This window comes from Meles meles, chromosome 9, assembly GCF_922984935.1.
Source record: "Meles meles chromosome 9, mMelMel3.1 paternal haplotype, whole genome shotgun sequence".
Taxonomy (NCBI): domain Eukaryota; kingdom Metazoa; phylum Chordata; class Mammalia; order Carnivora; family Mustelidae; genus Meles; species Meles meles.
Window position 1 is genome coordinate 27,554,595 of NC_060074.1, and position 144,179 is coordinate 27,698,773.

The following is a 144,179-nucleotide window of genomic DNA, read 5'->3' on the forward strand; positions in this document are numbered from 1 at the left end:
CAGCCATATCTATGTTTTCTTGCAGCACCTCCTCTGTCTTCATGTTTGACCTCCTTGCCTTTCTTGTCTTACAGGCTCCGTGCACATTCACATCTGTCACCAGCAAGAAATGGGCTTGGGTGTCACAGGAAACAAGGAGAACAGAATCTAAGGATTCTTAAGCCCAGAGAAAGCTCTGACTTCCCCATTTTCTCTGAGGCTTCACACTAGATCTTTTAAAGTTCACAACATGGATAAGTGGTTACCTTCAAGAAAGTGGTAAACAGCTGATTTTCAACCCTTGTAGGTTCCCCCCCAGTGTCAAGGCCATTCCTCCAGAACACCAGGGGGAGCTGTTGTGCTGCCCAGTCCCAGCACCAAGATGGTTCCTAAGCCAAGGGTGGCTATGGACATATGTATATGCAAACCATCAGGACCCAAGTACCTAGGATGTACCAGTCATAGAGATAGAATATTTGAAACTGGTCAGTCCTAGAGTTTCCAGAACTATGGTGGCCAATATCCATGGAGGGAAATGTAGTTTCTATCACATCTGTAAGCTGCTGCCTCCCCAGACTTCCCCCTTTCACTCCAATCCCCTGCTGTGTTTTGATTCTTGATGAGGTCTGCAGATAAAATAAGTGAAAAGTGAATCCATCCTGAAGTATTAAAAGGAGAGCATCTCAGAAGGAAGAGATGAAGAGAGAAACATCACTACCACCATATGGCTTACATTCCATGCCTGCCACTTCCTAAAATGTCTGATTAATAGATATTTTCCAAGGGCCTTAGACCTGGGGCTGAGACAGTAGGTGCTCAATAAATACTTGCTGAATGGAGGAATGACTCCAGTTTTGGGGCTGGTCTTGCCACTGTCTGACCACTTGATCCCTCTGGGTACTAGTGGGTGGGAGGAGAAAGTGAGATTCCACTACCTACTCAGTGGGCTCTGCCTTATTTGGGATGTTCCATAGTTTTCATATTCAAGGACCTGGTTAGTTAAGCTTAAGTAGGGGTCTTTATTGTATCCCCGAATAAACTGACCCATACATGAAAGAGAAACAGTTCCTTTTTTGAGCACATCATCAGAATATGACTATGTTGAAACAAAACAAAAGAGCTCTCTTCTTCAGTTCTTGCTCTGCCTCTATTAATTTCCAGTTGCCCCCTGAAACTCATACACACTGCAGGTCAAGTGATTCTAATGTCTATAGGGGATATACTGAATCCTCTCTCCAATGCAGCCTGCAGTTTGGTGTGGTCAGCACTCCTCCCTGTTTGCTTTCTGTTACTCTATATGCTTGCTGCTCCTGTAGGGATCCCATAGTAGTGCTGCTCCACAAGGACCATCCTTCCAGAAGCAGCTGGTGTTCCAGTTTCCAGTTTTTCCAGTACTTGCAGGAATAGGCCCATTGTTCCCTCTCAGAAATGCCATCATCCGTTGGCTGACACTCCCTTCTCAGGGCTCCAGGTCCCAGAGCCACCAGACCCTTCCTCCAGCAGAGCAGCAGCCCCTTTGAGAGGGCTAAATTTTAGCCCTGGGGGTGTCTCCTTCCAGACCTTCTAGTTTTCTTCATTCTAGTACTCCCTTTTGTTCCCTCCTACTGAGAGACTTAGCTGCTTCTAATAATTGCTACCTCTTTGCTACTTAAATATTCCCCTTGGCCTTTTCTGTTCTTAGTACTAGGTTAATTATTCTTTAAATTCTCTCTGTGAAGATAATACATGTGTTTTCTGTCTGCCAAGCCTGGATCCTGACTGATAGATGTCCTGTAACAGGGAAGACGGAGGTCATTCCATGAACCCATAAAATCGCAGTCATGGCAGGCTATCTACTTGTGTGCAGGTGGAGTGGCTCCAGCAAGGCCAAAGGTGGTCCCCCAAAGGAGAATGGAGGCCAGTACAAAGCACTGGGGAAGAAAAAGCACACCAGAGCTGGGAAGCATGCGATGAGCCTGTAAAGGGGATCTAAAGGGACCTGTGCAGAGCCCTGGTGCTTTTCACTATATGGACCTAGAAAAATCCAGCTTATCGGACACAGAAGCTCATGGGCCTCAGATGTGTGATTTGAGCAGCTAGTGTCCTGGGAGCTTGGGGAAGGGAAACATCATCCAAGTCATGGAGGATCAGAAGATCTCTTGGAGAGGTAAACATAGAGGTGGGGACAATGCTTTCTGGAGAACCAGTGAGAAGAATGGTCAAGGCAAATCCAGGGACACGGACTCTACTTCAGGGAAGCCTCATACATGAGGCCAAGGAACTTGCTGGAGTCTGTACTTTGCTTCTGTGTATCGGCATCATGCCACAATGTCATCCTCAAAAATCATACATGACTCAGGCATGGTACCTACCACCCAGCAGGTCCTGGGAGTAAGCTGGGCTGAAACCAAAAGATGTGCTTGCTGAAGGAAGGGACCAGTCTTCCCTGTCCTAGCTTTAGATGGATCTGGGATGGCACCCTGTCTGCTGGCTCCTCCTAGAAGGGATATCAGACTTGGTTTGTTTTTTTTTAGGTAGATCTGCAATTGACGAAAGGATGTCAGACAGGAGGAGGCTGGTGATGTATGGTCTGGAGAATAGGTCCCTTCATATTACCACTGCATGTCGTCTTCATCTCCTTAGCTAAATAACGGAGCCATTGGATACACCTTGTCCAAATGACTCCAGATCCTTCCCAGGCCTGGCTGGGGGCAGTGTGCTTAATTTCCACATGTAACAGATTTTCCAGGATGGTCCCAAGTGCAATGCATTGTTTTGGGAGTGTGGTCACAGTGGCCTTCTACCACACTGTCAAAAGGCACAAGTCCTCCTCTCAAAAAGGCTGTGGTTAGTGGGTGATGCCACCTTGTCTTATCACTCTGTGCTTTGACCCGGATGCACACAGCTACCACAGAGGTCCAGGCACCAGGAGACCAGGTGGTCTAGGACCAGGTGGTCCCAACACCCTCCCTTGGTCTTGGTGGGTGACAGGGAAAGAAGGAAAAAGACAAATGAAGTGTGTATGGTGGTGGGGGGGTGGCTTGGAGAAATGGGGTTGTTTGGCTGCCCATGAGTCATGACGGGGCCCAGCAGTCCTGCTGTCTTGGGAGGAAGCAGGCTTTGAGAACCAGCCTTTACTCTGTAATCACCTTCTCCAGCGCTTCCTGATTTCCTGTCTGGCTGGAGAGAGCGCACCAGGGAGTCCGTGGAGAAGTGAGGCGCCCCTTGTTATTGTGTTCCAAACCCCACTGGAAGTTTTGTCCTTGACTGCTTAGCTACGAGTGTGGAACCACAGCGAGGGAGGCTCAGGTGGAGGAAGAGAAGTTCCAAGGAGGGAGCAGAAAGAGCACGAGGACCAGGGCAGAAGAGAAGGAGGAGGAGGAAAGAAAGGCTAGCGGAGGACAGAAGCAAAGTGGTGGGGACACTTGGAAGCAAGGAGAGGGACAGGCATTGGGGGTGGGGGAGCACCTCTACCTCCTGGGGGCAAAGGAGGCTGGGGTGGGCCAGGAACTGCGGGGCGGTGGGGGGTGAGGAGGAGATTGGAGAAGGGAGAGGCTCCCCATAGGAGGCCTGGAATGCCCCCGGGGCCCGGAATCCTTCCAGTTCCAGGCTGGGGAAAGAGCATGAGCTGCCAGCCCGCCCGCCCCGGCCGCACCAGGCGCAGAGTCTCTTCCCAGCGCGCACACTCACAAGCCAGCTGTTCGCCTTTTTTTTTTTTTCTTGCCCGCTTAGCTACCCCCACCCCCGCCCCCCTGCTTCCAGTTCTCAGAACTCACTCCCATTGGATTCCAGGAAGTGGCTGGTGCAACTCTGTAATCAAATCCCCTTGAATCCCTTTGTATACTGTGTATGCCCCTCTGCTCCTCCGCGGTGTCCTTCACGGCTGGGCCTGGGTCAGGTTACAGAGAACTCGGGATCAGCGGGCGGCGGGCCTGGGACGGTCCCGCGATCTCAGAGCCTTCGGGAGCAATCCCCGCCCACCGCCAGCAGGCAGCCCTCTCAGACTGGCCGGGCCCTGCAGACCTAGCCCGCTAGTCGCACCCGCCTCCCAGATGCTGGTGGGAAGCTGTGCCTCCAGCCGATTCGCCCCGGGGAGGGGGTGGCACCAGGCCTGTCGCTGATCCTTCCCTCCCTCCTTTGGACCTAGATCCAGGCATAGCTCATTTCCACCAGCCAGTCCTTTTCTAGGGGTTGCAGGCTCTAGAGGAAATGGTCAGAGGACACGTTTTCACTGTCCTCAGCTGAAGTCCACCCCAGGCTGAGGCCTGGTTTCCTTTTCCTGCATCTTTGTGGTCCAGCTCCTTCCTCCTCTCTGTGGAGGGTTTTTTTTTTTTTTTTTTTTTTTTTTTTTTGGGACCACATCTTATGTGAGAGGTGGGGCAGCCGGTCAGGAGTTGGCAAGTATTTTCTGTGAAGGAAAATTCAGTAAATATTTTAGGCTTTGCAAGGCCACATATGTTCCTGGTACATATGCCTTTCCTTTCCTCTTCCCACCGCCCAGCTCTTTTAAAAAAAAAAAAAATATATATATATATATATATATATATATATATATATATGAAAGAAAAAAAGGAAAAGAAATTCCTAGCTAAAAGGCTGTACAAAATAGGTCATGTAGGTGATGGCCAGACTTGGCCATAGTTTGTTGACCCCTGGGTTAGATGTTCTCTCAGGCTGTTACCTGTTTAAAATGTCTTAAAAACTAATTCTGGGCCTAGATTGAGCTTTGCTGAGCCCTGATTCCACAGGGGGTCATCCTGGGAGTTTTGACAGAGTGCCATAATCTAATAAGTTTGAGAAGCAGATCCCTTCCTACAAGGACTTCACAGAGCCTTCACTCTGTCAGTGGGAACCACGTCTCTCCCAAACCAGACCTCAGGAGGTTCCAGCACATTTATCTGTAGCACTCTGGCTTTAAGGAAAACTGCCGGTGTTCTGTGAAATACTCTTGAGGAAACAAACATTTTTCTATATGGATCGTCTCCCAGCTCTGCTTTTGACTTTGAAGAATCTACTTTTCATCTGGAGTTTGAAGCCTCTCCCCAGCAGCAAGTAGCATGAACACTGGGAGGACACCCCTGTTTGCTGAGCAGCCTCTGTTGGCCAGGAAGAAGGGACAGCAGGTGATCAGGCAGTGGGAAGAGCTTTGGGACCTTGTACTTTGGAGGTGAGGAGAGGCCCAAGAGCCTGGGATGGGGCAGCAGGCCCCTTGAGAGTGGGATTTAAGGTGTTTGCTATCCCCTGGCTAGGGGGGCTTGGAGAGCTCATTCATTATAGCCCATGGAACAATGAGATTCTCCCCAGCCCCAGCATCACCCATGTGGGCACATGTGGGTAGATCACTCAGATGACACCCTCAGGGGCCAACTTGCTGTGAGGGAAAGTGCATGTTCAAGTCTCAGAGACCTGGGCTCTGTTCTCAGTTCTACTGAGAATGAGTTATGCAACGTCTGGCAAATCTTTTCCTTTTGGAATCTCAGCTGTGGTCACTGCCCATTTCTGCCCTGTGGGGACCGAAGCTCAAAATTATAGCCCACATTCCCTGAGTTTACTTCCAGATTTCATGCAGGAGGTCCAGTGGGAGCAGCATTAGAGAGAGAGGAGAAAGTATGGTTTGATGAGGAAGAGCAAGTAGTCTTCTGCTCCGTGCAGGTCATCTGAAAACAAGAATGGGGATGAGATGGAGCGTGTCTGGCTGCAGAAACATCACTCCTCTGGGCAGTCTGTGGAGATTTGCAAGGTCTTGGTGTGAGTGCCAGAGATCCTGCTAGCGGTCTAGAGGGCGGGACTTGGGTTGCCAGGGTTCCCCTCTGTGATTCAGATCAAGGTTGGGACCAGGGCAGCAGTGGCTTCTGGGATAGCCTGGGTGATAGAAGCTGGGACACTATCTGTCAGCACCCTGGGGAGGATGACTACAGACAAGGTCCTATCATGTTTGGGCACCAAAGCGAGGAGAGGGCCCCAGGTAGAAGGTGGTGAGATGAGATGTTAAAAAGTTGACTGAATGCCTTCATCATCAGAATGAATATTTTGCCCAAACCTTAAATCCAGGGAAGAAGAACACAGTGTGGTAGCAATAGGGGGAAAGCTGAAAGCAACGTCTTCAGATGGGCACTTGGTGGTTTGGTTGTGAGTGGACAAGTGGTCTGGGAGCTGAGTGCAGAAAGAAAATGCCACAAACCTAGAATTCTGTATCCCGCAAAATTATCCTTCAAAAGGAAAAAGGAAAATAAAGACTAGACATTTGTGGACAAATAAGAATAGAAAGAGTTTGTCACCAGGTGGACGTCCTTGCAAGAAATGTTGAAAGTTCTTTGGTGGGAAGGAAAACTATATAGAGCAGAAATCCAGAGCTACATAAAGAAAAGAAGCCAAAAATTAAAAAAAAAATAATAATAATAAAGAAAAGAGTCATTAGAGCATTAGAGAAGTAAATGAAGACAAAATAAATCTTTTGTTTTTATTATTCTTAATTGATCTACCAGAGAGTAGTTGGTTCAAAATTATAGTACCCACAATATATTCAGTAATTATGGTTTACAAATAAGCAAAATGAGTGATAGGAATGTCATAAGGGATGGGAAGAGTAATTGGGAAAATTCTGTTATTGTTATGAGGCATCCCACACATTTCTTACCATGTCCAGATGAGTGGAGAGAAGGAGGTTGGCCCTTGACAAGCATGCAGGTGAAGCTAGGCTTTCCTTTCTCTTTCAGGACCCTTGAACACTCTAGTGCAGGAAGAAGCTTGCCTGAACATGTCTTAGTAGCATTATTAATGGGGAAGCTGAGGCCCTCCACAGCTCATTTACAGCAACACCTTAGTGCTTAGATCACCATGGATTATGGGGAGTGAGATGGCCATCCTTCCCCATTAGGGACTTTCTTAGGTGCAGGGTGTCCTGTGGTCTTTGTCTCCTAAGAGTCGTGAGGGCGGCAGGTGAGGGAGACAGACCTGAGGATATATGCCAGTATTGCCAATATCGCCAACAGTATCGCCAATATGCCAGTATCACCAACAGTTCTTCAAGTGTGGTCCTTGGACAGGCAACATCAGTCACCTGGAAACTTGGACATTCAAGTTCCCAGTTGCCCCCAGCCTACTGAATGAAGATCTCCCCAGCCACCTGTGTTTAGGTTGTAGCCCTCTAGGTGACTCTGATACTCCCTGGAGGTGGAGAGCCACTGGCCTAGTGTGTTCAGGTGGTGCATGGAGGGAAGACCAGCATCCCCATCTTGACTGGGAACCACTGGAAACCCGCACAAGGGCTGCAATAGAGGAGCTTGAGAGGGCTCTCTGTGTTCTTCCCCGCCCTCCCCATTAACTACAGTGTCCCTTAGGTCTCCTTCCCACTGGGCACATCCCGTGGTCACCCCTCTGGGCTTGAAGCCTTATCTGCTGGTCTCAGATAAAGAGTGAATTGGTGTAATCAGTCTGACTCGACTGACTGGCTCCAGGGAGGTCTGCCTGTGGTGCCACTGCCAGAAATGGAGCAGCTCACGTGGCTGACCTCCCTCTCCCACACAGTGGGCCCCCTCACCACCGCCATCTCTCCTCCAGGAAACAACAGACCTAGGCTGGGCTCTCCCTCCTTCCTAAACACCCCCCAGCAACTTCATTCCCCAGAGAGATAAGGCTGACTATCTAGGGTTTCTGTGAAAATCGCAGTGGCAAAAGCCTCTCTGTCAAGGTCAGGCTGTCTTATGGGTGACTGCTGGGGGAAAGAAAGAGCAACTGGGTTGAAATTATCTCAGCCTGCCACAGAGCAAAACAATGTGTCTTTGTAGTTCTCATCAGTATTGCAAGATAACTGACATTTTGAATTATGGCTAATTCTCTGCCTTTATTGCGGAAATGGACCATCTTTGAAGACACTGCTTTACTTATTATAATGCGTGGTTAAGTAAATTGATAGGGCAGGTTCTCCCCAGATTGCAAAGATGTGGAAATTTGTTGACTCTCCTCAGGCACTGAGTAAGTCCTTGGCCGGAGCAGGGACCCAAAGCCCATTCCTGGTATTGTGGTAGGAACCAGGGCTAATGCCCATGAAGGCCCCATCTGCTAGGGAGGTCGGCTCATGGACCAGATGTCTTCCCAGATGTTCCTCCCAGGCTCAGCCTGTGTGGCATGATGGCTCAACTAAAGGGATTTTTAATCCTGGGGAAAATGGTTGTCATTCAGGGCTGGCTTAACATTTGGCAAAGTCTGCTGTGAGTGAAACCAAGAAGTAGGGCCAAAAAGCAAAGAGGGGTTTCCATGAGATCTTGGGTTGCAGGCCCGGTGTGAGGTGGGGCTGTGGCTGGGAGCAAGGGGCTGGGGAGGGGATGTCAGATTGCATAGAGGCTGACTGCGCTCATCTGGGGCATCCTTGCCCTGCTGATCCCTCTTCCTGGACCTGTGCTTTCTGCTCTGTCCTCCTTCTTGCTCCGGAACTGGGAGGTAGATGGACCCAAGTGTGTGAGAAGGAACATCTGGTCAACTGCCAAATTCATGTCAAAGTCTGTTGAATACTATTATTACTTAATTGTTACATTACTATTTACTCACTGTTACTGAGGGAGATGAGTTTAGGAGGTGGCTGGATGTCTTGAGGGAACAGCGGCAAATCCTGGAGTCCTGGATGTGTTGGAAATGTGTTTGTGTTTCTAGCTTTTAGATCAGTCTTCTTATGAAGAGCCTCAGTAGAGCGGAAAGGTCTTGTGTGGTTGAGATAGGAAGGGGCTTGAAGCCCCGTCCCCTCAGCTTCTCCACTGATTCTCCCAGTGACTTTTAAGGCACCTTGGAGGATCCTGGGGTTCTATGGAACACTGTTTAGAAACCCCTGGGGAAGCCTAATTAATTCCACATGTTATTAGGTAAATTGAAGGCCTAGGTCTCAGCATGAGCACTCAGATGGCACCAACTGCTCCCTCAAGAGTCTGGCCAAGAACAAGTTGTCGAGGAGCCTATTTATTTGCCAAGTGAGGCCTGCTGCTCCACAGCCCAGGGGTGGGCCTTGCTGCTCAAAGGACAGAGGTGAGAGCACCTCCATTAGGCAGGCCCCACCAGTGGCTGTGGATCCATTTCCAGTGGGGATGGGCAAGGGGAGGTGAGGGTTGACAGGGCAAAGCAGCAGGAGCTAAGCCAAGAAGAGCAGCTATTCTTCTGGACCAGTCTTTCCACTCCTCTGATTTTCTCCACTTGCTTATTAACGAGATTTTGAGGTAGTATTCCCACAGCTGCTTGACAGAACATCAGACCCTTTGGATCTTTACCCTAGAACTCCCACCCACTTTTTTACCCTTCCATCCATAAAACAAGTTTGGCAAACGCTGCCACGATAACTCCTGACTGGTGGCTCATAACCCCAAGAGCATAGCCAAGGGCCTGAGAAGTCCTGCACAAAAGAGACCTCTTCTGCATTGCATAACCATGCCTTGCAATTCATTAGGAAGCACCTGTTTAGTATCCCTAAGGATTAGCTTCTGTGTTAAACTGTGTCTTATACTGAGGTCAAGTTTGTTGACTCACAATATCCTCCACCCCTGGGGTTCTTTGCTGTGAATTGAGTCTCTCCCTTAATGAAATTTAATCTCACAAAAGCAGGGACTTTAATGGAGGACAGTGCTTAGCACATAGCAGACAATTAATGTTTGTCAAGTGGAAGGGTCAGTGAGTGGTTTGGGTGCTGGGAAAAGGAGCTGTTTTCACTATGCCTTTACCTGTGCTGTCCCCCCCACCCCCCGGGACACCCTCCCCAAACTCTGCTCTGCCCCATTCCATGCCTATCACTTCTCTCTGGTCTCTGACTCACCCCGTCTATGGCGTCTTCTTGGCTATCCACCACCTGCCGCCATCCTTCCCTGGCCACACTCCTGTAGAACACCTGTTCCTACTTTATCAGACTCTGCTTACTTGGCTTTCCTCTTTGGGTAAACTAAGGAGAATAGGTTTAATTCAGGGAGCAGGCTGAAGGCTGAACCGTGACGACTGCTGGGCTGGGCTGGGATCGGTGCTCCAGACAGAGGTGATCACAGGCCCTCCTCTCAAGGGCCTGCTGTCCAGTGGGGAGTCAGCTCCTTTTGGATCTCGAGAGCCAAGTGTTAAATTGTCAGGGATTTTCCAAGCTGGTTGTCAAAGACAGCTCTTAACTAAATCCTGGTTGAACAGCAACCCCAGGCTGGCCACAGATATAGGAGTCTGGCAACAATCTACTAAAGCATTCTATGAGAATCAATGTGCTATGTGGAACTTACAATGAGTATTGTATGTTTTATTATTTGTCAATTATCTGCTTGGGTCAGGGTCCCCTACCTGAATCAGGGTACAGGGCTCTGCACTGGGACTGTTCTGTGTTTAAGTACTTTATTAGGGGAGAGCAGTCAACGTGTGATCAAGGGGAAGAGAGATTTGCTTGGCTCCGTGGGATCAGAAAACTCTTCCCAGACATGGGAAACTGAGTCTCTGAACTAGAAACTATCCTAGAGGATGAGCCCCGGGAGGCCCACAGACTTGCGCACCATCACAGATGTTGCCGGTGGCAAAATAAAGTCTAGCTCCCCATGCCTTGGCCCATGTCACACTAGCATGCTGGCCTCCTTAGTGCTCCCCTCCCTGGTCCCTGGGCTACCCTGCTCTCTTTCCTGGTTCTCATGGGCTGTGCAGATGTTCTTAGCTTCTTTGAGGGCTTTTCCCAGGAGGGGGAAGGGAGAAAAGACGGGAAGGGGCAGGCAAAATCCCCGTGAGCCTCGCTCAGAGCGCATCCTGAGGCACCATCTGCCACAGCTGGGCTCCCGGCTGTCCAGACACCCTTCAGTCACGCTCTGACAGATGCGTCCAAATAAATCAGCTCCCAGCAGGAAAGGGCTTAGAGAGTTCCAGGCCTAGTGAAACAAGATCTGGTCTGAAGGGACAGACAGAAGCCATGTCTGAGCCAGGAGTGATAGGCCCCAGGCCAGACCTGGGTGCTGGAGCTCTGAAGGGAGCCTGAGAGGAAGCTAGCCCCCCGCAGTGGGTGTCTTTCTGTGTCTTCCCCCAGGGACCTGCCTTTTCCTCTCCTCTGTCAACTGGACTTGAGTTGTAGACTCCATGTGTGAGAGCATGCCACTGTCTGGTGCCTGCCTGGTTCCTAGTCCCACAGGGCTCTGAGTCAGCATGGCTGGCCCCCAAGGCCTGCAGGGCAGGGTGAGTCAGTGGGTCAGGGTGGATGATTTTGACAGACCTGGCTAAATCTCACCTGTTGACTGGATGATCAGATTTGAAGCCCATGGTTTTCCAATCACCAGAGTTGGGCATCAGAAGACCAGCTGTGTTTGAAGTTGTCCTGGTGGGTGTTGTGAGTTCCAAGCACTGAGACAAGCTGCGGCTTCTTTTCATGGCACAAAGAATCACACATATTCCCTTCTCAGGAACTTTCTTTCTGGGCCATTGTATTTCATTTTCTTCTGGGTCATGAAGTACAAGGGTGCTTTGGACCTCCTGTAGCAAAATATCCCAGTATCTGTATCCCATGTCCCCATGTCATGAAGGCAGAGTGTAGAGTTCTTCCTGTGGTCTCATGCAAACCTCTTCAGCTGTGACTCTATCACATCCCTTCTTATTGTGGACCGAAGAGACCTTGAGCCTAGGGTGCCTTGTTCTTGCTCATGTGAGTTTTATTTTGGAGGAAATAATATTTGGAGGAAAACATCAACTTTATTTCCTCTTCATCTGGAGTCTGCCACTTATGTTGGTGGGAGTAACAGCAGAGGAGATGTGGGTCATTCAGGCTCATGGGACATCTAAGGTGGGGCAGCCAAGCCTTGGATTGAAAGGCAGGGCCCAGGGTCCAGGAGTCCAGAGATATGGCTAGAGCCCCGCTGGAGAGCTGCGTTGGGAGTACTCATTCAGGGGCAGAGCCAGCTCTCCGTCTGCCCTCTCACCGATGTATGGAATCCAGGCCACCACTCTCTAGCCAGGAGCTACATGAAACAAACCTGTCTTGTTACTCATACCCTAGCCAGCCTTCTGGGAGGTGATTGCCGCCAGAGGGAGGCCAGAAGCCAGCAGGTGAATGGTGCCCCCAACGGAGGCTTACCTCACCCAGCTGGCATCAGGGCTGACTCAGAGGACAGGGTCTCGTATCACTGCTACCTCCTGTGCTCCCCTTGGCAGTTACCTCTCCAAGGATAGACCAGGCCAAGCTCTGCCGCACTTACATAACGAGGCCTGATTACGCCTGGTATGTGCGTGCTGGCAAAGGCCAAAAATAAATGCTATTGACTGATAAAGATTTGAAATGCAGTTTGTGGGGGTGGAAAACGGGTAGGTCGGGTGGCAGCAGGTATTGCTAATGCCAGGGAGGGACAAGAACTATGCTAAGGCCATCTGAGGCCTTTTCTTCCCTGATCCACTGTGCCCCTCCTGACAGCTTCCTCCCATCTCTTCCCGTAAGTTATAGTAAATCCACTACCTGATTCGCATATGTTCCCATATGGTTCCCACATAATGTCCCACAGAAGGGTGTGCTGAAAAGGACCCTCTGAGAGGGTGAGAGGTGGCTGGGTGGGGATTGTCACTGACATTTTATACCCTAGGAAGCTAAGGCACAGGGGTTTAATGATGGACCCAGCATATAAAAGGCAGATCTGGTTCTAGAATAGGGTTGTCTGATTCCAAATTCAGAGCATCCTCTGTAGTGTTTTCTTGCTGCACTTCTCTGACTCATGCCCCATGCTTCATAAAGCATCCACTGCTTGGGTGAATACCTGGGTAACCTAATAAACCGATATCTGACGAGGCCTTATTAGATATAAGGAATGTGCATGGTCGGAAAGAGGACACCTTCGAGTGGGTTACATGGTGGGTTTTAATATAGAGTTGCCAGATTTACATGGATGCCAGATTTAATTTGAATTTCAGATAAACAATTAATGGTTTTTTAGATTAAATATTGCATAAGACGTATCTTATACTAAATATTCAAAACTCAGACGGAACTTGGTGCTCTGTATTTTATCTGACAACCCTATTTTATTGGTCCCTAAGCCATGAGAACATGATTTTCTTTGCTACGAAGACCAGCTCTATATTAGGATACTATAACTTTTAGCTAAGGAAGAAGTCTTAGAAAAAAGGTTGAGAGCTGACTTTCTGGGTAGATTTGAAGTTAATTCTGTGGAACTAACCAGGGAATAGGTGGAGGGGGGGGGTTGAACAATAAATCCCAGGATCTGCCAAGTTTACATAACCACCATATTGCCCTCCATTGGTGTTTATTTTCTCACAGCTCTTGAATCTTCTGTTCTGCTTTTGTTTCATTTTATTTCATTTTCCATTTTCTTTTCTGCCTTTGTGTTTCAATTTATTTAATTTCCATTGAGCTATCTTCTGGTTCACTGATTCTTTCCTTAACTGTGTCTAGACTGTGTTAAGTCTATGAATGGGTTCACCATTGGCTTTTAGAATTAAGAACTGGCTCTCCAGAAATGGACTGAGGCTCTGGCAGGGAGGGACTGGCCATAAGACAGAAGAACCTCTAGTCGTGGAGGATACACAGTTGTGGAAGGGGAGACTGGGGGAGGGGAAGGCAAGGCTACAAGTGGGTCGAGTCTTCTCTATCCCAAGCATTTAATCTACTGTATCTTTGAAGCAAAAGGACTTTTCCTGTGATGCCAAGACAAATCCAACATGCAGGCAAAGCCTTGAGCCCAAGGAGAGGTAAGTGGGAAATGACGAGCATTAGAAAGAAAATCATGGTGAGCAGATTTTTACCCTGAGGCAAGAGTCAAACAGGAGGAAGCTCTAGAGCTTCTGGCTGGAGGCCTCTAAGGACCTGCGTGTCTCTGTTGTGATTGCAGGGCTGGTTTGGGAAACTTGGCAAAGTGAGAAGATGCTAGTTAGGTCCTGAAGATAACTGTTTATACTCTAAAGACTACCAGCCCTTTTTTTGGAAGCACAGCAGATGCATTTTGCTCACATTTATGGAAAGCCCCCGTTTATTGAGGTAAAGTTCCAGTGGTAGTCATTCTGGGGACTCTAAGGTTAAACAGGACTCAGTTGTGGCTTTATGGAGCTTGTAGTTGAGAAATACCCAGAATGCTTCTCCAGGTTTGCATGAAGAGATTTTGGGTTTTTGTCATTCAGCTTTCAGCTTACGTGGTAACTACGATGATAGGCCCTCTTTTAAAGTCTCACCTAACAAGCTCACTCCATCATCTCACATAGTCTTAGTGCAACCATTGAGACCTACTATGTTCTTGTTTATTAATTGGCTTATTTGCTGACTGACCATCTCTCCCTTCTAGAATAAGCTCCAGCAAGGACCTGTAGTAGGTTTCCTCCTCCCATTCCTGGCTGTATTTCCCTCGTCTGGCAAATAATAGGTATTCAATAAAATGTATTTAATAAATAAAAGAAAGTTCTTTGGTTAGTTTGGCTGCTTTACAATGAGCTGTTTGACCTAAAGAGGTTTCCAGAGCTCCTTTTAAAATGCTGCTGTGTTTTTGTCCAATTTCTTGTTTACCAATCTAACGTGTGTTACACAAAAACAGGAGGCAGAACAATCTTAAGCTATGAGCTTTTACAGGACCGTATCTGTCTTTTTTTTTTCCAATTTATTCTTATTTATTTTTTATTTACAGTGCCTAATACAGCAGGGCTTAATGGATGCTTTCCTGACTGATGAATTAAGATTTGAACTCGAAGAGGTTCTGACACAGTGGCACATTCCTTTGTGAGCAGCGGTTCCTTCTTTCCTCCAGTTGTTCTGAATCCCCGTTCTGTGTGGTAGACGAGTGTTTCGTTTCTGGAAACCTCAACAAAGAACATACATTCACAAAATAAATATACATAGGAATGTACTTATCCGATTGAAAAAGCTACAACTTCCTATTGAAGCAAATAAATTTATGGCAATACTTTGTGAAGCATATGTCTTACAGGAAATCACTATGATTTTAGACACCCAAACAAATAGTAAAATCCAGCAATGGTTGTCAGTTCTGGTAAGTTTCCCTCTTGAGCGCCTGGCTGAGTTGTGGGAGAAAGCCAAATCATTTGCGGCTTTAGGGTCAAAGGTCCTGTGTCTACAGGTGCTAAGGTCACAACAGAATTTGACCTCAGATCTTTCTAAGCTAAATAGACCTGACTTTGTCCAGAAGGAACAGGACAAAAGAGTGTGTGTGGGGCGGGGAGCAGGAGAGAAGGACTGTGTGTACGTGTGTGTGTGTGTGTGAGAGAGAGAGAGAGAAACAGAGAAACAGAGAAACAGAGAGAGAAAGATATTGATTAATTCATTTCAGTGATTACTTCTACCACATTTATTAACTTCTTCCAAGGGCCAGACACATTTCTGTCTTGTGGGGCCTGGCAAGGAGAATCAGATAAGGCCTCTGACCCTGCATGGTGGTGCTCCCTGGGAAGGGATGCCCGTGTTGGGTTGGTCTGGGGGAGATCATCTTTGGGCTGAGCTATGCTGGTGTTGAGAAGCCAGTAGGACATCGAGTTGGAGGCATCCAGACATCAGTTTACCAGCTCTAAACAAGGCTTTTCCTCTGGGCTCTAGAGTCACGAATCCAACAGCCTAGTGGTCTTGCCTCCTGGAGAGTTTACTTTCGGTGCGTCGGAAGCCGACTGGCACCCTCCACACGCTCCTCTCCATTGTCCCCATTCCGTGTGAATGGCACCGCCACTGGCCTGGGCCTGCAGCCCCGGGGCCGCTCCCTCATTTCCCATTTTGTATTCACCCAACCCCAAGTTCACTGCATCTCCAGAATGTGTCTTGAATCTTCACATTCCTTCCTCTGTGTGTCTAGGCCCCTGTCTGGATGTCTGCCACTTCCCCTGGCCTCCAATAGCCTCCTCTCACTGGGCTACCATCGACCCCCACTTCACCTCCTTCCCCTCTCTTTCCCCGTGGCACAGCCACAAGAGTGGCCTTTCAACATGCCCATCCGGGGCCACTCGGGTGGCTCAGTCGGTTAAACATCTGCCTGAGGCTCAGGTTATGATCCCAGAGTCCTGGGATCAAGCCCCACATCTGCTTCCCTGCTCAGAAGAGAGTCTGCTTCTCTCTCTCCCTCTGCCTCCCCACCCACCTTGTGCATATACTCTGTCTCTCTCAAATAAATAACATCTTTTTAAAGAATGTCCAATTACCCCAGTATCCCCTCACGGCCCAGGGACTGTACTTCAGGGGCTCCCCCTTGCCCTCAGAAAATGACACAATTTCTAACACAGTTTCCAAGGCACCCAGATGTCACCAGGCCAGCCAGGCCTCTTATTTGCTTCTCCGTTTTCTCTATTTTGACCACATGGGCCATCTTCAGCCCTGTACTTGCCCTTTTTCTTTTTCTGAAGGACTTTTGCATATGTTATCTATAATAGGAAGAATAATGACTCCCCAAGGATGTCTGTATCTTAGTCCCCAGAACTTGGGAATATGTGACATTACATGGCAAAGGGGAGATAAGGTTGCAGAAGGAATTAAGATAATTCAGGAGCTGAACTTAACCTAGGGAGATCATCCTGGCTTATCTGGATGGGCCCAGTAGAATGATAAAGGTCCTGCAAGGTGGAAGAGGGAGATAGACATGAAGATTGGAGTGACTGAATCTGAGAAGGACTCAACTCATCTTGCAGCTTTGCGGATAGAAGGGAGCCACAAGTCAGAGACTGTAGGAAGCTTCTAGAAGCTAGAACAGACAAGGAGCTTTCAGAAAGAAATGCAGCTCTGCCAACACTTTGATTTGAGCTCAATAAGGCCTATGTCACTCTTCTAACCTATGGAAGTGTATGACAATATATGTTGTGTGCTATTTTGAGCCACTTGAGTTTTTGGTGATTTGTTATAGCAGCTATAGGAAACTAATTCACATACTGTCCCTTTGCCTGAAATTCCCTTCTTTTCCTTTGTTGTCTAGTTATCTCTTCAGATTTTAGCCTAACTGCCATTTCCCCAAGATCTGCACCCGCCCTCCCCGCCCAACTAGGTTACAGCCCCCTTTTATAATCGAGGCTCATAGCTTTATCTTTGTTGTTTTAAAAACGATTTGCTGTAATTTCAGTTGTGTGTGTTTATATGAGATGCAGCATAGTGTGCTGGTTAAAAAATCATAGATGGCCCCTGGAGCCCAGTGGTCTGGGTTTGAATCTCGCCTTCACACTTGTTATCTGTGTGACCTTGTGCGAGTCTCTCTACCTCTCTATGTATGCCGTGGCTATCTCGCTGATTGAACAGGAAGAGTAGTATCTGTCTCATAGGACGATTGTAAGAACTAGTGAGTTCATAAGTGCTTAGAGCAGTGTCTGCCCCACAGTGAGACACTTTGAGTACAGGTGACTTTTTTTTTTTTTTTTTTTTGACACAGAGAGAGACAGCAAGAGAGGGAACACAAGCAGGGGGATTGGGAGAGGGAGATGCATGCCTCCTGCTGAGCAGGGAGCCTGATGCAGGGCTGGATCCCAGGACTCTGGGATCATGACCTGAGCCAAGGGCAGATGCTTAATGATTGAGCCACCAGGTGCCCCTACAGTTGACCCTTGAACAACATGGGGGTTAAGGTGTCAACCTCCTACACAGTCAAAAATCCACATATAAATTCTGACTCCCCCAAAACTGAGTAACTAATAGCCTACTGTTTACTGAAAGCCTTACTGATAACAAGACGATTAACACATATTTTGTATGTTATATTAATTGTGTATTGTATTCTTCCAACAATGCAAGCTAGGGAAAAAAAAGAAAATTATATTAGAAAAACATAAGGAAAAGAAAATACATTTATAGTACTGTACATCTATTTATTGAAAAATTCTGCATATGTGTGGACCTGAACAGTTCAAACCCACGTTGGGAAAGAGACAACTGTATATACTGTATTCCCTTTAAAGGCGGGGCCCAAGCCTCTTCTGCTTGACCTTTTATGTGGCACCTTCACAGAGCCTGGCATATTATAGTATGTCAAGGGGCTCACAATTTATCTAGAATGAATGCATACATTAATGAAAAGATGAATTCAGAATCAAAAGCTTGGGAGAACGTGAGTCTGAAAATACAAATCAGAAAGGACTCTTTTCCTAAATGGGTTATGTTACGGCAGGATTTCGCCACGTTGGCATTATTGACATCCTGAGCTGGATAATTCTTTGGTGTGGGGGCTGCCCTGTGTGTTGAAGGCTTTTTAACAGTGTCCATAGTATCGGTTCTCTAGATGTTAATAGCATGCCTCCCCAACCCACGCTACTAGTGATAAGCAAAACCATATCCAGACATTGACACACATCCCCTGGGAAAATGCCCGCTCTAAGGGGTGCAACCACCACACCAGGTTGCAAATGCAAGGGGTGAGTGCGGTGCCCTCCTTGGCCATCTTGGCCTCTGACAGGACTCCCTCGGGCACCGGCTGCCCAGCCCCCCCAGCCCCTAATCTGCAGCTGCTCAGCGCTCAAGGTCTCCAAAGGCGAACGTGTGATTTGATGGGAGGAGGGTGGGACTGCCCTTCTTACAGCTACAACCTCATCATTTGCTGAAAACAGGAAGGCTTTATCTCAAAGCAGAGAGTTCTTGAACTTTTCAGAAGACAGATTTTCCTGCTAATCTAAATGCCAGAAAGATTGGAGTAAATGGGATAAAAAAATTTGGCTATATGCTGACCTTCACCTTTGACTCCCTTCATTATCAGCTTGAAAATGAAAGGAGTACAGGATACACTCCCCTCCTTGCCCTGAAAAGTGGCTCTCTTTAAATTCTGTTTATGCTCAGGAAGGGGTTGCTTGAGTAAATCCTGGTGGATAAATATGAATTTCTTGTACTGAGGGCAGTGGCTCAAGAAGGTGGTGAGAATCTCCTGCCCAGAGAGTTTTATGGAAGGACTGCAGAGTTGTCCCAATGGCCCAGACCTGATAGGGGTAGGAGACCTAGAGGAGGCAGAAACTCCAGGCATCCCTCAGCCTGAGGAATATGCATGTGTACGGCTGTGAACTCCCACCAGACAGGGCAACAACCACCCATCCTTAGGGACTAAGGGCCCACATTCCTCTCCATATAATCCTGATGCTACTACCTCTAAGCCCTCACTCAATAAAAAAGAAACTGAAAACAGGACATTTAAGTGGGAAGCAAGAGAATTCTGACCTCTCCTTTAAAAGGCATCCTGAGGAGGGCAAGGAACCAAGAGCAAAGTCAGAGATGCCCCAAAGAATATCAGGAAAAACTTGTCTTTCCACTTTCCCAGGCAGGTGGAAAAATGGGGGAAGATAAGCTGAACTTGCCCGGGCAGTTTGGAAGAAAAGAAGCCCCTAAATAGGACTGAGTTTATTTTTCCAGTGGAGGCGGAGTCCACTTAGCGCTGTAGGTCCTGTGCTCCCAAGAGAGGCCCAGTGACAGGCCACTGTCCTTGTAGACTGCATTTAGTATTGTCCCCGAGGCTCCAGGGCAACTCAGCAGGGCAGGAGCTAATCCCATCCACGATGACTGATCTGGGCTTTACATGTTCTTTCATGGGAGAAACCCCAGTTCTGGTCTATTAATGCAGTTTCCTTGTCCTTGCAAACTGGTACATTGTAGGGCGCAAGGCTTCCATGCAAGCCACAGGACTGGTGCCAAGAAGAAGATGAAATGAAAGAGCTGGGTGCAGAGAGAGGGGGCCCCTGAGAGGAAGGTGGATATAATATCAAAAGGTAGGACTGAGCAGACAAAGGTGGTTATAAAGACCAGGGGATACTTTGGGTGGAGAAGTGGGAACGTGCCTTGGCGGAGAAACCCAGGTGCAACAGTACCTGGAGAACACGAAGTCCAACAGGCACCTTCACAGATGAGAAATCAAGGAGGGAGGGGCCAAACATCTAGGTCAGGACCCAGATGACATCACAGAAGCCAATTATTTTACTGCAGCTGCCATGTGCTGTCCTCTCCAGCTACCTTGATATTCCACCCACTTCATGAGGGCTGAGTGAAATATTCAAGATAGATAGGGAGTAAAGAATAGTAATTTTAGCTTTTACTATTTGGGGATCATAACTGATTGGTAGAAGTTGAAAAGAAATTATAGAATTCTTTGCAATCAGTAACTCACACATGATCCTCCCACACAGTTTTCTTTTCAAAGAGAACCATCTGTTTAAAACAATAAAGATACATTGAGCTCTATAAATTGATCTCTATAAATTATATTGATAAAATCTTAAAGTTAGACAGATTTGGCTTGTGGAAAGGGGGCTTGGATCAATCTGTGTGAAGAATTTTCTGTATGTAACCTGCTGGGTCTAAGACTCACTAATTCAGAATCTGCATGCTAATAAGGTCCACAGATGATTCCTATGCCCATTACAATTTCAGAAGTGCTTTTGCTCTAGATTTGTAGCTTCCAAACATTTTGGATTACTCACTTCCATCTGTAAAAAATAGTTTGAGTACATACCTTTAATATGTGTATGTATATACATGCTTTGCTATCAATATTTGATATCAGTAAAGCTTCTTCTAGACCACATGCAGTTGGGGTTTGTATTTCAATCCATTCTGACAGCTTCTGTCTTTTCAGTGGTAGATTTAGACCATTTACATTTAAAGGGATTATTGATACAGGTGGATTCATATTTACCTTATTATAAATATTTTCCATTCATTATCCTTGTGTGATATTCCTTTTTTATCTCCTACTTTTTTCTGCCTTCTCCAGTTTTAACTGAGCATTTTATATGGTTCTGTTTTCTCTCTTGTCTTTGCATATCAACTATACTTTTTAAAGACTTTTTTTGGTAGTTGTTGCTCTAGAATTTGTGGTATACATTTATAACTAATGCAAATCTACTTTCAAATGACACTAAACCATTTCATGGGTAGTGTTAAGTACTTTATAATAACAGAATATTCCCAATTCTTCCTCCCATCCCTCATAACATTCCTGTCACTCATTTTGCTTATTCACAAGGCGTAATTACTGAATACATTGTAGGTACTATAATTTTGGACAAACTACTCTCTGGTAGATAAATTAAGAATAATAAAAATAAAATATTTACTTTGCCTTCATTACTCCTTCTCTAATGCTGTAATGCTTTTCATTATTATTTAAAAAAATATTTTTTGTTTCTTTTCTTTATGTAGTTCCGAATTTCTGACCTATATAATTTTCTTTGTCTCTGAAGAACTTTTAACATTTCTTGCAAGGCAGAGCACCTGGTGACAAACTCCATTTGTTCTCGTTTGTCTAAGAATATCTAGTTGCTATTTCTTCTTCCTTTTGAAGCATAATTTTGCTGGATACAGATTTCTAGGTTGGTGGTGTTTTCTTTCAATGCATAAAATATGTCACTCCATTTTTTTCTTGCTTGATTGGTTTCTCCAATGTCATTCTTATTCTTGTTGCTCTGTTGATAAGGTCTTGGCTTGTTTGCTTGCTTGTTTTTCTCTCTGGCTTCTTTCCAGATTTCTGCTTTCCACAGTTTGAATATCATGCACCCACATGTTTTTTGTTTGTTTGTTTGTTTGTTTGTTTGTTTGTTTTTTGGTATTTTTACTGCTTGATGGCATCAGGAGCAATGTTCTATTCCTGGGTTTCTGCTCTCTTTAGCTGTGATTCTCTGTGTCTACTTGTTTCTCTAGAGTTGAGGCTACAGTCTGCCCCATGGTCTCAATTCTCTGATGGATCTAGGAAGAGTTGTTGATTTTTAATTCATTCTGGTTTTTCTTGTTGTCAGGATAGGGGTGACAACATCCAAGCTCTTTACATGTCAGACCAGAAACTTGAAGTCCAAAGCTTCTTTTCTTTTTTATTTTTTATAACTTAAAAATACATTTTGATAGAAGTTTTAAGGTTTTCCTCTCATATCCCCGTAGATTGTCTAACACACAGCCCTGGGGGAACACAGCACACTTTGTAGATTACTGCTCCTGGTCAGGCATCCTCACCTTGACTGTACCCTAGAGTATTCTGGAAATTAATAGCAAAGGCAATAACAAAAACAAAAACAGGTGACTATGCCCCACCTTAGACCAATTAAACCAGGATCTCTGGGAGGGCATTATATAAATCAAAATCTCCCTAGGTGATTCTGATGTATAGATATTTAAGACACAGGTAAGGTTTAGTGGGGTCTGGAGCTGATGGCCAAGAAAGAATTCTCCAGATGTCTTCAGTGCAAAACGGTGCTTTTATTAAAGCACAGGGATAGGACAATGGGCAGAAAGAAGTGCTGCTTCCTGCTGCTGCCCCTGGATCTTGAGGAGTGACTGATTATATATACTCTGGGGCTGGGGGATGTAAAGATAAGAGAAGTTCCAAAAGGATTTTCATATGTTAAAGAAGACTCACAAGAGACCCTGCCATTGTCAAACCAAGGCTGTTTCTCCCTCGAAAGGCATTAACATTGAGACTGTTGGAAGCTTCCTGGAGGAACATTATTCTCTGCCTGCCTTGAGTACTTGTCAATGGGCTGCAGGGTATAAGGACATTTATTTTCTTCTGCCTTTGTTTTTCACATCAATTCTACCATGCAGCCAAGGACAAGAACCTCTGTTCTCCTAAACTGAATGTTTAGACTATCCAATAGAGGCAAATTTCCACTCCTTAGCATTCTATCATTGGGTTACCTACAATGCCACAGGGAATTGTCAAGGCAGAGCAGAACCATTGATTCTTTCTCTGGTCTAGGCTTGTGCTTTTTGTGACTGCATCTCTTCTAGCCACAACGCAAGGGAGGTAGGATGGTAAACAAATTAATTCCAAGATGGTGCCATGATTGCTGTCCCCAGGTGTACATACCGTATATAATTTCCTCTCCCAAAGTATGGATGAGACCTATAAGTTACTTCTAACCAGTAGAACATAGCAGAGGTAGGGGCACCTGGGTGGCTGAACACCTGTCTTCAGCTCAGGTCATGATCCTAGGGTCCTGGGATCCAGTCCCACATCAGGTTCCCTGCTCCAAGGCAGGTGGGCCAGGTGTGTGTGTGTGTGTGTGTGTGCTGCTTCTCCCTCTCCCTCTGACTGCTGCTTCCCTTGTTTGTTCTCTCTTTCTCTCTTTCTGTCAAATAGATAAGTAAAATCTTAAAATAAAAGAACATAGCAGATGTAATTAAGGTCCTATTCAGTTGATTTTGAGTTAATCAAAAGGAAGATTATCTTAGGTGGGCATGATTTATTCAGGCAAAATCTTTAAAAGAGGGACTGGATCCTACCTAAAATGAGAGGTGTTCTTTGCTGGTTCAATAAATTTCTATAGTCAAGCCCTTGGATAAGAACACAGCCCAGCTGATACCTTGCTTACAGCTTGTGAGACCCAGATCAGAGGATCTGGTAAAGCTGTGCTCTGGCTGCTAGCTCACAGAAACCAGAAGATAGTAAATATGTATTGTTTTAAGCTGCCCAGTTTGTGATCATTCATTACATAGCAACAGAAAACCAAGACAGGTAGTTGAGTGTAACAGAGAACAAGCATTGTAGTTAGAGAACACTTGGGCTCAGCTCTAGCTCTGCTATTAGCTGTGTGACTTCTGATGAATTGTGTAGGGTCACTGAGCTTTGGCTTTCTCTTGTGTAGAGCTGGAAAAAAAAATCTCGCCTTGCACTAGTAGGAAGGGGATTGTGAAGAATCCAGATATACGCATAAAAGCTCGCTACTGTTAGACTCAGTATAGTAAGTTCTGGAGAGCTGCGAGCTGTCACTGTTGAGGTCAGCATAGTTGCTAGTGCAGAACGAGTTAGACTAGTGGTGTTTTGAAGGTGGCTTGATCTGAAAATTTCCATTCTGCCTATCTGCTTTCCAAAGGGAAGGAACAGCTTTGCTTTACTTCCTTAGAAGTGAGATGATTTCATGCAAAGAAAGTGCTCCTGAAGTGGCAGTTTTGATAACCTTCTGCCAACTAATATTCTACATTTCAGCAGCTTTATGGGGGGTTGGAAGGGGGTGCTTTCTGAACGGCCAATTTGAATCTCTCTTGCTTACAGTAGACACTCACCCATTCACGTTGTTTTCCAATATAAATAGAAAGTCCTTATCACTTTTCAGATTCCAAACTGACAGAGGTTTGGGTTTTAACCATTAGAATGATAACTGTCATGCACTTTATTATAGCTCACAAGCCACTTTCCATAAATATCCATTTAATTTCCATAAATATTTCATTTAATCCTCAGTACAGTGCCGTGAATTAAGCAGTATTTTCTTAATTTTATAAGTGAAGGAGTGAAAGCTCAGAGACTGTAAAGAACTTACCCTAAGTTCCAAAGCTGTGGAAGGCCAGAAAGGAAAATTGCTTTCAGATCTGAAACTCCTGTATGTTGAGTTTTCAACAGTACCACACTGCTTGTTCTTTTTTTTTTTTATTTTTTAAATTTTGTGAACGAATTTCCTTTCTTTTCTCCCTGAGATAACCAGCCCATTTGGTTCTATGCTTCTGAGGGGCTTAACACCAGCAGCACTCCTATGTCTTACAAAATGAAGAGCTAGTTAAAACTATTACCAGGGGGCACCTGGGTGGCTCAGTGGGCTAAAGCTCAGGTCATGATCTCAGGGTTCTGGGATCGAGCCCCGCATCGGGCTCTCTGCTCTGCAGGGAACCTGCTTGCTTCTCTCTCTCTCTCTCTCTCTGCTTGCCTCTCTGCCTACTTGTGATCTCTATCTGTCAAATAAATAAAAATAAAACCTTTAAAAAAAATAAAACTATTACCAGTCCATTACACCAGCTACCTGGACACCATGTTGCTTGGATCACATCTTACTTCAGAACTGGGCATATGTGAGCCACCAGCATGAGGCCTTCAACACTCCTTAATTGTCCAGGTTTGTTCCTGTTCAGTCGTACTCTTGACGTATCTTAGTGGTGGGTGCGTATGTGTGTCTGAATGAACGTGCATGTGTGTACTTGTCTCCCTTAAGAGGAAGGCACGTTCTCCGAAGAAACACAAAACCAGAGTAACAAAATGTACTAATTTATGATGAAGGAGCTTAAGTGTTTGAATGAAAATAAATCAAACGTGGGCTCTGAGGTTTCATGACAGTCCACAGAGAATTGGGTAATAAATAAATATATCCTGGAAAAGAAAACATGGCGCCCTGTCTTAGTGTTCTTTCTTTGTTGAAGACATTTTACATATATTCTTGGGACAGTATATCTATTTAATTTCCATTTCTTTCCCTGACTTGCTAGAACTTTTCAGGAGTTTGCTCCCCTGCTGTTTTAATGACAGGCTTGACAATCATTTTGCTTTGCTGCTGATAATGAGCGTGCTAAAAGGCTCATTTTCTGCATCTGCTCTCCACACAAATGGCCAATGTGATCTTACGAGTGGGGACGTGGGCTCAGTCTCTGGAAGCACAGAGGGCCTAGGCAGGCCTGGCAAATTGGAATGTTTGAGCGCTTCCGTTAGCTTTTACTGAACTGGCTTAGAAGAGCCAAGTGGCTCTTTCTCAATTTTCCTTAACACATGGAATTTCAAAGGTTTAGCTCTGCCCTCCCTCCAGCCACCACCTCCCTTCCTCCTAACGCTCGTTACACAGGGGGTTGAAGAGCAGATTTAAACCTTTGCCCTCAATGGACATACGTTTCTGTTACGACAGAGAAGTAAGTTCTAGAGATCTGTTGTACAACATTGTGCTCATAGGTAATAGTCCTGTGTTGTAAGCTAAAAAATGTGTAAAGAGGGAGGATATCATGATAAGTGTTCTCACCTCAATAGGATAAGACAAGGTAAGATCAAAAATAAAATAAAATAAAATAAAATGAAATCAGATAAACGCTGCCTTCAGCTTCTCTTTTCTATGATTTCAGTGCAAAATCCTCAACGTTGCTCTAACAATTTCATCCCTTTATCTATTTCTCACAAAAAGTAAACACTTTTCCTGATTATCCCCAACAGAGAAGCTCACAGTTCATGACCACTAGAACTCAAGACCTCATGAATGGGGAAAACATAGATCCTGAAAAGATCCATGTACCATTTATTCAAATGCTGCGTTAAGGGGAACTGGAAGTTTAGAAATAATTAGATGTTTTGACCAGTTATAAAGAAAATTCAGCATTTGGTAAAATAGTATAATTTCCTTATGCTTTTTTAAAATATAGATTTCTATACCTCTATAACTATTTTAAGTAGACTTGCTGTTGGAATATACATTACATAATTCAGTATTGTTACTGGCAAAAATATAATATTTGAGATGTCTAAAGATTCAAAATGAAAACAAAACAAAACAAAACACTGTGACACTTTGAACAGAGATGAAACAAGTAAGCCCACGGTTGACCTCATCCTGACATTTGTAGATCGCACTGGTAACGAATAGAGAGGAGAACACAGGGCAGAACGCTGGGCTGGGTAATTCAGGCTCCGCCCACTGAACCGCTGGGGTCAGAACCTTGGAACATCTCTGGTGTCAGGTGACTCATTTGTAGAATGAGTAGAATTTGTAGAATTTGTACTCCTGGCCCCTTCCTACTTGTTTCTGTCTCTGTCTCTCTCTCGCCACACCCGAGAGGTAGCATCATTAAACACAGGATGGGGCCTGGCTTGAAGAGGCCGGGTATTGTCTTTACAGTCTTTTTCACCTGCCTCCGGCTGCTTGACGGTGCTCAGGCCCTGGGGCCCTGGCTCCTGCGTCTAGAGTTGGAGCAGGGAGCTGGGCCTGCTCTCTGGAACCGGCTCACGCACCCCCTCGTGTCAGCACTGCTTTGGCTGAGGGCCGCTGGAGCAGCTGCCGCTCGGGCGGGCTCTGCTCATGCCCTAAGCTGACACCTGACAACTTCTATTAGGCTGAGGTCCTCCATGGGAAGCCAGTGAGCCCTACCAGCCATCTCCCTTCTGTTTCCCCATCTGCTGGCTCCCAGGGAGGCGGTGGCAGGGCTTAGGTAAAGAGTGCCTCTGAAGAGAGGACAGGGCTGAGAACTGGAGTGCTCATGCTCTCCTTTCTGTCACATGTGGCCTGGCAAGGGTGGGAAACTGTCCCCTAGGAGAGAGGATAGGGTGACTCAGGGTCGCCTGGCTCCTGCCCAGGGTGTCCCGTCTGCCTCCCATCCTCCCCGCCAGGAGTCTCACACGGAAATCGTCTTGTCGCCTAGGGTTAAACATGACCAGGTGTTTCATGGAAGGCAGTGCCAGAGGGCTCTTGGCATGTCCTTTGCACTTGTTTGAATGCTGTGGCTTTTAATATTTGTTCTGATTCTGATGTGTGTGTGTGCGCGCACGTGGGTGCTGCAAGCCTCCTCCCAGGGTCTCCCAGTATGTTCCAGCACACCAGACAGAAAGAGCAACAGTGCATGTGGGGTGGCGCCCGGGCAGGCTGGGTGAGGGCGGGTGGGGGTCCTGACCGGGCCAGGCCATGTGTTCCGCTGGTTAGTGCACTGGGCTGGCAAGGTGGAAGGCTGCTGTGCTGGGACCCCCTTTCTCACCAGAGGCCCCAAGGACTCCCAGACGCTACAGCTTGAAGGGAGGGGTCTGAGAGGTGGCGTGCTACAAGTCTCTCATTTTCTGAAGATGAACATGAGGCCCAGAGAGAGGCACTGGCCTGTGACAGGCGCATATAGTTGGTAGTGGGAGCTGAACCTTCAGATTTGAGGCTCTGTAGATACGGGTCTTTACCTATTTGTTATAGTCTTGGTGGTCCAGGTGTGTCTACTGCAGGAATGAGTACACCAGCTCAGGCCTTCTGAATCCGGGGTCTGTGCTTCCAGGATTCTTTGTCCTCCACCAAAAAAGACCTGAAAATTTCTTACAGTCATGCTGATTTTATGTCTCTCTTTCTCCTGGCTTGTCCTTATTCCCCAAATGTACCAGTTTAGACAATAAATCATGCGGTCTTCTTGTTCAGAATCTCCTTTTTGCTAGAATCATCTTCTCATCTCTCTAGAATGCCTCTTCTTCAAACATAATAAACATTCCTGGATCAGAGATGCCACTGGGGCTGTGAGGTCAGAGCTTCATGGAAACTCACATCTAGCTTCCACACTGAGGTAAGTAGGGCCACATCTGATGGCACCTTTGAGCTTGTGCAGTCCAGATGCCCCACTGGGGAGACAGTAGCTTCACAGCCAAGGGTGCAGATGCCTGGCCCCCCCCTTCCTTTTTGTTCTCAAATCTCACACTAGGTTTGAGGAGTGACCATGGACACACAGAGAACCTGGAATCCCATTTCCCAGTAGGAAACATCTTTGTCCCCCTTGTCACTTTGCCTGGCAAGAATAATTGGGGGCTCCTTGGAAGAAAAGGCATGGGTCATTCTGGAGTGTGGCTGACTTCCCAGTAGAAAGCTGTTCTCTAAATGGCACTAGCCCAGAAAGAGCGGTGGTGAAGGGGTCCCCATCTTTTAAGCCCTTGGACTGATCTGAAGCCTGATCTTGGGAGAACATGCTCTCCCTGGGGAAACTTGTTCTTAAAGACATCTGATGAGTAAGTCACAGCTTTGTCTTTCCAAATAGGGAGAAGCTGCCTCCAGCCTCACTTATGGGGAGCTGTGTAACACTACTGGCTTCATGCATGGCCTTTGGGAGAATCAGACAGCCCGAGTCCAAATCCTAGATTAATCACTCTAGGCTGTCAATTTCAGCAAGTTTCTTCCCTCTTCTCCAGACTCTTAGTCTTTTCATTTGTGAGGGGGAGAAGGGATAAAAACAGCAATCCTCGAAGGGCTATTTTGGGGATTAAATGGGGGTAATCCCTACTACAAGAGGAATATAGTACCTATACTGATCGACACTTTGTAATCATAGTGAACACATTTGGTACTTAAAGTTTTCTGATCCACGGAGAGGAGCCCATGGCTTAATAGAGGAGGTGTAAACCTGTTCCCTGCCCTTGAGCAGGCAAGGTTTGGGCATCAAGTCAATGTGGCTGGAGGAGAAAGAATTCTGTAGTCAGCTCTGGGACTTCTGCTCTCAGCCATGTGTCACCACTAATGGCCTTTGTGGGGTCCTGGGTTGAGAAAAGGGAGCATGTGCCTGAGTCTCAAGCAAACTTGGCCATGGTGGGTAGTTCCCAGTTTCCCTTCTCAGTGCCAAAGCAGAGAGGCTGTGAGGACTATCAAGTTCTTATTATTGTGATGTGTTTATGGCAATGTTAGCCTCAAAAATAAACACTGCCAGTTATTTTATATGCAAAAGATGGGTCTATTCAAGAAAGTAAAGAATTGCTGCCTGGGACAAACAAGCTGTGCAGTAAAACCACAGACAAGTCCCAGGAACAAAAGAGAGGCATGCTTTTTTTAGGAGAAAAGGGGGAAGTTGGGAAAGCTGTAAAAAACTGAAAGTCCACTGGAGTAAACTAGGAGTTTGAAGTATGGTGGATTTTCATTGAAGGAGCTGCTGCCAAGGAATAAGGAAAGTGTCTCTTCCTCCAATTGGAATAGTAAAATGGTATCCATCTGCAAGTTCAAGTCTGTGTAAGGTCAAGTGATCACCTCCTATTGGGTCAGCAACTGACTGCAGGTGGTAGGGTGTGAGAGCCCCCCTTGCCCAACCTCATAAGTCCATTTTAGTGAGGTTTCCCTTTATTAATTTTCACACGAGTAAGTGAAATCTGTAGATCATTTATGAACTTTGTGTCCATTATCACGTAGCTAGTCCTCTTCAGCCGGGCTATACATAGTCTAGAAGGACTTTGCCGAGCAGAGGCTCTTCTCCTCCAAATCTAGGAGACTCTGAGAAGAAGTCCAGGAAAAGAGCAGCAGGTGAGGATGATGGTCTATAGTCTCGGTGTCCCGGCTGACCTTGAGGGACTGACTGCATTCTCCTTTAGGTCATAGTCATGAGAGAGGAAGACTAGGGTCAGAACTGAACTACTCAACTGGATGAGATCCTGAGTCCCAGGACCTCTGAGGTCTAAATGTTCTTACCTCTGATCTTTCCCTTATGCATCCATAGTCCTAATGAAGTCTGTCTCCCTCATAGAAATTTTTAGTCCACAGAAGGCATGGGGAGGATAACTGTCCACATGGGGTAGAGAAAGTCATCTCTGGTGGCCCTTCTGTATTCAACATTTACAGGATTTTGACAGTGATTTCTTTTATTGGCTAAAGAAAGGATTTGCTTTACACCAAACTAACCTAAGGCACTGTGAAGCAAGGCTTAAGAATGGTTCAAGGCTCAATGTAAAACATACTTGACCCTGATCTTGACTCTGACACATACCAGCTGTGAACACTGAGCCTGAGTCCTCTCTGCTATCCAAGGAGGATAATGACCTTCTCAACTGTAACCTAGGAAGAATCAGTGAGATAATGTGTTAACTGCTAAGCACAGTGTCAACTTCAATTTCGGATAACCTTCTCCTCTTCCTCTCTTCTCTTAATTCATTGTGGTTTTCTCTGTCTCTTTCAGGATCTCTCAGAACCAATGGTCCATGGTCATAAGAGGGTAGAAGGGCATGCCAGTAGGAGAATGAGCCACGTGAGAGGAGGCTGCCGAGCACAACATCCTCATGTCTGAAGTAGACACCACTGGTCTCCTGATTAAAAAATTGATTTCCCCAGTTACTCAAGTGGCCGGGTCTTCTGTGTCAAGCTACATAAAATTTATTAGAGAGAGAAGCCTGGAAAAATTGTTCCCTCGTACCAGTGAGACTGGGCACAGATAAGAAGGGATAAGGATTTATAGAAGAGATGAAAATTAGATTCCAGGAAGTTTTCCTGACAGGAGGAAGGGTGAAGTATTGTCATGGATATGACTGGAAAAGGTGGTATCCTCCCCAGGAGGGTTACAATAAGGTTCACATACATGGCCTGAGGAGAGTTTTCCATAAGGAGATAGGGGTGAACTTTCCAAGGCACTTAGCCTCCTGAGCAGTCTGCCATTGACTCTTCAAAGACACAAAGTCATGGTTCTCATCACGTAGGGAACCATTTTAAATTTCTCACTTTGCAGATAGAATTAAGGTCCTGGAGGCCCCATGCCCAGAGAGTGATAAAGGCTGAACCAGCTAGAAGACATATTCCCTCACTTCTGGCCTCTTTATGTGGAAGACAGAATCCACCATGGCGGCCAACACTTCCCTGACTCTTTGTATTCACACTCTTGTGTAGTCCACTCATCTCCAGCATGGACTTACTGATTTGCATGTAGTGAATAGTAAACAATAGAAGCAATGGGATGCACTTCTAAGATTAGGTTGCAAGAAAGACTGAGGCTTCCTTATAGACCCTTTCTCTCTCTTTCTCTTTCCAGGCATTCAATAAAGATGTGATGATTGACACAGGAATTGTTCCATCCATAAACTGGCACTTTGGTAAGAGAGGCAAAAATGATGCAGGGCTAGATGTCTCCTCTGAGGTGGGGGTAGAGTAAGATGCCCAGTAAACAATGAAACTCTCTGAATCTGAAACTTTGTGGGCAACATTCACATGCATGTACATGACTTCAGTTTCTCCACCCCAACTCTAAGTACATAAAGTCATCTAGCATCGAAGTTGCTGTCCTCAAAAGTAATACCTCAACTGTTTGCTCAGTAGCCAGAATAATCAAAGCAGCCCAGTCTCTGCCTCAGCTGGATGAGGGAGAAAGGCTGGGGGCTAGCGAGGTTCATCAGCTGGGAGAGCCACGTTAGTTTTTTGGCTTTGTGCTCACCCTGAATGACAAAGTACCAACAACTGCGGGGCTGCTCCTGAGGCATCTGACCTTTTCATCCCTGGAAGTCTGTGGTCTTAAGGGAAGAATGACATAATGGCCCTCTGTTCTTACTTGGGCTAAGCTGAGCTAATGGGGGAATTGTGAAAGTCCTGGGGGTGAGCGAGGGTCCCTTGGAGGTCGACTTGTCCATTCTCCAGGAAGGGCAGCTAATTATCAGTTTAGTAGGTCAGACATATGATGAAGAGAAGGTGAGTCTGACTCTCATGTCAGATGTAGGATATACAGGAAGGAAGATTCTAGTTTGTTTGGTCAATAATCTGCTACTTTGTATCCCCACCAGTCAGTTCTTCCAGCCTCTGTTTTCATCAGAGGGTCCCTGTTTCAGCCCGTGTCTTCTTATTCTGTCTGAGGTTCAGTTGATTTGGGGGACAAAAGTCTTAAGACCCATTAAATAATTGCTTTCGGCCTCTGGCACACTCATGCTTTTTCAGATTTGTCTTTATCTTGGAGATTTTCATTAAGAACAGAATTTACCTTTCCGATGTCTGGGCAAGGCATGGACAGTGGGGAGGTGATGGCAAATATAGAAATTAGGAATTCAGGATCTTCAATGCTGGGAGGGTCCTCTTGTTTTAAGCCTCTCTCTGCCACATGAAGAGTTTGGGTGACTGAAAAGGCTCTGAGGAGGTGAGTCATGTGGCAAAGTTCACCCAGGTCATGGTAGGTCAGAGTCCAATACCTAGACTTTGCTTTCTGGTTTCATGGTCTTTCCAAAGCTTTAAGTTTCCCAGGACTGGAATGACTGATTGTTTTTCTAGAGAGGGAAAAAAATCCTATCCCTAAAAAATAAAGAAGAGTTGAAAAGCTCTTTGGGCTCATTAAACAGGCTGTTAGAAGGTTTCTTGAACTTCAAATAACGCTTACCAAATAACATTTTGATGAGTTAAGTGTAGATGAATCAGAAACATATGGATAAAATTTCCTTGAAAATACACAAGGGTTTCAGAATCAAGGAGTTACCCTCACCCCCAGCCCATCCCCTTCCCCTTTGGCTCTGGGTTTGGGTGTTGGGAACTTCCTCTCCAACATGGACTCACTGATGGGACTGCCCACCCACTGGCCACCCAGAATGCTCCTGGCTTCTCCCCTGGAATTCTACCTCATCTCCTGTGGCTTAGTGGCCAAGTGGCTAGGTTGGGCTAAGAGAAGAAAGGCCAACTGGTGAAAGAGACAGATGGGAGAAAGAAGATGCAGGGCATAGGGAACCCAAGTACTTAGAAAACCAGCTGCATGCTGTGTGCAGGGAAGGATGGCATTTGTGGCTACAGGCTGGCTTCAGACTCAGGGCTCTTTGAAAAGCAGTTCACGATGTTTTCTTTCTTTCTAAGCAACAGGAAACTCTCTTGATCCATGCTCAGTTTTGGGTTTTCCAGGTTGCTACAGTTTTCTGGAGCTTGCTCCCAAGTCTCTGTAGGGTCTGGGAGAGGCAGTGTTGAATTCCCCAAAATGAAACATTCAATGAATGGAAATCATGTTTCCGGACTGCCTCAGCTTCTAGAAGCACCTTTTGCTTGCCTCCTACAAATTCACCCTACCTTCCTGTGCCAGGCAAAAGTGGCCCAGAGTAGATGGAATCACCCTTCTGTATACCTGGGAGTCCCGCAGCCCGACAGTTTCCTGGTACACGGTCCTGGAACTGAGCAATGTCTATAGGGTGGTCTATTTCCCTCTCTCTTCATGCCCTCCTTATCTTTGCTGGTTGGCTGTTGTCCTGGCAAAACCAGTAGGGGTGTCTGGTAAGTCTAGTAACAGAGTCTATGCAGAAGGGTGAACAGTCCTCATATTTTACTCTTCACACTACATGCTTAGGTTATGTTTCCCCAAAGCATACCTTGAATCCGGGATTTGGGGGCAAGAGTTCCTTTGTGAGGTGATTCCATGTGGCATTGTAAGGAAGAGAAGAAGTATGATGGGGAAAGGAAGAAAGTCAATAAAACATGTATGTGTTAATAAGCAGGTTGCCTATGTAGGCAACTGGGTTCAGTAGTGATGGAGACCCTCTAAGAGATACTTGTCTCATGAAGAAACCAGACTGTTCTTCCACCAACTGCCAGTCCTCACTGGTTGCTTTCAAAGCATTAACTCCCTAGAGCTTTTGGTTGACTTTATGTGGGGCAAATCAAGTTCCTGGAGCCACAGAAAGCCTTGAGGTAGAGAGATGATGGGGACTGAGGTGGAAAGCTGCTGGAATATGGTTGGCTTTTGAGAGCAGAAGGGAATATGATCAGGGCTTGGTCATCTCCTCCTACAAATACCTAGATATGCTCCCACTCCCCTCTTTCTGCCTCTCATACTGACTCCTCATCCGCAGCTCAAGTTTTGGATGTAGGAGGGAAGTGGGAGAGTAAAATGAAGCAGGAGCCCCTACCTCCCCTGAGCACTGGTTTGTGGATACCAGAGAGTCAAAGGAAGTAAATGTGTGTTTGCACTGCTTGCCAAAATGTTGGGCAGAGTGTCTGGCCCAAGGGTGGCCATGCTCACAGGCCCCATAGATTTGCTAAAAAATAGAGCAGGAGCTGAACTTAAGCATGTCAAGCTTGGCACAGTCATCTAAAACTTTGCTTTGGGTCTTTTTGTTTTCCCTCCCACCCTTCCTGGGAGCACTGGTCAGAGCCCAGCTATTGCTCTGAGAGGTCCAGGGAAGAGCAAGAGAGGAAAGTGGGCTGGTGCAATCAAATTCAGACCATCTGATGGGGTAAATAGTGTTGTGCCAAGAGCTGTAGTTTTGTGTGTTACATGTTCAGAGAGCACAAGGAAGAGGAGAGGTGGGACGGCCAGACTGAAAGCTGTGAGATGGGAATTTTTATCTTTAAGGGGCTCTTGTCCAGATGTAATGGCTTCTGAGAGGCCTCCCTGTCCTATAAGCCCAAAAGATCTTTATCACGCAACATTGAGGTCCTACTTTAAGGCCATCACATTGACGCATTCTTTATTCCTTCAATGTTGTATCATAACTCTTAGCCCTATTAAAAAAAAAAAAAAGCCAAAAGCTTTCAAAGGCCAGAAGCAGCCTCATCCTTCCTGAAGGGGAGTGAGTTGAACGGGCAGATTGGCAGTGGGCTCCAAGGAGGATTTCCGCCAGGTGAGCAGCTCTTGGGTCTAGGTCATTGGGACAGAGTAGAAAAAGGAACAAGAAGGGAGATCACCAGAAGTGGGGTGGGAAAAGAAAGCATGGTGCCGTGCTCATCTCCTCCTCTCTCTCTTTCCCAGATGATTCATGCCACCATCACTTCCCATCTATGACCCCTGGGCTCGTGGCCATCCTGAGGCTCTTTCCTGCCCAGCTCAGCTGGAAACAGATGCAGACTGACAGATGTCTCCTTCAGGAACTATGACCACTTCACACCCATCCCAGGGCGACCACTCCCTTCCAGGCTGGTGGAAAGAACAACACTTCACAGATCTTCCCCAAGACACTAGCCTGGGGCCCTGTGGCCACTCCAGCACTAGGCATCATCCTCCCAGCTCTCACTTCCTACCTCTCACACTTCACCATCTACCCCTGCTCTGGCTGCCCTCCCTTCCCATGGAAGCCCCTTGCCCACACTTCCTTCAGTCCTGTTGACTCCCAAAGTCTTAGCATGACTTCCTACTGCCATTGACTCCCAATGTCTTAGCATGACTTCCTAGCCTCCTCACCTACTCCTCTTGCTGTAACAATTTGGTAAGGGAGTGGTGCCTCCTCTCTGGAGCCTTCTTCCATCATCCAGTGCCACAGCCTCTACCTGCCCTTCCTCTGTTAGCAGTGTCTCTTTCTACATCTCAAGGTGGCCATGAGAAGCCAAAAAGTCCATCTGGATGAAAATGCACTGGAAACCACAAAATCTCCAGAATTAAAAGGATTATGGAATCCATTTTGACAGAGAAGAAAATGCAGGTTCTAAGAAGTTTGCCCATTCTGTGGTGGATAGAGGACTAGGTTCCTTCTGGGTCCATGGTGCTCACTTCTTCCTGTGCTTGGGATGCCTTGAGGAGCTGGGTGAAATGCAGATATTTGGGACCTCCTAAGAAACTCCATCTGGTGGGTCTGATGTAGAAGGTCATGGTAACCAAACTCTCACCAAGGCTGTCTGACTCCTGGCCTGTTGCTCTGACCATCATCCACCCATACCTCAGTCAGCCTTTGCTGGATCCCTGGCTGTATATTTGTCAATCCATTTTCTATCTTCCAAAGGACTTGGCTTGGGGCACAGGCTTATGAACAAATAGTGTGGAAGTAATTGGTGGCTGGCTCCTCAGACTCTAACCTCTGAGACTCTGGAGGGTGAAGTCAAAGTTCTCAAAGTCAAAGTAGGTGCAGTCAAAGGTAGTGAAAGGTAGGTGAAGTCAAAGGTAGGTGCAGGGAGAGCAGTGAGGAGAAGATGCCCTGCTGCCCAACATAGCTGAGGAAGTCCTTCTGAGCACAGGAGACTGAGAGTCATGAACACTGTCCTCTAGGCCAGCTGAAACAGCCTCGGCACGCTGACAGCTGCTCCCTCCTAGTCCACACCCATCCTTTGCCGGCCGCTCCTCACCTTCTGCTTTCTCAGCATTCAGTGTTTCCACCTAACACCCATATACAGGATCTTCCCTGGGTTGTGTGGCACTGTTCCTTGCTCACCTGTTGGATCTTCCCCTGAATGCCCCAGGGACTCCCGAGGGCAGTGGTGGCGCCTGGAAAATCTCCCTGTGTTGGCAGGGTGTCAGTTCTGAGATGTGTAGGGAAGCAGCTGGATGAAGGTGTTGTGAGCTGATACTGACAATGTGATAGGAGATTGCCAGTTCTCCGGGGCCAGCTAGGCCCAGGGCGGAGGGAGCTGGGAAGGAACAAAACAGCTGGGAGAACCAACCATGGGAGGGGTGGGACACTGCAGTGGAGAGTGATAAGGCAGAGGGGAAGAAGAGGGGCCCAAAGCTAGGGTTGTTGTTCTGGCCCTGCAGGAGCTGGCTGTGTATCTCCCAAAGGATACCTCACTCCCATGGGCCTCTGTTTGACTGAGGGGGTAGGAGGTTGAGGTAGCATGAGCACCAGATGTCCAGGACAATACATCTTTAAAGAAAGCTGTTGGGGTGCCTGGATGGCTCAGTGGGTTAAGCCTCTGCCTTCACCTCAGGTCATGGTCTCAGGGTCCTGGGATCGAGTCCCACATCAGGTTCTTTGCTCAGCGGAGAGCCTGCTTCCCCCTCTCTCTCTGCCTACTTGTGATTTCTCTCTCCCTGTGTTAAATAAATAAATTAAATCTTTAAAAAGAAAGAAAGAAAGAAAGAAAGAAAGAAAGAAAGAAAGCTGATGGGCCATGGGGCACCTGAGTGGCTCAGTCACTTAAGCAGCAGGCTCTTGGTTTCAGCTCAACTCATAATCTCGGGGTCATGAAATTGAGCCCCATGTCGGACATTGTGCTCAGCATGGAGTCTGCTTGAGATTCTCTCTCTCCCTCTCCCTTTGCTCCTCCCACCCCACTCATGTGCTTTTCCTCTAAAATAAATAAATAAAATCACTTAAAGAAAACTGATGGACCTCAATCAAGGATTCTCAGAATGTTTTCTATGGAGAGAGATTTCTGCTGCTAGAACATCCCTCTTCAGAGTTTGAGAGGAGTGGAATCTTGACCACAGTCACTTGCTTTCCTGCTTTCAGTCATCCCAGGGGTTTCTTGGGGGGAATTTCTGGGTTTTTCCTGAGCTAAAGAGGACTTTGATCTGGTCCAGTGGTTTTCGGTGAGTAAGCACACCATGACTCTCCCCTTGGCTGTGGTAGGTCAGCCAGACAGGGATGGGGTAGCCATTGGTGGTCCAAAGGCCTGAGACATGGAGGCTTCAGGGTGGGCCAAGCTCATGAGTTGGCTTGGAAAGTGGGTGTCTATTTAGTGTTTCCAGAGCACCAGAAAATACCCCAATGGTGCACAGTGTCTGAGATTCTGAGTTTTTCACTGCTATGCACAGTACCATGACTCATAATTTCTTATTAGATGAGCTAATGAACACATTTATTTATTTACTGAGTCCTGATGACTTCCCGTCTGTGAGTCCTCAAAGAAAAACCTTTGTGCTGTAAGTTGCTCCAGCCGACGCCTTAGCTGGGCTTAGCTTTTCTGGTCACTTTCTCACCCTTCTTTCTAGGCAGCTGACTCAGTAAGAGGTTTGGGGAAGAATGGGAGATGTGCAATGGGCCAGGGATTGGGGGCAGAAGAGTGGCAGGCAGACGGGAGGGGCACACTCTTCAGTGAAGACATTTCCCCTTACGGACAAGCAGGAGATGTGCTGCCCAGATGCCCCTTTTTGGAAGGGCCTGCTGCCCAGCTGTGGGTGTCTGGTCAGCAGACAGTTTCCAGCTGTCAGCTCCATCAGGGCCAGCTTTAGCCACAGAGAATGATTTCACCGAAGGTCACCCACCTGTTCCCACCTCCAGTGACTGAGCAGGATGGGGTACCAGGCTTGGCCAGTGCTGCTTGACCAGGGCCACAGGTGTGCAGCTGTGCTTATTCAGAGCTCCCCATCAGCTTGGCCAACGCCTTGTCAGGCTAAATCTTAGTCCATCTTCTTCCTCTGCCCATCCTGCATGGTTCTCCCCAGGGATGGTTCAGAGTCCTGCTTCAGGCCCAGTCCCAGCCCTCAGGTGATTTAATGCCCCAAAGGTCAATAAGGTGGGTGTGCAGGCCTCCAAAATACATCCGGACAAATCAAATCAATAGCTACCAGTATCTGCTGATGGGTGGGATGTTAATCAGAGTCTGGGGTCTATAGGCCTTCAGCTTCCCAGAACAATAACACCAATCCCACTCCTACCTCAGGCACTTTCTGTTCTCTGAGCCAGGAATAGCTGGAATTTGTGCCCAGATGTCACCTTCTCAGAGAGATTTTCCTTGACCCTTTAATTGAAAGGGTCATATGTCTAACTTTCAGGCATTCCATCACATACAATGTTGTTTATTATTTTCTGGTACAATGAATAGCAAAGGTGTTTTGGATATCTTATTTTTGGATGTCTTTGGATTCTTATTTTTCAATGCCTATCCATTCCCACTAGAATGTAAACCTCATGAAAGCAGGGACCTCTCTATCTTGTTTGCCTCTGTGTCCCCAGGACCTTGTGGGGTGTCTTTAGCAAGTACTCCAATAGATAATGAATTAATGAATGAATGAAATGAACAAGTATTTATTGAGCAAAAACAACAGAATCCAGCTTGTTTCCAGTATATCATTTATTGCTTTTCAATTCTAGTCAAGTGATGCAGGTTTTCAACTCAGAACATGGATAGACAAATTTTTGTGCAAAGAGCCAGTTTGGGTAAATATTTTTGCCTTTGTGGGCCATAACAGCTCTATTGTGACTACTTAACTCTGCTGCTGGAATGCAGAAGTAGCCATAGAGAATATGTAAACAAACAGACCACGTTATGGTAAAATAATATTTAGGGGCACCTGGGTGGCTCAGTTAAGCGTCTGCCTTTGGCTCAGGTCATGATCCCAAGGTCCTGGGATCGAGCCCCACATCGGGCTCCCTGCTCAGCAGGAAGCCTGCTTCTCTCTCTCCCACTCCCCGTGCCTGTGTTCCCTCTCTCGCTGGGTCTCTCTGTCAAATAAATAAATAATTTTTTTAAATTAAAAAAATAGTATTTGAAAAAGTAGGTGGCTGGCCAGATTTGGCTGACAGGCCATTGTTTGCTGTTCCTGATTGAGAATAGTAATACAAAATTTCCTATAAAATAAAATTTATTGAAGTAAAAAAAGGAAGTCTATTGAAATAATAATCTTACCTAAATAGTCTTACAGAAACCATATGCAAATTTCCAAAGTTGGGGAGAATTCAGTTCTAATTTTTCTTGCATCATCTGTGGACACAGCCATGGGGATGAAGGAAGCTGGAAGGGAGAAATACTTTTAATTTAATGTGGCCAAACCATGGGAGGCTGACACTTAGGTATTCCCAAGAGCCTGGCAGGACCAGTGTTCTGCTTTCTCTTCTCTTGCTGTTTTTCTGTATCATTTCTGCCCCAAACTCTGGTCCCAGAACCAGGGCTGTCATAAAATGTTCTTGCTTGGGTAAATTATCCTTCCATGGGCTTTAACCTCAGGGCCAGGGTTGGTCATGGCCACACTTACCTATCTCATAAATATACCTTCAGCTTATGCATGAATATGGCAGGGCATGGAGGAGGTGGGGGTGGCAGAAGGCGACAAGGTCAGTCTGAAATTCCTGAGCCTCTAAGTACAAGAATGGCTCAGATCTACTGAGTACTTACCATAAATCAGGGCTTCTCTAAGTATTTTACATATATTAACTGATCTGATCATTAGTCATCATCTAATAATAATTATGTTATCCCCATTTTATAGATCAGAAAATTGAGGCATAGAAGCCTAAGTAAATTGCCCAAGGTTATTCAGCTAGCAAAAAGCAGAGTCAGGAGCATGACCTGGATGGTCAGCACTAGAGTCCACACTGCTATATACTGTGTGTATTTACAGTACTTACTGTGATGTATTTACTGTGATGCTACGGAGTCTCTGGGGCAACGCCATTGAGGGGCTCCCACAAGTACACAGCCACGTTCTGTAGTCTTGCTCCATAGGTTTTTTTTTTTTTAATCATTTATTGTTTTTTTACTGAGGTGAAATTCCTAAAACATATAATTAATCATCTTAAAGTGTATTCTTTAGTGCATTTAGTGTGTTCACAATGTTGTGCAACCACCACCTGGCTCTAGTTTCAATACTTTCCACCAGTGTAGGAGAATATCCAGGCCCCATCAAATAAGTGATCACTCCCTTTCTCACCTTCCTCCATCCACTGACACCCACTAATTTGCCTTCTGTTTTTACACACTTGCCTATCCTGGATATTCCATCTACAAAGAATCGTACGATATGTGATCTTTTTGTGGTCGGCTTCTGACATGTTTTCAAGGTTCATCCAAGTTGTAGTACTTCATTCCAGTTTGTGCCTGAATAATTTATTGTGTGGTTTTTTGTTGTTGTTTGTTTGTTTTGTGTTTTTATCACCATCTGTTTATCCATTCATCTGTTGATTGGCATTTGGGTTGTGTCCATCTTCTAAAGGTTGTGAATATTTCTACGATGATCATTTACGAACAGCTATTTATTTGAGTACCTATTTTTATTTCTTTGGGGGTTTTTACTTATGAGGGAATTGGTAGGTCAGATGCTTTTCTTTTTCAAGACCCACTGGGTTTCCACAATACTATTTTTAGTTTTCAGTTGGGCTTACACAGTACGATTTTTGATTCCCATCAGCAATGTATGAGGATTCCTATGTCCCTATATTCTCTCCAAACTGTCATTTTCTTCCTATTTTTTTTTAATATTATGGTAGCCATCCCCGTAGGTTTGAAGAGGTATCTCCTTGCAACTTTGATTTGCATTTTCTTAATGACCACTGTTGTTGAGCATCTTTTCATGTTATTATTGGCTATTTGTAGATCCTTTCTGGAGAAATGTCTTTTCAAGTTCTTTGCCCATTTTAAAAATTGGGTTGCTTTCTTCTTGTAGTTGAGTTGTAAGTGTTCTTTATATTCTGGATCTTAGAACCTTATCAGTAATGTAATTTGTATTTTCTCCCATCCTTTGGATGCCTTTTTATTTTCTTGATAATATCCTTTGCTGCTCAAATGTTTTTAGTTTTTGTCAAGCCCAATTTATCTATTTTTTTCTTTTGTCCTGTGCTTTTGATATTAAATCTAAGAATCCATTGCCAAATCCAAAGTCATGAATATTTACTCCTCTGCTTTCTTCTGATAGTTTTAGTTTTAGTTCTTATATTTATGTATTTATTTATTTCTTATATTTAGGTTGTCAATCCACCCTCACTGTTTTCACATATTTCTGGCACCCAGAAGGTCCCCTATGTCAGGGCCAGCTCCATGAGTGTGTAACCTCAGTAGCTGTACAGGGCCCTACACTTAGGAGGTCTCCACATTTGGTTGAATGTTCTTCTGTTGCTGTGTTGAAATTTTTAATTTTTGAGCATGGGACTTTATGTTTTCATGTGGCACCAGACCCAGGCAATCTTCATCCTCTTCTTTCCATGGGTATAAGTCTTTCAAGGTTCAACTCAAGTCCTACCTCCTCCAGGAAACCCTCCATGATCCCTTCCCAATTTCGAGATAGTCTCCTTTCCTCAATTTCTGTAGGAGTTGTGGCCCATACACACCACTCAGTTCTTAGTCACATCCTCTGCCCTTGCTGGCCTCTTATCTTCCTGTGCATGGAAATTTTGTCTCTCCCATCTGGTTATGAACTCACTAGAGCATGGGGAGATGCCATTTCAGCTGGGCCCTATGATGTGGGTCAGAGGATTATTTATACATATGTAGCATTTTTTCTTCCCAACTGCAAGTTCCTGTATTTATCTTGGTGTCCTTACAGCACACCAAGCCCAGGTGGCAGTTTAATACACTATGCCTGGTCTCTTTCTGTTCTTCTACCCTGTCTGTTTCTGACCAGGTGGCTGTACTCTACCCAAGGTTTCTAGAATGAGAAGGCAAGAAAGGATCTCAGAATTCATCTGGTCAAATCCGTCTTTGGAAGAAAAGGTCTCAGAAAGGCCTAGAGTCTTACTCAAAGTACACACAGCTCATGGGGGTCCAGCAGGGAATATAAGAAGTTTTCCTGTGCAGTTACCTCCATCCTTTCATGCCTTCATCTTTGGACAGATGTAGACCCTTCCTGTGAGTGCAGGTGGGAAGTAACCCTTTCCCCATCTGGAGCAGTTGACTGGATTCTCACTGAGACCAGCAGTCCATCAACCCAATTGGCTTGTGGCTTCCTCTGTGGAATGGCTCCCTGGAGCCCCCCTACGAAGCTCCAGGAACCAGTCGCCTGTAAGCCACCTTATTAAATTGATTTCCAGATGTCTCCACCTCAAATTAAGGAAGCAGGAGGAGGGTGAGGGGCTGGGAATTTGTCTGTTAAATGAAGTTTTCAGGGTCTGTCATAAATAATGTCATGCACTAATGGAGCAGGTGGTCTCCTGAGACGTGGTGATGCCAAGGATGTCCTCAGTGAGGTCTACATAAGGATCAGGAGTCCAAGAGAGAGAGACTGACCAGACCATTTGGGGGCTAGGACGAGAGAGAAGAGATAGAGGGACAGATGTTGGAGACTGAGTATAGGTGGGAGTGTTAGAGAGAGACAGGACAGACAAAGAAAAGGAAGCAGAAAAAAAGAGACAGGAATGGAAGGCTGAAATCTAGCCTCATGTTGACCTGGCAGAGTCGGTCTGTCTCCTTCAGAACAGCTGGTGAGTCCACAGACAGCCCTGGAGGACTCCCTATGTGCAAGCCTCGTGCTGGTGCTTTGCAGATAGCAGCTCTTTTATTTTCTGCAACAACCCCATGAGATTGCTTCTGCAATTATGCCCATTTCACAGACAGGTACGTGAAGGTCAGAGAGTGGAGGGAATTCACTCAAAGTCACACAGTGGTAGAGAAGTCTGCTTCCCACACTGTGCCATCAACCTTCCCACTTGGTGGTCACGTTTGGGGGAACAATCTTTTTGGGCGGGGCTCATTCCATGGATGAGCACAGAAACTGTAGCTGGTTGGCACTACCTAAACCTAATGTCATTCTTAGGGAGAATTTTGAATCTGTCTGAATGTGGGCACAGAGAGAGGGTGCAGAGCAAGGATATGAACACAACCTCCTCTTAAGCACTTATCTTGAAACATGTGGCAAATCCCCTGTTGGACAAACTTGGTTTCCTCCAACCCACGACAGAGTCCACCAGCTGAGGTGCTGCTTTCCCAGCTTAATCACTATGAGAGAGCATTTATACGCATGAGAAAGTTGGGTATATTGGCTTCCAGGGGTGTTGTCACAAATGATCACAAAAAAACTCCCCTAAAAACACACTAAAAAATTGTTACAATATTGGTTGCTTAAAAAAAAAATCATAAAAACATGAATTTATTCTTTCATGTTCTGGAGGCCAGAAGTCTGAAAACAAAGTACAGGCAGGATGGTGTTCCCTCTGAAGGCCCTAGAAAAGAATCCTTCCTTACCCATTCTTAGCTTTGGTGGCTTCCACTGATCCTTGATATCCTTTGATTTGCAGCTGAATCTCTCCAGTTTCTGGTCCCATCACTTGCCCTCCTTCCTTGTGTCTGTCTCTATATTTAAATCCCCATCTCCGGTCTCTTACACAGATACCAGTTGTTGGATCAGAGGCTCATGTTAGCCCAGAATGACTTTATCTTTGATTACATCTGCCAAGACCCTATCTTCAAGTAAGGTCACATTCACAGGCACTAGGGTTAGGATTTGTACATATCTTTTTGGGGTACACAGTTCAATCCCACTACAATGAAGATATGTGGAATGTATCGGTGATAAAAAATAAGAACAGAAGCAAAAAGGACTAGTACGTGACACACAAGTGTGACAAAAAAGGCTAGTATGTGAGGGTTCAAGTGTTTCCCTCAAAAAATGGAAATTTAACTTAAGATTTATACCTCTTGCCTAATTCTTGGTTCCTTCTCCTCATGTCCCACGTGTTGCTACCCACCCTCTTTTGCCTTTTGGACACCATCCCTTTGCTTTGACAATACCACTGTACTTGGGAGTTGGGTGCTTCTAAAATTGTTTGAAATTTACAAAGCGACACCATATTTGAGATAAACATTCTGTTTTGCCTAGGAGGCAGAGCTGACTCTTGTCTCCTGGCTTGGGTTCATTTCCTAGATCAGAGCTACCTGCCTAGCTGGTGTGTAGGAATATCATGAAATCGTTTTTAAAATAAGATATGAGATCCCACTGAATGATCTTCAGGGCTGTATGGAAGAGGAAGTTCTGGGTATCTGATTCACATGGGCATTAGCTTCAGGATGCTCTGCTCTCCATGGACTCTTCTTAAACCTGAGTCCTCCAGTGTTAGGACTCTTGGTGGCAAGGGATAGAAATAGATCACCAAATACTTTTTTTTTTTTCCCTAGAGCACATCTGCTGAGTCATGCTATTGGGTATTCCAAGGAATGGTCTAGCTTCTGGTGTAGCTAAACCCCGGGAGTTCACTGACATCACCAAAATGTTTTCTCTCTCAGCAAAATGCCCCCATGGGTTCCAGAGAAAGAAAGTACCTAGTGCATTTCAGGAAGTGGCTCTGTTAGTCCATCCTGAGTTCTGTGGATATGACTGCCGTGATCTCATGGCCAGAAGGAAGAGATTCTCTGATTGGCTAGGATGGAGTCACTAACCACAGGGGAAGAGTAAGGATGTTCTAGCTACGGTCACAAGCCCTGCCAATCCCAGTGGCTTGACAGAAGGAAAGTTTACCTTTAAATGACTTAAGTGGAATGTAGAGGGCATTCTCAAGCACACAGGCGGAGTGAGGTTCTGCCATCTTCCACATGTGGCTTCCAAGGTCACCAAGAACACCAATATTCAACCAACAGACAGGGGAAGAGAAACTGGACCAGCACACAGGAGGTTCTTTCATGGGCCAGGCCCACATTTCTCTGGCCAGCCCTTGGCCATATGTATAGACTATAACATTGTCCGAGAAGTACAGACTAGCTGTGAGCTCAGCAGGAAAGGAAATAGGCTTGCTGAATGCTAGCCATTTCTGCCATTGCTTGGTATGCTTATACTATGCTGGCAGCATTGTCAGAGAATGAGGGAGGAGTGGCTTCCCAAAGGAAGGGATTCAGAATAGATTTGTAAAGAATATCCTTTGATATAACTCACAGGATGATTCAGACATGTCTGACCTTGCTGCTCTTGGCTATGCTGGTATCTGATACAGATACTATTGTCTATTGCTGTATGACAAACTATCCACAAATTTAATGGTTTACAACAACAATTTTGTTACAGTTTTCTTCTATTTCATGATTCCAGTGAGTGAGGAATTTGGGCAGGGCTCAGCTGGGTGATTTTTTTGCTCCACAGGATGGCAATTAGGATCACTCAATCGTATTCAGCTGGAGGGTCTGGGAGAGCCCCCCTTGTTGTGGCTGGTGCCTTGGAGGAGTTAAGTAACTGACTTGAGCTCACAGCACTGGAAAGTGAGGAACCAGCGCTCAGAGTCAGGCAGCTGGGCTCCAGAGGCCATAGGACCCTAGCAAGGCACTCAGACTAGGAGTTGCCTTTAGCACAATGAGCCTGTGACTCCCTGTCATCTACAGGGGTGCAGCAGTCTGTCACCAGCATTACCAAGCTGACTTACTCTCTGTGGGAAACCAAATGTATTCTGCTTGACTGTCCAGAAGTTTGCTTCTGCCAAGGATTCTTACTTCCAGTTACCTTTGTAAGTTCCAGTAATGCCCATTCATTTCCCTTGGTGCCCCAGGGCTCATACGCAAATGAAGTCAAACAAGTCTGGGTGATGTTATGACTGTTATTACAAACCAGGGTTATTGATGTCAAGTCAAATGAATGGTTTTTTAGGGGGTCCAGTGGGTATGTGAGGCCGTGCCAAGTACCTTCATGTGGAAATCCAAGGTCTGAGTTCCCCGAGTCAGCCAGAACTAGAAACCATGCAAAACCCAGACTTTCCCAAGAAAAAAGCTGCTATGGGATTCCTGTCAAGGCCTCTCATCTCTCCTAATCCCACATCCTGACCGCTTGTTCCTCGCTGCATGCACTTTACATCTGCCCTTTGAAACCAATTTTCTTCTGAGCAAAAACAGGAAGTCCCCAGGGAAGAAATAGCTGGAATCTTCTGGGCATTTTCTAGGATTGGATGGTTGAGGTTGTTTGGCAGAGCTGAGCACTATGGTCCTGGCGTCACGTAGGATCTGTTTGTGGCCCTCTGGCCATCCTTTCCTACAGGGATGGCAGATGGCCTGTATTTTTAATAATTAAGAAAAAAAGTTGGAGGGAAATCGGGCTCAGTGGGAGGAATTTGGCACCATCCAGGCAGCACAATTGAGCTGTGAATTTGTTTGGAGATTGGAAATGGTGACTTCCCATTAAGCATGCCTGCAGCCTCAGCCCTTCCAGGAATCTTCGAGGGCCCTACGTAATGATTTTCATCAGTAGGTCCTGGCCGGGGGGCGGGGGTAGGGTGGGAGGCAGGGGGGCAGGAGGTGGATGGAAGGGAGTCATTGGCAGCCCCCCGCCTCCTTGTACTCAGAGGATGGTACCTCCCAGGGGCCACTGCAGACAATTTGTGAACTCCCCCACGCCCCATCTCCTCTTAGCTCACATTAGCTCTGGGAAGCAGAGGTCCCAAATGATTACACAAATCAGCCAAGAAGACCAGCTTGGTTTGTTGGGCAAAAAAGAGACTGTGTCCAGCTCTAAGGGGAAAGATACAGACCTCTGGGAAACCATGGTAGAGGTCCTACACCCTGTTAGATTACATTATTAGCACGTGGAAGGGACTGCCACTTTCCCCAGGAGACCTGGGGAAGCAGAGGAGGAAGGGCTATACCCAGAATCCTGAGCCCCAACTTCCAACCTTGACCCGATACCACCGGCCAAGCTGTCTTTACCTGGTCATCTTCCTTTTCTAGATCTCAGTTTCTCTATTTGTAAAAGAGCAGAAATGAATTCTACAGCTGGAAGAGGTTGGAGGGATAGTGCTGCCTATATATGACCTGATTCCCTGTGGAGACATGGAAAAGGTCTCCTAGGTAAAGGTGACTCTAGACCATGGGGAGGTGACCAGAGAGGCTGGGACAGTTTGCTTTGGATAGACTGCTAACCTGCAGAGAAACATGGGCAGCATGCAAAGGGAAGAGCACGCTTGGATGTGGACCCCCTAAGGTCATCCTTTCATCTTAAACAGACCGCAGAAGAGCTGGGGCACCAGGGAATATTTACTGGACTCCCCGATCCCCACCAGCATCCCTCCTCCCTTACTGATGTTGAGTCAGGCCTTTCTGGAGAGTGAGCGGAATCAACTCTGTGGGGTGGGGAGCTGGCTCAGCAGAGGGGGGTCTACACTGCACCAGCTCTACCCAGCTAGAGCCCAACAAGTCTCAGTGCCTCTGGTTGGGGCCAGGAAGTCTGGGAGGGGGCATTTCATTCTAGGGGCTAAAGGAGGAAAGAAAGCTCCCCTTCTCTCCCCCCTCACCCCACCACTCCATCCTGGCCTGGTCAATGCTGGGTCCCACTGACCAGCTGCCATCAGGGGCGAGTCAGCCCAGCAGATGGTGTGAGGCGGGGAGGGGACCACGTCAGCCAGCAGCACAGACGAGCAGTGACTGTGAACTTGGGGCATTTCTGTTCCCAAGTCTCTTGCTCTCCCCCTCTGCTCTCTCCATCTCTCCATTATTCATCCACCTTCTGGGCTCTTTCTTCTTTCCTTCTTACTCTCATGTCTCCCTTCCCCTCCTCATTTCTCTCCTCTTTAACCACCTCTCCCTCTTCCTTCTTCTTCTTCTTCTTTTTTTTCTTTCCCTTGGCCTCTGCAATGCAGTTAGATGCAGGATCCTTCAGGGCAGCAGTATTAATAAGAGAAGGGCCAGAAGTACTTTCTTGGTATGAAGTCTTCCTGGCTGGATGATCCTGGGGTGAGGCAGGAACTCCCTGCTCCTGGTGAAAGTCGCAGCTGAACACTGATTGGAACTCTGGGAGCAATACAGTCAGCTCTGAGCAGTGGGGCCAAGGCCAGTGAGGCGGCAGATAGGTTATCTGTGCAGAGAAGGCCAAGGTGAAATCTCCAGGGCTCCAGGGTTTCAGTCCAGATCACAGAGGGCCCCTTGCCCTACTCATTCCATCCCTCTTACCATTTGGAAGCGGATGTGGCCATGCCTGGGTCCATGCTTCCCTCATCCTTCCTTTCAGTCAGGACCCTGGCTGGGGACAGAGGCTGAGCCCGAGGCCTGGGGTGTTATCTTTCTCCTTATTATGAGCCTCAGGTCTTTGGGAGACTGGCCAGTACAGTGGCAATGCTAAGAGTGGTCTTTCCCTGACTTTGTGGTGGTCCCGGTGTCTCAGATCATGCACCCCATGGATGTAGGCTGTAGTTAGGATAGTCCCAGACTTCTCCCCCAGGAAATAAGTCCATTCTTGGTCTAGATCAAGAATCCAGAGATGTCCCTTAAGGGAAAGAAAGGAAAAGGATTGCTCAAAGGAATGCAGAACTCAACTGCTCCTACTTTTCAGGACTGCTCTAAATTCCTAAGGTCCATTCTAGATTCTGAAACTATAACCTGTGCACAGAGTGTCCTACCAAGGTGGAAATCGTCCATATCGGCACTGACCCATGCAGTAGCCACCAGCCACATGGAGCTATTGAGCCCTGAAAATGTGGCCAGTGTGACCGAAGAACTGATTCTTAAATTTTATTCAATTCCAAGTAATTTAAATTTAAAGAGCCATATGTGGCTGGTGGGTGCCATATTAAGCAGCTCTAAAATGTGGGGCGACCCTGGTGAACAGTAGCAACCCCTTAAATGAACAGAGTATTTGACAAACCGCTTCGACAAAGGCCACTTCACTTAGTCCTCTTAATAAATAACTCAGCATCGGGCACTGGTAAAGAGCTTCATAAATGGGTTCTTTCTTTTAATCCACAACATAGCAGTTGGATGGAGGTGTTGTTATTACTCACACTGTACAGATGAGGAAGGAAGGCACAGGGAGGTGAGGGTATTTGCCCAAAGTCATGCAGCTAGTTGGTGCTGGGACAGGATTGGGAGGTGGTCCACTGGACTCCATAGCTGTGCTCTAACAAGTATATCTGATTTACCTAAAGTTCTAAGACTTGGATTCTAATTCTGCCTCGCCACCGGACAGATCTGTTTACCTGGACAAGTGGTTTTTCCTTCTTTGTCTCCAAATGGCTCCTCTGTGGTAAGAGGGGATGGAAGTGTCCATCCCGAGGTCCTCTTCAGCTCTGAGAGCCCATGTCACTTGGTTCAGCCCAGGTTGTATGTCAGGGCTGTGTCTAAGTACACTCTGAGAAGGACATTTCATAGCTCGGGATGCCATGACCTTCTGTGAGGACAGTGTGAGGGAAGGAGCTGGGCAGTGGGGAAGCCTCTGGGGTGGGCTGCAGGTGGCCTTTGGAGTGGGTCTTGAGGAGGGGTGGGATTTGGGCCATCAGATATGCAGGAGAGTAGAGGGCACAGAGGTAGGATGGTGGACAACAGCAGGAGGAAAGGCCCATTGGAGGAAGTGGGGGCTTTATGTTCAGGTGACTCTTCTGAAACCCACCTATGTAGTGCTTCCCCCCCAGCAAAAGGATAGAAGGAAACCCCAGAATAACAAAGGCGAGGATGGAGGATGCCTGATGCTTGTTTTGCTTCTACCAAGTATACACTGCCTTCTTTCTTCTGAAATGGTTCTAATATTTCCAGCTCCCTCCCTTCCACTGACCAGGGGGTTAGTCCCTCAGGGCTGACAGCACACTAAGCATTTTCTGCTTAGCCTGTGTGACTTTAAACGTGTCCCAGCGCACGGAGCAGCCACCCTGTCCTGTCTCCAGGCACGCCCAAGCTGTTGTCTCAAATTGCTCAGGCAGCATTCTTGGCCTTGACACCCCCACCTGGGCTCTCCTTCTGGGACTATATGACTCCCTTGGAGTTGCCTCCACCCGCTTCTTTCTGGCAGCTGCTGACACGGCCTGCCACTACACAAGTCAGGTTTTGACTTCAGCTATATCTTGTGCAATGGAGCGTGTGTTTAATACACGTGGAATGGGAGACCCTTGTGTGTGCACTGCCCTGCAGGGCACCTCCAGATGAATAAGGAAGGTCTTCCTTCAAGAAGGCTGTGGACCAGGACAGCATAGCTAAGGTGCCCCATGCCCAATGTCTACATGTCCAGTAGGTGAGCCAAATGGACCTGGTATGAAATACTAGGCAATCGAAGAGATTAGCTGAATTTTAAAGGCTCCCCTCATTAACTGAGCTCCCACTTGTTACTGGCACACAAGACTGGGGGCTGAATGTGCCCCATGACCCTTTTTGTAAAGAGAAACTGGAATCTGGATGTTAATTGGAAATGACCCAATTTTTACAAAAGGCACACTGGCCAAATAAAGCTCATCTGTGGGTCAAAAACATTTCTGTCTCTTTCTTACACACAGGCTGATTCCTGAAGACAAGTTTGTTGAGTGGCTCCCAAACGAAAGTGTGAGATGAGCTGGAAGGTGCTGTTCTTTATTTGTGCACATGCTGCTTGTTACACTGTTTTCCCCATCTTCATTGTGGGCCCCGGCCTTGTTTGGACCCCAGCAATTAACTGGATAACTATCTCCTTGGAATTTGAACCACAAAGACCAAGTCAACGTAGGAATGGTGGATGCATGTGTTTGCTCACTGGGGCTTTCGGTGGGGTGGATTCCTTCTGCCCTCTCTTCTTTGCACCCAGAGGCAGAAAGGGATACTGGTAAATATTTTCTTAGACCGTGAAGCCTGAGGTTTCTGGGCCAAGACATAGTTTAGAACAGGGCTGAGGACTCCCCAGAACCTTCCAGCCTATGAACATTTGAACACATCAGCATCTACTCCATGTGAAGTGCACATCTTTATACTATGGCTGTGTGTTCAGTGCCCCTGTGAGACTCTAGGTACATAAGTATATTGCATTGTGTTCTTGGCTGTTGTATTAGTCAGTGTTCTCCAGAGAAACAGAACCAGTAGGATGTATACATACATGTCTCTGCGTGCAGGTGCATATACATATACACATACATAAATACACGTATGTGGAAGAGGAGATTGAAAGAGAGAGAGAGAAAGAGATTTTAAGGAATTGGCCATGCCGTTGTTGGAGTTGACAAGTCTGACATCTTCAGGGAAGGCCAGCAGACTGGAGGCTCAGGGAAGGGTTAATGTTGTAGTCTTGAGTCTGAAGGCAACCTGGAAGCAGAATTTCTCTTACATCCAAGGATCTCAGTCTTTTCGCCTGTGGTCTTCAACTGGTTAGGTGAGGCCCTCCCACAGATGGAAGGTAATTGACTTTATTCAAAGTCTACTGATTTAAATGTTTTTATTTATTTATTTATTTTCACCATAACAGTATTCATTGTTTTTGCACCACACCCAGTGCTCCATGCAGTACGTGCCCTCCCTATTACCCACCACCTGGTTCGTCAACCTCCCACCCCCCGCCCCTTCAAAACCCTCAGGTTGTTTTTCAGAGTCCATAGTCTCTCATGGTTCATCTCCCCTTCCAATTTCCCTCAACTCCCTTCTCTCCATCTCCCCATGTCCTCCATGTTCTTTGTTATGCTCCACAAATAAGTGAAACCATATGATACTTGACTCTCCCTGCTTGACTTCTTTCGCTCGGCATAATTTCTTCCAGTCCCATCCATGTTGCTACAAAAGTTGGGTATTCATCCTTTCTGATGGAGGCATAATACTCCACCGTGTATATGGACCACATCTTCCTTATCCATTCGTCTGTTGAAGGGCATCTTGATTCTTTCCACAGTTTGGTGACCATGGCCATTGCTGCAATAAACATTGGGGTACAGATAATCACATCTTCACAGCATCATCTAGACTGGTGTTTGACCAAACAACTGGGCACCACCACCTATCTCAGACCAAATTCTGTCAATGTATTCTAAACAACACAACAAGCAATCTGGTGCCCGAGAAAGGCTGTTGGATGGCCACTTGTCCAGATAATGGTCTTTTCAGTATTATTTCATTTTGTTGATTTTTTTTTTTTTTTGGTCATCTGAGTTCTGAAACAATCACAAATAGATTTGAAAAGTAGCTCAAACTGAGGGAGCAGAAATGTTTCATTTTCTGTGACAGTTTTGGTCAGTTGTTGGTGGCTGCTTGGTATGATAAATTGTAAAGAAGCCTAAAGTGACCTGCAGTGGGAATGGGCACAAGAGATGGTGGTGTATGTGCTTCCTCTTTGACACTGATGAGCAAGGCCAAGTCTTCACTGGGGAAGAAGATTAGAGGGAACTTTTTTTTTTTTTTTAAGATTTTTATTTATTTATTTGAGGAAGAGAGCAAGCAAGAGCGAGAGAGAGAAAGAGAGAGAGAGCATAAGTGGTGGGGAGGGACAGAGAGAAAAGGAGAAGTAACACCCCCCCCCCCCCCCCCGCTGAGCATGGAACCCAGTAGGGGGGCACAACCTGAGCTGAAGGCAGACTCTTAACCAACTAACCCTCCCATGAGCTCCCAGAGAGAACTTAAGCAAATGTTAGCTTGAGGGTGGGAAGCTGGGAGGTAGGTCTCCTAATTCAGGGGGTAGTTTCCTTAGTAAACAAGAAATATCTGGTGTGCACCTATGAAATACCTAGTTATCTAAATAATGTTCTCATTTCCTTTATGGCTTCTTTTATTTTTTATTAGAAGTTTTATCTCTCCTAAGGGAAGCTCATATATCATAGAACTACTGAACTACATCCTAAATTTGGACCTTTGCATTTTCCTTTTATGTGTTTTATTTGTATGAAGCCTCAATAAAATGTTCTATTCTAGAACCGTGATGTCCAATATGGTAACTGGTAGACCCATGTGGTTATTGAGTACTTGAAATGTAGCTAGTGTAACTGAGGAACTAAATTTTAAATGTTATCTAAATAAAAATTTAAAATTTAAATAGCCATGCTTGACTAAGTAGCTATTGTATTGGATAGCACAGATGCAGAACATTTCAGTCATTCCAGAAAGTGCTAATGAACAGCTAACCTAAAAAAAAAAAAAAAAAAAAAAAATCCAATTTTTTTTTCTTGTTTTGTTTTTTTCCTGTTCCCACCAATCTAACTTTGCAGAGGCTTGGTACAAATAAGACTCATTTTAGTGGCCTTAATTCCCAATTTCTTTTGACAATCTCCCATTTTATTTTAATTTGTTTAATTTAAAAAAAAGGCTTCTCTTAGTTTGGGTTTAAACCAGCACTTGGCTTGAGGCAGGATCTAAAGAGATATCATAGGCAGTTCTTTCTGCTTCAGGCAGAGGCTGGAAATTTGGGGATGCTGAGGTTGGTGGGGAGGGAGACTTTAAAAAGAAGGGCAAACCCAGTGCATATTGCCCTATCAAGCTGAGTTTTTGTAGTTTTAAAATGCCAAATCTCCATTCCTGTTCTATTTCTTTATTTCCTAGTGTAAATGGCCTGATTCTTTCTAAGTCAGCTCACATTTTAATGATCGTCTCAATATTTGTCCACTATTTTCCACAGCTCAGCTTTGATATAAGGTAAGGGCTTCTGAGTTTTCTTCTCTAAAATCTTATTATTCTGTCCTTCCTTTTCCCCATGAACGTAACTGCTGTGGCACTCAGCACAATATTATTATTATTATTATTATTAATTTATTCTTAGAGAGGTGGGGGGGTGGGTCGGGCAGAGGGTGAGAGAGAATCTTAAGCCGATTCATGGCCAGCGTGGAGCCCGACTCAGGGCTTGATCTCACAAGCCTGAAATCACGATCTGAGGCAAAATCAAGAGTCATATGCTTAACTGACTGAGCCACCCTGGCGCCCCTCAGCACAATACTAGAAGACTACAGGCTTTCAACTCCAGCTCTACCACTCATAGCTGGACAACGCATATCATGTTACTTAACCTCCCAGTGCCTTAGTATCCTTATTTGTAAAACGAGGGTGATGCTAATAATAGGACTTCTCTCCCAGGTTGTTGGGAGGATAAAGTGCACGGTGCTTAGAAACCTGGCTGGCATCAGGGAACAGTAGATGTCACTGCTCCTGTGGGTTTGTGTTTCTCTCGCCTGATAGACAATAAGCTCCTTGAGGGCAGGGGCTCCAAGTAATGCCTGGTGGGTGGGAGGACTGCTATAAATATTTGCTTATTGAACAAGGAAGTAAATCACTGTGGTCAGTTGATCACTTTCCAATTCTTTCAAATGTCCCAGCAAGAACTTCTTCCAGATCAGCTTTTATCTCCACTCCTGCTTCTGCCACTGACTGTCTCCTGTATCTTTTGTCTCTTTTGCCTCTGTTGATTCTCCTTTTCTGAGTTTCTCTGCTATCTGCGTCTTGTAGGGGTCATGAAATCCAGTCCCCTATTTTCAGCAAGTGCTGACACCCATTTAACTTCTGCTCTAACTTGGAAGCGGGACCTGGGGAAGACATCCAACACAAAGCTTTAAAAATTCCCTAAACACAAATTCTCTTTCCCTTTAGGAAAGTCCCGGGGCTGCAGACATGAGGACATTGGTCTGTCTTCCATGACACATTCCTGGGCACTGGGGCGAGGAAGTGGGTGGGTGAGAGGTGACAGTATCACTGGCCCTTCCTTGAGGGATTTTGGTGGGGGATTATCCTTCCTGCCATCTTGGCTGTGAGTACGTGAAACTAAAAACACCCTCCCCATCTGGGCTTTTATCATGTGGCCCACCTCCGTTTCCTACCGTCTCCTTTCCTAACCACGAGGTGGCTTTGTCCTGCCTTTGGCCCTTTCTGAAATATCAAACCCTATTGCATCATGGTGCATCAACCAACAGCTTGTCCAAGCCAGGGACTGAGAGAGCATGGCAGCTTCTTAAATTCTCCAGAGGTTCCTGTTCCAGAGACATACTTGTAACTGTCTTGTGTCAACATGGCCTTTAAGATACAGTGCGAAGGACGTAGCTCATCCACTCACAGCCCTCTGAGCTCAATGTCCAACTATCCCCTGGCCTGCCTGGGAACTTCACAGAGCAGGACTGACAGCTTCCCGTCAGTCAGTCAACCCCCTCCCCCCCCCCCCATAAACCCCTCCCCTACCCAGCTGTCTACTGTCCCCATTTCCCTTCTGGAAGGCACAGTCTCTAAAGTGAGCAATGAGAGGGAAGTCATGCCTGATATCTGATAAGATGGCAAGTCAAGTATGGGCTTGATTTGGCTCTCCATGTTGGCTTCTTGGCCAGAATGAGGTCGTCTGGCTCAGGTCCCCATGCTAAAGGGCCCTTTCGCTTCTAAGAATTAAAGCCATAAATAGTCGATATTAGAGACATTTTTGTCTGTGGCAAACTCTAGTTCTTTGTTCTTTCCTGCCTTCCTGTCTTTCTGACTTCCTTTCTTTCCCCCTCCTTCTGTAATTATTTCTTGCCTGGTTCTCGTGTTCCAGGAAAGTGCTAAAGAAACAAAATCCAATATTGAAATAGTCTCAATTCTTGTTTTCTGGAAGTCGCCCTAGAGTAAGACAAATATAGTGATAAGCAGGTAACTATAAATGAGTATGAAAAGGATAATCATTGAGACAGGCCCAGGGTGCTGTAGGGTTCCTGAGGGAGACCTAAGGCAGGCTGAGCAGATGGCCTTTTGCTTAAGGGAAAAGTGGCTTCCAAACCCTTATCTGCATATCCCTGTCATCCCATGCAAAGTATTTTCATAGACCAGAAGAGAAATGATAAAAATGAGTTCATGAATTCATATTTCTTAGAAAATATCATCTTTGTTCTGAGGTGCTGCACACTTTTGGGGTCATAAGAAAGGATCGTGGTATTAGGTGATAAGGACAGTCATGGTAGTAGATATTATTTTTGTGTCTATATATTTATTTGATAGAATGAAAGAGGGCAATCACTTATCTGTCCTCTAAAATTTTTGGAAATGTTGCTGATCCACAAAATCTTCAAGTTTGGAATGTAGACTGAGGGCACCAGAACTGAGTTTCTTGTGTGATGTCCAGCTCAACACATATGCTGTTTTACATGCCGTGAATGCACAATGTCGTTCCTCCTGTACAAAGATGGTGTCATGGGACCAACACAGGGAACGTGTTTTTCTTATCTCCCCAGTAGAAGTGATGGAATTTTCACTAAGTCTTCCATACTTTTACACCTGCTCTTCCTCTTGGCCAAAGAATGTATTTGTGGGATGGCTGACTGGGGTAGGGGTATCATTTGTGGTCATAGAATGGAAAGGGAAAGTAGTTCCAATTGCAGATCAAATCCTTGACCTTGGCTTGTTAGCTCCCCTCACTAATGGACTGACACAACCAGTTAGGTGCAAGCTAGTTATTCCAGGAACACGGCAGAAGGTGAGTGTGTGGGCAGGGATCAGCAGACAGAAGGCCAAGTCATAAAATAGAGTTGGCTCTGCACAAATTTGTGCTCTGCTTCTGAGGCCCACTGATTCCTGGCCAAGTAGCTTTGACTTGCTTCTCTTTTCTGTCCTCAGCATGCTCATCCACCAAAAAAAGGAAGCCAGATGACTCTAGACCAGTGGTTTTCATACTTCAGCAGGTATTAGAGCCACTTGGAGGGCTTGTTAAAACCCAGATTATTGGGTTCTACCCTCAGAGTTTCTGATGCAGTAAATCTGGGTTGGGGCCAAGAGTTTACATTTCCAAACCTTTCCACGTGACCCTGAAACTGCTGGTCCAGGTACGGTACTTTGAGAACCACTGCATTAGGCACTTTTCAATCCTTCATTCCTAAAATCCTATTAATCATTCTTACTTCAAAGAGTTTATAATTCGATTAGCACCTTTCCTGTGGGAGGGAAAGAGATTAATGATTTCATTGTCTCAATTTCTAATTGAAATATTTAAATATTTGTTTGGCACCTTCTGTGTACACATGACTGCAAGACAGAGAGAGGATGGCTACCACACTCCTCCTAACCATGCTTTCCTGACCTCTGCATTGTGCAAGATCTTTGCTTCCTGTAAGCTACTTTGTACGGTAATATCTACTATTTGTGGTCCTAGGGACAAAAAGAATCTGGAAAATTGAGATCAACAGATAGGGGTAAGTCTACCCCCAGTGGAAAATGATGATGCAGAGAGAGGCCAGCTTGTGTATGCACATCTGAACGGATGAAGCTATGTCAGAGAGGATTGCTTGCAGACTAGTGTGCTCCAGTGTGAGTCACCATCACCTCCTCCACGTTCCCAGCACCATCTCGCAGAGCCATGGTGGGTGCCAGACCACAGGGTAAAGGCAAATGGGGCTCTTGCCACCTGCAACACAGACCTGACATGGGCAACGCTGCAGATAGGCAAACATATAAAGACAAAGTTCAACTTGCCAAGGTCGAACAAGAAAGTGTTTATGTTCACCATGGCCTTTGTGGATGTGGGAATGTGAGAGATGTTTTCAACTCAACCAACAACAGATTTGTTTTTAAAATATATACAGAACTGTAAGAAAATGACTCACAATGCACTTTTTAAGATCGGCAAATAAAATGAATGAGCCGGGGTGCCTGGCTGGCTCAGCTGGCAGAGCACATGACTCTTGATCTTGGGGTCATGAGTTTGAGCCCCACATGGGGGATAGAGTTTATTTAAACCAACAAACAAAGTAACAAACAAATAAAATCTCTTCCTTAAAAAAAATTAAAAATAAAATGAAGAGTCATTTTACTAAAGAGGATGTATATATGACCCATAAATATTTGAAATAATGTGCAACATCATTTGTAATCAGAGAAATGCATATTAATACTGAAATGGCATGTTTTACATTCAAAATGAAACTGGTAATACCAAATGGTGGTGAGAATAAGGAGTTCAGGAAATTCTCATGCAGCTGGTGGAGTGTAAGTTGGTCAGATTCACAGGGGAATTATTTTACATTATCCAGGAAAGTTGGACATGGATAAAATTTATGCCCCATCCAGCTTGCCTCCACATACACACTTTAAGGAATCCACAGCACAGACTTAGTAGGCAACACTGTACAAAATGGGCTAGGATGTCACTGTTCACAATAATCCAAGCTTAAAAACAACCAGAAATCCACCCCAAAGACAATGGATACAAAATTTACAGGATTTTCTTATAATGTAATTCTATACATCAATGAAAAGATAAATATTCATACACATTTCAATGTGGATGAACCTCAAAAGCCTAACAGTGGGCAAACAAAACAAGCTCTAGATTGAATGCAGTAGGAATCGTTTATGTAAAGTTCAAAAGCAGGCGAAAACTAAACAGTAGATTGTTTAGAGATACATACATGTGTGGTAAAGTTACAAAGGAAAGCAAGGGAGATGATGAAAACAAAATCTGGCATAGTGGTTGCTTTGAGATGGAGAGGGATACAGTAGGACAGGAGCACATATGGGGTTCAAAGTTGTGGGGGGTCTCTATTTCCTAAGGTGAGTAGGACATGCAGGTGTTTTTAATATGATTATTTTGACTGTGTATGCACCTTGTATATGCTCTTTTCACGTACATTACCCTTTACAAAGTAAGAAAAAAATTGGTTGGAATTGTGTTTTACATCAAGGCCTTTTGATTGCTTGACTTTACTTCCCTGGGTCCTAGAGTCTGTGGTGATTAGGCCGTGAACTGGAATTTCCATTGAGGGACCCCAAATGCCAACAGGTGTGCACTTCTTCTCTGGGTCCATTCAGTTTTTCAGATTATTTCTCCCACGTCTTGTGTGGGATGTGCTAGGCTTGCAGCGGTCCAGAGCTCCAGACGTAAGGGGATGGGGGGGGGGGGGCGCTGGGAGCTGGGAGAGATATGCAGAATTCTACTCCAACTCTGAGCCTCCGCTTTACCCTCCTAGGAGAGGTTGTTGCCTTGCTGTGGGGGGTGGAGGAGGGAACCCGGAGTTTGTTCACTTCTCATGGGCTTCTGAGCCATTGCTGTTTTGAGGAATGCATCACTCTTCCCTTCTCTGGTCCCCAAATCTCAGAGCCATTCTGATTTCCTGGGGGTCACGTGGGTTTGTTTCTCACTGACTTCTCTTCCATAGTCCATCCCATGCCCTTTTTGCTGAGTTAGATGTTCCCCCGCCCTGGGTCTTCCGTCTCTGAGCACACTCTTGATGCCTCTCACCCTGTGTTGCTTCTTCCATTCCTTTACGCCTTTACTCTCATGTTAGTGAGGTTTTGAGAGCAAGCACATGCATTCAGTCTGCTGCATTTAACCCGAATTCCTGCGATCAACAACCTTTCCACATTGGCTGATCTTCCCCCATTTTACAGTTAAAGAAACTGAGAACAAAGAGAGGGCACACCACTTGCTGGGCGAAGACTCCTCAGGCGCGAATGACCCCGCTGAGTGTACTTTTCCTCCTACACTGCCTCGCTCCCAGCAGGAGGTCTCCAGGGCCTCCTAACCCTTCTGGCTGGAGTTGTGTCCCCTTGTCTAAGCCACAGCCCTCCTGTGGCAGGTTCCCACGACCGCTGTCCTCTGGGTGTAATGAACAAGCTGCAGCAGGACGTGGAGGACCGTGGTGCCTCAGCTGGCGGAGCTGCGCCCTCAGCCAGGTGTGTGAAAAGCAGCAAAGTCTCCCTTGGGTGCAAGCAGAGTGACCTTGATTCTCAATGTTAATGGCTTCACACAGGCAGGGAGAGTTTCCTTTGGAAGCAGCAGATATTCATCGGGGCCATCAGCCCGGTTCATACTGAGAAGCACTTGGGCTGAAATTTTATCCCGTGGTGGGGAAGAGAACGAAGGGAGAGAGCGATGGGAAAGTTGCTTCAGTATTTTTTTTTTCTTTTTTCTTTGACAACCACAAGTTTCCTGCACTCCCTTGGAACCGAATTTCTGTTTTGACTAAATGGAAAGTCTCCAAGGAACGAGGGCTAATGGGGGAGTTTTTTTTTTTTTTTTTTTTGAAAAGCACCCTCTGTGGCCTTCCATCAATTGCTCTTTTCCCCTCTTCTCTTTCTCAGCTTGTACCGCTTTCTTCCCTGCTCTCTGACCCCGGCTCCACCCCCTCCCTCAGCTGTCCACAGCAGAGGCCCTGCAACCTTATCCCAGGCACCCGGGCTGGGGCAGTGAAAGGCCAGGGCCCCTGGGGATCAGTGGAGCTGCTCACAGGGCGGACCTGACAATGACTGGCCGGCAGAGGCAGGCTGGAGGGGCAGGAGTCCCCAGTCACCCTCCCCCCTCACCCCCAACCGTTCCAGGACCCCCGGGGGCAGTTGCTCAGAGCACTTCACAGTCTTGAGCCTCTTCTTATCTCCCAGCCCTCCTTTTTAGAGTCCAGAGTCTGGGTCTACTAAAACTTTGACCAGGAGAGAGAGGAAGGAAAGGAGGGGAAGTTGTCCCAGGAAACTTACAAATAAGATAAGCAGAACTTACTGTTCCTTTAACATGAAAACCACATGCTCCTCAACCAGGATCTCAGCAATCCTCAGCCCCAGGCCATTGTCACAGCCTCCTGCTCATCCTCCTTGGTCAGACAGGTTCCTTCACACCGCCTCCATTGCCATGGTTCCCAGCTGCCGTTGCCAGCCTCATGGAAACAACCAGCCCTGCATATTTTGTTTTTAGTGTAGCTCTTTTACAGTGTGAAAGGAAACTCAAGCAGACATGGAGAAATAGACTCTACGTTCCCTCTGGGAAAGGGCCTTGTTTATTTTTAACTTTTAATAAAGAGCCTAGGATTAACAAAATAAACTATATTAGCATAATATGTACTATGACTATTATTGCTATTATACTGTTTATCGAGAGGGTAGACGCATCAGGAGCTTTTCTGAGCACTAACGTGCATCTTCTCATTTACCCAAACAGTCTGATGAAGAGGAATTCTTATTTTCCCTTACAGTCTGAAGCCCGGAGAAGTAACCTGTCCATGTAGCTAGTAAGTTGCAGATTTATACACACACACACATACACACAGACTCCTGAAAACACACACAACTTACATTAAGTGACTCCACGAGGGAAAGAATTCCCTGTTTGCTTAAAGTTTAGCAAATATTTATGAAGCCCCCGTGTACCAGGCACTGTACCTATGACTGGGGGTACAATGTTTAATCCAATATGGCCTCTGCCCTCCAGGAGCTTATGGTAGGAGGAGCAGGTACAGAAACGCAGCTACCTCCAGTCCAAGGCGGTCTGGGTGGAACCAGTTGCCGTGCAGTGTGGAAGAGGTCAACAGACTTTCGCCATGGGAATCTGGGAAGGACAAATTGGAGTTCTTGTGTGCTGAATGGAAAAAAAAAAAAAGAGACATTCTAGGCAGACAGAAGGATATGAGTGAAGCTGGGAGGTATGAAACAAGGTGATTGTATTTGTGTCTTTGACCCTCATGGGCTCATTATCTTCTCGCTGGTAATGGGGGCATGTACACACATCACTAATGGCTACTTTAGATGATTGCTGCATTGTAGGACCTCTGTATTACATGTGTGCTGAATGAATGGAAGCATGGGGTCTCTGTGGTGATCAGATTGTCTCCACTAGCTTGTGTATATTAATTGCCTAGGAGATAAATTTTAAAAGTTGCTGGTTAAAAAGGAGCTTGGGTCAAAGGAGCTTTCTTGACTGGCCAGTCATGAACCCTTAAAGATTTAGAATGTGGGGGTTAGGTAGAAAACAGGAGGGATGTGTCATTGTAGGTGGATTCGAAGCACCTTTCCTGTGATCCTTTCAAGGCTCCATCTCTCCATCCAGCCATGGCTGGCAGTAAGCATGACTTTGGGTCAGACCATTAGATCAAAGACAGGGAGAATCTGTCGAAGGGCACTGAGGAAGGAGAGAATGCTGAGTGACCGCACGGACAGAAGTACTGTGCTAGCTACAGGGAAAGGCAAGTTGATGATAGAGAGAAGGGTGTCACTTTCTGTAATAGCTGGAGACAAGGTTGCTCTAAGAGTGTCCCTCTCCAAGGGATGTTGGCCTGCAGTTCTCTTGTTTTTCAAGGTGAAGTGGGTACTAGGAATTTGAAAGAAGGGAACTGTCAAGAATCTCTGGACTCAAAATGGCCAGGGAGTTGAGAATCGTTTGCTTTGGACTAAAGATAACAGCTGAAGGAGCAAGGAAAAGCTTTCTTGACTGGCCAGGCATGAACCCTGAAAGGTTTAGAATGTGGGGATTAGGTGGAGAGGATTAGCATACGGAGTGATTTCTGAAGAGACTCATCTGTTATGCTGGAACCTTCTGTGTGCCTGGGGCTGTGACCTGGGCACAGTTGTCACCTATAAATCTCTTTGTCTTGCAGTAAAGTTATTTGTGGCATTCATGATGACTGTGGGGACTTGAGTGGGAGCCAGGAGGAGCTGGAGATCAGGTACCCAGGGTTGAGCTCTCAAGAGGGACTCTCCCAAGTTTTCAGCCTTTGAGGCTGACAACAGGAGCCTTGAGATTCATCCTATAACCTGTTCCAGTGGCCTCTGGAGGCAACCTGCACTTGCTACCAGTGCAACATCATGCTCAACCACATGACTTCCCGCCTGTATCTATGCAGAAGGTGAGCAGGATGACTCCTTGTCTGGGGGGTGGGGAAGGTTGTATCTCTTGCTGCTGACACAGATCCTGGGGCATATGGACTACCGTGTCATATTTGAGCTTTAACTTTTCACCAGAGCCTTTACCATCACCATGGAATTGGGTAAGGCCATATGGCTATTGTCCCTGCTGTCCTACCTGAGCTTAACACCTGTGGGTTTAAGTAAATTCTAAGAAACTGTATTTCAACCTATCCTTCTTGGAGGGTAATATGTTCTCCTTGGTGTTTACTAAACATCCTTGGCACATACTCATCCTTTCTGTTTCTTTAATTCTTATATTTTATGTTACTCTCTGAAATTCAATAACATCACAATTTTATATTTCCCCTTTTCCCACTATATAGATTTCCTATTTCTGCTGTAACAAGTTACCACAAATTTAATGGCTTAAAATGACCCAGTTTTATTTTCTCACAGTTCTGGGGGTCAGAAGTTCTAAAATCAAGGTGTCAGTAGGGTTCTATTCCTTCTGGAGGCTCCAAGGAAGAATTTGTTTCTCAGCTTTTTCTAGCTTCTAATGGCTTTGACTCAAAGCATCATATTCCATCTTGAAAGCCAACCACCCAGCATCTCCCGGTCCTTTTCTCTCTCTCTCTGTTTCTATCATCAGGTCACTTTCTGACTCTGATCATCCTGTCCCTCTCTTATAAGACCTTTGTGATTACTTTGGGCTCATCTGGCTAATCCAGGATATCTCAACTGAAATCTGTAATTTAATCACACTTTGCAAAGTCCCTTTTGTCTTGTAAGATAACATATTCACGAGCTCTTGGGATTAGGATGTGGACATCCGTGTGGGGCTATTACTCAGCACACTAAAACTATTACAACTGAAAACTTAATTGTGGTGTGATTACTGGTGAATAATTGCTGACAACAAATGATCTGTTGCAAGATTAACCACCTAGTGGTAAGGAACAGGTGCCAGTGGATTCTAACTCACCTTCTATTAGAATCCCAGAAACTTGATAAAAACAATAAGCAAAGAAGTATTGATGGTGCTCATGCCTATTTTTCCATTGTTCGAACCAATTGTTGGACCATAGCAACACATGTTTATTGAAAAAATATAAGAAAAATCAGTCCACAGTTGATTAAAATTTTGGCCCTTTTTGTAGGGTGAAGAATTGAATTTTACTTCTGCTTAAGAGTGAATGAATATCTCTGGACGGATTCATTATTACCTCTAGTAACAATTAGAAAAAAGAAATCCAACCAAAAAGTTATTATTAGCAAATGCTAAAGCATGTCAGAGCTTAGTTCCCACGTGCCCTGTGCTATGCTGATACATCACATTCTCTCACTTAATTGTCACCACAAACCCAGCTCATGAGCTAGGTACAAGATTGCTTCCTATCTTGTTGGTGAAAAGACTGAAGGTCAATGAAGTCTGTAGTTGTCTCACTGGGACTGATAGCCACGGGGTCTCCTGAGTCCTTGTACCCTTGGCCAGTGTGGGGCTACTGCTTGTTCTTCTCTGCATGTTAGCTTTTATGGGTATTTCTGGGTCTAGCCCTTTAGTGCTGTTGACACAGCATATGGGAATCCCATATCTCATTCACCCTAGCTTTTCCCTTAGCTTTGCTGTCAGGGGTGAGAAAGGACCATCCCCTCCTCAGAATGGGCAGCTCCCCTGGAAAGCTAGAATTGAGAAGGCTGCCAAAGGGATTTTGCTTTATTTATCTTTCTGATTGTCCTTCTACAAGAAGCCACTAAACCTAGGTTTTTCAAAGTTCCAAGAGTGAGTGAATGAGTGGGGTTTGCCAGGGAATGGGAATAGACACAGGCAGTGAGAGTTTCTTAATATACATATTTTTATGCATATTTATTTAGATAGATTTAGAAGTATGTTCCATGCATTGTTGTTTATCTGCAATACAAATTTAACTCGGAATGCTGTACTTTATCTGGCAACTCTATGGGGAGTGGGGAAAGAAAGGAAATGTAAAATGAAATCTCTCTATGTAGGGGAACATTTTTGATGCATTAACAGCAGTATTCCACCCAACCCCTCTTGTCATGTTGGGTTTCCAGAGGATTGAAAAGTCCTGACAAGGAAACCTCTCTCTACCTGCCTTCAATAACTGGGACCAAGCAGCCACTTCACTGCATTAATCCACTCCATGTAACTGGAGCCTGTGTTTGCTGGTTATTAAGCTACCCTGCCCTCCATCCTACCTCACTTCCCCAAACACAGAGGCACATAAACACACAAAGGCCTTGGCTAGACGTGGAGAGGTTAAGGGGGAGATGGGGCGGGGGAGGGATTAGAGTTTTATCAAAATAGCATCTGCAGAGATCTTTCCAGGATAGACATCCCTCCTGAGCATGTCTATGGCCTGGGGCCAGGCCTGGGGTGGATGGGAAAACACCAGCTGGCCAGGGAAGGAGTGGTCCCTTGAGGGCAGAGGCTTCGCCAGGTGCATGGGGGGTGGTGGTGAGAGGACCCTCCTCCTCCCTCCCTTTACAGGGCCCCCTGCCCTATCCAATTTTTTTTCTAGACCTCTCTCTCTCTCTCTTTTGCCTTTTTAGCCATACAGTTATTTTTCCTGCATCAGGCAACAAGAGATCCTTTAACCAGAATATTAACATTGCTGGGACTCTTACAATTCATATGGGATTCGCCCTGTCTCAGAGAGCCAGAAGGCCCGCCTGAGGTAGGCAAACCTGTAGTTCTGGGGCCAGAACCCTGTTGCTTTGGGGAGCTATACCCCTTGGAAGCCATCTTATCCTGATCCCTGCCTTCACCCCAGGCTTGCTTTAATGAATTAAAATAGAAGAATGAGAAGTGAATCTTTTATTCTTCAAGATCACAAGTTTTCCTGGTTTTTAAATCCTGACAGCAAAGTGTCTAAAGTTCACCCACATGTTCGGGCTGCACTGAGAGTTCCCTACTCCCTACCCACCTTTTTTTGGTCCATGTTCTCACAGAGTTTTTTATTTGTCCTTTCTGCTTCTCATGTCTACTTATTGGTAAAGGAGGAAGAAATCAGAGTAACTCATTTAAGACAGCCTATTTTGAGGTGTAGAAGGACTTTCTAAGCACAACATCAAGGGGAGAAATTCACAAGAATGAGAGTGATTGATGTGATTCTGTAACTTCCAAGACTTTTGTATGTCTCATAATTCCATAAAAAAATACACACAGGAAATATTTGTTACACATATCTTTTATATAAAGAGCTCTTACAAATCAGTAGCAGAGAAATGTATATAACTAATGAAGGAATTTAAATGGGTGACAAAATTAGAAAAAAGGTCAAATTGAGTGGTAAAAAGAAAATCGTTTTACAAATTGAGATCACAATGAGATGTGATTTCTGTGTGTCTAAAAAAGTGACAAAAATGTTTTTTTAAAAAGGTAATACCAAGTGTTGGCAGAGTATAGAGAGGCTGAGACTTCCAAGCACCGTAAATTGTAATGTTAAAATGCATGGTGTTTTGAAAGGGGAATGAGGCAACACACAAGAAACAAAAATGTCAAGAAACAATAATGAATCATTCTACTTATAGTAATATTTTTAAACAAATAATTAATGTTTATGCCAAGATATAGCTGTGAAGATGTTAATCACAGCACTACTTATGAGAAAAAACTTGAAACTTGGAAATTTCTAATGAAAAAAGCCCAATGATTGTCTTAATGAATTATGGTACATGAATCCACGGGCTATGCAGATATTTAAACTCATGTCATAGAACAGTGTTTTTAAAGCAATTCTCCGTGAAGTCCTTTGGGGTGGGGATTTGGGTTTTGGATGGCACATATTTGGTAGGTACTTTTCTGTGTTATAAACTAGACTTCCATGTATGATTTAATTTGAACCAAAGATTCATAGTTAAAAATAGTTTAAAAGCTACTCTGGGAGAAGAGCATTTAGGGAGTTGCCAGATATGTTCTGTTTGCCCTCCAGATCCACTCTCCTACTTTAGACAAGGCATGTTTTGACAACTACAGCTTCTATTTGAATTATAGACTTTTAAAAAATAATTAAGAATTATGTGTGTACTCTGACCAATTCTAAGAATATTTTTGCTACATAGGTTTCTTCATTATGAAGAACACTGCTTTTTCTCTGATGTTGTTCTTTATCAAAATTTGTATTCATGTTACCATTACCCAATTTTATCTTTTTTTGAATTAAATTTATTTTTTTTTCAGTGTTCCAAGATTCATTGTTTATGCACCACACCCAGTGCTCCATGCAATACGTGCCCTCCTTAATACCCACCACCAGGCTCTCCCAACGTCCCAACCTCCTCCTTTCCAAAAACCTCAGTTAGTTTCTCAGAGTCCATAGTCTCTCTTGGTTCATCTCCCCTTCTGATTTCCCCAAACTCACTTCTCTTCTCCAACTCCCAATGTCCTCCATGTTATTCCTTATGTTCCACAAATAATTGAAACCATATGATAATTGACTTTCTCTGCTTGATATTTCACTCAGCATAATCTCCTCCAGTCCTATGCATGTTGATATAAAAGTTGGGTATTCATCCTTTCTGATGGAGGCATAAGACTCCATAGTATATATGGACCATATTCTCTTTATTCACTCATCTCTTGAAGGACATCTTGGCTCTTTCCACAGTTTGGCGACTGTGGCCATTGGTGCTATGAACATCGGGGTATAGATGGCCCTTCTTTTCACTACATCTGCAGTTGCAAGGTCATAGGGTAGCTCTACTTTTAATTTCTTAATGAATCTCCACATTGTTTTCCAAACTGGCTGCACCAACTTGCATTCCCACCAATAGTGAAAAAGGGTTCCTCTTTCTCCACATCCTCTCCAACACTTGTTATTTACTATCTTGTTAATTTTGGCCATTCTAACTGGTATAAGGTGGTATCCCTGATGAATATGGATGCCAAGTTTCTCAACTAGATCCTAGCTAATAGGATCCAACAGTACATTAAAGTACATTAAAATGATTATCCAACATAACCAGGTGGGATTTATCCCTGGGATGCAAGGGTGGTTCAACATTCACATATCAATCAGTGTGTTAGAACAAATCAATAAGAGAAGAGAGAAGAACCACATCATCCACTCAATTGGTGCAGAAAAAGCATTTGACAGGATACAGCATCCGTTCCATATTAAAACACTTCAAAGTATAGGGATAGAGGGAACATTCCTCAACATCATAAAATCTATCTGTAAAAAATCCATAACAAATATCATTCTCAATGGGGAAAAGCTGACAGCCTTCCCTTTGAGATCAGGAACATGACAATGATGTCCACTCTAGCCACTGTTGTTCAACATTGTACTAGAAGTCCTAGCAACAGCAATCAGAAAACAAAAAGAAATAAAATGTATTCAAATTGGCAAAGAAGAAGTCAAACTCTCTCTCTCTGCAGATGACATGATACTTTATATGGAAAACCCAAAAGACTCCACCCCAAACTACTAGAACTCATATAGCAATTCAGTAATGTGGCAGGATACAAAATCAATGTACAGAAATCAGTTGCTTTCTTACACACTAACAGTGAAAATATAGAAAGGGAAATTGGAGAATCAATTCCATTTACTGTAGCACCAAGAACCATAAGATATCTGGGAATAAACCTAACCAAAAGGTAAATGATCTGTACTTGAGGAACTACAGAACACTCATGAAGTAAATTGAAGAAGACACAAAAAGATGGAAAAGCATTCCATGCCCATGGATTGGAAGAATAAACATTGTTAAAATGTCTATACTTCCTAGAGCAATCTATACTTTCAAGGCCATCCTGATCAAAATTCCACCAGCATTTTTCAAAGAGCTGGAACAAACAATCCTAAAATTTTAGGGAACCAAAAGAGACCCTGAATTGCTACGGAAATGTTGAAAAAGGAAAAAAAAAAAAAACAAAAACTGGGCAATCACATTGCCTGATTTCAAGCTTTACTACAAAGCTGTGATCACCAAGACAGCTTGGGACCGGCACAAAAACAGAGACATAGACCAGTGGAACAAAGTAGAGAGCCCAGATATGGACCCTCAACTTTATGGTCAACTAATTTGTGACAAAGCAGGAAAAAATATCCAGTGGAAAAAAACAGTCTCTTTAATAAATTGTGCTGGGAAAATTGGACAGCTACGTATAGAAAAACTGAAACTTGACCATTCTCTTACACCATACACAAAGATAAACTCGAAATGGATAAAAGACCTTAATGTGAGGCAGGAATCTATCAAATCCTAGAGGAGAACATAGGCAGTGACCTCTTCGACATCGGCCACAGCAACTTCTTTCAAGACATGATTCCAAAGGTTAAGGAAAGAAGAGTGAAGATGAACTTTTGGGACATCATCAAAATCAAAAGCTTCTGCACAGCAAAGGAAACAGTCAACAAAATATAGAGGCAACCCATGGAATGGGAGAAGATATTTGTAAATGACACTACAGATAAAGGGCTGATACCCAAGATCTATAAAGAACTCCTCAAACTCAACCCACACAAAACAGATAATCACATCAAAAAAATGGGCAGAGACACTTCTCCAAAGAAGTCGTACAAATGGCAAGCAATTTTTTCTTTAATGTTGGGCTTCTTAACTGAATTTAAAATATCTACAATCTATAATCATGTCAGATTAAATTTCCAAAGTTTTAGTGTGATTGTATTACTTGAATTTAAAAATAGAGTTTTTTAAAAAAAAAATTCAGATAACTGATTTCTTATTTGAATTATCTAAATATACAATATAAAACTGGAAAAATTTAGTTGTTCGCCATTTCATTTTTAGCTAATGGAGTCAACAGATTAAAATATGTCACTTCATTTTTTAGTTCACATACAAGAAAATCTGAAATTAAAAAAGAGCAAAATGTTAGGAGAACATTTATTTGATCTAAATGCAAAGTCATAAAGAATCATTGTTCACAAATTTGTAAATGGCCTTTCACTATAACGTGTAAAATTAATGATCTGGCTCATGGTCTTTAAAAAAATACCTCTTAATGAAGTAGATGGCAGTGTTTCCAAACCATATTCGTGTCTTTCATATTTCCTGTGATTAGTAATGTGACTATTCCTCATGGAGAACAATAAATGTCAACAAACATGAGCAAATTACATGGCCATCATTAACTTTCTTGAGAAATGGAAATTCAAAACTTAATTTTTCATTAATTGTGAGTTTAGTTTTCTTTTATACGTCACTACTGGTGGAAAAGTTATTGCAAAATTAGAAGTTTACCAAACAATAAAAATAAATAAATAGTTTCAGCTTGTTTTGTACCCAAAAGAAATGACAAAGCTACTGTAGCATGTTTTGTTACTCAGTGTGTATTTCCTGCCTACATCACTATATGTGATTTCTCACCTTTTTTTTTTTTTAAGATTTTATTTATTTATTTGACAGACAGAGATGACAAGCAGGCAGAGAGAGAGGGAGAGGGGGAGAAGCAGGCTCCCCGCAGAGCAGAGAGCCCAATGCAGGACTTGATTCCAGGACTCTGGGATCATGACCTTAGTTAAAGGCAGTGGCCTAACCCACTGAGCCACCCAGGCACCCCGATTTTTTTTATAACCATCTTGCTGGTTGACTGCTATCCATTAGTTGTGAGCATTTCTCAGTTTTGTCACATTCTACTGCCAAATGGCTGTAGGCTCCAATGACTTAGGACTAGGAGATGTCCCCGTGTGTTTGTGTCCAGGTACACTTTTAAAAAAATATGATTAGTGGGTACCTGGAAAACTTCTCTTGGAAGGAGGCATTAATTATATTGGGTATGGAGATAGTAGAGAAAGAGAGATCATTATCACAGGTAGATTTCCAGATCCATGTTCAATGCATACAAATCTCACAGACTGCTAGATGACACCATGGCAGATACTGACAGTATAAAAGGGAGTTTTCCATACCCATCCCACAATTTCAGTCCAACCATGAATAATAAGACTTATTAAAATGTGGAGAATCTGGGAAATGTCACACTGGATATGATATTCAAATGACAGATTTTTCCCAGGATTATCCCAGGCAAATGTGCATGCATGGTCACCTTATCTACACCCCACCCACACTTTTGTAAATATCCTTTGTGAGCAAAACCCTTCTGGACTCATCCTATTTCGAGTGTGCCATCTGTTTCCTGTTGGGCTCTTAGCGGATACAGAGGGATAAAAGGCTGTTCGCTATGTAATGCTGAATGACAAAAGAAGATTACAAAGTAGAGTGACAGTATGGTCCAAATTAAGTATGCTAGGTAGTTATGTATATGTAATTGCACAGAAAAAAATTCCAGGGATATATGCATCAAAATGTCACTTATGGTTATATCTGGGTGGTAGGATTAAAAATGACTTTTTTCTTCTTTTGTTTTCTTTATGTGGATTGGGAAAAAAAAAAAAAAACAACTCCAGTAAGTATGAATTAAGTTTGCAATAAGAAAAAAAAAATATTTTTCATAGTCTCTTGTGAGTGGGGATGGGAGGGGTGTCAAAAGGCATGTTATTGGCTCTCTGCTGTGGATCTCATGGACTGTATTGTATTCCATAATGCATATCTACCATATTAGGAATGGGCACCCAATTTTCTCCAATTTTCTGCTACAAAAAAGCAATACTCTGGTAACATAATCTCACAGATTTTTACTAAAGGCCTGTAAAGAATTTTCTAGGATATTACTCAGGAGTGTGAATACTGGTCATAGAGAATATCTGAACATAAACCTGATTTAATTGTGTACTACCAGATCTTCTTTATAATGACTATGTTAGCCTACAATCTCATCAGAGTATGTAAGGATAACTTTGTCCCCACATCTTCACAAATACCTTGACATACCCAATTTTCTAATAATGTCTGCCTATCTGATGGTTGTAAAATGATGTGTTATTGTTATTTTATTTGTGTATCTCAGTTACAAATGAGTCTGTCTCATCCTATTCTCTTTAGGTAATTAAATTTCTTCTATGAGTGCCTGTTCATATCTTTGCCCATTTTTCTATTCGGCATTCTGTCTTTTTCTTTGTGTTGGTTTCTAAGAGTTCCTTGTATGTACACAAAGAATTCAAACTAAGCTGCAAATCCAAGAAAATTTTTGATTAAATGTAGTTGGTCAGCTCTCAGTTATCCCAAATATGGGTAGAGAATATAGGTTTGACCAATAATCTAAAACTTTTTAATATTAAGGTTCAGAATATGGCAGAGAACAAATCTATCCATGTGAAAGCATCCAATCTTGATGGTGCCATTTGGAACCCCAATTTGGGAATGGGAACTATCCAAGGAGATTCACAGATGATGGAAATAGACTTCATTTGCCAAACATACTAGCTCCTACAATCACAACCAAACTGGTTATCACAGAGGCATTTTTAGTTCCACTTAATAGGGATATAGAAGTAATGAAAATGGATGATAAATGCATGGATGATAATTGACATTTATTGAACCCTCATTATGTGCTACTCACCATGCTTTATATACATTATAACCTGAGTACAGTTATACTCATTTTACAGGTATGATAACTTAGATTTGAAGAGCTTAAGTACTTGCTCAAGTCCACCCAGGTGGACACACTGTATGATCCAGGAAGTGGGAGCACCTGGCTGACCCAGTAGGTACAGCATGTGATGCTTGAACTCAGAGCTATGAGTTCCAGTCATATGTTGGGTATAGAGAATTCTTAAAGAAAAAAATATTTTTTTAAATTTATTTATTTATTTATTTATTTTCAGCGTAACAGTATTCATTGTTTTTGCACCACACCTGGTGCTCCATGCATTACGTGCCCTCCCTATTACCCACCACCTGGTTCCTCAACCACCCACCCCCCGCCCCTTCAAAACCCTCTGGTTGTTTTTCAGAGTCCATAGTCTCTCATGGTTCATCTCCCCTTCCAGTTTCCCTCAACTCCCTTCTCCTCTCCATCTCCCCATTTTAACAAGATCCAGGAATTAAAACTTTTAGACTAAAAGAACTTCTATGTTAAAAGAAAAAGCAAGGTCTATTATAATTCTTCTTTTTGAAGTTATATTGATAAATAATTGCTAAAAATATAATTGATATTCTTGAAAAAGTCATAAAGGGATGACAGAAAATTAGAGTTTATAAGGCCCTTGGTAATTATCTAATTCAACCCCCTAAATTTAGGAATTAAAGCTCAGAGAGGTGATCCAGCTTATTCAATATTTTACAGCTGATTTGTAGTGGGGCTGGGACTAGAACTTGTACTCTCTGTCTCCAGGTCAAATTTTATATATATTTGGAGTTATAAATATCTGGACTAACTATTTTCAAAAGTGAAGAGAGAGCCAATTGAAGTCATTTTGTGAAGTCAGAAGTGTTTCAGATTTTTGTAAGGGATGCTGAGTAAAGATGATTTTCATGATTCTTTGAAACAGGACTTTGGTTCAAGTTCAACATTTGCAAATTGATCAATGTGATAGAGCACATCAATGAAAGAAAAGACTGAACCATATGATCTTTTCAATTGATGCAGTAAATGTTTTTGACTAAATACAATATCTGTTCCTGATTAAACCTCTTCAGAGTATAGAGATGAGGGAAGATTCCTCAATATCATAAAAACCATCTATGAAAAGCCCACAGTGAATATCATTATCAATGGGGAAAAGCTTTTCTTAAGATCAGGAACACAACAGGGATGCCCATTCTCACCACTATTGTTCAACATAGTGCTAGAAGTCCTAGCCTCAGCAATCAGACAACAAAAAGAAAAAAAAAAAGACATCCAAATTGCAAAGAAGAAGTCAAATTCCCTCTTTGCAGATGACATGATACTTTATGTGGAAAACCCAAAAGACTCCACCCTCATATTGCTAGAACTCATACAGCAATTCAGCAATGTGGCAGGATACAAAATCAATGTACAAAATCAGCTGCTTTTCTATATGTTAATAATGTAACTGTAGAAAAAGAAATAAAGGAATCAGTTCCATTTGCAATAACAGCAAAAACCATAGAATAGCTAGGAATAAACCTACCTAAAGAGGTAAAGGATCTATATTTTAGAAACTACAGAACATTTGTGAAAGAAATTGAGGAAGACACAAAAATATAGAAAAACATTACATGCTCATGAATTGGAGGACTAAACATTGTTATTATATCTATCCTGCTCAAAACAATTTACACTTTCAAAGCCATCCTTATTAAAATACCATTGGCATTTTCCAAAGAGCTGGAACAAAATATCCTAAAATTTGTATGGAACCATCAATGGAATAATGAAAAAGAAAAACAAAGCTGGGGACATCACATTGCCTGACTTCAAGCTATATTACAAAGCTGTGATCACCAAGACAGCATGACATTGGCACAAAAACAGATGCACAGACCAATGGAACAGAATAGATACTCCAGAAATGGACCCTCAACTCTATGGTCAACTGATCTTTGACAAATCAGGAAAAAATATCCAGTGAGAAAAAGAAAGTCTCTTCAATGAGTGATGCTGGGGAAATTGGACAGCTACCTATAAAAGAATGAAACTGAACCATTCTCTTATTCCATACACAAAGATAAACTCAAAATGAATGAAAGACCTCAATGTGAGACAGGAATCCATTAAAATCCTAGAGGAGAACATATGCAGTAACCTCTTTGACATTGGCTACAGTAACTTCTTTCAAGACATGACTCCAGAGGCAAGGGAAACAAAACCAAAAATGAACCTTTGGGACTTCATCAAGATAAAAACCTTCTGCACAGCAAAGGAACCAGTCAACAAAACTAAGAGGCAGTCCACTGGATGGGAGAAGATATTTTCAAATGACATTACAGATAAAGAACTGATATCCAAGATCTATAAAGAACTTCTCAAACTCAACACTCAGAAAACTAATAACCCAGTCAAGAAATGGGCAGAAGACATGAACAGACACTTCTCCAAAGAAGACATACAAATGGCTAACAGACACATGAAACTCACTAGCCATCAGGGAAATACAAATCAAATCACAATGAAATACCACCTTATACCGGTTAGAATGGCAAAAATTAACAAACCAGGAAACAATAAATGTTGGAGGGGATGTGGAGAAAAGGGGACGCTTTACACTGTTGGTGGGAATGCAAGCTGGTATAGCTATTCTGGAAAACAGTATGGAGGTTCCTCGAGATGTTAATAAAAGAGCCACCCTACTACCCAGGAATTGCACTACTAGGTATTTATCCCAAAGACACAGACATAGTGAAAAGAAGGGGCCCACCCACCCCAATGTTCATAGCAGCCATGTCCCCAATAGCCAAACTATGGAAGGAGACAAGATGCCCTTCAACAGATGAATGGATAAAGAGGATGTGGTACTTATATACAATGGAATATTATTCAGCCATCAGAAAAAATGAATGCCCACCATTTGCATAGACATGGATTAGACTGGAAGGGATTGTGTTAAGTGAAGTAAGTCAAGCTGAGAAAGACAATTATCATATGGTTTTACTCATATGTGGAATATAAGCAATAGCACGGAGGACCATAGGGGAAGGGAGGGAACTCTAAAGGGGGAGAAATCAGAGAGGAGATGAACCTTGAGAGACTATGGAAACTGGGAAACAATCTGAGTGATTCAGAGAAAAGAAGAGTGGGGAGAGGAGGTAATGGGGTGATGGGTATTGAGGAGGGTATGTACTATGATGAGCACTGGGCAGTATACTTAACTAATGAATCATTGAACACCACATCAAAAACTAATTATGTACCATACAGGGGCTAACTAAACATTAAAAAAAAAACAAAGAAAAAGAAATGAGACTTTTGGAAATTAGGTCTAGTGTAGGCAAAATGAAGTGCAAACTTCTCAAAAAAAAATGACAGGAGAAGAGAGAAACCAACTAAATACAGAGGACCTAAGACCTAGAATTCCCAGGTTTAGAAAAAGAGGGCACTGTCCCAAGGTAGAGAGTCATCCAAAGATAGAAACTGATCAGTAGCCAGAGTGGCTAGTACCTATGGGGAAGTTTAGTGCCAAGTCCTATGGATGAACGTTAACTAAAATAACAGAAGTGAGGACTATGCTTGTCCTATCAGTGTATGGGCCAAGGGAGAAGACGGGAATGGAAAATGGGCAAAAGAATGGATGAGAAGGCAGTGGACAGGATTCTGTCCAACAAAGAGAGGAGTTATCCCCCTTCTCCCTAGTGACAGTGGCATCACAGAGAAGACTGGAGGACCTCTATCAGGCACGGAGGTAACAACAAAGCCCTCGTTTCACAAAGCTCTATTTTCTGTGGCAGGGCGGAGGAGGAAAGGGAGGAGGAATCCACTGGGGGCAAAACAAGAACATAGTTACTGACTGTAGCTCTACACCTGACACTGAAAGATTTTAGAGAGGCTCATTAGAGGCCAGGGAGATGCAAGGCAGGCTGAAGAAGCAAATCACCCTGTCAAAGAGAGGGCAGTGGAAAGAATCCAGAAATAGAGCTGGAAGATCCAGTTCCAGCAGGAGGAGCATGAAGGAGACAGATGAAGTGGGGAGTGAAAACCCCTTGGGGCAGTGGGTTGGATGCAGGCCAGGCAGGGCGGTGGAAAATAGCTATTGGTGCCAGGAGAAGAACGAATTGAGTGCAAGGCCGCGGGAGGGTGGGAGGGAGAGGGCACAGGGCAGGCTCCGCAGGAATCGGAGACATTCAGTGAGGGATGATGATTATTCCAGCTGTCCAAAACCTGTTCTGTTGACTTCGTGCTGGCAAGATGAGGGTCTGGATGGAGTCGAGAGTGGCAGGTGGGGGAAGGAAGGGGGTGCTGGGTGGGGCTGAGGGGTAGGGTATTGGCTGTCATGAACCAGGGTGAGTGATACCACTGCCCCCATGTGCTCCTCAAGAATCAGATTCATTTTTATTTTTGGAGTTTGGGGAGTACTGATTCTAGGCCAGACTGTGTTCTGAGATAGGCTGAGACCCTAAAACAGCATGTCAGCTTGGGTCCTGTGGACATGAGATCTTTCTGAAAGGCCTCCCTAAGGAGTGCTCCATCATCATCAGGGCCTTGGAAGCGCCATGCTGGGGCCAGTGGAGGGGCAGTTCTTTGGCCAGAGACCATTGGTGACCTAAAATCACCCTTGATTTCTGGAGGTCTTACTGCCCTCCTGGCCTTCCTCCCTCTGACCTGTTTCTCATGGCTGCCTCAGAGAAGTTTCTCTCTAGATCAGACAGACCTGGGGAATCAGGCAGGGGAAACTGAGGCGAGCTATGAGCTGTGCTCTCCAACCTCTTTCTCCTCATTCCTCAGTTGCCAGGGGATGAAAAAGAGGCAAGGTGGGAGGAGAGTGTCTTTAAAGTTAAGATGAAGATGGACTTATTGCCCCTCATCTCTGAGTTCCATTACCCAGTTGTAAGATCTGCAAGCCTTCCTCAGCTAAATATCTTTTTTAGGTCCTATTTTGGCAGTCCTTGTTAGGAACTATAAACTACCTTGTAATGTCATATCTTGGATTCTAACCACTGCATTTTGTCTTGTCTATGTTTGCTGTTCCCTTGATATTAATTCATTTCTTCTCTTGTTCTCTGCTTTTGGTAGAGGACAGGCCTTCTTCATGGGGAGAACCTGATACAGAAATAATCCAAGTGTTGGAGATGGGGGACAAAGCATATGGCTGATGGGGCTCAGGGAATGACAAGTGGCAAAAGACCCCCAAGAAAGAAGAGAGATGCAAATCCAGAAAAAAGATGAAAGCTTTGAGATTTCCTTTTTTTAAACAGCCTTATTAAGATATAATTCATATAGCATACAATTGTCCTGTTCCAAGTGCACAATTCAGCAGCTTTTACTATAATCCCAGAGTTGTGTACCAACACACTTTTAGCACATTTTCATTATCCCCCAAAGAAATCCTGCACTCCTTAGCTATCATTCCCCAACTGCTTCCAACCCCTCCACCCCCAGCCCTAGGCAACAACTAATTAACTTTCTCTGTGAGATTTCTTAACCCAACAGCAAACTCAGCCCAGGATTCCATGAATTTATGGAATGCTTTAGTGACTATGAAGTGTTTTCCCATAGGCAACCTCGATGTTATCCTTTCATCAACTCTTTCAAGTAAACAGGGCAGGTAGTTTTATCTTGCATTTTTCGGATCAGAAAACTGGGGTGTCTGAATGACAACATTCCAGTTCCCTAAAGGAACATCCCTTCACATCCATGGAAGAAAAATAAAGAGGAGTTTGGGAGTTCTATTTCCTTCACTACTCCTTATCATTTGGGAAAATAAAGGCAGAAGACAAGGTGAAGAAGCAGAAGAAAGGGCTGAAGCTGCATCTGGAGAAACTGAGGTGAAGCATCTGTTAGAATGCTTTAATTAAGATTTATGACTTGCTGGAATGCATCTCCAAAGGTAGCTGCAAGAGCTCCTTTTCCTGTGATTAAAGAAGGAGGAGAAAGAGGAGGAGGAGGAGGAGGAAGAAGAAGAGGAGGAGGAAGGATAGGGAGAGGGAGAGGGAGGAGAAGAAGAAGGATAAGAGGAGGGAGTTCTTGGGTAGGATTTATTTCAGGGAGTAGTTGTATTAGGAGGCAGGGGGATGGATTAGGTGCTGTCCACAGTCTCCCAGTGCTAGGATACCATGAAGGCAGGTGGCAGACACATGCCAGCCAAGCTGATATGGAGTTATTCATAGCCCCTACAAAGAGGAGGTCCTATTTATTTTTGGTTCTTTTGTCTGTAAAGTGAGATGCACTATCTTCCCTCAGCTGAAGACAAAGCCCTCTAGGAGGCATTGTAGAAACCTCAGAATAAAGGCCAAGGCAGAATCCCTCCCCTTCATTTCAACTTCCATTTACATGGAAGTGTGTTCTTGTTATCTACTTCTGTGTAACAAATGACTTTGCAACTTAGTGGCTTAAAACATTAATTCATCACTATAATTCACAGTTCTGTATATACACTGGGCTCTGGTGGGTAGTTCTTGCTTGCAATCTTTCATGAAGTTATAGTCAGGTACTGGCTGAGTGGGGCTGCAATTATGTGGAGTTTTAGTGAGCCAGGTATCCAAAATGGTGCCCTTGTATAGTTGGCGATTAATGGTGGCTATTGTCTGGGAGCTCAGCTAGGGCTGTCAAATGGATTGTCTTCATATGGCTTATGTTATGTGGGCTTTTCACAGCAGAGTGGCTGTGCTGTCTGAAGTGTCCAGGTTGGTTTCACTCTCAAGTCCTTGATGGGGACAGTTAGAAAGCTAGGTCATCTGGGGTCCTGGTCTCTTCAGTATGGTAGGCATAATGTCAGCGAAAGGCTCCAAGAGATGGAGGTAGGAGCAATTAGTCTTTTTCAAGGTCAGATCTGAACTGATGTAATGTCACTTCTGCTATTCTCTGTGGGTCGAAAGTGTCACTGCTAACCTTGGATTTAAGGAGAGAGAAATTACCCCCACCTTTTAATGGGAAGAGTGACAAAGAATTTGTGACCATCCTTAATCTGTCAGTGATATACTAAGGATTCCCATGAGAAAAATGCATAAAAATATACAAAAGTATGCACTTTAAGAGGCTCTAGACATATGAATCTAAGTGGTATAGATTAAAAAGGAAAAAACTGGGATGGTTAAAGCAACTGGAATTAAGTGAACTACATCTTGCAATAATTCATGAGTTAATCCATTTATTTAATAGCCATTTACTGAGCCCATAGCTTATGTCAAGCACTCATACTACAAAAATAAATATGACATGGTGCTTGCCTTCTAGACTTCTACCCAAAGTCTGGTAATCCATGCATTAGGTCACCTCTTAAATCCAAAAAAGTAGTTTCTTGTATATACATCACTATCAGCACAACATATTATAATTGATATCCAAAGACCACATTGAAACAATGCTGTAAAGACATAATGATGTTGCTTAGGCCTCCTGATTTAGCATGCTATTAGGCAAAAAAGGGAAATATTTATCATTACTAATAAAAATAGATGGAAGATATGAGGGAGAGTGGCCAAATTAAATAGGTTTCTCTGGAGAGACTCCTTCTGGTGGGTAGATGTGCCTTCATAGAACATTATTTGGGAGAAATGGTGTTTGTTCTGGACCCTTGGGTTCAGCTGAAGTTGTTCAGAGGCCTTGAGAAAACAGTGGCTATAATTCAAGCTGCTGGTCAGAATTTTTTTGACAGATCTAAAAGAACTCCCAGTGGGAATCTGAGAAGAAACATGCCTGTTTAAGAAACATTGCCTCGCTAGTGCTCAGGGTGCATATCCCAGTGTTATTTTAAAGAGAAGGCACACTGCTGAGTAAAAGAGAAGAACCAGGGAAGTAAGCCATGACCGAAGCAACCAAAGCAGAGATGAGCAGGACAAGCATGCCTGAGGCAGAGAAAATGAAGAGAAGGGGTTGCAGATTATTTACCCTGGCTTGGACTGGCCATGGTTAATCATTAAAGATGATTTGATCAGAGAGTAAGTTGGTTGAAAAATTAGCATTTTTGGCTAATTTGGCCATTTACAAAATTGAGTTGAGGGGCACCTGGGTGGCTCAGTGGGTTAAAGCCTTTTCCTTCGGCTCAGGTCATGATCCCAGGGTCCTGGGATCGAGCCTTGCATCGGGCTCTCTGCTCCGCATGGAGCCTGCTTCCTCCTCTCTCTCTGCCTGCCTTTCTGCCTAGTTGTGATTTCTCTCTGTCAAATAAATAAAATATTAAAAAAAAAAGAAAGAAAATTGAGTCGACTGGTTTCAGCAGGAATATCTAGGTGCTAAATCGTACTGAGCCACATGGAAAACCTACAGAGAAAAGATGGCCCTTGAACAGGTGGTGGAAAATGAGGACAAGAGATTAAGCCCTGCTTTTCTTAGCTTGCCTGGGGTCTTAGGCTAGAGTCATATTGAAGATCAGAGAGAAATGTTCTTTTGGAAGGACAGGATTTATAAGGAAAGGGATGCATCATCCCTTCCTGCTCTCATCCACCTTTTATATCACTTCCAATGTACCTTCCTAAAACACTGTTTCGTTATACCTCCCTCTTGCTTAATAGCCTCCAGCAATTCTTTCCTTTTTAAAAAATATTTATTTATTTGATAGTGAGAGATGGAGAGAGAGAGAGCATGAGGGAGGAGGGGCTGAGGGAGAGAGAACCTCAAGCAGACTCCCCACTGAACATAGAGCCCAGCCTAGGGCTGGATCTTACAACCCATGTGATCATGATCTGAATTGAAACCAAGAGTCGGATGTCTCACTGACGGAGACACCCAGATGCCCCTCCAGTCATTCTTGTTTGCAGGAGCAAACATACTCCTTAGTTTTGTATCCTGGCCTATCAAGCTGGTCCGAATTCAATTTTCAAATCTACTGGCAACCAACACCAGCAAAGTGGTTCTTTGATTCCATACCCATCTGTCTGGGTAGTTTCTCACCACCCGAAACATGCTCTGTCTCCTTTTCTTCTGATTGCAGTCATTCTTCAAAGTCTTCCCGAACAATGAAATTTCCTGGATCACTCAAAATGATTCCCCTCTCTTCTGGCTCCTGTGTTAATTTGTTTAGGAATTCACTTATCCATTTGTTCTTTTATTTGCTGAATTAATATTCACCTGCTCAGCATATTTATTAAGCATCTACGATTTGCTAAGCAATAGGCATATTGATTTAAGACACATTCCCCACCCTCAAGGAGTTTGAATGCGAAAGGAAGAATTCTCAATTTGTTTAGTACCCACTCAGAAGCAGTCTTCTTGGCTAGCTGTATTTTTTTGTGAGTTTTTCTGGGTCTTGTTTTTTAATCTGTCAAATATTTTCCTTAAAGGCAGAGGACCTGTCCTGTCGTGGTTTTTATGTCTCAAAGACCCTTGAATATATTAAACTCCCTAAAAACATAATGAATTTGGGAATACTTGAGAGCAGTGGTCTGGTAGCAACACATGGTGTGAGTCTGGGAAATGGACTGACATAGGAGATTTGATGATTCCCAAAGGAAACAAATCACTTCGTGTGATTACTGGGACTTAAAATCAGAGAAAGATCCCTACTTTCCCTGTTTAAAATCAACATAGATCAAGGAGGAAAGCCTCTGACAATATCTAATTTGTGTATTCTCACCACATCCCTAAAGTTCCAGGAACATGAGGACCTTCTTCTGGAAACAAAAGGGAAAGTCACTGGGGCCAAGTGGTCAAGCCAGTTGATAGCCTGTTTGTTGTGGGTCCAGTCATGGGTGAGGTCACCCAGGCTGCTCTCCTCTTAGGAAGAGTCCAGGAGAGGCAACAAAGTTAAGTTTGAAGAGTTGTAGTGACCAAGGCTCCATTCTGGGATTCCAGATCATTGCTGGTGGGATCCAGAGACCCCGCCTTGCCTATGCCTCTCCATCTGGCTTGGTTTTTTATTGTAAGCTCACTCAAACAGAGTGCGTGGTCTGGAGCAGACATGGCTCATTTGGAAAATACAGTGAACTAAGAGTTAAGAAAGGGAGTTGCAACCTTGGACTTGGCCTTAATGACTTGTGTTACCCAAAGCAACCACTTTTCCCCTAGGCCTTAAATTTCCCTTCTGAAAAATAAAGGAGCTGAAATAGTTCAGTTATTTTGTCTAATGTTCTTTTTTTTTTTTTTTTTAGTAAAACTCTTTTATCAAACAAATCATAATGTAAAAGTTCAGAATGCAGAGCACATAGGAGCAAAGCTGAATTGTCTAACGCGGCCAGAAAGGATTAAGTAGACCCTCACTTGCTCAAGAAGTGCTTTGTTTTTATACACCACCCCTCCTCACCCCCAGCACCTATTTTGAAAGCCTCTGGACCAGAAGGGTAGACTCTATACTTTTTACTGATCACAGTGCATAACCAAAACTAATTGTAAGAGATTCATACCTAATTTTTACATATTGATAAATTGTGTACCTTCATTCCAGTCAATCCTTGTGTTAGCTATTAATAAAGTTCTTTTTTATTTTTTAAGAACAAAATAAACATAACTGGGATGTTCAACATTTTCTTCTCACACCCTAACTGATTGCCTTGCTCAATTCCTCAAGTGCCTACACTGCAATTTGGAGACCACTGGTCTTCAGGTTCTTTGCAGCCCCTGCTATTCTAGAATTCTGTGCCTGGAACAGAGAAATAGTGTTGGTAATTCCAAGCCCTGTTTATTGTTCATAGAAGAAGCAATTTTCTGGATGTTTGGGAGGCTGAAATCATAGGGACCATGGTAGGGGGAGGAAACATACTACACTAAAAACTCAAGACTCTGGGTGCCTGGGTGACTTAATGGCTTGGAACGTCTGTCTTTGGCTTGGGTCACGGTCCCAGAGTCCTGGGATCGAGCCCCGCGTTGGACTCCCTGCTCGGTGGGGAGCCTGCTTCCCCCGCTCTCTCTCTGCTTGCCTCTCTGCCTACTTGTGATCTCTGTCTGTCAAATAAATAAATAAAATCTTGAAAAAAAACAAAACCTTCAAGACTCTGTCCTATGTCCCTACTGGCCAGACCCACTCCGCTGGCTCAGACATCTGCCTGAGACTCTGCCTTGCTCTCACCTGCAAAGTCTCTACAGCTTCCTGGTCAAATTTCCTAGCACATGTCCGACATGTGCCTCTTCTCAAGTAATGGACCAGTAGCCCTAACCCAGGCTGTGCCAGGAGATTTTCTTTACAATCTGCTTAGGCACAAAGAACTGCAACTTGAAAACGCTCTCCACTACTGTTCAAGAAGTGTTTTGTGAGAAACAGGGAGCTTAGGGGGTTGTGTGTGATACTCTCTCCTTTCTCTCCATGCAGTGGCTGAGTGGCCGTTCTATTCCTGGAAGAGAAACGGAGTTTGGGGAATTGCTGGGCCGCTTTCTTGGGAGGACTATGGGGCTCAAGAGAGGCAGCCAAGCCCAGTTCCCTGTCCCCATCCACTCATAACTCATTTGAGAGATATGCAAAGCTGGCAGAACTGCCAAATCTTCCTGCCAAGGCAGGCTTCCCTCCAAGTGGGCTTCTATATTTATGTGAAACAGAAATAAAATGCAGCACTAAAAGGCAACAGACACATTAGCCCATAACCCCCCACAAGTACCTGTTTAATGAAAGGCAAGACTGTGGGGAAGAAGCAGTCAGGGGGGTCACTCAGGGCAGAATGATGGCTTGGGGCCCTCAGGGGCCTTGACTTAGGGGGCAGCCAGAAAGATGTCCTCAGACAAAGGCCAGGCAAGTCTTAAGGTTCCTTTGTCGGCCTTCATATGGCTAACCCTGCATTCATTTTCTAGACCTGTCATAACAAAGCCCCACAGACGAGGTGGCTTAAGACAACAGACATTTACTCTTTCACAGTTTTGAGGCTGGAAGTCTAAAATCAGTGGTTGACAGAGCTATGTGCTCTCTGAATGGATTAGCTGGGGATCCTTCCTTGTCTCTTCCAACTTCTGGAGCTTGCCGACATCCTTGGTGTTTCTTAACTTGTAGATACAGCACTCTAGCCCTGGCCCCAGATGTCTCATGGCCTTTACCTTTATGTGTCTGTGTCTTTTTTCTCCAAAATTTTCTCTTATAAGGACACCAGTCATATTGGATGTAAGGCTCACCCTAATTCAATATGACCTCATCCTAACAATTACATCTACAAAGATCTTATTTCCAAATAAAGCCACCATCACAGGTTCTGGGTGGGCCCAGATTTTTTGGGAGGGGAGAACACTATTTAATCTGGTGGAGACCCTAAATATACCTGGGAACATGGGGGTCAGAGAAGAACAGTTTGCTTTGCTCTCTTAACTTCAGAATATTACACCCATTCTTCAGGCAAGTGGGAAGCTTGGTGGCCTTGAAGTCCCTCTGTTTAAGCTCTTCACACTGGAAGACTGCCCAGAAGTGCAAAGTACAAGGTTTAATCCCTCTTGCGATAGACCCTGGGCAAATAGAGACTTCATCACTTCTTAAAGGTCTCCAGGAAAGGGTATTCACAACACACATCCTTAGTGGAGAGGAAAAAGTCTAAATTCCAAATTCCATTGATAAATGAAAACTCTGTCTGATCTGTGTAGACCCAGGAGGGTACAGGGACATCTATTCTGAATCTACCTTTGGAGGTAAACTCTCAAGCTCAGACCAATCACTTCCCCTCATTCCCTTTTTAAAGAGAATTTTGACTTGCTTGGTATATACATTCTTACATTCTATAGCTTTCTGCCTCTCCCTCCTAACCCTCTCTTTTCCCTCTTAATTATACTTCTTCTGTCAGTTGTTTTTCCTTTAATTTTTTGTTCTAAAAATTAAAAACAAAACAAAACAAAAAACTTTTTTTTAATTGCTTCTTTCTGGTGCTTCTCTTGGCCAATCTGTTGATTTGCTGGTTGCGGGGATCTCAGCTTCTCTCAGTCCCTTGCCCCACACACTCCTTGGTAGTCTAAATAGCCCCCTTGGTTCATACAGATGGGACTAAAGATGAGAGATCGGAGATCTGAAGCGAGTTGAGGACATGGAGGGAAAAACCACACCTCAAGAGACAGCAGTGGGAGATGCCAGGAAGTTCAAGCACAGGGACCATCTAAGAGCAATAGCAGAAAAAGTGGGAGTGAAAATGGAAAGAACCATCAAAACCTAAGCAGAAAAAAAAAAAAAAAAAAAAAAAAAAAAAAGAGAAAAAAAAAAAAAAAAAAAAAAAAAAAAAAAAAAAAAACCTAAGCAGACAGCTTTGAGCTGCATGTAGTAAAAGGGCAGAGAAGATAATCCAGGAAAATGTAGGAAAAATCTGTAAAGAAAGATAATCGGGGCACAGAATGAGGCCAGATGAGCAGGAGCAGAGGATTGGAATGGAGTAGAGAGCTAGCTGGGGACTGATAGTTGGTTAAGTCTGACATTCACAGTGTCAGATTCCTCAAAGTCCTGCTGTGTAAGTCCTGAAAAATTCTCATAATCTGGTCTATTAAACCCTTGGCTTTTAGGCCCATGTAGCTAGAATGGGAAACATTAATTCTCCTACTTTTTAAGTTTTCCAAGGGACAACACTCAGGCTAAGGGGTCTTCCTGTCTCCCTCAGGCCCCTAGAAAATGATAGATGTTTCCACACTGTCTAGACTACAGCTGGTGGGGTTCTCCAGAAAATGGTAGACTTCCCCACACTGTCTAAAATAGTCAGAGGGATTCTTCAGAAAATGATAGACTTCGCTATATTGTCTAGAATAGAGCTGGAGGGGTTCCTCAGGAAGCATGGCTGACCTAGAGTCTGCAATGATAAGAACAATATTTTGAAGGTCATGTTTTTCTGCTGGAATATGCTTTCCCTTTTCCAGCACCCCATCTTCTCCTTTCCAGGGATCCACAGACCCACCCTCCTTCATGTCTCCAAAACTCTGGACTTCCCTCTCACTCTTTTTTCAGATCAAGTGTATCTCCATTAACACTGAGCAGAAAATACTTGCTAGCTATTATCGCCTCTCCAGCTGTGCCCAGCCCATTTAGTCAACAGGTAATGATAATTCACCTAAGAACTCCCTGAGCTTTAACCAAGTAAATAGATCTAAGCAAACCCAGCCAAGAGTCAGCTGGTGAGGGAGAAGAATTTAGGCCAAACCACTCAGGCCTGACAGTGTGTTATCAAAATTATTCTTGAAAATTCCTTAGAAAGATAACATTTTGCAGTCCAGTTATGTCAAGTGTTTCAGCAGAAACAGTGGTCTGGTCCAATGCTAAAGAAAAGCTGATCTACAGAGCTGAGTGAATATGTAGAGTTGGTCTGTGTTTGGGATCACATGGAGCAAAAAAACATCCCAGTCAGATGACAGTTTGAAAGTCAAGCAGTTCTGAGCTGTCTTAAGGAAACATAGATTCCAAATTCATACTTCATTCTTCCCAAGCTGAAGCTTTAGGAGTCCAATGAGGGGCAGTTATATCTCTCTTCTTCTTTACTGAGGACACATGCCAGAGTGTATGCAAGTTAAGATGAGCTTGAAGGACTCCTTTCCATCCATGTGAGCTTCTTGGTGAGTATGTGGTAGGGAGAAAGCGCTACGCCTTCTTCCTGAGCACCACTGGAAAAGACAGGGCTAGCTTAGCATCCGGTGGACCAACATGTTTTCTCTGCCTCTCCTTCTCCACGGAAGCACACATGGTGGTGAACGATCCTGGAAATTAAAAAAAAAAATCCCACTTTGTGGTTTTGATTTTTTTTTTTTTATCATCGAACTGAATTTAAGGCAAATGAGAGCTTCCAAAAGTGCTTCAGTACTTTCTGATAGGAACCCAGCCTCTCAGCCGGGACCCGCCTCCCCCCCCGCCCCCCCAGCAGAGAAAGTGGGTAGGGACAGAGAATGGGGCAGCAGAGGGGAAGGTGAGAGCTGCAGCTGGGCAAACAGAGCCTGCATTGTTCCCCCCTCAGTATTGGGGCTGCAGTCTGGGACCCGTGCCTCCCTTAGAACGCAGCCAACAGGCACATGGCGCCTCGCTACTCTGTTTACACAGGTGTCTTCCCTCCCCAGGGAAGCTGAGACTTTGCAAACATGTGTGACCACATGCTTCCATAAGATGGATGCTCACATCTGCATGCTGCCGAGGGGAGAAACTGAGGCCCAGAGTGGGAAAGAAGGCTTTTGGGGCCCAGCAAAGCAACGATGGAAGCCGGAAGAACAGGCAGGTGTTCTGACTCCCCACTGGCTTCTCTGGTTACTAGGCTGCCTTTGTCTTGTCAGCCCTGCTCCTGACAGGGAAAAAGCCTTTGGGCTTTTCACTTCAGATTGCAGCAGCGTTCCCATCTACCACTCCAAGCTGAAGCTGAAGCTCTCCGACTGTTTGGGTGGGGGACTGGGCCAGTGACCCCCAGCCACACCTGTTAGTGAAGCCCTGCAGCAGAGTGGCAGGGGAGGAGGGGGCTCTGGAGCTTGGAAAACACTGTCACATGTTGAAGAAATATCCCCTGATCCTACTAATACCCACTCCACTCATACTATTCCCCTCTCCCTGACTCTAACATCTCCTGGAAAATGAACTCCAAAGAAAGTCAAAGGAGAAACCCAGCCAATTCATGTGTTTGTCTATTGTTTTTCTTTCTTTTTAAAAATATTTTATTTGTTTGTTTGAGAGAGAGAGAGAAAGAGAGGGTACAGGTAGAGGGGTGCAAGGAGAGGAAGAGAGAGAATCTCAAAAATACTCTGTACAGAGTGCAAAGCCCCACGTGGGGCTCAATCTCCCACCCCTAAATCATGACCTGAGCTAAAATCAAGAGTCAGATGCTTAACTGACTGGGTCACCCAGGTACCCTTGTCTGTCATTGTTTTATTGCCCATTTTCAAACCCTCAGCTTGAATGCCCCAGATTCTTCAGCAGATGAGTTGTAAGAAAATGTAAAGGGCAAAGGGGGAACCACAGAAGAAAAGAGATGAAAAAGACTCATCGTATTTTTAAACATTTTTATTTAAATTCAGTTTAATTAACATATAGTGTATTATTAGTTTCAGAGGTAGAGTTTAGTGCTTTATCAGTTGCATACTATACCCAGTGTTCAATCCATCAAGAGCTCTCTTTAAGGCCCATCACCCAATTACCCCTTCCCCCACTCCCCTCCCCTCCAGGAACCCTCAGTTTGTTCCCTAGATATAAGAGTCTCTTGTAGTTTGTCTCCCTCTCTGTTTTTATCTTATTTTATTTTTCCTTCCCTTCCACTATGTTCTTCTGTTTTGTTTCTTAAATTCCACCATATGAAAAAAAAATTCCATCATATGAGTGAAATCATATGGTATTTGTCTTTCTGTGATTGACTTATTTTGCTTAGCATACCCTCTAGTTCTATCCATGTCATTGCAAATGACAAGATTTCATTCTTTTTGATGGCCGAATAATATTCCTGTATTCCTACACACACACACACACACACACACACACACACACACACACACACCACATTTTATTTAGCTATTCATCTGTTAGACTCATCACCTTTAAAAAAGTGTTAAGGTCAAACCATTGTATCTGGGAATGTTAACCTGGTGCTAATAGCATACAGATACAAAGAAGTGATTACTATAGAAGCCAGGAGAGTGGTGACTTTCAGGGATGGGAGGAGGGTTAAGACTGAGGTAGGACACATGGAGAGGGTCTGTTTCTTACCTCAGTGTTGGGTACAACACAGTGAACTTTGTAGTAACTCATTAGGTCATACATTTGCTTTGTGTGGTTTTCTGTACCTGTGCTTTCTTTTTTCATAAATGGGTTAAAATAATTTATCAGTTTCCTGGAGGCTGGACAGCTGGATCTTTTGGGATGTGAATCCCTGTCATGTGCCTCTTCCCAGCTGAGATAACCATGTCATTGTACTAGTACTTATGGGGGCACTAGTCTCTCGACCCAGACTTTGGTAGGTGGAAATCCTTTGAGGAGGGGTACAGTGGCATGGTAGAACAGAGAGAAAGCAAGGGTATCCCCTATCCCTTCAAACTGGAAAGTGACTCCAGTGAGTTTTCTTCTTCTTTGTCTAAAGAGAATGGAAAGCCTTCAGAACATTCTCTGTCAGGTAGCTGACAGGTAACTTATCTGCATGAGGGAGCTCATAATCTTCTCTACCAGATCAAGGCTGGTGCCTGCCTTCCTCTCATGAATCCTTCTGGGGCTCTCTCTACCCACCTACCATTGGACAGAGACATGCCCTTCTTCTGTCTCTTAATGGACTAAGATGGTCACGGGGACTGCCTGAGATGCAGCTCTGACTAACACTAATTCTAGGAACTAAGCTTTCCAAGTAAATGATCTGTTGGTCCTAGCAAGGCCATCAGAGACACTCAAATATTACCCACTGTCTCCAAGTGCGTGCGTACAATTGTGTGCATGACTGTTTAGAATAAGACAGCAGGTTGCTAGGCAATGCATTTCCAGAAAGGAGAGTGTGAAGAAAAAAAATAAATAAACAGATGACAGGGAGGAGCTCCAATGCCTGCTAGAATAAGAGGTTTGGGTTTAGTTCATTTTGGTTTGATGCGAGTGTCATGGGGACGTCAGGGTTCGCTCAGATCCGGCATGAGTTTCCAATCTTGCCTTCCAACTCCTCACCCTCTGTCTTATGTGGTGGGGAAAGCTGAGATGAAATATGGCCCTCTGGAGGGCCATGCCTTTGTGAAAGGCTATTACAGCTGTAGCAAAACTTTTGTAATCTGCACCATATCCCATTACATCTCCAGGCTCTTTGGGTCCCTTCCCAGCCTCAAGGAAAATACACACACCCTTTTTCTTTATTTCTTTCCTTCTTTCTCTTTTGTTCTCTCCCTAGTTTCTACTCTCTAAAAGGTCAATCACAGTTGTTCTTTTCACATAGCTTTTTTCTCCAACCTTTGAGGCAAATTGATTTGACATACATAGAAAGTCTGGGGGATACTCAATGCTTTAGGACTTGTCAGATCATTGAGGGAGATGCACAGAGCACAAGACACAGAGGTCACTGGAGTGGATCATAATGAGGCTTCTTGGAGCCTTCTTATCCTTGGATGATGGCTTGCTGCTTGCTGCCTCTCTTAACAATGATGAGAGTTAGCTCTCATTGAGCTCAGGAGTTGTCTGTCCCCCCTGAATATCTTCACACTTACTTTTGTGGGGACCAGTCTGGCTCTGTGGTGAAGGGAATGAGTTAGAAGCAGACCACCTCAATTCTTGTCTGAACTCCACTACCTCCTAACTGTGCGATCTTAACAAATGTATTTAATGTCTCAATTTCCTCATCTGCAAAATAGAGGTACTACTATTTACCTTATAATGTGAGGTTCAAGGAGATGACCCACGTCAAGTGCTGTAGACAGTGAATGGCAAGGTGGACACACCCAACAGGACTTCCTTCCTTTTTTATTTTTTTTTGTTTGAGGTATGTTCTAATTTCTTAGGTGACATGGTAGGCATTAGGAGGTAGGCCCTTCTTCTCCAGATATGTAGAGGAACCAGGCTGGGTTCAGGGATGTGGTTGGAGAAAAATGGAAGTGAGTTCTGATTTGAGGCATGTGGAAAAGGGGGAAGAAAAAGGAAGGACACAGAAGGCTTTTACAGTAGTTAAGATCTGAGGCTGCTCTAGGCATGAGGGGACAAGAGTCCCCTGTTTGTGTCAAGAAGAGACAGAATTGGTCAAATAGAACTGATGATTCCAAAAATTTGTATTTGTCACTGTCTATTATCCAGAGATATTCAAAATATTCATTCGCTAGGATGTTTGGCATGGAAGCTCTGTGACACAAAAGCCAAGGTCATGAAGCTATGAAGATCTGAGTCCCATTTGCTCCGTTGCTGTTATCTGTACATGTGTGGCTCATTTCTCAAACTTTCTGTGCCCTCGGTGAATCATGTGTAGAGAGGGAATGTGGCTAACTCATGGAGTTGTTATGAGAATTAAATAGAATAATATGTCTCAATGTGTCCAGTGGAAGGCCTTGCCCATAGTAGCACTCAACATGCCTATTGAGTGAATGATGGAAAGAATGAATGGTAAGCTTTCCATGGATGATATCACTCTTCACTTTTGAATTGATTTTCCCTTTCTTTGCTTCTCCTCTTTCCTTTCTTCTTATTTCCTTCTTTTCCCCTTCCTTACATTTTAAATTCCCAGGATTGTAGACCCTGTATCATGTCAGCTGTTTGCCTATCTTTACCTCACTCTTTAGTCAGTATCCTCAGCCCTGGAGGGCCATAAGAGGTCCTTACACCTGGCCCATCTGTATTGAAAATGTCATTATAAATGGATGATGAGGAGGAGACTGCCCTGCCCCACATATGCCTCTCTGGACAGATTTCTAGGGGCAGCTCTGACTCTTGGTACAATTTCTTTTCTTTTCTTTTTAATATTTTATTTATTCGTTTGAGAGAGAGAGAGAGCAGAAGCAGAGGGGAAAGGGAGAGGGGAGAGGGAGAAGCACACTGATCAGGGAACCAAACATGTGCTCGATCCCAGGACCCTGAGATTACAACCTGAGCAAAAGGCAGATGTTTCACCATCTGAGCCACCCAGACACCTTTCTTCATACAATTTCTTAACTTCTTTGCTAGTTCTTGGCTGTGATGCCCATATGATAGAAGGTGGAGAGAAATATGGTGAAGAAAAAGAGCCAGGAGAAGAAGAAAAAATGGACTTATCCACTTGAGGTCATGTGGCACTTTAGAGAAAGAATGGAATTGACCACAGAGTAACATCACATAATTTTTTTGATGGTAGCCAAGTCTCCATCCACCAAATCATACTTGTTTGCCAACCTAAAGATGGAGAAGGCACCTGAGGGAAATAGAGGAAAGTAGGGCATGGTGTCCTATTGTACAATGTCAGAGAGATCATGGGAGGGAGGGATAGTGTCAGTCTTGTGCCATGGGATGCAACAAGGGAAAGGCTTTGTGCATCCAGGAAACATTTCCTAGAGGGTACCTATCATCTGCTCTTGTTGATCAATGTTAATGGAGCTGGGCTGGTAAAGGGTAGGGCATCATGCACAGATGTTTCAAAAAGCCCTTTCTTTTGGATTCACAATGAAATCTTTTTTTTTTTCATGAAAACCACAAATATACCCTACTCATCATATTTCATTGCAGCTCAAATAAAAATTTGAGGTTTGAGGAATCTCTAAGGCAGATGGATTACTTCATGGCCATAAGATAAAGGGCTGGGAGAGCCTACCAAGGTCATTTCCTTATCTTTCTATTTTCAGGAAGTATTATACAAATATGAGGCTATTGCTATGGTCTCTAGAGAAGACAATGATTGGTCTTCAAATCAAATTTTGGTTCCACTGAAAAGTTATTAGGGCAATCACTGCATAAAGTGCAACAAAACAAAGGTACTGTATCACCCAGGACAACAGGTGGTTCTTCATTTTATTCTACATTCAGGGCTAAATCTTTCAGACAGAACCATGGGAGTAACAAGGGAAGTAATCTTTTACTCTGACACTTTCTAACTTCTCTGGTAGCATTCCCATTCCCCAGGTTGTTTGCAAGATATAATCTCTCTCTCTCTCTCTCTTTCTCTCTCTCATACACACACATGCACACACACACACACACACACACACACACATACACTCATACAGAGATACTCTTCATGTTTAGCTAAAATTGATTATCAACTGTTTATTGAGGTTTGGGAAATTTGGGGTAATAAATACATACAGTTGTGAAATAACATCCAAGTCCCTATTTTCTCCTTGATCCTCTGATGAAAGTGAAGCCCCTTATCCATGTTCCTGAGCTTTAGAAACACTTTCTAAACTACTTGACTTCCTCACATTTTCATCTTTCTTCCTTTGTTAAGCCTTTGTTAATCTCTTTTCCAAGATCCTACACCTTCACCAATTTTGGATTTTGGATAAAGGTTTATTCTTCTAATCTGTCTCAGAATCCACTTTTTTGGCTCTCAGTTGAACCAATACTATTTTGGGCTATTGCCTAGGATGCACCTGGTGTACTTCTGGGTTTAGTCCTAGGAAATCTCGGATCTATTCACTCTTTCCTTGCCCTCAACAACAAAGATAGATTAAGAAGGCAAGGGTTTGTGTTGGTTATTATGCCCTTTGCCTTTTGTCCACCTTTGGATCTTCTATCACGTTTTCCTCAACCCTCTTTTCCTGGACTGACCACTTTGGAAACTCAAGAGCCTAAGCTCTCTTCCCCTTGAACTTCCCATCTATTACCATTACGAGGAGTTCTCAGTCTCCCATGATTTCCAAAGGCTGAATCTCTACCCTCTCATACCTTTGCCCAGATGTAAATGTTCACCTTCTGGATTTAAGTATTCTGGATATTGTCACATATCTTTACTGCCCTCCTTAGTGATCACACAACATATAGCTGCTTTTTCAGATCAGCTCTCCACTGGCCTTCATCACACAGAAAAGTTTTTAGTGCTTTGCATTTTGCTTTGGATGCAGGCCATTCTGGCCCCTTGTCAGGAACCTCTCCCTGGGATCTCTCCTACACCAACAATTCCATTTTGAGGAGCAGCACGTTTCTTCACCATAAACACACATCCCCATCATCATTATCATCATAACAACCACAATGGTGATAATGATATGAGCTAATATTTGAGTGCTAACAATGTGTCAAACACTGTGCTGAGGGCTTTCTCTTACTATCCCATTTGTCCCTCACAATGAGCCAAGGGGACAGGTTTTATTATCAAGAAAACTGAAACTAACAGACATCAAGCGAACTGCTTAGGGATGCCCACCAAGTGGGAGAGACTCGATATGAACCCAGGCAGTTGTTCTCAGCCCACATTCTTTACCACCATGTAGGGAAACCCAGAGCACCACAGTCCTCTCACACTTGGACAGACGGCAAGCAGCCAGGGACACTGTGAAGAACCAGGAGCAGCCAATGCTGGAAATGTTCATGGATTACTCATTAGTCTTTAAGGAAAAGCTAAGGAGACCCAGGATACAGATAGCAAGGTGGCAGAGAGCACCAATCTAACTTGACACAATCACTTTCTCTCCTGGGTCAACTGGTTTCTACCTGACGTTGGTGTTTGATGGAGTTTCTGTCACCAACACAGTTGTCTTCTGCTCTGAAGTACAAAGTCACCATTAGCAGTCCAGCAGGCTGTGGTTATGTTGGCTGCCCTCTTTAAGCAAGGGACTATGCAAGAAGGGAAGGATTCTTTCCACAACAGCAGCTTGGGGGTAAATGGTGAGAAGCTTCCTTCAGAACATGTTGGACATGCATAAGGTGGAAAGGAAGTTTTCATTTAGTGGGGTTGGTTTGCAGTCTGAGCTAAGCGGCTGTGGTCAGAGGCTCTGACCCTGTGTGTGGTCATTCAGCTTTGCTCTGTTCTGTAGCCACAGCCCATGCACTAAGTCCTGGCCAGAATTCTTGTGATGCATATGGCATAGTATGAGGGTCTCCATGGGGATATGGGAACAAGGTGTGGATAAATCGGTTCAGTTCCAAGTTCTTGACCAGAAGAGCAGCTCAGAAGACACATCCAGAAGGCAGTGGAATAATTTATAAATGAAACAGAGCAGCATCATTATCCTGCTGGATATTTCAATTCGGGAGCACATTTCTTTGAAGAATGTCATCAGAGTATTAGTAGGCTCTAAATATGGTTGGCTCTACATTACAAAGGAAGTGGAATTGAGGTCCATGTAGATTAAATGACTAAGCTGTGCAGTAAATATGGGACTTTTGAATTTCTTATGTTTAGACAGAACTCCATCTATTCCACAACAAATTCATAGACAGATGTCATTCCTATGCTGAATAATCTTTAAATGTTTGTCAAAACCATCTGACCATGAATGTGGGGTCTGTTTCTGGACTCAATATCCCATTGATCTATTTGTCTATCTTGGCACCAATGTTTTGTTTCCTTTATTATCGTTGCTTTATAATGAAGCTTAAAATAAGGTAGAACTCCTCCAGCTTTGTTTTTTGCTTGTTTGTTTGTTTTTTGCTAAATTGTTTGGACTTTTCTAAGTCCTTTGTGTTTACATATGATATTTAGAATCAACTTGTCAATCTCTACAAAAAAGTCTGGTTTAGTTTTGATGGTGAGGATATTGGAATCCGTAGATCACTTTTGAAAAAAATATTTTATTTATTTATCTGACAGAGAGAGAGATCACAAGTAGGCAGAGAGGCAGGCAGAGAGAGAGGAGGAAGCAGGCTCCCCGCTGAGCAGAGAGCCCAATGCAGGGCTCTATCCCAGGACCCCGAGACCATGACCTGAGCCAAAGGCAGAGGCTTAACCCACTGAGCCAACCAGGCTCCCCTGTAGATCACTTTGGGCTTAATTCATTTCTCTGGACTTTTGACTGGTTTTTATACTATGGGTTATTGTCCTGGGATGGAGCTTCAGACTCCGTAGCACAAACACAGATATATTCAGGTCAATTGTTTTCATGCTGATTAAAAGTTAAGAAGAGTAAGTATTTACACTGAATTTAGGCACCTGAAAGCAGAAATACTAGGGCTTCGCAGATAATAAGATCATTTACATGAAGGGGAACTTGGACTGTTGTGAGCATCCTGCATAAACCATTATTTGTAAAATGCTTAATTCCCATAAGAAGCCCATGAGGTAGGCATTACCTGTTTTACTTTACGAATGGGGAAACTAAGGTATGAAAGGTTAAGCAGTTAGGTGAGGTCATATAGGAAATTAAGTGGTAAAGTTGACATTTAAACCCAAGATGGTCTAATTGTACTGTGATATTTCCCTACCTCAACCATCTTTGCACTGTGTCCAGAATGCCCCAGGAGCCTGCCAGTCCCTTGGGGCCCATAAGAGCATGTAAGTGTTGAGTAAGGGGGCAAGAAGGATGGGCTGGTTCTCTGTCTCCAGGCTCTGCTTCAACAAGCTTTTCTTTGACCTGTTTTATGAATTGAAGTTTTGCCTAAAAGCATAAAAACAGAAACAACAACAAAACAACAGTGGTGCCATTCAAGTAAGTCTGAAAATCACTTCTTGCTGCCTTTCAAAATGAGGATTCCTCTCCTTTTCTTATGGATGAAGTTCCTGGAAGTTTTGGGGGTAGTGGTGAACCATGTTAAAGCTGTCTGGGTTCCAGGACAGCATGCTGGGGCTGTTTTTCTAACAAAATTCCAACTGGGGTTCTTCAGCCTGCAGGATCTGTTGTCTGGCTGGCTCACGGGGTCACTCATTAACCTGAAAGCCACTGCTCCCCTACTCCAGTGGCTGTTCGGATAGCCTGATCCCAGCCTAGGTCCACAAACACTGCTGTGGGTAAGATTGTTCTTCTCAGTGTCCACTGAAGTTCTGGACTCTTCCAGCCCTCGTGCCTCCTGAGCTTTGGTGACCTTCCTGCTTTTCACAGGCTGCTAGGTCTCCTCCTTTCTCTGTTCTTCATCAGTCTTGCCCTTGGCAGCCATCCCAAGAAATTCAGCCTTTTTCATCTTCTCTCTCTCAGAAACTGGAAAGTGTCCCCCCCCCTTTCTGAATTCCTGATGCTCTTGTCTTTGCCAAAACCCCAAATCCCAGATCTGCCATGTGCCAACAAGTGCCGGGAGAGGTTGTTTGGATGAATTCAGAAATGACCTTGAACCTTTGCTCAACACTCAGATGACAGGTTCTCTCCTTCGCAACCACACCCCAACACACATGCTTCTTGTCGGATAAGGAAATGTTTTATTGCTTTTTTTTCCTTTTTACTTTCTCTACCACCGCTTTCATGAACACTTCCCACTTATCCTGTTCCTATTGCCTCTCTTCTGGAAAATTAATCAGAGCGCTAAAACCCCACAACAGAAAGGGGCCTTGGGAAGGTATTTCATCTGGATTTTCACTTCTACATAGCAGCTACCCTTGCCTGGGTGAAGGACTCTCTCTTCTGTCTTTAGACTTCTATCAGTTCCCACACCTTCTCACTTAGGCATCTCTGGGTTTTGCTCCTTGGGTCTTAGTAATTTCATTCTTTAAAAAGTGGTATCTTTCTTCCACTCAGGGTTGTTTCATAGGGATCTAAGCAATGTAAAGGCATATTCATGATATATGCTGTCATGACCTGGCCTAAAATGTTGAGATTTTTTAAAGCAGATGTAGGTCTCCAAATCCTTTTCTTGAGTCACCACGATGTCTGAGGAGTTAGATACGATCATGGGGTTCCATGGGTAAAGACTGGATGCTGTCTGTGGTGGTCCAGCTGTGCATGTAGTTGACTGACATGGAGGAATTTTTGGCTATGATCAGAGGCCAAGAATAAACTGAACAAGTCTATGATGGTGCCTACCCAGATGCAAAATGCTTTCCAGGCTTGTAACCGATACCCTGGGGATTCAGTTATAAGCCCAGCTGTTGTGGAACAATATGATTTATATTGATTGTTGGATTGACTGATTTTGGCTTCAAGAACACAATTTGGCTCTGTGCAGTAGCCAGTTGAGTAACTCTCTGTTGTGCTGAAGACAGTTTTCCCAGGGTATAGGCATATGAAATTCCACACTCTCTTTTTCCAGGGACTGAACGGACAGAAGGGTCAAACCCTCTGTTTTCCTTGACATGAGTATATTTTTGAAAATGCCTTTTCTCCTTTCCTTTTCCCACCCTGTCCATCTACCTTTCCCCTCATTCCCCTGTCCCCCAACTGCTCTCTGTCCATATTTAAGGGAGAATTTCACAGCCTCACTCCTTCAAAGAACAGGGGGCCTCTCTACGACCAGAGTTCTGCAAGAACATGGCTTCCTACCTATGGTCCGTCTCTTCTATCATCTGCTGCAAGATAGGAAGCATCCTGAAAAGCATACCACACAACAGACTTCTCAGGAGTTAGCCCAGGCTTGAGGTGGGCAGGGGAATGGGTGTATCAGGGGTGTCCATTGATTTGTCATTTCTTCAGGAAAAATGGGTTGGGAAGTTGGAGTCTTTGAGATAAGCAGAATTACCCTCACCACATGTGGTGAAAAGAAGCAGCACAAAATCACCCCACAGAGAGGGATCCTGGCCCTGAGTAGGAGAGAGGGGGAGTAATGCAAGTGTGGGCCTTTAAAGAGGTGAAGTTCTTTACCTAGAGAAGTTCAGAGATTGTCATGATTCCAGACAATGCTTTCATTTTCAATGTTACCCTCCAAGAAAAGAAGGTCTCATGTTCAAAGGAGGAGCATTGACATCATAAATACTTGGCAGATGAAATTGTTTCTCTGGTGCTATTTTAATCTGCCAATGGAGAAATATCTCAAAGAGGGGAGAATTGGAGCTATTTACCAGAGATAGCATCTTATGGCTTGATGACCCAGAGTGAGCACTTCTTTCCCTCTTCCCTTGAAGCTCCAAGGCCAGAAGCCTGGCTGAGACTCTGGTAGGTGAGGCCTGGGGGCAGACAAGCAGGCTTGGAAGAGGGAGGCCCTCTGCTGAGGGGATGAATGTGTTAGTTCCCTGGCTCAGACATTGTGGATGTGTGGTTGGAGTAAAGAGTGTTTTTCCTTCTTGTGCTGTCACTTTCCTGTGTGAATGCTGCTTTGCTTTTCCTCATCTGTGCAGCCATTTCCCCTCAACCTCTCCTGGGTGTGGATAGAAAGCTTGGCAGTGACTTGACAAAGTTTCGCTTTCTGTTTCTCAAGGCCTGACCCACTCTCTGCAGCTTCCCAGGCTGTGTGCAGGTGCCTTGTAAACTGACACAGGTGACCTGCTCTCATAGGGGCTGTGCATGGAGGACAGGGTCCCAGAGAATGTTCCTTCTAGAGTCACAGTGCTTGTCACTCACATGCCTGTCTTCACTTTGACCACAGCAAGAATGGAGGTCTTTGTGATTAGCAGTGCCCCCTTCTCCCAAAAGTCCTGGTGGTAATTTTACCCTAAAGGACAATATTTGAAGGTTTTGTGCCATGTTCTTGATCTGTACCTCTGAGGATTTTGAGGCTGAGTGTGGGTCTACTTTACCAGGGCAAAAATCCAGAAACTATCCGTTGAATTGAATTTCTCCTATGCTGGATGGGTGTTTTATTCTTGCTGGAGGCTCACGCTACTTAGACCCAGATGGTATTGTAGATGAAAGAGACTTTGGGAGAACATCTCCACCACTTTCATTTTATATATAGGACACCAGGCATCTAGAAGGCTGGCAGCCTACACTCAATGGTACAAGTGGAATTAGCACTGGGGACTTTCCTCTCTTCACTGCCCTGTGGCATGAAACCCTGATGTAATCACAGGTTGAGATAGAGAGTCAGGCTGTTGAGAAATGATCACCAGTGAGTCAGATTTCAATCAGACTCTTCTTGCTGCTGCTTTCTTCAGTAAGTGTCAACCAGTCACTCCAGGGAAGACAGAAAAACTTGGGGAAGGAGAGCCATTCTTACCTGGACATAGAACCCCTTTGATGTGGGGTTTGCCTGCTATCACTTCTTGGGTGGCATTTTGAGTCCAGCAACCCCAGCCAGCTGCTGTAGTGTTCACAATTACTGTCATCCCTTGAATTCCCTTTGCTTTACAGCTCATGTGAGTTACCTGCGTGACTCTCCACTTGTGAGTGGTTCCTTCCAGACCAGGGTTCGGGGTGTCCAGTGTCTCCCTGGCTTCAGTGTCCATCTGGCCTCTCTGGGGCCCCAACCTGGTTGTGTGCTGCCTTTTCTACCCATTTGATCCAGTTGCACAGTCAAATTCAAGGCTCAACTGATTTCTCAGGGGGCTTTTGGGGAGAAGCAGAGCTTCAGGTGATGACTGCTCTCCTCTCAGTCACCAGACCAGTGGTTCTCACACTTAAGTGTGCAACCAAGTCTCTGGGGGATCTGCCTAAATAAAAAGTGCTAAGCCTCACCTCACAAACAGCACAATTCAGTAAGTCTAGGCTACACCCAGGAACCTGCATTTTAAGAGATAGTAGATGATTTTAGTGGAGGTTATCCATGGAGGACTTTCAGAAACTCTATACACTGTCCCTTGAACTCTGCCTGCAGAAGCAGCAAAAGACGGCTCTTTGGTGCTTTGAGCACTTGGCACTCAGCAGTAACCCCTGAGCTGGGATTTCATAGAAACTTCAACAGACTTGTGTCCTCTCAGCAAGCTTGCTTTTTCTGGAGAAGCAGGTATTATGGTGCATTGGCAAGAGCATGGGTCTTGGAACCATACTGCATTTGAATCCAGGCTTTGCCACTTAACAAGCAAGGTTCTAAATGTCTCTGTGCTTTGGCTTCTTCATCCCTTAAATGGGAATACTAACACTATCTATTCCAAAGAATCATTTTGAGAATTAACCAAGTTAATATTTACAGAATGCCTTCCCACCAACAGTGCAAGAGGGTTCCCCCTTCTCCACAACCTCGCCAACACTTGTTTCCTGTCTTATTAATTTTGGGCATTCTAGCTGGTATGAAGTGTTATCTCATTGTTGTTTTGATTTGTATTTCCCTGATGGCTAGTGATTTGAACATTTTTTTATGTGTCTGTTAGCTATTTGTATGTCTTCTTTGGAGAAGTGTCTGTTCATGTCTTCTGCCCATTTCTTGACTGGGTTATTAGTTTTTTGAGTGTTGAGTTTGAGAAGTTCTTTATAGATCTTGGATATCAGTCCTTTATCTGTAATGTCATTTGAAAATATCTTCTCCCATTCAGTGGGCTGCCTCTTAGCTTTGTTGACTGGTTCCTTTGCTGTGCAGAAGATTTTTATCTTAATGAAGTCCCAAAGATTCATTTTTGGTTTTGTTTCCCTTGCCTCTGGAGTCATGTCTTGAAAGAAGTTACTGTAGCCATTGTCGAAGAGGTTACTGCATATGTTCTCCTCTAGGATTTTGATGGATTCCTGTCTCACATTGAGGTCTTTCATTCATTTTGAGTTTATCTTTGTGTATGGTGTAAGGGAATGGTTCAGTTTCATTCTTTTACATGTAACTGTCCAATTTTCCCAGCATCACTCATTGAAGAGACTTTCTTTTTCTCACTGGATATTTTTTCCTGATTTGTCAAAGATCAGTTGACCATAGAGTTGAGGGTCCATTTCTGGAGTCTCTATTCTGTTCCATTGGTCTATGTGCCTGTTTTTCTGCCAATGTCATGCTGCCTTGGTGATCACAACTTTATAATATAGCTTGAAGTCAGGCAATGTGATGTCCCAGCTTTGTTTTTTCATTTTCAAATGAAATCATTTGAAAATGATTCCATCATTTTCATTCCGTTGGTGGTTCGGGGTCTTTTCTGTTTCCATACAAATTTTAGGATTGCTTGTTCCAGCTCTGTGAAAAATGTCAATGGTATTTTGATGGGGATTGCATTGAAAGTGTAAATTTCTCTGGGCAGCATATACATTTCAATGAGGTTGTGGAGAAGGGGAACTTCTTGCACCATTGCTGGGAATGCAAGCTGTACAGCCACTCTGGAAAACAGTATGGGGTTTTCTCAAGACATTAAAAGTAGAACTACCCTATGACCCAGTGATTGCACTACTAGGTATTTACCCCAAAGATACAGATGTAGTAAAAAGAAGGGGCACATGCATCCCAATGTTCATAGCAACAATGTCCACAATAGCCAAACTGTGGAAGGAACTGAGATGCCCTTCAACAGATGAATGGATAAAGAAGAAGTGGTACATATATACAATGGGATATTACTCAGCCATCAGAAAAGATGAACACTGACCATTTGGACTGGCATGGATAGAACTGAAGGGGATTATGTTAAGTGAAATAAGTCAAGCAGAGAAAGACAGGAACAGAACAGAGGACCACAAGGGAAGGGAGGGAAAACTGAATGGGAAGAAATCAGAGAGGTAGAGAAACCATGGGAGAACTAGGACTCCAGGAAACAAACTGAGGGTTACAGGCAGGAAGGGGGTGGGTGGATGGGGTGATTGGGTGATGGATATTAAGGAGGCAAGTGTTAGGATGAGCACTGGGTGTTATATGCAACTAATGAACCATTGAACACTACAACAAGAACTTATGGTATACTCTATGTTGGCTAACTGAACATAATGAAAAAAAATGTACAGAATGCCTAGAACAATTCATTTTGACTTTAAGTGTTATGTTAGGGTTTGAAAATCAAATAAATACCTCTAAAATCCCATGTTTTTAAGACATGTAGTATAGTGATTATATTGTTATATACTACTGAAGTCAACAGAAGAAATGACTTGCTGAAGTCCACAGAGCAGGTCAGTAGGATGGCCAGCACTAAATATGGCTCTTTTCACTCCCTGATAAATTGTCTTTATTTTCTCCAAACTGCCCATGTAACTTCTCTTCCTCCTTGTTATAATGAATAGCATTTCCTGTATAGCTGCCTGCATTGATAGCCAACAATGCAACATTCTCTTTCAGAATCGCTGTCTAGATCAGAAGATACCTATTAACCTACTTTCCATTCTCCCTCCACCTCTACTGCAATTAGCAACTATTTCAAGTTAGTGCTGCCCCAACCCAGTTTGATCATTTCATTCTTCCTCTGGTATCAATGGAGGAAGGCCAGGCAAAGGCTTGTGAGGTAGGGAGAGGCACGGCACATCAGTGGGGTGTGGGATTTGGAGTATGGGTCCTCTGCTCTTGGCACCTGCCTCATTTTATCCCCACCTGCTGCACCATTAACCTACTACCTTGTATGAATTTAGCAGAAGAGTCCCCCTATGAGAACCTATGAGAAGCACATATGGCTTTTCCAGGTTACATTGTGGAGATTATGAAGATACACAATGTCCATGTCTGGAAGTCATTTGACAACTTACTTCCTCAGTCACTTGCTTCTTAATACTTACCTCTAGCAACATATGTCAGAATGAGTTGGTGCTTTGGGCGAGAGAACCGAATAGTCTCCTAAGGAGAGAGGCAGGTGAGTTCACTCTCATCCTGGCTTTGCTGCTGTACTTGGACTAATCTGGGACTGAAAGCATTGACTTAAAGACAATAGAATACATAAAGTAAATTAGGCAGCTTCTGTCTACCTTCCTTCCCCAAACGTCCTCTGAATCATCTACCATTCTTCTGGTTTCCTTTTTCAACTTTTTTTTAATTTAACAAATAATGTTCTACTATGCTAACCCTTCTTTTTGGTGCCTTCCTTCTCACTCTCCTATTCCATTGAGAAGTCTTTCTTAAAGAACCATTGGCATGGAGTAGACTGCCAATGTTCTAATGAGCCAGACTAATCTGGTCCTAGATCTTCTGAGGTTAATCTCAATAGGCAGTTCAGATGTGGATGAATGATAAGGGAATGTGCAAATAATAGACTTTTAAAATGTCAAACCATAAATTCTGCAAGATTGGAAAGCTTTAATATACATAGAAGACTTAAGTCAAAATGACAGAATGTCAACATTTGAAAATTGATATTATTTCTCTGACAGAATATATGTTTGCTAATATTGAAATGAGCCTAGAGAGTAGAGAATCAGGGTAATTGTCCAGACAATGAGATCAAGACAGGATGCTTTAAGTAATCAACCACATCTCCAAAGTCTTTTTTTTTTTAAAGACTTTATTTATTAGACAGAGATCACAAGCAGGCAGGCAGGCAGAGAGAGGTGGGGGGAAGCAGGATTCCTGTTGAGCAGAGAGCCTAATGTAGAGCTGGACCCCAGGAGTCTGAGATCATGACTTGAGTGGAAGAGAGAGGCTTAACTCACTGAGCCACCCAGGTGCCCGCAAGTCTCCAACATCTTAAACCCAAGAGCATTGGGAGGGACCATTCTATAAGCAGAGTCTTAACTATGAAAACAACCTTTGAAATTAAGATTCAAAAGATAAGATCAACAACAGGTGTTCTTTTTTTCTGTAGTAGGTGTGTTCTTGAGGAGTTGAGTGACAATATTTCTTTCTTCCCCCATTAATCTAATCACAGTCTAAATATAGGAGGGAAGCTGAGTATTTAAAGCAACCATGTAGTTGAGCTCATCCTAAAGTCCTTTTAGAGTTTTTATTGTATGTTTTTAAAAGATTTATTTATTTATTATTGGATAGAGGCAGACTATGAACAGGAGAGGTAGAGGGAAAGGGAGAGAGAGTCTCTATCAGACACTGTGATGAGTGTGGAGCCCAATGTGGGACTCAATTCAAAGACCCTGAGATCATGACCTGAGGCCAAACCAAGAATCAGAGGCTTAACTTACTATGTCACCCTATTAGAGTTTTAAAAATCACTTTTATTTTCAGAGATCAGGTTTTCTTAGACTGTAATTTCTTAGAAGTAGGGACATGTCAAGTTGATGTATATTGCCTACAGATAAAGGACCGTTAGTCACAAGGCCATGCTTTGGGACTTTTGTACCTATTTTTACTTGGGAGGATGGGACCATAGCTTTCTCCGGAAGCAGAGAGATGGCTGAACTTTTACTTCTCCCTTCCCAGGCCGTTCAACCTTCACCTCTTTTTTTCAGTAGTTCCAATCCTTACCCCCAACCTCAAAGCAACTGATTATTCTCTCTTACCCTTCAGACCTTTCCCTAAGCATTATCATCTCTGTGCTAGAATATGCTGGTGTTTTGGGCTACAGGACTGAATATTCTCTTCAGGATGGAGGTAGGTGGTCAAATGACTCAGAAATCACAGGACTCTGTCTAAGGCTGTCCAAAATGATAGCACTAGCCACATGTAGCTATTGAATACTTGAAATGTGGTGAATGAAACCTAGGAATGAATTTTTAATTTAATTAAAAAACTGACATGCAGGGGTGCCTGGGTGGCTCAGTGGTTTAAGCCTCTGCCTTCGGCTCAGGTCATGATCTTAGGGTCCTGGGATCGAGCCCCACATCGGGCTCTCTGCTTGGCGGGGAGCCTGCTTCCTCCTCTCTCTCTCTCTCTGACCTCTCTCTCTGTCAAATAAAATAAATAAAATATTAAAAAAAAACTGACATGCATTTCAGTTACTGGAGAACTTTTATGTATATTTCTCCCTCCACCTCAAGTATTTCTAAAAAGATTTTAGTTTTTGAAATGAGATGCACTCTAAGTGTAAAATACATATCAGATTTTGAAGATTAATAGGAAAAAGGAATGTAAAATATTTGATTAATAATTTCTGTATTGGTTACATACTAAAATGATAACATTTGGATATATTGAGTGAAATAGAATATATTATTAAAATTAATTTCATCTATTTCTTTTTACTTTTTTATGTGGCTACTAGGATATTAAAAATTATAAATGTGGCTCATATTATGTTTCTATAGAGTAAAACTGATCTAAACAATATCATTGCCTTACTTCAAGACCACTCCCTGGATCTAGTAAAATACCATCAGTTATCCCTATGACAGGGTTCAAGGTTTTATCCAACCCCTCTCAGCTGAAGAAAATGCATCAGCCTCTAACTTCATTCTTTGAGTCACCTTCTGAATCTGCATTTAGATGACAATTACTTTGGCATCCTTGAGTTTTCTTGCATGCCTTACTGTTCTATGCAGTCCACATAGTTTATGCTTTTAAAAAAAATAGCAAGACTTTCTGGAAATACTTAAATTAGCAATTAGATTTAGAAAGAATATCTAAAATTATCACCTTGAGCTTCTTATTTCCTATGAGCAGAAGACCTGCTCAAATATATTCTGCTGTGCAGATGCCCCTCCAGACCACTGCTGGTCAGGACCCTCCTTGTTACTCCACATCAGAAGTGACTAGGGCCATAAAACAGCCATGGACACTATGACAGATCATTACAAAACATCATACCAGCTGGTTATTAATGAAAACCAGATAATGAACCATGAACCACATCGTTCAGAATGCAAAGTTGAAGAGAGCAGGAGCCTGGGTTACAGAAGCATGGAGGGTGGGACACACATCCAAGCCTCTGCTCTGGATTGGTTGTGAGTAATTGGGCAAGTTATTGTCACACCTCCTTGCTCATCTATCAGATGAGAGGGTAGAGGCAGAAGGTCTCTAGTTCCTGCCTGCTCCTCCAGCCACATCTCAACCAAGCTAACCCCAGGCCCTGCCACTTCCAGCTGTGAGAACACCAAGGCACAGACACCTGGGGTTGAGAATGTCCATGGTGCAGGCCAGCAGGCTCATCCTGCAGAGGGTGAGAGGCAGAGTCAGGACAGCCAGCAGGCTCTGTGGAACTGCTGTGATCTCACCCCTCATCAGTGATCTCCTTGTCAGGAGCTTGTGCTCTGTCACACACGACTTGGCTGAGTCAAGTTGCATGTACCCTTTAGAGCCATTGGGAAGCATCTATCAAACTAACAGCCACAAGGCATACACCGTTCTACTCTTACCACCTTGTAGGAGAGGACCTACTTTAGGGCACAAAAAGTATCTTATTGTTATTTCAATTTGCTGCTTTGTGATTATAAATGCCACTAAACTTCTCCTCTTATGGTAATTGGAAACTTACATTTCATCTCACAGGAATTGACTGTTTCCATCCTTTGCCTTGTTTTCTTAAGTTGTATTTTTTTAATCTTATGATTTATAAGAGCTTTTTACATTTAAATGTTAACACTTCCTTGTTACATATTTGCAGCCCTTTCTTGCAAATATTTTTTCCACTTTGTGACTCACCTTTCAATTCTGCGCAAAAGTTACTTTTACTTATAGATGTTTACATTTTTAAAGGTCATGTATATTAATCTTTAAAAAAAAAACCTTTTTATTTTTATACCTTTAAGGTGACTTCTCTATTCCCAATCAGATAGTTTCATATATAATAGTTATCTCTTTTTGGGTCACCTGGGTAGTGAGTCAGTTAAGCAGCCAACTCTGGATTTCAGCTCAGGTCATGATCCCAGGGATAGAGCCCCATGTCAGGTTCCTCGCTCAGCATGGAGTCTGCTTGATATTCTTTCTCTCCTCCCTCAGCCCCTCCTCCCACTTTCTCTCTCTAAAGTCAATCAATCAATCAATCTTTAAAAAAATCATGACCTATTTTTCTTTTGAATCAATCACATATTTTGGTATCTCATGTGAAGTAAGAAGCTACAATTCTTTTTGTCTATATAATCAATTATTTCTCACACTGTTTACTAAATAAACTATCCTACTCCTTCCAGTTGCCACACCCATTTAATCTAATCCATTGTTAAGATCAGCAGAGAAAACTTCTCATCAGGAAGTTTGAACAGCACAATTACACTGTGTCAATCCAGCTTGAATTATGTATGATTGTTGCCTTAGAAACTCTAGGATCTAGAGCAGGGTACACAGAAGAGGTAAGTAAGATATGATCTTGGGGATGGAGAGGACTTTTCCATGGTGACCAGATGTTTATCACTGCATGGGCAGATGGCCCAGGGAATCTGGTTGTGGTTTGGGTTATTTTTTCCCGATGCAAATGTAGTTGCTTTTTTTCTGGGTGGGCAGTGTGGGGACCAAGACATTTCAGTGGGTGCACAACGTCCAGCAATGGGAGGGAAACCATTCTGTTGGTTCACAGAGTCAGCCACCCTCTTTACAGAGCAGGTTGCCAGCTGCTGCTGACTGAAGTAAAAGTCCTATTTTGGGCCACATGCTCACTATGGGGCACAGCAGGCCTTCCTGAAGTCTTCCTTCTCAAGGAGGGCTCAGAATGACATCTGGTCATGGAAAAAGAATTTCAAGTCATCTGGGTTCATCTTGTCTGAACCATTGAGGGTGTACCCTGTGTTCTTTTGAGGTTAGAATTTGCTTTAATTAAGGCAATAAATGAAATCCAACACACCCTGCTCACGCCACACATGTTCTGAGGGGCTCCAGGAAAACCCCAATGTTGTTAGGACAAAGAGTCAGCAGAGACTTCTCGGATAACTTGGTTAGTGTCAATTGGCCACCCTGCTGTTTCCTTCCCTGAGAATATCTACCCCTTTTCAGAGATTGTAAATTTTATGCTCAACATGTTGGAGTGTGTTCATATCAGTCCGGAGTCCAGTTTGTGTGATGTAACCTCCCTGCTGAGGGGAGCAGGAAACTGGGGATTACGGGTATCGGGGGTGGTGGTGAAAAGATTCTAGACCACCAAGCTTCTAGTTCAGAAAATGCATATGACTTAGCCTGCTCTGTGCATATGTCCCCCTCTTGCCTCCACCCTCCCATTTATAAGTGTCCCTCCCTTCCCTTAAGGCAGTCAAAACTCTTCCCAAGTTAACACCAAACCAGAGAATGTTCCATTTGTCTTTCTCATGCTCACACCCAGCCTAACCCAACATTGTATGTGAAAATTTTAAGGAATTGTGTCTATTTTGCATAATGTCTTACAATTTTATTATTTTTTTCTGCATAAGCTCCTTGGCTATAGGATTGACATAAAACCACCATATTCAAACACACTTCATAGTGCTCAGTTATGATGATCTTATAAATATATATATTTTTGGAAGTGTCTTAATTAAAACAAAAATAGAAAAGGGCCCATCTGTTTGAGTAAGTTTAGTTGCACGCTCATGTAAACTCAGAAAGATGATTTGGAAGACTTTCTCAAGTCCTGATATTATCAGGATAAAGGAAGCTTTGACACATTTGATGGTGAGGTCTGGAAGTGTTGGAAGGAGCTAAGGCTCTCCTGGGGAGGCCTTCATTCTCTGATCTATCCCCTCCTCCCCTAGGACTTGAGAAAATAAAAATTGTCTAGATTCATTGGGTTGTAAGCCATAAGTACCCAACTCCAACTAGTTTAGATAATTTAGGATATTTAATGGCCACTGGAGCTGAAAAGTTGAGTAGTGCAACTGGTTTGGGCACACAGGTCTATAGTTTCTCAACATTCCTTCTCTCTGCCTTACCTTCCTCTGCCTACCATTTTCATGAAGATTTGATTTAAGAGAAGGCAAGTGTACCTTCCAGCAACATCACCCTATAGCTTAGAAAACCCCAAGCAGAAAGAGAATATGTCCCAGCCAATGTCCTGGGGAGGGCTTTCAGGGTCCCACCCTGGCTCATGCGCCTCTTCTGAAATAATTAGTGGCTAGTGGAATATGTTTTTTTATTAGCCCAGACTCATCAAGGTATCCGACCCTAAAACCAGGGGTTAAGTGTAACCTTTCCCAAATTGCATGATAGCTCACCTAAAGCAAACTAGGCTGTTGTTCTCAGGAGAGGGGATGTAGCAGGCAGAACAATCAATGTCCCCTTCAACAGATGGCAGGTGGTCAATGTGAGGAGAATTCTCATTCGGATCTGGGATCACCCTTTATCACTGGAACATACAAATGATGCTAGGGTGGTACCAAAGATACTGGGGTTCTAGAAGTAAATTGTCACAGAAGGATGTAAAGTGGCCAGAATTCAGTTCTTCTCTCTATAACTCTGTCCTTCTTCTGTCTATATCTAGGTTCCATCCATCCAACCTATTGTACTTCAGCATCCCCATGCAGCACATCCTCAAGCCCAGTGGAATACAAATAAAGCATTTGGGGTTCATTTCCTGCCTCTTGGCCTATCTGTCCCCTCCAGTCTCCCCCAGGCAGTAGCACACATTCCATTCCATGAAGTTGTCATGTTTCCTAACACACCGTCTTACTCTGAATGCCCAGGTGTTGACCCATGGGAGAGACATGGTTGTCCCATTGCCTGGTTCCCTCTGTTTCGTGGGGTTACTCTGCCTCATATTCTTCACCATGCAAGTCAGGGTGCAATGGAAGACCACTACACTGGAGATGTAGATATTTGGGTTCTGATCCTAGCTCAAAAATTAACTAGATGGGTGATTTTAGGACTGTCTGTGGGTCAATTTCTTCCTCTCAATTTGGTTATATCTTCTTCAAACTAACCAGGCTAGAAGGTCCCTCCATGTTCTAATCCTCATCTAGTATGAAAATCTACTACCCTAGCTTCAAGTTTTTCCTCTGAAAATTAGAGAAAATAAAGTTATTTCCTAAAATGATTCCCCAAAAGTAGACATAAAGAGAGAGAAAAGTTTGAAACCCAGATCCTCCACAGAGTAGGCACGTGACTTAGGGCAAGTTATTAACATCTCTACGACTCACTTTCCTTGTCTTTAAAATGGGACTATAGGATGTCATGAGGATTAAATGGGTTCATGCTTTAAGAGCACCTAGGAAAAAGTTCACATTGGCTATTGGTGTTGTTATATACCACAATGCCTAAAATAATGGACATGGGTTATGTTTTAGAAGTGCTTATCTGTCAAGTATTTGACAGTGACAGGAACTCATGTCTCAATGATAGCAGGCCTCATTTTTGGTAGATCTAGTTATTATTTTTATCTAATTGTTATTGTCCTTGAAATATCTGAAGATGCTATCAGTCATCCTCTTAAAAATTCTGTATTCCTCCATTTTTTCTATGGCTCTCACCACAAGACTGGCCCCCTGTGTGGATATATGAGGCTTGTTCATGCCCTCCTCTGTGTTGTGCACCTCTTACTTAATAACAGATGGGATCTAAACAGTGCTAAACCTATCATTGCTCTCCAGCATATAATCATACTCTTACTAGTACCACTAGGGACTGGATTTACTTCCTCGCAGCCAAGGGACTGCCCAATATGGGCTCATATTTACTATTATTATATATTATTATTATATTACATATAACTTGTAGCTAAGAAAGTCCTGAGTTGTTTTCATATAAACCAGTGGAAACTTTTTTTTTTTTTTTAAAGAATTCAAGTCCTCTGTCTTATGTAATCAATGTTACCTTCTGGGATAAATATCGACAATCCTTCAAGCCCCAAATGAGGAAACCTTTACTCTAGGCATTTGATGTCAGTTACATATACTACATTTTATTTATTTATATTTTGAAAAGGAAGTGAGAAGGAGCAAGAGACACTGCATCAGGCCAGAGCAGAGTAGTTATGTTGTGATGTGATATTCTGTCCGGATCGCGGGATTGAGAGTCATTAAATAGCACCAACAAGGATTTTAGCTTGTGAAGCTGGGAGGCAATCACTTTAGCACAATGATTTTCAAATCTCGGCTTAGGTCTTTCAGGATTTCTTGGTGTTTGTCCTTTGTCGTTGTGTTTGTGGGAAATGAAAGCTGGCATTAAACAGTCTTTGTAAACCCCTCCCAAACGCCCAGCTCTAAGTCAATGAGTTTTCATCCAGACATACTGCTTTCCCATAAATGAATCTTTGCTTCACAACTGAGACATAATATTCATGTTTGGTAGGAACATGCCAAATACTGTGTCCCTGTGGCCAACTACATCAATTTGGAATGGAGTTTCTATCATCCCCAAAAGAGTGAGATAATCTCTGAGCTCAGATATTCCTCCCTTCCTAAGGGAACTGAAACACAGAGTTAAATATTGTTATTTACGGGCATATAAAAGCATACCTAAAGATTTGATTATTCAGTCCATTTATCTTCATTTTTTCTAGCACAATATAATGAAAAATACAGGTACACACACAGAAAAATAGGTATATGTATATCAATGAATCTATGTTAAATTGTGATAAAATTCATTATCCCATATTGATGACATTCTTATATCCACCTGTAATTTATTAAAACACATGCATTGATCTGAGTTGGATTTTCTCAGAGAGTGCTACTGACTCATAGAGATCATCAATTATTATTTTTTTTAAAGATTTTATTTATTTATTTGACAGAGAGAGATCACAAGTAGGCAGAGAGGTAGGCAGAGAAATGGGGGAAGCAGGCTCCTTGCTGAGCGCAGAGCCTGATGCGGGGCTCGATCCCAGGACCCTGAGATCATGACCTGAGCCAAAAGCAGAGGCTTAACCCACTGAGCCACCCAGGCACCCCACATCAATTATTTTTATAAAGACTTACCAAGTGCTTGTTTGGTTTCTGGAAAATATTTCAAAATATACACAGTTAGTGTATATTTTGTAGCTTCTACATTTTGAACAGGAGAACGACAGGGGTGCGAATGAGCCAAGGTAAATCCAGGGCTGAGAAGGTCAGTGGTTCAGCCTATGAGAAGCATTTTCACCCCTCCAAAACGGTCTCTGACAGGAATTTTCCTTCATTCATTCACCCTGATGTCTTGACATTGGTATGGGGTATGTAACTCGAAGATCCCACGGCCTAGGTCCAACTTCTTTGGTGTAGGAAACTCATAAGATAAGGGAACTATTACCGGTGCACATGAAAGGTCTTCACATGGGAAACCTATGTTTTTGCCCCTGGAAAAAGAATATATATATCCCTCATCCACTTTTTATTTTTTTATTTTTATTTTTTATAAGATTTTTATTTATTTATTTGACAGAGATCACAAGCAGATAGAGAGGCAGGCAGAGAAAGAAGGAGGGGAAGCAGGCTCCCTGCTGAGCAGAAAGCCCAATGCGGGGCTCAGTCCCAGGACCCTGGGATCATGACCTGAGCCGAAGGCAGAGGCTTTAACCCACTGAGCCACCCAGGAGCCCCCTCATCCACTTTTTAATAAAATGTTTTCTCTTATATCCCTCCTTTCATACTTGTTTGCTTCTGCCTTCTCTGCTATCTGTCCCAGGCAATGCAAGGTCTTTGTCTCTCTCTCCACCCTCCAGTTCCAAACTTCCTCAGAAACTAGAAAAAGCAAAGACATGAAGCAAGTCATAGTTACGTTGTATTGGACACACAGGGCCAGATTAAGAAGAAACTTCCAATTTGACAGAATGGGTAAATGGGAGTGTGGAATTTAGGTAATGTTTATATGAAGCTGGCATATCTTTCTCCTTACAATTTTCTCTTTCATTTCAATGATTATGATGTGGCCAATGATGTTGACAGTGCAGTAGTAATATGAATATGAGCTAAAGTCTTCTGAGTGTTTATGAGGTGCCAGGGACTGCAGTAAGTACCACACATGGGTTATATTAATGCTCACAGCAACTGAAGTAGGTTACATTATGATTGGCTTTTCACAGACAAGATTGCTAATGTTCAGAAAGGCCAAGTAAAGAACTGAAGGTCAACCATTAAGGGCTGCCGACTAGAATTGAAAATTAGACAGATACACCCCAACACTCAAGATCTTCATTATTGTATTTGAGGCCCTCTGAGTGACAGAACTTCTCTAGCTATCTTTTCCATCCACTGCTCCCTAAGAACATCCTGCTCATTTATACACCCAATCCTTTCCAACCTGTGTGGATGAGGGCTTGAACCTGGGGTGCTCAGGCCCAAAGCATGGACTTTTAATATGAAGGACAAAGAGACCAGGAAGTTGGTTTCTTCAGCCTTCACGAAAGCCTACACCCTGTTCTCTAAAAACATTCAGCAGAAATGGGAGGCAGAATATGTGAAAACAGAAGGGAGGACTTGGAGACTTGATGCTCCAGCCATTGGTCATTGCTCCATTTTGCTTCCCCTCACTAATCCTCAAGCTCTCTCAAGCCCCAGCTTCTGTTTCCCATTGCACCCTCTCTCCACTAACACTGGTAGCCTTGATTTTTCCCCCTTGTCTCTTTTGTTTTCCCATTCCCACATGGCTGTTTGAGTAAGGGCGATTTTCAGTGACCATAAAGTAGTGAGAACGTTCTGGTTATAGAGATTGCATCAGAATAGGTCTGGAGAGGAAACACACCAACAGACTGAAGAAGAAGCTTTAAATAAAGGGACTGGTTACAAATTGTGGGAAGTTTACACATACATACGTATACACACATACGCACAAGCGTATACTCATCAGTGACACTTTGTGTACTTAAAATGGGTTCATTTAGTTGTATGTAAGTTATGCTCCCATAAAGTTGATTTAAAATTTAAAAATGGGGGGGCGCCTGGGTGGCTCAGTGGGTTAAAACCTCTGCCTTCAGCTCGGGTCATGATCTCAGGGTCCTGGGATCGAGCCCCGCATCTGGCTCTCTGCTCAGTGGGGAGCCTACTTCCCCCTCCTCACCTCTCTCCGCCTGCCTCTCTGCCTGCTTGTGATCTCTGTCTGTCAAATAAATTAAAAAAAAATTTTAAAAATGGGGCTCTCTTATTAAGAAAGGAATTTCCAGTTGAAGAGATTTCTGACTAAAATCAGACCATTTCTGAATGTACAACATGGGATTTTAAAAATGTATTTGCTTGTATTTTGTATTATTTTTCTTCTGGAACCCTCCCCTCTTTTCTCCAAATGTCTAAAGCAAAGAATATGTATTCCCCCTCACCTATGCTGTGTGCTGTGGTGTTCTCATTTCACTGGGCAACTCTTGCGGTCAGTCAAGGTATCAGGAAAGGAACAGCCTGGCTTCATTCAGCCACTCACAAACATTAATGTAGCACCTACTACGGGCCTGGCGCTCTGCTTGGTGCTAGGGAATCCAAGGCACACGAGAGTCCGTGCAGATAAAATGCTCACAGTTTAGAAAGAGACAGCCCCATGAAATGCCATGCACTTAGTTGTTGCAGGAAGCCTGATTAGAGGGGCCCAGAGGAGGTAGGAACTAACTCTCTGCTGAGGTTTATATTGACATCTTCACAGATCGGGGAAATCTGAGCTAGATCTCAAGGGTAAGAAGTCTTAGTGGGAGGAAGCATGGTGCTGGGGAGAGAACATTCCAGGCAGAGTAAACACATGGCTAGAAACCCAGTGCCTCGCCAAGAAAAGGGCACGATGTGTTTGCTCTATGGCAGATGGCGGGCGGGGTGGGGGGGTTTAGTGGGAGCCACTGCTGGAAAGCAAAGGTGCACTCCCATTGCAGGGACAAGGCCAAAGATTTGAGAATCACATGAGAAGTGGACGTGAAGCGAGGGGCTAATACGCAACCCTCACCCCACGCCCAACTCCCCAGGAAGGGCTCAACAGGAGCCATTGTCATGGTCACTATTGTGTTGTTATTATTTAACAAAGGTGTTTGAAGCCCACTTCAGCTCCTGTGTAGGTTGAAGGAAGGATAAACCCTTTTTCTCCATGCCTCTTGAGCAGAGAGAAGGAGGGAAGCCCTTCTGGTTTCTGGTCAGGCGCTGGCCACTGAATGGGAAGATCCTGCAGAGAACAATAACCATGTCGAGCGTGTCAGAGATGGCTGGATCCAGGTGCAGAAGATTTCAGGTTGCTGCATCCATCTATGCAGACTCCCTCCCCCTACACTTCTCACTGACTATCCTTGCCACAGGTTTAGGGCCCCTCAAAGCCACGTGTTTGTCCCTTCTCTGGAAAGGCAGATGGGGACTGTGAGTGAGGTGGGGACCGTGAGTGAGGTGGGGATAGGGACAGGGAGTTCTTGTCTTTCTCCCTCTTCCCTGTGCTCCAATTATGTCCCCTCTTTCTTCCCACATAGGTGGCAGAATGTGAAGACCATGAACTCCACCGGGAGCCAGCAGGTTCCTCTGAGACTAGGGTCCCAGGGAAATACAAGAAACCCCACCTGCTATCTCCAGCAGCGGGAAGTAGCCATGGAATGTCCCTTTCAGATATGCACGTTTGAAGAGAAAAGGTAGTTTTCTCATTTGCTGCAAACAGTCTGCAAATTTTGCAGATGTTATTTGGGGGACAAAGTGACACCCCTTCCCCCCCCCAAACCCTTCAGACATGGGAGGCCACTTTTCAGAAATAAAGTGACTGGTTTCTGCAATAAATAAGCCCAGGGCCTGGAGACCCAGTCCCCACCCTGTGTTGGAGGGAGATGAACGAGGGCCTGGGCCTTGGAGGAGACACTGGGAAAGCACACCTGTTGGCTCTGTGTGTGTGTGTGTGTGTGTGTGTGTGTGTTATATTTTAAATTTGATTTTTTATTTCAGTTAATGTTGGTTCACATACCATAATAAGAACTAATACAGAGAGATCCTTTGCGCCCTTCACTCCATTTACCCCAGTAGTACTACCTTGTGAAACCATAGTACAGTATTACAACCTGAATATTATTGACATTGGCATAGTCCCACCCTGAACATTTCCTTCCCCACAGGGACCCTCACATTGCACTTTGATGGCTGTACCCACTTCCCTCCATGCTATAGCACTCCAGCAACTGGAAATGACCCAGGTATCCTTCTGCTGGCGAATGGTGAAATAAACGGGTTCATCTTTAAAGAGATGAAACCTAGGGGCACCTGGGTGGCTCAGTGGGTTAAGCCTCTACCTTTGGCTTGGGTCACGATCCCAGGGTCCTGGGATCGAGCCCCGCATCAGGCTCTCTGCTCAGCAGGGAGTCTGCTTCCTCCTCTCTCTCTGCCTATTTGTGATCTCTGTCTGTCAAATAAATAAGTAAAATCTTAAAAAAAAATAAAGTTCTAAAGAGATGAAACCTAAACCTACATGAAGAAGATCCCGAGGGCTCCAAGGCACCTGTAGGAAGTTGAAAGTCACTGCTTTCCAACCAGGGATTGGTCCTGTTCCAACTCTGAGTGCCACCAAAGTGCAGAAGGCTACTGTCAGGAGCAGAGAAGATGGTGTGATGGGACAGTCAGGCTAGAGGTAGATGTGGTGGCCTGTTCCCCATAACCTGGTCCACCTTCTGGCCACCTCTGCTTACTCCTTCATGGTCTTCAAGAAAGACAGTTGGGCCTTCAGAGAAGTAGCTCTTGAGATGAATTAACATTTATCAATTGCTTGAATGATGCAGGTACCAACCAAGGATTTCATATGGGAATCTCTTTTAGTTCCCCACACCTCCTGTGAAATAGACATTATTGTTATCTGTGGAGGCTCAGAGAAGTTAAGTTACTTACCCATGGACACATGGCTATTAAGTCAGGCTAGCTTTTGAATCCAGGGCTATTAGATCAAAGACCCGTACCCTTCCATTTTTATTGTGTGGTCTCCAATTATAACATCCCCACAAAAGAAAAGCTGCTCACGTGCTGTAACATGCTGACTGTAGATGAGGAAAGAGAAAAGGATGTTTCTAAATTATGGGCTTTTTGCTCTTTGGGGGGCACAATACAGCATCAACTGCCTGGGAAGGAAGGCTATGAGCCGCAGAGTTTCTAATGGTGTATCAAGAGTCAAAGCGTGGGCAGAAAAGAAGTTCTCTTTCAAGTTCACGTTTGTCAGAAACTTATCCAGCCTCAAGCCACACTTTGACTGTAAGAAACATTCCTACTTCTTCCTTCTTCTTGGCATATTTGGGCTGGTTCCTGGGCCCACGTCTCTCACTCTTAACTGAAGACAGGGGGGATCCAACGCAGGAAGAACACGCACTTGGGCATACACCCAATGCCACTTGTGTGAGTTTTGGCAAGTTGCTTTATTGCTTAATTTCTGGGGATTGTATTATATTATATTACATTATTTTATGTTGTGTTATGTAACAATCTTCTTCATGGTATTCTTCAGAAGATAGAAGAGATAACACAAGTGAGCACTTTTCCTGGTATATTGCAAACACTTGTGGATGACACAGATACCGTCCGTGCGAGCTTCTTGAACTCAGAGGCTCTGGTCTCGTCTGTCTTCTACCGTGCCACAATCCTATTCTTTCTGAAACATTACTTGCAGCCCATATTTTCCAGCAAATTTTTTGTTAGAGGAATCAAGTCCATTAAACGAGCAGCCAAGTTTCTTTTTTTTTTTAATTCCAAATCTCTTTTCAGCATGCTCTTCTGATTGTATGATTCCAACTACCTCTATGCTCACATTTCTCCCCCACCTATAAGTGGGGAGAGGTAATGATGGGAAGGTTGGGGCATCTACTTATCTTTTGCTGTGTTGCTGTGGGTAAATTGATTTCACTTTTTTGCACTTTCATATCCTTTGTTGTAAAATGGAAAAAATAAGACCTCTCCCACCCACTTCCCAGAGTTATTATCATAAAAGTCCAATAAAATATACTGGGTAAAATATTTAGGCAACCTCAGAATGCTATAAGACTGTAAGGCATTGTTATTCAAATACAGAGCTTCTTAGGAGCTTTAATTTGTGGCTCTGTGATCAGTTAAGTTTTGATGTGGAGCAAACAACCACAAATTCTCAGTGGCTTGCAACAATAAACATTTATTTCTCACACATCTGTGGGGCTCAGCTGATGCAGGCTGGGCTCACTCTTACATCTGGGGTGGGGGGAGGTGAGGGAGTTGGAGTTTGGCTGACCATGCTGGGCCTGGCTGAGTCACTTGGTTCCACATGTTTCTCATCCTCCTCCCAGGACTAGTGGATAGCTGAAGCATCTCTTTCTCAGGGTGATGGCAGAAGTATGAGAAAGCAAATGGAAACATGTACAGATTCCTGAAGCTTCAGCTTGGATTGACATAGGATCGTTTCTATTGGCAAAGTAAATCATGTGGCTGAACTCAGGGGTGGGATGAGGCACCACCCACTGTGGGAGGATTTTTCAAAATTTCATGAGAAAGAGCATACATAGAAGGGAAGGGTGATAATTAGAGACATTAATACAAATCCACCACACTGTTTTTTGCCCAGTGTTCAGACAGGATTCTCTGGAGGCCCAGCAAAGGCTTAATGTTCTTGATAAGGATGTTGGGGAGACAGTTTATCATCTCCATCATGGCTGATTGTTTTAAGATCTCAGGGAAAAACTCTTCAGGTTTAGGTAGTGAAAAACCTATGACCTTCATGAAGGTTGGTCTCTGTTTCTAGTCCTACCCATTGCTACATTGTATAACTTTCTTTTTATTGTAGGAATATCTATCATCTATCTATCTATCTATCTATCTATCTATCTATCATCTATCTATTATCTATCTATCTATCTATCTATCTATCTATCTATATCTATCTTTGTAGTAACATTCTTCTCTTTCCCAAGATTACTGCTTTCATAACAGTGGAAAAATATTTAATACTCTTCCCCTCTCCCATCCCAAGATTCCTTTAGATTTTTGTGAGTTCCCAAGGAACTGGAAGAACAGTACATACAACATATGACTATAGGACTCTTGTCTGAGACCGCCTCCACTGCCAGGTCACATTCAGTCCCACAAAGTTTTCTTTAGGGCCAGTGTTGTTCCTGGGGATGCCAAATACCCATAACCAGATGAATGGAGCCACCCATAGGTTCCCGGCAATGAGAGTTTGCCTGGCAAGTTTATGTGTAAATGACTCCAGAGAACTGAGTAAGATATCTCAGAGCCAGAATTTCTGGGTTAGAAAGTTTCAAACCAGAATAGCCTCTTCAAAGGAAGATGAAGATGAGTGAAGGACAGAGAGAGAGAGAGAGAGAGAGAGAGAGAGAGAGAGAGAGAAGTTAGCTTCATGGGCCAGCTCCAGGGTTCCAGATGTTCCTTCAAAAGGAATCTCCCAAATTATCTGAGCCCAAATTACACAGCAAGTGAGAAAGAGAATTGTCTACAGCATCTTTGGTTGGGGCCACATGCATTTGTTGAAAGTGGCTGTCAGGGAGAATTGAAGGATAGAAGAGGTCATGCATTCATATAAACACACATGCCCATGCATATGCCTACACAGTGAGCTCAGAGTTTTGTGATTTCAGATGCCTTTCTTCTTGTCCAAATCAAATCCAGGGTCTGCCATTTAGTATCTTCTTCTTTTTAAGAAATTAAAACAACTATTTTTTTTTCAAAGAGAAAAGAAAAGTAGTAGAGCAGCTACTGACTAGCACTGGATTTAAAAATTCCCAGAAATAATTTTTTGAGAGCTCTGGGTCTGGGAACTGAGAAGTGTGTTGCAAGACTCCTAGACATGAGAAATAAGCTGATGCTAGGATTTCACTGAAGTACCTGAAAGGGTGCACAAACTTTGACCTTAACTTAGATCTAATCTTTCCTGGGAATTTCAGATTTGGAGAGACAACATTGCCAACTCTATGTCCCACTTGGGACCAGCATTCTAACTTTGGAGAGTCAGATGATTTAATATATATATATTTTTCCTACTGAGAATCATTCATTCATTTAATACATATTTAGTAATATGTACTACTTACTAGGCACTGTGGAGCTGGGATACTGTGGTCAGAGGTGAAAAACAAAACAAAACAAAAAAACAAACACCCAACATGGTCTCTGTTCTCCTGGATTTTTAGTTTAGTGGAGAGGCAAAAGTAGTTAATTAACTTTAACTTGATATAAGTGCCTGAAATAAGCAGAAACAAAGAATGTATAGCAGAGACCTTTTCATATAGGATGGTGAGGGAAGACTTCTCTGAGAAGGTAACATTTAAGTTAAATATGTGGAGACCTACCGGTGAGAAGGAGCTAGTCATGTGAACACCAGGGGATGTGGGAAGCAGTGATGTGCTAGGCAGAGAGAGAGAGTGATACAAAGTGACTTATTCCCCAGTCTATTCTCTAGATGATACTCAAGAGACATCTTTTAAAAAAATGTAATATAAAAGTAGAAAGCAAAGAATATGATAATAATACAATGACTTAGGTGGTGGGTAGGGAGATTGAGAGAAGGAAATGGATTTTGGAGATTTATTTTGGTGGTAGAATCAGTAGTACTTGATGTTGGATTGAATAAGCAGCTGGATCAGGAGGGTGGGAGTACCATTGGGAAGGGAGAGGGAGAAACTGAAAAAAAAAAATCCAAAGTTTCGGACTTGAGACTTTGAGTGGATGGTCTATGGTCTTCCACTGTAAGAATTTGCTTTTATGTTGGAAATCTGTATGAAGAAGCCAGGGGTTTTAAATAAATGTCTGGACTTTGAGTATTTTTATACCATAACTCTGAATCTGAGGGTTCCAGAAATTTCCACTTTCCCCTCTGAAGGGGAGGAGGTTTTGGCTAGCAATAGAGACTAAGAGATGACTTAATCAAGATTTTAAGAGTGTTGGTTTGCTCTCTTAGCTGTACTGGAAGTGGGTAAGGGAGTTTAAATAGTCTTAATACACATGCTCCAGGAAGTGTCCAGGACTACTTCTTATTTTGATGGCAAGGTAAATTGAATCAGATTAGTACCATGACCACAGGAGTTTTCCATCTCTCTTGATGAAAATAGAAGAAGGTTTGAATCAAAGTAAGCAGGAAGTCCAATTACAAACCAGAAGAACTTCCAAGCCATGTGTTTTATGGATTCTTTCTCTACACGAGATAAAGGTGAGTTTGAATAAAATAATTGAAGAGTGAGCTAAGATGAAGATAAGAATATGGCAAAGATGACTTATTATAAAATGTAGTAAACAAAATCCAACACCACACACAAAAATAATGTGTATTACCAGGGTTTATTGCAAGAATGAACATTTTGTTCAATTTTAGAAAATACACTAAAATAATGTCCTACATTAATATACTTAAGAAGAAAAGTAATGATTATTGTGACAAATGTTGAAGAAGCCTCTGAAAATAATTCAACATCCATTCCTAACAAAAGCACTTAAGATGTAAGAATTGATGGCTACTTCCTTAATAAGATAAAAATATCTAGTTGGTCTTAAAGTCAGTATCTTCTTTAATGAGACAACGTTAGAGACATATCCATTAACATTAGAAATAAAATAAAATGTTCATTATTTCCCCCTTATTTAATATTTTACTGGAGATATTAGCCAATGCAATTAGACAAGATAAATGAACTAGAGGCATAAGAAGTGGAAACAAAGAAATAAAACTATTACCATCTGCAGGTAATATAATAGTATACATGGAAAACTTAATCACTGATAAAGCTAACTCAAATATTTTACCAAATTTAGGTAAAATACCAGAATTTAAAGTTAACACTCAGAAATTAATACTTCTTGAATACACAAACAACAACAATTAGAAGATATAATGATAGAGAAAATTTCATTTAAAATATGAACAAAGAAATGTTGACATGGCTGGATAAGTGTCTGCTTTCAGCTCAGCTCATGATCCCAGGATTCTGGGTTCAAGTCCCACATTGAGCTCCCTGCTCAGCAGGGAGTCTGGTTCCCCCTCTCCCTCTGCTCCTCCCCCCTACTCTTGTTCTCTCTCTCTCTCTCTCTATTAAATAAATAAATAAATAAATATCTTTAAAAAAAACCCAAAATATGAACAAAGAAAATAAAATACTCAGGAGCAAGTTCAATAAGATTGCGCAAAATCCAATGGAAGGAAATCGAAACCTTCCTCAAGAGACAAAGGTATACTTGAACAAATAGAAAGACAACCTTTGTTTTTGGTTAGAGTGTCTGTTTCATAAAGATGTTATTTCTCCCTTGGTTAATTGATTCATTGAGCATAATCTAACAAAATATCACATTCAAAATTTTTGTAGAGAAATTGATACCAAAATTTATCTGAAAATGTTGGTTAAAACAACTAGGAAATTTTAGGAAATAAAAAATAAGCTATAATGAAGAATTAGTCCTGCCCAAATTTTAAATACACTCCAAGGTTTCTGAAATTATTAGTTTAGGCCGGGTGCCTAGGTGGACAGACCAACAAGTGAAATAAATTATAATCCAAAACAGATTCACATACACACAAAATTTTAGTGTATGATGAAATTAGAAGCTCTAATCATTGATAGACATTTGAAAAAAAGATGAAATGTGTACCTTAAAATATATACAAGAATAAATTTCAAATGTATCAGATATAAGAAACAAAAAATAAAATTTTATGAGATTCTAGTTAGAAGAAAACATGAATAAATTAATTTCTGGTCTAGGTCTAACTGTGACTTGAACTCCTGTAATCATCATCATCATCTTGAATATATAAAATTTTACATCAACAATTTTGCATGTTCAAAAACACCATACACAACACATTCAAAATCCAAGTTACAAACTGGGGAAAACTATTCTTATGTATAGAACAAATAAAGAGCTAATATTCCCAAAGTATAAAGAAATTTTTAAAAACAGGAAAACCAAAAACTATTTTAAAAATAGGCAAATTATATATCTAAATACTTTTTCCACATTTCTGTAATTTTAGTGTTGAATTATATAAATAAACATATCTTTCATAATATTTTGTGCTTATAGTTTAAAATACAACATTGTCTCTAGAGAAAAAATGTAAATTATTACTTTTAAAAATATAGTTTTGTGTATATTCTAAATACTTATTAGCATTAATAAGAATTCATTTTATTCATCATATTTAGCATCTCTGAATGTTTGACATGTGATTTTGTGATTTCCATATATACACTTAGGATTATATTTCATCTTGTTGATGGGCTATGCCTGAAATATAGTAAACAAAAAATGGTGATGTGCAGCATTGTGATCTTATTTCAGAACAATTTTTAAATAATACTTAACTACTATAATACAAAAATGAAAAAAAGGGCAAAAACCCCCCAATACCCAGTAATTCTGGAAAAAATAAAAGTTATGTATGAGGTAATGTCTCCTTAATATACTGCAGCTTTATTTATTTTTTATTATTTTATTTTATTTTTTATCATGATAAGTGTCCTTTTAACCCCCAGTCACTTATTTCAACCATCCCCACCCACGTCCCCTTGGTAACTAGCAATTTGTTTTCTATAGTCAGGAATCTGTTTCTTGGTTTCTCTCTCTCTCTCTCTCTCTTTCCTTTGTTCATTTGCTTTGTTTCTTAAATTCCACATGTGAGTGAGAGTGTATGGTATTTGTCTTTCTCTGACTAATTTTCTTAGCATTCTACTCTCTAGCTCCAACCATGTTGTTGTAAATGGCAAGATTTCATTCTTTTTTATGGCTGAATAATTTTCCATTATATATATAATATATGTATATTACATAGATAATATATGTATATTACATAGATATATATGTATATTGTATGTATATATGAATATATGTATATATAATATATATTATATATATATAATACCACATCTTCTTATATATATATGTTGTATATATAAATGTCTTCTTTTTCCATTCTTCTATTGATGGCCCTTGGGCTGTTTCCATAGCTTGGTTATCATAAAATAATGTAATTAATAGGGATGCATGTATCCTTTTGAATTCATGTTTTTGTATATTTTGGATAAATATCCAGTAGTGCAATTACTGGATTATAGGGTAGTTCTATGGGTCCAAATAATTTTTTTAAGATTTTGTTTATTTATTTGTCAGAGAGAGAGAGAGAGCGAGCGAGCACAGGAAGACAGAGTGGCAGGCAGAGGCAGAGGGAGCAGCAGGCTCCCTGCTGAGCAAGGAGCCCGATGTGGGACTCCATCCCAGGATGCTGGGATCATGACCCGAGCCGAAGGCAGCCGCTTAACCAACTGAATCACCGAGGCATCCCAAGTCCAAATAATTTTTAAAAAGTCTTTAGATATATCAAAATATATTCAACATGTCTCATAATAAGAGAAATGAAAAATCTAAAAATGAGATACTATTTCTCACCTCTCAGAACAGGAATGTTTGACATGTTTTTGTGACAAGAGTCTGATGAAACAAAAACTGTCACTGCTAGTAGGCCATTTTTTTTTAAGATTTTATTTATTTATTTAACAGAGAGAGACACAGCGAGAGAGGGAACACAAGCAGCAGGAGTGGAGAGGGAGAAGCAGGCTCCCCACCAGCAGGGAGCCTGATGTGGGGCCCAGTCCCAGAACCCTGGAATCATGACCTGAGCCCAAGGCAGCCACTTAATGACTGAGCCACCCAGGCGCCCCTCTCACTGCTGGTTGGAATGAAAAATGATCTGACCCTTTCCAGTGGAAGTTGACAATATATAACAAAACTACATGTGTTTATTTCTTGATCTAGCAGCCTGCATTCCAAGAACCTACTCCAGAGATATACCTCCAACAATACGAAATACATATGCACAAAGTTCTTCATTGCAGCATTGTTCATAATTGCAAAATACTGGAAACAACCGACATTTCCACACATAGTAGACTGAATTAACTATGACACATCCACTCAGTGAAATGCTAAGTAGTTGTAGAACAAAAGAGATGATCTCTATGTCTGATATGGAATGACTTTCAGGATATTTCATTAAGTGAAAAAAGCAAAGAGAAAAGAATATAGATATAATGTATATAATGCTATCTTTTGTGTAAGAAAAAAGGAGAGAGAAGAAAGCACGATGTCTGCTTAATTTTGCCAAAAGAAACACAGGCAGAAAAAACCCAAAAGGAATAAAATGTATTACATATAGGAGATATGGAGAAATAGGAGCAGGAAGGATGGGTAGTGATGTTGGGGAGATAGCACTTCTCTGAGCACACACTTTATATAGTTTTTACTTTTGGAACCATGATAATTTACATATTAAAAAAAAACCCTAACTGTGTTATAAATGAACAATACCATACTGGGGGAAGAAAGCACTACTGTATGTCCTTTGGCTCTGTCATTGATTTTATCCAGGTTGTAGGGACTTTTCCCTCCCAAAGGAAAGGTCTGTATTTTTGGCATTCTGTGGAATTATAAAAGGGAGGGGAAAACTATATGGTTGAATTTTTAAGAAATTTGTATCTGATGTCTAAGCAGAAACATTAACAAAAGAATAAAATAACACTTGCCTCAGTCCACAGATAAAACCAACATGAAAAGCATATGCTTTAAGCACCACAGAGGCGCAAGAAGGGAAGATAGATAAAATATCTAGTCAGCAAAGTGGTGGAAGTGACTTAGTGACTGGAATCTTTGAGGGCTGGTCTTGGAATGCTTCAAGAAGGCATGTATGCTGGGGTTTGAAAGAAGTCATGACTGTCATCAGCACAGAACATGGAATATGATTGGCAGAGAAGTATGGGGAGGGAATTCTTGGAATGGAAGCAGAATATGCAATCAGTTGGAAATAATTAAGTCATCATGCAAGGAGTTACCCAGACTCTTGGTTAGGCTGGAATGTGAGAGTGGGGTATAAAATGCATACAATGGTCCAGGGGGGTCAGATATACTGCAAGGTACTCAAAAGCCTTAAGTACTTTATAACAATAATCAAATTGAAGAGAACTTTGGTGAGATAAACTTGAATTGAGCAATACAAGAGCTAAGCATACAAGGAAAATTAGACTGGAGAGATGTTTATTGAACTGAGATGTGCTCTATAGTTTCCAGGTGTTTATGGAGTGCCCACTGTGCATAGCCATTGCATACCTTTATAGGTATTAGGGATCCAAAATGTTAGGAGACATACAGAGGCTAAACATGGAACCAGAAGGCATTGGTCCAATCCTTTCACTTACAGATGAGGGAAATGAAGCCCACAGCCAGTTGTTTCAGAGCTGTTCATGGCACAGCAAACAGACACCAAAACCTAGCTGGGCAGTGAGGTTTGCCATTTAGACTCACTACACCCCCTTTTCACCAAGGGTGGAGGAGGAATTTTGGTACAAAGAGAAAGGATATAGGAAGGACTCAGGAGTTGTTGCTACTGTGATATAGGCCCAGCCAAGCTTTGAAAGATGTGGATTCTACCACTGGGCTGCTATTTTGTCATGGGCTGAAAGAATCCAACTAGAAGCAAACAGACCGTTATTCTTAACCTCTGAGCATCAAAATTCAATTGCTAAGCTTTTTAAAGAACTCAGTGCCATGTTAGACACCACCTCCTTTGGCCTTTGAATCTGCAGATCCTGAATTATTATATGTTTGTGTGATGACTAAAATGCTATTTATACTATTCTTACATTTTTCTTTGGTGGATATTATTGGAGTTGTTTATACTAGTGTTTCCTTTATAGTTTTTCTTCTAGACCATCATACTCTTCCTTTTCATCCTATCCTTACCCATCTTCAGTGAGTTTCTTGTAGCTGGTTGTATCTGTGGGTGTGTTGTGCGTGTGAGCATGAATGTATGTCTGCACACCCAGTGAATATGAAAACAGTTTCTGTTCAAACAATGCCTGCACTTGGCTCAATCCTTCAAAAATATGGCCCTGGGATCTGTGTCCTCCACCACTTATCCATCTTTCTTACCCCAACCAGAAGAACCCAGCTTGGAAAGCACCTTCTGCACAGCTCTCCAAGTACCTGAAATTCTCTTTCTCATCATGGTTTCAAGGTATAGTGAAAAATGCATGTGTTTGAAGTCACATAGATCTGATTTCCATTCCTGGCTCTACTCTTTATTGCAATTTGGTGGTGTTGTCAGTTAGGTGGAAGAACACGCAAGGAGTTCTTAATTGCTGAGACTAGCACAGAGAACTGGGCAAGAAATGGGAGTCCCTTATTGATATCACTTTCTCTGGTCTGACTTGTCAGAGGTGAAGTTCAGTGGATCAGAATTTAGACTACTTACCCCCTACCTGTAGGTAGCGCACCCACACACCCACGTGTGTGTACATGTATATGCGTGCACATGTATGCATGTGTGCACATGCACACACTCTTCTGGAATGTCTTCATCTAGTCCCTGTAGATCTATTATGCACTTTTTGGAGGCTTATCTAATGGTCTACATCAATGGACTTACATGTCCTCTGGTTTTTATTGGATTTGGCTAAGGGGAAGGTCAGAACTTGGCAAGAAGTTGAAGGATGGAGAGAGGCTGTGGCATTTATCCCTGTGATATCCCCTCCCTGTGGGCCACCTTGGGCTCCCTGTGTCCCTTGGCAGAAGCTCATCCCTCTTGTCTGGCAACCCTTTCCACACAGCTCTCTGTGAGTGTTATAATGAGACCTCGAGTGCTATAGATTATTCACAGTTCTTTAAGGAAAACTTCCTAGAAGAATAATGGGAGTTGTGCTCAGAAGCTGGTGATAGGTTGATTGATCTGGCAGTTGTGAGCTCTGTGGAAATGTATTGCTCAACCCTTCTTTTGCCTCCAACTCAGAATACCTTCTTGGTCAGCTATGTGTTTCCTATTAACATGATAGATTTTAGAGACCACAGATTTCTTTGGGAATCTTATGTGAGCTATAAAGCTTTTCCCTAAGAAAAATCTACATGCTCAATTTTGTATGCAATTTTAATATTTCACAGGTTCCCAAAGACCATTCATGATCCACCATGGTTAAAGACTTGTGTTCCAGGTAAAGAAAATATGCAGTCTGTGGAATACTAGTCATCTCCGGAAAATGGCCCACATCCTTTGTGATCTCATGGTATTTGTTCCATTACCTTTACATAGAACAGCCTCATGGGAGCATGTGGTTCTATGTTGCTTTCTTTCCACTTGGATTTCCCACTCTTGAGTTTGGACTCTATGTATCAGAAGGACACTCTTTCTAGGGTCATGTATTAACCTTCCAAATTCTGTCTTGCCTTGAGGCTTGGAGGTGGATTATCAGAGTATAATGGAAGAGGTAGAAAGGGGTAGCACTAATTGGAGATCTTCCTACGCCTTTTGCTATTGACTAAGATTCCTTCCTTGTTATCCAAGAGGTCTGGATCTGCATTTCCAAAAACAACTGTGTGTTTTGGGAAATAGTCACTCCCACTTTGTTGCTCTTTGACATCTCTCCTCCGAAGTGGCTTTCCAGGATAGCCCAAAGTGAGAAAGCAGTTTAGAAAGCAAAACAAAGAACTGCAGAACTAGCATTAAGACAGCTCAGGGGCACCTGGGTGGCTTAGTCAGTTAAGCAGCTAACTCTTGGTTTCAGCTCCTGTCATGATCTCATGGTCATGAGATCGAACACCCTCTTGGATTCTGTCCTCAGCACGGAGTCTACTTCAGATTCTCTCTCCCTGTCCCTGTAGTTTGCATGCTGCCTCTCTATCTCAAATAAATAAATAAAATAAAATAGACAACTCAATGGATACAAAGGGTGTAGATTAGGTAACATACAGCTTCTTAACCCAACGGGGACATAGAACCAATAGTCAGAGCCCATATCTGGTTCTGTGCTCTGTTGTATTCCAGTTGCTGGCCACCACATGGCACGTGGTTGCTACTCAATGCCATTTGTAGAGTGAACAAATGAGTGAATAAATGAATTAGACACTGAACATCTGAACAAACTTTGGAGGTGATCTAGATCTAGTCTTTCCTCTGATGCTTACATGATCTCCATCCCCTAATCCAATACGTATTTAACAAATGCTTCCTTTGTCCAAAGATCCTGGAGATGATCAAAATGAAACTTTTGCATCATGTCCTCAAAAATGTATAATCTACTAGAGAATAAGATCTACAAATAACTATAATGCTAGAGAGAAGATATAAAGAAAAGAGAAATGCCTGTACTCAGCAAGGAGTTATAGAAGTTTCAATTATAGGGAACTAACTACCACTACTAATAGTCAATGTCGTTAAGTGCCTACAGTACACTGAACACATTACATCATTATAATATTTATGCTCTGGTTAATATTATTATTATCATGATGCCCATTTTTCAGTGTGGAAATTGGGACTCAGAAAGGTTAAGTAACTTACTCAAGTTCACAGAGCTTGTAAGTAGCAGAACTGAGACTCTCACATTTTGACCCAGTCCACATATGAGCAGATTTATTGCTAGAAAGATCTTGAAGTTGCACTAAATCTGCCTTTTCTTACATTCCTCATGGAACTAATTACACTCCCCCAAGCCACAGAGAACAAGTCTTTCATTACTTGAAAAAACAATTAATGACTTGAATTACATCAAGTCGGTTTAATAGCTGGCAATTCCCTATTGCAATTATAGTTCAGGCTGCTATCATTTTCGTCACAATTGTTGGTCCACACCAAATTTCTTCTCTAGTTCATTGCCTTCTTTCCCCTATTTCTACCTCCTCCCCCCACCCTGAGATGTTACAAAGTATCAGTGCTGTAGCAACCTGATGATTTTTATGTTTTCTGACTCATTTACCCCAAAGCCATAGTGCATCTGATGCTTTTGGGTTTGTGGTCCTTTTCTCCCTGGTTCTCTTCTGTGTAACTGGTTGTTGTTTAGGTCGCTCAATTAACTTAACCAATGTTTGCTACGAATTGCAAGCCCACTAGCTAGCTGATAATGTTCAGGTAATGGGTATTCAAAAAGGGAGGGAAGATATGATTCCTGACTCCAAGGAGATTACACTGTAGTTTGGAAGTCAGACATGCAAACATGTTTTTATAATACAATTATAAAAGCACATTTTTATAATACAATAAAAAGTAATGAAGTATCCTGTTAAGTATCATGTGTGCATGACCAAAGGGCATCCTTGAGGTCTGTCCCAGGAATGCCAGGAAAGCCTTCATAGAGAAGATTGCGTTTGGGCTTAGGGATGATGGAAGACTAGGAGAGGTAGGACACTCCAGGGAGAGGATGCTTCAGGACACCTCTAGGCAGCAGGCATGTAGCCCTTAGGTATGAGGCAGCAGGGGGCAGAGCAGGGTGAGGTGAGGCCCCTGGGAAGGAGGTGTAGGGGAAAGGCAGAGTGGCTGTGAGATCCAGGGCACAGGAGTTTTTTGCAGCCTACTGCAAAAAACTTAGGTTAAGTTTTATATTTTACAAAGTTCACTCTTTGGGCCCAAGAATGGGGATGGAATAAAGGCAATGAGAGTGAGGGCAAGGGACCAGCTTCACGACAGCTCCAGTAATCCCAGTGAATAAAGATGAGAACTCCAGAGTGATCCAAGAAATAGACATGGTGGTGGGTGAGGAAGTAGTCTGAGAGACATCTGCAAGTCTGTGAGTCCAGCCTGCCACACCAGATTACCACAGACACATGGCTTCAACAACAAACATTGATTCCTCACAGTTTTGAGGCTGGGAAGGCAAAGTCGTTGCAGGCATGTCTGATAAGGGCTTGCTTTCTGTTTTGCAGATGGCTGCTTCCCACTGTGTCCTGCATGGAGGTAAGAGAGAAGGCTGGCTTTCTTCTTCTCCCTAGAAGGGCACTAATGTCATCATGAGGGTCCACCTTCCTGACCTAACTCCCATAGCTGCAGTAGTGGAAGGGGACCCAGGGATGAGAAGCATCACTACAACCAGTGGAGGAGAGTTTCAATGGTGGGCTCCTAACAGCCTGGAGGGTTTCAGGGAGGTCTCAGGGCAAGGGCTCAAAGCAGTCCGAGTTTGACAAGAACACCCCGAGGGCCTGTGTTCGTCTGCCGGAGCTGCCATGACAAGGTACTGCAGACTGGGTGGCAAACAACAGAAATCTGTTGTCTCACAGCTCTGGAGCTGGAGGTCCAAGACCAGGGTGCTGGCACTGTTGCTTTCTCCTGAGGCCTCTCCTTGGCTGGCAGGCAGCCAGCAGCTGGGTGTGCCCTCACATGACCTTTTCTCTGTGCTCAGGCACTCCTGAAATCTCTTCCTCTTCCAGTCTTCTTGGATTAGGGCCCCACCCTTGTGACCTTATTTTAACTTAATCACCTCTTGAAAGGCCCTGCTTCATATAGTCACATTTTGGGGTGAAAATAAAACTTTGTATGTGGGGACACAATTCAGTCCCTAATGGTGCCCAGGGCTGGAGTCCTTTCCGTCTGCAGTGGGAACCAGTGCTGGGTTACTATAAAGAGGGAAGGGCAGATGCCAGCAGGGAATCGGGGTGCAGACTGCTCTTGGAAGGCTGGCTGGAAAGCAGAGGAATGTCTGCAGTTAAGCTGAGCAAGGATGCCCCTGAATGAAGATCCCTCCCTCCCTCTTTCTTTCTTTGTTTTGCCTGTTCTTTCTTCTTTCTTTCCTTTTTCTGCTTTCTTTTGAGAAGGAGACTTAAAGAATATGTATGTGCAGAGGGAAGATAGCAATAGAAGGCAGAAGACAGAGAGGAAAGGTTTTCTAGCGTGAGATTCCCTGGGAGGCAGCAGGGCTCACGATGAGGTAGGGATGGGGGCTTCCCTCTATCGCTGTCTTTATCTACCTTTTTCTTTCTTCTGATTGGTTTTCCTATCCTCTTCTCCACTTTGTTTTTTTTCTCACATTTCTGCACAAGACCTTGTGCCAAGAAGGGCTGGCACGTGTGCCCCTGTGTGTGTGCACAGGCACCCATGGTGTGCACGGAGCCACTCACTCCAACAATACTAAACTAATTTCATTCAAATCACATTATTTCAGTGTCCATGTTGTAAACCTAGTGAGAAGCAGCCAAGACATGCTTTTTGGTCGGAATCTGACCTCAAGGGGAAAGAGGGGGCTCTGCCTCTCAACCAGTAAGGTCTGCTCCCAGCTTGGGACGTCTGATGCCAATGGAGCCTCTGCTTCCTTGTTGTGGTGAAGCAAGAGGACAGGTCTGATCAGGTGTGCATCAGCTTCCGATCCTCCTAGGTGTGTATGCACAATGAAGAAGGGGACCTGCACTGTCAAACAGAGAGAATTAAGCTTCCCATTCCTGCCCCCAGCATGTGAAGGGGAGGAATGAATAGTTAAACAGTGCTGTCTGCCCACTGTCCTCAGTGGGCACCAGTGAGGCAAAATGGACTAGGGTCCTCTCCCAGTCTCCACTTGGCTAGCCAAATGGAAATAGCTACTCATTGGGCCACTGGGTTCTTTCTGAAGAACAGTGAAGAACAACAGTTTGGGGTAGGTGGAGGGTGGGGTTGGGGGGGGGGTAGGCAAGAAAGCAGAGGCAAATGCAGGCCTTGTGCCCCAGTAGTTTCTGTACCAAAGGAGCCCCTGTCTAGAGGCTTGGGCCAACTCACCCCAAATATGGGAGGAAGAAGCAGGAAATTAAAAAGAAAATACACAACCACCAAGCAAACTGAAGGCACTCCTTAAAACCTGAATGCACTCCTTAAAACCCCCTTAGATAAATAGATCATCTTCTCATAGAACAAGATGAAAATGTAGTCTGACCTTTCCCCAGCTGGCAAGAAATATGGAAGGTGCCTGGGTTTTCAGGCCACATTTTGACGCCAGCCCCCTTTTCGGGGTGCTCTCCAAGAGGTCTGCTCTCTTCCCTCCCATTTTAAAAGCTCCTCTCATCAGTGACTTGGTTCCCAGGTCTGGTGGGATGTGGGCATCGCTAGGTCATGTAGAGCTGGGACAGCATCTCTCAGCTGACTTGGCTCAGACCCAGAGATGTGGGAAAGTCTGAATCCATGCAGCCCCCAAGTCATGTTTTCCCACTTAGAATGCGGCAGGGTATCCATAAAGTCTGGAAACAATGTTATTTTATTTTATTTTTACAGATTGAAATGTTCTTGGCAACAAAAACTGTATTTACCTACATTACCAGAGTTAACGGATGAATGAATGTGGTCAGTGAAAGTCATATTGGAGAGCAGATTATTTTTGTCTGATATTTATCTTCTCATTCATTCAACCAAACAAAAGGTATGTTTGAAGTCCTATTATGTGCTAGGTACAACAGAGGACATGGATATGCAGAAGATAAGCTGCCTTGGAGCAGTTTCCAGTGTGCTCTGTAGGAATGATGCTTACACTCCAAAAAATAAGATGAGGCAGGATATGTGTGTCCTTTGTAGTTACCGCAACTATGGTCAATGTCTTGGTCAGGACTCTTTTAACTATCAATGGCAGAAACCCAACTTTGACTTAAGCCAAAGGGAAATTATTTACTAAAAACAAAATGGAATTATTTATCGAAAGCAAACAGGGGCCCGTTTCTTGCTTCACGCAATTTGTAAGTCCAAAGGCAGAGCTGGGTTCAGATCCAGATGTATCCAAAGACCTGGGGTAGTATCAGGACTCTGCTTGAGAGTGAAGTCAACATAAGCAGTAGAACCTGGAGCCCCAGATGCCATGAAACATGGAGCATGTACCCAGCAGACCTCCTCCTCTCCAACACCCATCTGTCAAACCTCCCAGAAGACCCTGACTACTCCGCCTGGCATATCATCAAATATGGACCCATCACTCTGGCTTGGAGATAGAATACCTGTATTGGTCATGCTGGGTAGGGTGCCTAACCATGTGATTGGTATGAGGAAGAAATGAAATCCCCAAATAAAGGGGTGCTAGGGCTAGCCAATCACAAAGATCCCCTATTGTAAGATCTGAAGGGATGGTTACCAGTCAATAGATAAGTAGTAGGGAGGGTGGGGTGAATTTGATGTGGTTCCTACAGAAAGAATGATGGAATTTGTGTAACAACAAGTCACAGCGGTAGGTGGCCTATATCTTGGGGTCCAGCAGAGGAGCAGAATCACACAGCAGGAGGGCCAGATGGGGTAAGCTTTCAGAGAGCTTTAGAAGGCAGCTAAAGAATTTCCTCTTTGTTGGACCATGAAGGACAACTAGAAAGACTTAGCAATGAATTAAAGTGAGGAAAGCAAGTCTGGTTTTAGAGACCTGGGTGGGCCAAGATAGAAGAAATGAAGAGTCATGTGATTAGGGGAGGGGGGATGTCCCAGTAATCTAGAGGAAAGTCAGTGCGGGAGGGCAGGGCACTACAGTCATCTGGAGAAGGAGTTCGGGGAAAGAGCTAGAATGATAGGAAGTTTCTGGCCTCTGGGACCAGCCGTGATCAGGATGGCTATTCTGGATTGAACTAGTGACATCTCTCATGGCTGTGTCCAACAAAAGAGGTCTCTACTTAAATCCCAGAGAACTATACTGACTTCTAAAGACTGAATTTCTAATACTTTCATCTCTGTCAAGTTAACTGGACCTAGCACCACTGTCCCTGAGCAGGGGTGGAATTAACACAACACACCATGTGTTGTGGTATTTTCTCGTTCAATACCAAATGCCATGTGGTATTTTCTCATTCAAATGGCTTTCTGTGTTGATTTTTTTGTCTGCCCTGGAGCAGATTCAAAGTCAGGGAGTTGTTTCTAACACTGTCCCGATATTGGAAAAATGTCTGTGGGCTGAGCCTGGGTCTTGACAATATGATTTCTTTTTACACAAAACAAAGAATGCAGATGAGTTTGTTGATGCTGAGTTCCAGGAGTAGTCAGAGGTGGCCGCTAAAATTTCTGCCAGACCACCACAAAAATAAACAGGGATTGGATTTGAGTGGCCAAACTTCAACTAACTTGAACATTGGGATGTCCCATTTGTGTCCCCAGTGGGCCTGGGGGCCCAAAGCAGATAACCTAGAAAGGACTGCGCACTCCTGAAGTTAATACAGGATTCTGTTCTGGTGTTTCTAATTCAGGCCCGTAGACTTCTACCCTTCCTTTGCCATAATTTCTGTTGAACCAGGAGAAAACGTATGCATCTAGGCTAGGGAGGTGTTCTCACGTGTCATCAGGGGAGTGTGGTTGGTTAGCTGAAGACTGGGAATGTGCTGACAGACAGGGAGAGAGTCAGAAGAGAGCACGTCGTGTGGTTAAGGGGCCGGAGGGACTGGCTTGGGAGAAGAGGTAGAAATGCTGACATTAGCTTGCTCTGCACCACCAACGCCCAGAGATGTGGCCTGATAAAAGGGTGCCAGCCCGTGGTAGGGTGTGGGCTCTGGCGGAGGGGGAGATTGTTGCTGTGGCCCAGAGGGACTGGATCAGAGAGGCACAGAGGAAAACATAGGCTGGGGGAAAGCTGCCTAACCCAGTTAGCCAAGGATTGCCACTAAGGGATGAGCATTAGCAGGGAGGTGCTAGAACCAGACAGAGATGAACTCTCAGCTCTAAAACAGCATCCCACATAGGGATGGTGAGGCAAGTGGACTGAAAGGGTGTGTCCTGCCCACTTCCTCAGCTAAAAGGTCTGTCAAATTCACCCCAGCTGCTACTTCTCCTATAACTAAAGCTGGCACCAAGCCCAAAGAGAGGCTGGTAGGGGTGTTGATACGAATCTGAAACTTTGCTTCCCATTACTATAACTTTGAGAACATAACACCTCACTCAAACCGGGCTACTCTTCCTGGTACAACTTCTTTGCCTGAGAACATCTTTTCAGAACCCAAAGTATACATGTCGCCTTGGCCATGGGGACTTCCTGATCACCCTAGGGTCAGTGCCATCTCTCCCTCCACTGACTGGTCTCTTCTTTCGGTGCTTCTTTTTTTCTGTGGTGAATTAAATGTTATCTGTATGCTTGTATCAATTTCCATTGCTTCGTATCTTGCCTGTACCTTGTCACCTAGGCCAGCATTTAGTTACTCTTCAAGTTGCTATTATAATTAGAATATATTGAGTGCATTTAGTAAGTGCTAAGTGCATGATTCCATTTATTGTTCACACAAAAATGTCAAGAGGGTTTCTATTACTTTCTAATTTTTAGATAACATTATGTATGTATATATACATGCTTAATGGAATAGATATGTATATTTGTTTGTTGTTTTTTTTTAAAGATTTTATTTATTTATTTGACAGAGAGAGATCACAAGTAGACAGAGAGGCAGGCAGAGAGAGAGAGGGGAAAGCAGGCTCCCTGCTGAGCAGAGAACCTAATGCGGGACTCGATCCCAGGACCCTGAGATCATGACCTGAGCCAAAGGCAGCGGCTTAACCCACTGAGCCACCCAGGCACCCTGTTTGTTGTTTTTATTCTTGCTATCAGATTGAAAGAAACAAAATTATTATGTAGGGTTCAAGGGATGTTGAGTACATCTTCCTCATTCTGATAATTCCTTCCAAGTGTGGGGGTTTCCTCTAGATGAACACTCTTGTTTCTTCTCATCTGCTCATTCTTCCCTGGAGAAGTAACTCAGTTTGGTGAATTTGGATGGGAACGTGTAGCCTGGTTCTCTCTTTGTGCTCTTCCTTTTGGAGTGGGCCCACCTGTTGGAAACACGTGCTCTGTCTTGCTCCTCTAGGTCTTGAGATCTTGAAGGCAGAATCTGCCCTACAGGGGAATCTGCCCCAGCCCAGTGAGGTCTGCAACTGGGTAGGGACTGCTGTACAATTCTGGGATTCAGAATGAGAAAACCCACTTGTCCCCAGATTAAGCCTCATTCACCAGCTTTAACAGTAACATAGGTGATATTTCGCTCTCCAGCTGCTTTATTCCTTCATATATCTCTGTGGGCTCAGGATTCTGGTGGGAAAGGGGTGGTATTTACGGTTTGCCTTCAAGCTTTATCCCACCTTGCTGACTAGTTGGAAGAGTGGTGTGGGATTCCACATATTGGGTTGGGTAGAGGTGGGCAATTCTAGGAAGTTGCTGTGAAGGCTTTTACTAAAGACCCTCTTTATCAGTTTCTGAAAGGGTCTACATCACTAAGGGTGAGCAAAATGAGGCCATGCTGAAAAGGCCTTTTTAAAAAGATTTTATTTGTTTATTTAAGAGAAAGTGAGAAAGAGAAAGAGAGTATGAGCAGGGGGAGGGGCAGAGGGAGAAGTGATGCCCCACTGAGCAAGGAGCTGGATGGGGGCTAGATCCCGGGATCATGACCTGAGCCAAGAGCAGACGCTTAACTGACTGAGCCACCCAGGTGCCCCAAAAAGGTCTTAAAGAAGCTAGAAAGGAGAGTTAACATCTCACTTTGCTGAGAACTGTACCCGATCTTTGACATAGACACCCCTATCCTATTCTACACATCTGAAGTGAAGGTGAGAGAGGGCAGGTAACCAGTCCCAGGCCATACAGTGAGTAGCCAAGCCAAGGCAGTCTGGACTTGGACCTATCCCTGCTTGGCTCTAAAGTCCCATTCTTTCTTTCATCTTGGAGGAGTGGTGTGGAGGAGAGGGGGCAATTAGAAGTCATGGGGCACCCACAGGGGAAGAATGAGCCTTGGCAGCTTGGTCTCAGGAGCAGGAGAGAACCACTGTGTCTGGGTCCGGGAGAGCCGAGTCTCTTGAAGACAGGACAGATAGAGATGACTTCTGGCTGACCCTCCCTCCTTGACCTCTTTACAGTTCCCTCCACATCTGCCTTAAATCTTCCAAAATGTTGCTCCTGGCAAATCGAGAGAGTGCAGTCAATCAGGTATCTGTGCCACACCATAATTGTTCCAGTGACCTAAATTTTGGGATGGAGACAGCATTCCATTTCTCTTCTTCAAGAGCTGGATTCTGGCCCTGGGGTCTCCGACCGCCCTCCACTTTTCCCTGCACCCCTGCTGCAAGCCTGTGACCCTTCCTCAGAGGAGTGGGGCTGGGAGCTGGGATGGAGGCTTGTGCACAAACACGCCTGTGTCTTGGGTGTTGTCGAGTCCAGAAGGAGCAGGAGGGGGAGGCTTGGCGGGCAAGGCAAGCCCTAGGCAGACCAGTGAGGAGCCGGAAAGGAGAAGGGTCTTTTGTACAGTTGCCCTGGCCCTGTGCAGAAGTGGGGAGGCTGGCGAAGGGCCTTCCTGGCTGAGCAGGAGGTGTCTCCAGGGTGGGTTTGGCTAAGAGAACAGACTTGTCATAAGCTCTCCTGCTGCCCCTGTGAGCGGTTCCCCCTCTTGCCTCTCAGATTCCTTTTCAGGCCAGGGAGGGAGGGAAGGGCTGCTCACCAAGGCAGCTGTGAGCTCATGGAAAGAGCATGGGGCTCAGAGGGAACTTGGGATCCTATTTGGGTTTGTTGTTCTTTGAAGGCAGAAGCAAATATAAACAAACAACGGATAGATAGAAAATTTTGTCTCTGTCTCAGATTTCTGGTCTCTCCAGTGAGGAAAGCAGCGCCCACCCTACAAGGCTGACAAGAACAAGCAAGAGAGGTAACTTGCACAAAAGCAAGGGCCCTGCTTGGTCCTCCATGAATGCCAAACAGAGCTACAGCCAGAATGACTGGAATTGAATCTCCTGGGCCTGTCTCCAGTTAACATCTTGTTACATTGTTCACTGTGGATTTTTCTGTATCAACTTGGACTTCTAAAAAGACCTCGCGTTAAAATATTATTTATCTTGATTACCAAATTCTGGGTGTCCCTCTTACATTTTGTGCCCAGGGCATGTGACTGGCCTTGCCCTGGGCCCAGCATTATTGGCCTTGTCTCTAAATCTCTTAATTCTCCATGCCTCAGGTTCCTCATCTGTAAAATGGGAATAATCGTGACACCTGCCCCTCAGGCCTGCGGCGAGGGTGAAATGTGTTAGTGCGTGTGCCCCTTCTTCATCTTCAACAGTACCTAGCACCTAATAAGCGTTCTGTGAGTGTTAGTCATGATCCTGGATGCTGCTGTTGTCCTTAGCATTGTGATTCATTCTGCCAGCTCGGGGAGAGACACTTCCAGACCAGAGGTTCTCCTTGGACAGCGAAGGGCATGACCTGCACTCTGGGGACAGAAACAGGTCAAATTAAGGATCCTAGAAGGCTTCGGGCCCCAAGCCAGGGCAGGGGTGCGTGGGGGCTTCATCAGAGCCTGGGCAGGAGGGTGCAGGGGAGAGGTGAGCTCTCCAAGCCCTTGCAGAAAGTGCTGGCGGTGCAACTGCTCTCTGGAGACGCCACGAGTTGCCTCAACAGCTTTTTCTTTCGGGGCTTGTTTAACATTTCAAACAAAAATAAAATAAATAACTGCACTGTTTATGGAAACCTAAGACAGAAATGAAGAAGACTGAGGAGAACGCTCCATGGCAGTCGGCCAGGAGGGGGTTCAGAAGATTCCCCCTTCCTTAGCGTTGGCACTTTTGTGCTCGGGTTTGTCAGCTCCTCCCACCACACCCGTGCTTTTCTTCCCTGGCAGCCCCTCCATGGCCGTGCAGAAATTCACATGCGTGTGTGTGCGTGTGTGCTCACACCCAGGGGCACACACCCGTGCACCCACAGTCACATGCACTCACAGATGCTCCCATCCCTGTGGGAGGCACATGTTTCAGACACCACCTCACACATCTCTTTCTGGAAAAGCTTCCACTCACTGTCTCCTGTAGAGTTTCAACCTTTTTTTCTTTTTCCCCCACAAAGAACCTCATGAACTCCTCTGGCCAGATGGTGTATGTGTCTTTAACCCCTTCAGTCCCATGAAGTTTTTCTCCCTGAACTTCACTCTTTTTTTTTTTTTAAAGATTTTATTTATTTATTTGACAGAGAGAAATCACAACTAGGCAGAGAGACAGGCAGAGAGACAGAGAGAGAGGGAAGCAGGCTCCCTGCTGAGCAGAGAGCCCAATGTGGGACTCGATCCCAGGACCCTGAGATCATGACCTGAGCCGAAGGCAGCAGCTTAACCCACAGAGAGACAGCCTAAGCAGAGGTAGCAGCAGGCAGAGCAGGCAGTCAGAGAAGCAGATTCCCTGCTGAGCAAGGAGCCCCATGCAGGACTCGATCCCAGGGCCCTGGGATCCTGACCTGAGCCAAAGGCAGCAGCTTAATGGAATGAGCCACCCAGGCATCTCTGATCTTCACTCTTGATAGACCAAGATGGACTTACTTTTATGTTGGTAAGACATGCTCCAGTCCCAGCTCTCTGGAGTGGGGGAGTGGGCAGAGGGAGCAGGTCCCCACAAGAGAAGACTTTTGCATAAGGCTTTAAGCATATGCAGATCATTTTATTCCTCCATGTCTTTTGTTTTGTTTTGTTTTGCACCTTCTTCTTCCCCTATGCAGTCTTACTTCAGCAGACTCCATCATGGGAAAGAGGCACTGCCAGAACTGAGGAGACCATCCAGGAAAGGGATGAGAATATAAGTCTCCCCAGAAGTGCATGCAAAGTTTCTGGGCCCCTCCCAGAGAGCAGAGAGCAGAGTCCAAAAGCCAGGTCCTCTGCTCCAGGCAGAGTTGGGGGCAAGTTGGGAGCATCTCCAGGAATCCAAGCATCTAGGAGCTTGGGACACCTCATTCCCTTTACCCTACTGGTGAAGTGACTCTGATGCAGGGGACAACACAGATCCTAAAAACCTTAGATGGCCTCCATGGGTTCCTCCTCCTCCCATGTGGGCACTGCACCTTAGCAGAGCTGGCTCTCTGCTGACAGCCATCACCCTTGTGTGTGAGGTTGCAGGCTGTAGAAGCAAAGGGCTCATCATCTCTTAGCCCAGGGCCTCATGTTGTGACTACCCACAAGCACTGAAGATCCATGTTGCCATTTTGGAGAATGGAGACCTGGCCCCAAAGAGGAGCAGGGCTGATGTCTGCAGGGACCAGATGTCAGGCTCCTCAGTCATCTCAGCTTAGCTGGGTGACCAGTGAGCTGGGGACATCACTTCTCTGGAGTCCCAATGTCTTCATCTATAAATTGGGAACACCAACTTACAGGATTATAAGAATTCAATTTAAACAAGGGATTTTTTTTAGCAGAACGTCCTGGTGCTCGCTTCGGCAGCACTATACTAAAATTAGCAGAACGTCCTGAGGGTCCACACTGTGCAAGATGCATTTATGGACATGCATTTCTTGTCCTTTCCTGGCTCTTCCTTTCTTTGAATAACCACTACAGTGGCTATAGAAAGAGGGGTGCAGTAGACCAAGACCTTTAATGAGTTCTAAGCAATGTGCTATGATGAATACCTTGGTATTTTTACATACTCCACAGGGTAAGAAAACCATGTTGGTCAAAGTACGAAGTGTGTCTTTCCAGATCCTCAGGGACTTATATCAGGTTTCCTATTCCCAACTTCCCTGTCCCCTCCAACCCTCGAGCCTCCAGGCTGAGGCAAAAAGATCTGCTTACAAAACTCAGAGGCACATATCTGTCCAGGGCCTGTCTTTTCCCTGGTGTGAGGCATTTACCTACAATCCACTATGTGGAGAGATAGTCTAAGGTCTTCATGGGCAGGGGATGATCTTCCTTGCACCTCTGATCCACCATTTCCATATCCACCAGAGAAGGATGTGCTCTTGCAAAACAAAGGAAGTGCTGGACATCGTCCTTTCCTTCAACGCACTTATGGAGACTAATGACAGTCTTAGAGAAGTGCAAAAATACCTCCAATACAAGGCTGACTAAGAGACTGGGCTTCTCAGAGGACTTTTCAAGGAGAACCCTACATTCACTGTCCAGTCTGAAATGTGAGTGGTGTGTTGATATGGGTATGGGCAGATCTACTTGAGGAAGCACCAGGCAGTGGGGACAGCAGGAGGCAGGAATGGGAGGCCACACTTGTCTGGATGCTCAGGTCCCTTCAGAAACCTTAGAGATAAGGTTGGAGGATTTTTTAGCTGGATATTCTCCTTAGGTCCCTCTAGTCAGGTATGCCGCTCTCCTTTAGCCTGCTCAGGGCCTTGGATGCTGTCTCTGGGATGTACTCACGGGCTCCCTTGCTTGCTGGCTCCTGTTTGGAGTTGACAGAGAAGGAGGAGGCCAGGAAGTATCTTTCCTAGGAATCTCCCATGCCAGGTTGCAGGGACAGCAACCCTTTCATATAGCCATGTGGACCCACGGTTGGTGAAGGCTCTTTAGGTTGGATCTTAGCAGGGCAAGAGTGTCTCCAGCTCTTGTTAAATTCCCCTAACCCTGCTCTACCTTATACAGAACTCCTTCCTCCAGTTCTGTCCTGTGTCCCAGCCTACACACCCTCTGTTCCCAGTGGGCTTGTGGTTGGTACAGATGCTTGAAGGTCACATTGTGGAGACTGCTAAATGACAGGGTGATGAGACCAGAGGCAGCGTGTGGGGAGCCACTTCTCACAGCTCTTGGCCGAGTTCTGGGCACAGTAATGGATACTCAGCACATAGCTACTGACCGAGCCTTAGGGAGAGCTCACAAAGCTGAGGGCTGACTTTTCAAAGAGGGCTTTGAAGCCATCATCCCAGGGTAGATAATCTAGGTCAGAGACACTGCTGTGAAGAGGGTCCAAGGGGGCAAGCGTAGGAGCTGATGGAGCAGATGGTGGTACTCCTCCTGCTGCAAACAGCCTGGCCCAGGGGCCCAGCAGGGGGTGAGGATCAGGGGTGGGTACATATCCCCAACCCTGCTGCAATTCTGTCCTCTAACCACGCTGCTGGGAACCACAGAGAACTCTTCATTAGCATTTATGAGCTCATTATAAGCTTCAGAGAAGAACACCAACAACGGGTGCTAAGTTCCTCTAGAGCTGTTTTTTTCATTTCTTTGTTTCCTTTCTTTCTTTCTTTCTTTTAAATCATCCTTTACATAAAGCCCTGATTTATAGAAATCAGACGTAACCAGGCAGCTCCTCATTTTGTTATTTTAATTCTCTTTGGAATAATTTTGGGAATGAGTAAAAAGTCACAGGGGCAGAAAATCCAGCCCATGTCCACACCTTTGCTGGCCTGGCCCCAGGGCTGGTTTCTCTGACCAGTCTGCAGTGTGAGTTCTCAGGCTGGGCTGGAGGACCTGAGGCTGCTGAGGTCTGAGGAAGAGGCCAAAAACACAGTATCCCCAAGGTATACGGTGAAATCCCAGCCTCGTGCTCATTAGCTTTGAAACCTTGGGTTTGTTTCTCAATTTCACCGAGTTTTGGTTCTTTTGTCTATAAAACAGGAATGAGGGGTGCATCTAACTCATTGTTTTATTGAAATAGATTCATAAATAGTGGCTTCACCAGAGCAGAGGGAAGGAGAAATGGGAATGGGGAAACCAAGGATTTCCTTGCTGAATTGAATTTCCCTTCACCACAGTAGGATATGTCCTTGTGGGAGGGATTTTATGCCAAAGTGAGTGCCTAGCACACAACCTTTCTTTCCTTGCCAGACCACCCGCCATGCATAGAATGAAGACAGCCAGGGTTCTTAACACTCATTGGCATTTCTACCTGGGCATGTCCTTCTTAGATTCCACTGTTCCCCAGTTGTCTGTGTCCTCCCAATAAAGTCAATTAAGTAAACGTGTGTGTGCCAACTATGTGCCAAAACTTTCACATAGTACTCCCATAGTTTTCCAATAACTCTTAAAAGTAGATGTTATTCCTCTTTTTTACAGATCAAGATACTTAGTATCTATCATATTAGGTAGTGTTCAGAGCACCACCAGACTTGGACCCCAAGCTCCAAGTATAGTCAGTAGCAGATTTTTCTCCCTATGTCATTAGAGTTCCCTCAATTGATCATAAAATACAGGTCAGTTCTCCAGTCTAATCCACTCAATGCAATAATCCCACCCTCCACCCCTGCAAAAAACCTCCCAAACCCAAAATGAGATGAAACAGACAGCACTAACTTTAATAAAAAACAGCTCCAGTCCTCTAGCCAGATCTTGACTACAAGATGGACCACATAATATAGATAACTAAATTTTATTCAGTGTTTACTATGTACCAGACAGTTGTTTCAAGTGCGTTTTATATGGACTGTCTCATTTAATCCTCAGTCTTTCGCTATGAGGTTGGTACTATGATTACCCCCATTTTAGAGATGAAGGAACTATGCCACAGGAGGTAAAGGAATTGACTTTGTTTCTACTGCAAGGTGGCCAGCATTTGAGCCCCAGCATTTGCCCAAAGCTGAGCTCTTACTTTCCCCACCATCAGCTGTTATGATGGACCTGATTTCACAGGGGCTCGCTCAGCTAGTAGAATGTGCTTTTGTTAATGGTCTTCTGAACCCCCTGGTCTGTTTGTGCGGCAGTTATCCATTAGCTCATCCACATCACAGTGATGATAGTTGTAGCTCTCACCTACTGCATGCCCATTTGGTGGCACACACCTGAACCAGAAGACATTCATCTTCATGACAAACCTGTAAAAAGTGAGTTACTGGCCCCATTTTGAAGAAAAAGAATTTGACTCTTTGTCTAAAGTCATATGGTAAGGAAATAGTAAAACAATTCCAATCCAACTTTGTTTTTTCTGAAAATCCAGGCAGTGGAGTTGAAACCCAAAGAATGTATTTTGCCTGTATTTATTCTTTAGTTTGCAAAGGGATTGGGTTATTAAAAAAAAGACAAAAACAACAAAGAAACTTTGGGTGTAAACAAGCTCAATTTAATTTACTAGTAAATAATGGGCACTGCCTCTTTCATACATTTTACCTATGAGACACCCCAATATTAAATCAGTCAATAGTTTTCCTTCTGTGATCTCTCCCTTCCAAATATTCTTTGCTGCCTTCATGTCTGCCTTAGATATGTAAGGACTTGGACCTGTTCTCCGTGTCCCCGGGAATGGTGTCTCTTCTCTGGGCCCTATGCCAGGAAGCCCCGGTGAGTGCCTTTGAACAATGCTGATATGGAACATAACTACAGAAGGCAGCCCCTGAGAGTCCCCAAAGGTAGGGCTGCAGCCCCGGGT